Raw genomic sequence first — 140391 nt, forward strand, 5'->3', positions numbered from 1 at the left:
AAAGACCATATGCGTGACTTTTTTTTACCTGAACTACCAGAGCTTACCTCTGGTGCAGAACTTTGTCCAGTTTTTCCATATTTTTGTTCATAAATACTATACATATCAAATAAAAATTCTTGAACATATTCAACAGAATTTACATTGCTATTAATTGACAAATTTTCATTAATAACATCAAATAAATTTTGTAATCCATTAGTTTTTGCCCTAGGATCTAAAATAGTAGCTGCAGAATAAAGTAAAGGAATTTCACTCCAATATTTTTTAAATTTTTGTTCCATTTGCATACATATATTTTGAAAAGCATTATGAGAGTGACGATACCTATGTTCTTTAAATATATCACTTATTTCTACCATATTATATATTATAGAACAAGTTGTCGGATAATACACACCTGAGCAATGATCTGTGGCTGTTTTCAATGGCTCTAACAAGTTCATTAAAGCCATAGCTATTTCCCAATCTTGATCTGTCAAAAAAATAGGATCTTGCGAATCCATTGGTTGGGTATTGAAGTATCGTGTTATAGGAACTTCATACCCTTCGCATGCTTTCAACATGAGATATGTTGAATTCCACCTAGTGCTAATATCTATTTTTAATTTTTTCCTTCTTAACCCCATTGATTTACATAATTGATGATATGCTTGTACCCGTGATGGGGATGATGAAATATATGCAATGGCATGTCTAATTACTTCTAAATGTTTTTTTGCCAAACTCAAGCCATCTTGAGCGATTAAATTAATAATATGACATGCACACCTAACATGAAATAATTTTCCATTAAATGGAGGAGATAAATGATTATGCATATATTCAATAACTTTATTATTATTTTTAGCATTATCTAAAGTAATTGAAAAAATAGAATTATTAATTTTATATTCATCAAAAATATTTGCTAATGAACGATAAATTGCAAGACCATTATGTGGATATTCTAAATTTCTAAATGCAATAACTTTTTTGCATAATTGCCAATCAGAATTAATATAATGAGCAGTTGCACAAAGATACCCTATACGTTGATTTGTAGCAGTCCATAAATCAGAAGTTATTGAAATAACACCATTAAAATTACTTAATTCTCCAATAATTTTTATTTTCATTAGTTCATAATTTCTCAATATATCTGACCTAAGAGTTGACCTAGGAATTCTTCTAAATGCTGGTTGAATACTATTTTGCATCATCCATTCTAAAATTTCATCTTCTGCATAACTAAAAGGTTGATCAAAAGCAACGATATACCTGGGCATGTAATCTCGAACCTTCATTTGATCGTACGTAAAAGTTGACATTTCTCCCATATGTCCAGAACCGCTCGGACCTCCTGCTGAAGTGGCACCTGGACCAACAGATCGCGATCTGGTGAATGCAATTTGTTTTTGTCCTCTAAGTTCATGTGGAATTTTTTTTACAGTAATCAGTAACATGTCGGCGAAGATGTCCCGTCCCACTTGTACTTGCACATGTTAAACAAGAACCGCAATGTTTGCATACTGCTCGACGAATTAATTTCCCCTTTATTGTTTCCTCTATTCTATCAAAGTGTTCCCATACCATTGACGTTTGTTTTCTTTTTCTCTCTGTCGAACAATGCGAACCTGTACCCGTACCACTTTCACCTGTTGGTGCTCTACCTATCCCACCTTGTGCATCATCAATAATATCATCAACGCCAGCATGATAATATTCAAATGGATTGAATTCATTTGACATTGGATCCATTTGTAATATTTTGTAATGATAAAATTAAAATAAAATGAAATTAAAAATATAATAAATAGTTGAGATTGAGAGTTTGAGAGATTGGGAGTTTGAGAGATTGAGAGTTTGAGAAATTTGTAATTGTAATTGAAAATGAAAATGAAAAATTGAATAGGTTTTTATAGGAAAAAATCAATTAATTAAAAAAAAAATTAAAACAAAGTTTGGCAACGGCTACTGGCGCCAGTAGCCGTTGCCAACGGCTTCTGCCTCTGCCTTGTGGCAGAAGCTAGCCAACGGCTTCTGCCAAGGCAGAAGCCGTTCTGCCAAGCAGAAGCGTTCTGCCTGGGCTTCTGCCTGGGAGAAGCTTGCTTCTGCCAGGCAGAATTAGCTTCTGCCACCAGGCAGAAGCAGCTTCTGCCACCAGGCAGAAGTAGCTTCTGCCATTTGGCAGAATTTGCTTCTCCCATTTGGCAGAAGAAAAAATTAAAAAAAATTATATATATATGTGAACAGTGTCGGGCCGGGCCGGGCCAGCTCATGGGTTTAATATTAAGGCCCGGCCGATAAGCCCATGGGCCCGGCCCGGCACGCTACAGTACGGGCCGGGCTTTGTCGTGCCCGAGGCTTTTCTTCGTGCTTCGGGCCGGGCCTCCATTCGATCCGGTCCAATTGACGTGTATAATACACATTCATATGTGTCATGATATGATTAGTTATTGTTTTATTCTTAATTCAAAATCATCCAATCATATGATGACACATATAAATATGTATATATTTATATACTCAAAATAGATACACATAGTTTTATTATTAATTAAAATAGTTCACTTTTTTAATTTTTTATACATATGTAACTTTACTTTTTTTTATTGTATAAATATAATCATTTTTTAACTTATTTTTGTATTTAAAAAAACAAATTTTAAAATTTAGAGTTAACCGGATTAGGAATGGCAATTTGGACCCGATTTTAGGGGCCCCGACCCTCCCCGACCCTAACGGGGAGGGGATTCCCCGATAAAAACGGGGAAAGGGGCGGGGATGGGGATGAAAAAAATCTCCGTAATCGGGGACGGGTCGGGGACGGGGATACATATGTCCCCGGCCCGCCCCTCCCCTCCCCGCCCCTCCCCGGCCCGCCCCGCCCCGGCCCGCCCCTCCCCTCCCCCTAAATCCAATATATTAATATATTTACTAAAATTATAACTTTAATAAGTTTTATTACAAAATTGCCACCCATTTTTTAACCCTAAATCTAAATCTCTTTTTCCTTCAATTTTTCACTCCACAGCCACACACTCTCTCTCCCAGCCAAAGCTTCCATTTTTCTCTCCACAGCCACACACTCCCTCTCCCAGCCAAAGCTAAAACAAAGCAGAGACTAAAATTTCTCAATATTAAGGTTGTATTGCTTTTTGTTTCCTTTTTGTTTCATTTTCGTTTCTGTGGAAATTTGTTCCAGCTTGTTTTGGTGTCATGAGATGATGTTTTGGTGTATAGTATAATTACAAGGGATTAATTGAATCAACTACAACCAACTGCAGTAAAGCTGAGTAAGAAGTGGTTGGTTTGTCAAATGTAGTCCCAAATCATGATTATTCATACTTGTAGTTACTAGCTGCCCTTTGGGTTAAATAAACTTTGCTGCAAGGCTCGTAATTAGTGGATGCTTTTGCTGCTTTATCAAAGTGGCCATTCATTTTGGTGTTGGAGCTAATAATGTGGTGTTTCTCATTTTATTACTATTATTTGTTATCCAGTTTCTGGCTATCCAATGAGTGCCGCCCGCTGCATTGCAAGAATTTGTGAGGCTCTGGAAGACAAGTGAGATATATTATAAGTTAATTTAACTGCCCCCAAAGGGATTAGTTCAATTTTTGAGTAATTTATTTTTGTATCCATTATGTAAACAAAGTATCTAACTCGAAGATATTTGTCAAAAATGAAATTTATGAGACTTTTGTGAATGTTGGTGTTTACATGTTGGAAGGGATTAAGTTAAGTTTCAGTTTTTTTGAGTCACCATTTTGAGCTATGTTTTTGGACCGGATCTATATTTACGGGTATGGGGAGGGGATTTTTCCCCATGGGGACGGAGAGGGGATGGGGCGGGGATTTTTCCCCGCGGGGACGGGGAGGGGATGGGACGGGGATTTTTTCCCGCGGGGACGGGGAGGGGATGGGGAGGGGACGGGGATTCTTTATTATCCCCGTAACGGGGACGGGCCGGGGACGGGGATTGATATTCCCTACGGGGACGGGGACGGGGATTGATATCCCCTCCCCGCCCCTCCCCGTTGCCATCCCTAAACCGGATAGGTTAACTGGTTGACAATGCCTATATAGGCTGGTCCATTGAGTATGACCGGGTAAATTAGTCAGCCAAGTAAATATATTATTTTATACCTTTATTGGGTGGGCCATGACTGAATGAGTAAAAAGTCTTAAAATATTTTTGATATTTTATATTTTTAATTATATATGTATAATAAAAAAATACACACACACATATATATATATATATATAATGACGGTATTTTAATTAGTATTTTATTATTTTTCCACCTTATAAATTATTATATATATTTATTTTTAAAATTAATAAATGATATATCTGAAATTGACTAAATTGAATTTATAAAAGAAGTTGTTTCATTGCTAATTTCACTTGTGCGGAAATGATTAATGATTATATGTGGTCACTAAAAGCCACAGCTAATTAACACCAATAAGAGGAAAAATTGGTTCACGCCCAACTTTAAAAAATAAAAAACAATAGTACTTTTACATATTTTGAACTATATTTTATTTAAAAGAAACTCAATTTTATAAAATTAATGAATAGTGTAAAAGATTATCAAATCTTGTAATTTGACTAAGAATTGAATAATATATAACTAATGGAAGGATTAATATTATGTTAAGTAATATATATTTATATAATAAAATTATATATATTTATTTTAATTACATAAATAATATATATTTGATGGGTATTATCAAACGATTGAATAAATTAATACTTAATTATATAATAATATATATTTAATATATATTTATTTATATACTCAAAATATTTATTTATAGTGGTGCTCACATTAGGAACATCTCAACTACCCCTGTTACAAACATCTTTAACTAATCAAGTTTGAAGGGCTTGTAGGCATGGAGACCCTTGATCAAGCCTTGAATGGCGCCACATACTACGGCCATGGCGGCCAGCAAACACACCTAATTCAGAAGGTGGGGACTCACCCACTTGCCACTTCCTCGTTTTAGATTTATCCGGACAAAGTACATCTCCAGAGGGAAATAAGCTGTCGAGGGCCAGTAGCCAATGGCTTCAAGAAGTGCAAGCACTTCATTGAAGAAATGCAACGCCATGGAAATTACAGTTGCAGTTACCACAAAAATGGTTCTCCAAGTTAGCCTGAAGAAATTTACACTAAACGGCAACTTCTTCTTGCCGATGCTTAAAGGGTATTCATGGCTAATGATCTTTGAATTAGGCCACATCTTGCTAGCCCTTGCTTCAACCGTACTGAATACAAGTTGAGCCGCTACCTATTCGTCCAAAGAAAAACTAAAGAGAAACTTAAAGAGGGGCGTTTGACTCAAATTATCCAAAATTATTTTTTATTACTAATAATATGTTATTTGATTTATCAAATAATAACTAATAATTTCATATTATCAATAGTGATATAATTAATAGAATAATATTATGTGTATATATTTTTAATACATAATTTAGATTAGGGATGACAATGTGGAGGGGTAAGAGAGGATCTCAATACCCGTTCTCGTCCTCGTTCTCACCCCCATCGTCATCCCGATCGCCGTAAGGGATATCAATTTATGTCCTTGATCCGTCCTTATTATAGGGATGAAAATAATTCTCTGTCTCCTCCCTACGAAGAAAAACCCCACCACCCTCCCTGTTTTCACAGGAAAAAAAATCCTCTCCCCGTACCCAAAAGAAAAAATCTATTTCTTATACCCTCTAAATACAATATAAATATATTAAATAACAAAATTAAATAAAATTAAAACCAACCTACTATTTTAAATGTTACAAATATAATATATTAACTACTTTAATATGCGTAATAAAAACCTAAATAAATTTAAAAAATATAAATAATCTAAAATTATAAATATATGTTAATATCTTAAGTAAATATATTAATATAAAGGGATGGGGACAGAGACAGGGGCAGGGGCAGGGGCAGGGGCAGGGGCAGGGGCAGGGTGGGGAAGGAGTGGGACGGGAGGGGACACATGTATCCATGTCCTCTATTGCGGGGATTTTTTTAATTCTCACCCTCATCCCTTTTCCTATTTTTATCAGGAAATCCTCTTTTCGTTAAGGTCGAGGCCCTTAAAGTCGAGTTGAAATTGTCATATCTAATTTAAGTATATAGATAATGTGTTATCATATGATTGAATATTACTTTATCTTTAATTTAAAATCATTTAATTATATATGACACATTATTGTATACCAAAAATGTATATGTATAATTTTATTAGTGGCACATAATATAAAGGTCATCTAATTATCATCTTCACATGAATATTAAAATATTACTAAAGTTATCTTGATTTTATTATAATTTTATCTTTACTTATTAATTTTTTAGAACAAAAATACTTTTATTTTAATTAACATAGTAATATAAACAATATTTTAGAATAATTTTATTAAATATAATAATAATTTATATTTAAAAATGTTATAAATAATTTATTTTTGTTGTAATTTTTCATTTTTAGCCCAACGATTTTTAATGGGGAGAAACATGTGAGACACAAGGGATTTAGAGAAAACCTGATATGCTCCCAGTAGGTGCACCACAGTGAGGTAATTGGCTAAATCAATCAACCAAAAGGGCTTGTAAAATCCGAAGCCAGTCAGCATGTTGCCGGGCGCTTGGTTCCCAAATGCAGCTTAGCCAAGGCAGCCGCATAACAGGTTCAAAGTTGTGGCTACAAGGATGGCTATTATGTTAGCCTTACTCATGACTGTTTTCTGGGGGTGAGGACCTCAATGTGTTCTCAATATTCAAGCAGAAATCATATGACCTCAATTATAAAGATTCACTGCAAAAGTAAAACTTTTTTTCGCTTACTTGAATTTCAATCAAGATAGGGGTATACGAGCAAGCAAGTGTCATGCCTCCCATTGCTCTAAACATCCTCCAAACTTTCTCTTCTGCTGCTAAATCTGGCCCAATGTCCACTCCTGTGAGAGTGCCCTTTTCTGCTTTCCCTGTTAAAATCTCAGAGCCTTTTATGGTTTGTTGATATAACAATCATTTGAGCCCATCATTGGGGCCTCTGGATCTATAACTGTAGAATTCATGGTAAATTGGTAAGCAGAAAAACACCCAACAAATTAGTTCATTTACCTGAAGGCAATTCTGGCAGATGCCAGCCCCATTCCAATGCCCGAATACGAAAAAGACATGATTGCAGCGACGGTGGAGAACCATTTTAACTTATGAAAGTTTGGGGTTTGTGACAGAAGAATTTCAGTAATTCCAAAAGCAATCATGTATGGATAATTTGAAAACTTGCAGGGCGTCGAATGTCCTTCCTTGTGAAAACAATTCGATTTGCGTATGGCCCTGGAAATTTGTTGAAAAAGAATCGAACTGAATATAATTAGACCCGGCTTAATTTAAAAGCTAATCAATGTAACTTGATACACGTAGCTTACCCCATGCTTATTGATGTTGTGATGGTATAGCCTACTAGCATCCCACTGAGGAGTATAAACCGGACCAACTCACAAACCTTGTACTTGTTTCCACCTAATAAAATATAAACCACCCAGAAAAATCAAAATCAGATTCAACATAATTTTACCTTGATGTGATTGGATGTAAATCTTATTATATATATAAACTTGCCAAAGTAACATTTGACAGCCTCCCCATCATAAGAATAATTTCTCTTGCCAGAGACGGGAGCTCTGTAACAATCTGCTAAGAGACCACCTGTATATAATGATATGCCTGAGCAGATTAAAAGAGTTGCAATGCCAGCGAGCCATCCCAGCTCCCCCAGGCCAGTGACAGCACTCCAGAGCCCAGAACCGCTGTAATTATATGTGCACTTGCAGTCCACACTGTTCCTGTGCAACTCACCAAAATATAAGAATCATGTATTGTTATTTTTAATAAAATTCAGCATTGCCAATAACACAATTATAAATTTCTTGATGTTGGCTAAATATATTTTTGGTTTAATAAAATTGGATAATTGAATAGTTTAATATCAATTTACATATGAACTTAAGTGATCAATGAAGATAAGTTTAATACATTTAAAGTTATAACCTGAGTAGACAATCTATATGTGAGCCTTAAAGTTTATTGAACCTTGATGGGGCAATTAGCTTATTATATATATTGGCTAGGTCCTGTTCTAAATCCTGATGCAATATAACTGCAATATAACTTATCATATTTAAAATTGTCATTCATAAAGGTTTTTGGAGTGAAAGGTCAAATCACATCAAGAAGAGTTTTACGGATTCAAATTGTATGATGTTTCACGTATTCCTATAATCCTAAATTTTGATTCAGTATTTTATGACTTATGCGTAGATCTTGTGGATTTAAGATTGCATATTTTATGCATTTTTATGCAAAATATCTTACACACAATACATGCATCTGGATTTGTTGGCCAAATATGGCAAGAAGCCAAGTTACCAAGAAATGATTAGGACTAATATGGTATGAAACTATGAATGCCAGCCAGGTTTCTCGTGGGCTGCCTGCCAACTGCGAAATTAACGAAGTCTTAAGATTATCAAATCAATTTCGATTGTTTAGATGTATGAAACTGAAATCAGATTATGCCAAACACAAAAGTTACATGCATGTAGAGTTTAAAAGTACAAATGAATGTGTTCCATAAAAAAGGATCAAAATCATAAGTTTAAGGCAGGATAAATACCGGTTCTCTTAGACCTTCCATCTTCATCAACCTCCCTGCTATCTGCAACTTTGTTAATATTCATACTGATTCACAAAGTTGGTGAGCAACAAACAGAATAATGGCTTGCTTTACTTGAGGCAGGAGAAACAAAGGTAGTTCTTGAGAAATTGTTTTTTTAAGAGTCTAGTCTGAGAATGTTCACCATCCTGGCTTCACTGGACTCATATTTATGCTGTATTGGGAATGCTATCTAGGCAGAAAACTTTTATTTTGATGTATGTATCAGCATTCAGCAGATTTCATAAGCTGGGTTTGGTATGGCAGGTCCTAGGCTTATTACAACACGTATGTGAATGCTATGAGGAAACTGGACACTCATTTGCCATTTTTCAATCAGTTCTTTCCTGAATTTTTTACACGTGACACACTTTAATGTTTAGTCGTGAAAATTTATTGAAGTCTTAAATTCTCTTTCATATGCATTCAATCTGCCGGATTCGGAGAATCCTAATCAAAGTTAAAAGGAAAATTTTCTTATATATAGCTTTCTGAAGGCATTGGGCATTGTATAAATAGACGAACAAATCTTACATGTATCAAACTTATCTTATCAGATTGTCGCCGAACCCAATTCAGATTGCATAACATGTAAGAAAAAAAATCACAATTCCTTTCACAACAATGTTTGTTCTTCTGTCAAAATTTATCCATTGTATTACTTTAAAACTGATTGCACAATAGCTTGCTGTTTTTCACTTAAATGGGTGATTGATAATTAGATAAGTCTAGTTTAGTTTGTTAAACACTGTTCAATGTAAAAATTAGTGTAATCTAAGTTATACGGAAAGCAACGCAGAGGGCATTTAGTTGGGGATAATCTTTGAAATTCAGTAATCTATCTTTTATTGTTGTCTTGCCTCATTAATCTGCTATGGTTTAAGCTTATGTCCATTTCTGAACTCTCATAAGACTGTTCCAGGCTTATAAAACAGGAATTAGAGAACTTTGTATAATTGGTTTTCTATTTTCTTTGACCAAGAAAGAGTATGAAACAAACAACTATGTTGAGCAGGGAACTCTCATAACACTGTTCCAGGCTTATAATCGCATGGCGTACATGGATGATGACAATACACCCATGAAAAACACATTAGAATGGTTGGAATGGTCAATAATGTTAGCTGTTCATTTCACCTGTACTCAAAAGACGGCACTGGAGGAGCATCAAAGCTCTCCATGACCTCTGTCTTACTTCCACTATTCTTCACTGATTCCTCCTTTTTACCACCAAAAAACCCTCCAAACCAAGAAGATGAAGAGGAAGAAGATGACGACGACGATGGACTCCCAACTGTTGAAGGGGCTTGACCTGGCAATTGCCCCACTGGATATCCAGGTACACCACCCATGTTTGGAACTGGCTCTTCCATGATGGGGATATTCTGTGGTGCACTCAGAACCTTATTTAGCATGATCCCAGCTCCTTCAATAAAAGCAAGCAAGACCCCACAAAAAATTGCTGATTTGGAAGCAGCACCAAGTCCCCGACGCGTTGAAAGAAGCCCTCCAGTGGCAGCACCAGCTATGATCGGGTTCCACGGATCCTCTTTCTGTCTAACATAGACCATTGTGCAGTCAAAAGTGGAGAAGAGGCCACCCCACACAGCAAAACTACCATCAATACGAGGTGCATTCATTCGTACAGCCTGAGCGCCTCCAATTAAACGTGAACCAGAAGGAGAGTTACATATGCCTTTTAAGAAGTGGAATGCTGCACCTCCAACTGCACCCATTCCAAATGCACCACCAACATCATCAAGAATACGATCAGGACAAGGCTCTCAAGAGATTTCTGGGGTCCCCATAGACAAAGAAAGAAGATAAATCTAGCACGCCCACACGCCTGCACGTAAAAGGCAAAGAGTGGAAAAGAAAAAGAGAGAGAGATTTAAAACCTTGCACCCCAATTAATTTTAAATAAACAAAACATTTGACCCAAACATGGGCTTCATCCATAAATATATAGCAAGGATTTTGGTGTTTCCTGCATCAAAGTCAAAAAGGTTAATAACTCTTTAATCAAATCCTGAGTTTTCTTTGATTTATTAATCAATCAAGATACTATCAGACATTTAAGCAAGAACCCATCAAAACCACAAAACATACAAACTTAAATTTTTCAATAATATCTCTGAAACAATGCTACTAACAAACAAACACAAATTGCAAAAATAAACCACCAAAAAGAACAAAATCCAAAATATAAATCAATGTAAGATATCAATCCAACAGAACTCTTTCAAACTGAAGAGGTCTCAATGAGCTAAAAATTCAACAATAAAGTTTTGATTGAAACATTTACACAATAAAACATCCATCTCTAGAAATCATAGCAATTATGGTTTCCAGGGTATTTTTTCTTGTTTAGAAGCCATTGTTGAGCTCAACCTCTGTAATTTGTAATCAAGATTTACTTAAAAGATAAAAACATTAAACGAAATCAAAACTGGAAATTGCTTAGATTACAAAATAAAGGGGAAAGTAAAAACTAACAAGAAGGCTTTCTTCGTTTCCTGTAATTTACTTTTCATATTAAAAAAAAAAAAATTATCAAAACTTTTTTTTTTAAAATTTTCCCATGAAAAAAGAGAAAGGAGTCGAATACCTGTGGAAATGTTAGTGTGATCAAACAGAAGAGAAGGCAAGGAGAACCAGTCACAGCAATTGAAGGGGAACCGATTAGGGCATTTCGTTCTTTATTCGAACATCGAATTTTACCCACGTGCTTTCACTCAAAGCAACCCCAAACTTCTAAAATATAAAAAATTTACCATATTTTGTGGTTTATCATCATTTCCCATGTCAGCCATTTATGAGCATGTAGGTTGTTTACTGCACACAGTTTACACACAGCCATTCAAATACAGTGCACACAGTTTATGTTCAACCCACATGGTGACAACAAGAACAATGACACATTCAAATACAGTGCGCACAGTCTCTGTAAGTACTCTCCGAGTTATGATGGAGCAGTTCCAGTTTGGTCACAAGATCTGTGAGGTGAGTGCATAATTGGTAATATATCTTCCATTGTCTTTCCACATTTCACTATTGAGGCCCTTTCCTTCCTTATTTGTTCTAATGTAGGACATTGAGTTCAACAAAGTCCAATGGAGTGCACTTTTTGAGCCTTATCTTTTCTTTGAGGCATACAAGAACTATCTGCAGGTTGACATAGTTGCAGCAGATGCCAATGATTTGCTGGCTTGGAAGGGTTGGGTGGAGTCACGGTTTAGGCAACTTACCTTGAAGGTAAAAGTTGTCTTCAGAACATTATTTTGAGAGGCTATAACCTGCTACTTTTTCAGTCAAGTTTTGTGAATTACTTATGATAATTTCCTTTTAAATGATTGAAGACATGAAGTCTACATCTTTCTAATACTTGATTTTCATGTATCTCTATGCAGATAGAGCGGGATACAAATGGGATGCTGCAGTGCCATCCATGTCCAAATGAATACATAGACACATCCAAGCAGTGCCCAAATTTTGCGTTTTTCATGGGTTTGCGGAGGAAAGAGGGAGCAAGTGATCAAGAACGTCAACAATTTGACATACGAGGAACGGTCGATAACTTCAGGCAAGAGATAGGCATGTACATGTTTTGGAAACCTGGGATGGATATATTTGTTTCTCATGTACGCAGAAGGTGGCTTCCTGCTTTTGTTTTCCCAGATGGATATAAACGGTCTCGACCATCTAGGAACTTAAATGATCAGGCAGGAAAAGCTTGCGATGATGTCTCTGCATCTTACGGAAGACATGATAAGAGAAAAAATAAGCACGAAACCGCGGAGGTGCAGCCAAACAAAGCCATGAAGAGGGCCTCTGTTAGTCCACAAAGGCCGGTGCCTTTTTCTCCAGAATGTGGTGCAAGTAGTTCCAGTGTAGCATCTCAGATTGGCTATAATGCAGGATTTTGTCATTTGCCGTCTCTAGGTGCCAGGTCATCTGGTGAGAATTTGGTGAGTGAAAAAGATTGTTCTGTAGCTTATATGCCATTGGGTGAAACTGTTGATCATAAGTCAGATGCTGCAAATGAGCGGATTTTGATGCATGTAAACAGTTTTCCTGTTGTTAGCAATGAGGTTCCATCGGCCAAATTGGTGGAAACCATTCCTAAGCTTGTTTCATGTGAAGTACTTAAAGCTGAAACTGCACAGATGGGTTCGGCCATCATGGAGGGTGTCAACGCTGTATCCTCTGGAGGACTGTTAGATTGGAAAGGGGGTGCTGTTAAGGTTGGTCAAGAACTAGTCAAACCATGTAATCAGACTGAAGTATTACAAATGGCTGAAAGGGTATTTGAGTCAAAATCCAGCACAAAGAACCCCAATTGCGAGGTGAGTTTCCCTGTGGGTTAAAGATGGCAGTTGATCACTGGAAGTTTTGGAGATAGTGAAGTCAGGAGTCTTTGCAGGGTGGTGAGTATACTGCTGATTTGGGCACACTTCTGGAAAATGCATGTCCAAAGGAAGCGGGGTATTTCAGAATAGCTTGTCAGAGGAATTGGAGGTTCATATACCTTTCATCTTAATTTGATTATGTTATAATTTGATTTGGTTATAGTTGGCTAATATGCTGCTTAAATTTTGTATGTTTATATACCACTCATTTTGTGTAGCTAGGCAACTTGGGTGACTGTACCATGGCTAAGTCTGAAAAGCTTATTCCGTGTATACACTTTCAACTTAATACTTTCTTCTGCTCCTCAGCATTGCTGACTTCATCTTCTTGCAACTGCCTCAAGTGTTCTTCTCAAATTCCTTCTTATTAAACTTGTTAAATGTTTTACTCAAGCACCCTCTTGACTGGTGCATATGTGGTGGCAGGCTCTTCACCATATGTATACTATGTTTCCAATAACTGTGCTTAAGAGCCTGATTATGTTTTGTGTTCTGGGGATCTGATAGGCTCGTTCTCTTATTTCTTATCTATAATATGTCATTGGGCACCCAAGTTAACTTATTACACATTTCTTGTTCTATCTAGACAAATAATGCACTTGGAACCATTGTCCAATCTCAAGATGGAGCTAGGTCAGAATCTTTGCAGAAGCCGATGACAAGGCATGTGTTTTTGCACCCACATTTTTTTATGCAAATCGTGATCTTTTTATGCTCTCCTTTTGGTTTCTGTGGTTTTTTTGTGGCGGATTGAGCTTGGAGACAACAGCATAAAGTTTGGGAAGTCTGTCATTCTGTAAAATCTGGAAATCACTGCTAGGACAGAGAAGAGATCAATTACCTCGGTAAGTTCCTCATTTATTGCAGGCCAGCATGATCACTTACATAAAAGAATTCAATAGGGGTGAAAGCTTCCCAAGTTGGGCTGCAGTCGACCACGCACTGATCATAACTGGAGATTTAGCTTATAGTTTTAGGTGTTTGCTGTCCTGAGCAATGATCGGGGTTGCCCAAGAAACTTATTATGTACACTGGTGCTTTATAGACTCCTTGACCTTTATTAGAGCTGTGCTGTACTCATTTTAGGTGAGTCGTTTGATTGGGACGTGTGTCTATAAAAATAGACCCTGTTGGATAAGATCTGGATTTGTGCTCTCTGTGTTTCAGATTTTATAACACACTTAACTGTTTGTAGTTATATCAATTACATCTTTTTAGTTTTGTGATGTACACTTTTTTCTAATACACTTAACTTTTTGTAGTTAGGCAAGCTCAAACTTGGTTTTAGCCTTAGTCACAACTCACCTAGTGGCGAAAGGACTGAAGTCCAAAGTTGAGATCTGTTGATGAATTAACTTGAAATATATACGTGAGTATTTAAACCTAGTGGACAGGGATTCCATTATACAGAGTACAAACCTGAAGTGGCAACAGGACTCATGCTAAAGCAACACTCAGAATAATGTTAGGGCCAAAGTATATGTTAAGAAGAAATCAAAGGAGAAAGGAAGACTGACAAGTGGCAGCCAGATAAGGAGAGTTCAAGATGATCAATCAAGCCAGGAAAGTATTATGAGTCAAAGGCAGCAGGTAATGGAAGCTAGGAGCATGTACCAGATCCTAGGGGAATTAAAAGATGAGGTGACATTCTCTGAGAGAAACAGCAGGCGCGAAGGAGTGGAAAAAGGAGTATAAAAAGACTTGGAGGACAGAGAAAAAGAAGAGTATTGGAGAAGTAAAGGAAGGGTAGGGAGAGACAGCCTCTCGAAAAGCTGGAGCAGGTTTGGGGATTGTAAAGGGAACTGAGTACCTTGTTCTTTTGAATGTATTTTGCTATGGATATGTAACATTGACAGGAAACTTGATTGTTGAATGTAACATTCCATTAATGAATGAAATAAATTCATATGTTTTGCTGTGAATGAATCTCTGTCTGTGAATTAATTACATTGAATATATCACATTGGAGAAAACAATCTGGAATATCCTTAACGGCTTGAGTAGTTGGACTGGTGGAAGACACTTCTGGAAAAGCTGCTGCAGAAAATGCTTCAGTCATCAGCATAGAAGAGCACTGCAGTAGGGAGTAGTTCTGCTCCATCTGAAGGTCTGTATCAGAATCTTGTTGCAATTTTATATGAGACTATCATTTTCTCCTCCATCAGTCACCCTGTTACTGCACTTATAACTATAAAGATAGTTAGCAGTGCCAGGAGCGGGAGCTGCATCAGCCTCACTTTCTGTCTTTCTACCCATAAGCTTCTCCAGGATTACACAGACGAAGAATCTCCAAAACGTCTTTCATCGAAGGCCTATTGTTTGGCGAGGTGCTTGTACAAATAAGTCCTAGTTTATATACTGTGGTCATTTGTTCCAGGTAATCTGGTTCCTTTATCTCTGGGTCGAAAACATCCATGATAGGCTTTTCTTCTGCATAGTGTCTCCATGCCCATTCTGCAAGGTTCGTATGTTCATCTCCGTTATTTGCTTCTTTCCCTGTCACCAACTCCAGCAATACCACTCCAAAGCTGTAGATATCAATCTTTTCATTCACTTTTGTTGTGTAAGCATACTCTGCAATGAAATAAAAGAATTACGTTGATGCGGATGCTACAATTTGTGTTATGAAAAGAACAAAAATTATCAGTTTGTGAATGCTTCTTACCCGGAGCAAAATAACCAAAAGAGCCTGCCACCGCAGACATTGTGTGAGGCTCTCCCTGTTTAGCCAACATCTTAGCCAGTCCAAAATCTGCAATTTTTGCTTGGAATTCAGAATCTAACAAGATATTGTTAGACTTTACGTCTCGGTGAATGATCTGAGGTGTGCAGTCATGGTGCATATAGCATAGACCTTGGGCAGCTCCGGTGGCAATCTGAAGTCTCGTTGGCCACTCGAGAACAACATGATGAACTGAATTGGTCCCTGGTGCAGATCTTCTCTTCCTTGCATGAAGCCATCTATCCAGGCTTTGGTTTTGCATATACTCATACACAAGAAGCTTTGAGTTCTCACTCGAAATGCAGCACCACAACTTAACTATATTTGAATGCCGAATCGTGCCCAATATTTGAATCTCTGCAATAAACTCCTTCTCCAACTTTTCATCCAGTTTTCTGTTATTCCAGATCCTTTTCACAGCAACGAATTCACCTGAACCGTTGATGGCAATCCGGTAGACCTGTCCTGAGCCCCCACTTCCAATCAGATTACTTTCTGTCAAATTTGACAGAATGTTTGATTCTGTGAAATCCAGCCTATGGAAGGAGGTGAGCTTCCATGTCGCAAGCTCTTGCTTTTGCGTTTTATTCTGGTAGTCTCTAAACACAAACAAGCCCAATAAAACTGCAACTAAGAGAACAAAGAATGCAAGAGCTAAAATCACAGCAAGGTGTTTGGGCGAAATTTTGCTGGAGCCACGGTGTTCGGTGTTGCAACTTGGAAGGTTAAGAATTGGAGTATCAACACAAAGATTGGAGTTGTTAAAGAAACTGTCTTCATATGCAAGGTTATTGAGCTCTTTTGGGATCTCTCCTGAAAGTTTGTTGGATGACAGGTTGAGAAGTGTAAGCCTCAACCGACCCAATTCAGGTGGGATTTCGCCAGAGAATTGATTCCCTGATAGATCTAAATAAAGCAGAACGGGAAAAGACCCAAATGCTGCAGGGATTTTACCAGAAATTTGATTCCTGGAAAGATTCAACTTAGTAAGTGTCTGCCAGGAAATTATATGGGAAGGCAGTGCACTTGAAAGTTGATTGCCATCAAGTAGTAGACTATTGAGACGAGAAAGACTAGTTAACTCCACCGGAATTTCACCAGAGAAGAGGTTGTTGCTTGCCTCAAAAACACTCAAATTTTTCCAGGAAGCAACTCCAGGAGGGATTTGCCCTGAAAATCTGTTGTCACTGATTTCCAGCCTTGTCAAATTCCATGCCAATTTGCTAGGCAACCGACCCGAAAAAGAATTGTTGCTCAGCATCAAGGTTGACAGATTGAAAGCTGTGCAGATGCCCGACAGAATCTCTCCGGAGAAGTTGTTGTCGTAAAGTTGAACAGTGCGCAAAGTGCTACAATTTCCAAGCGATTTTGGCACCTGGCCGCTAAGATTGTTAGAGAAAGCAACCACTCCTGTCAAAACACCAGCAGCACATAAATGTTGCGGCAGGGGACCGCTGAATTGATTAGAAGACACCTCAAATGCTAGAAGCTTTGAATAGAGTCCTAATTCTGGTGGCAAGACTCCACTCAGCTTGTTCTCAAACACGCGAAAAACTGTCACAGAAGGCATTAGGCCTATACTTGAAGGCAACTCTCCGGAAAACTGATTTGAAAAGAGATTAAACAGTTGCAGATGTTGCAACTTCCCAAAGTCTTCTGGTATGGAACCGGTTAAATTATTGGCCGAAAGATCAAGCTCAACCAAATTCCGATTTTCAAACGAATTGGGCAACTCCCCAGATAGCTTATTGTGGAAGAGATACAAGAAAGTTAAGTTCTTTAATGAAAACAATCCAGCAGGAATAGGGCCTGTCAAGTTATTTATTGCCAAAGAGAGGGTCACAAGATTAGTAAGATTAGTGAGAGATTCCGGGATTTCACCCATCAAGTTTGCTTCATTAATCCACAAAATCTGCAACTTCTTTAACTTTCCAAATTCGACTGGAATTCTAGCAGGTTTAAACTTGCTATTCATAGCCAATCCCAGCACTTCGAGATTAGATAAGTCACCGAGTTCTTTCGGAAACGTGCCGTCGAACTCATTTTGATAAAGATACAGCGTATGCAACTGCGACAATCGGCTTATGCTCGGAGGAATATCGCCGGAAAAGTTGTTGCCCCCGAAGTTGATGTATTGGAGAGCCGAAAGGCGGTCAATACTGTCTGGAATTGGACCCACGAAAAGATTCTGAGAAAGGTCGAGAATTTGAAGCCTGGTGCAGTTCAATATACCGGGAAACTCTCCGGGGATGTCGTTGACGGAAAGGTCAAGGATGGTTAAATTTTTCAGGTTGCAAATTGTTGGTGGAATGTTTCTGGTGATGGTTTTGTTCGACAGCCAAATCCCGGTGACAGAATTTTCTGTGCAGTTGATTTCTGGCCAGTCACAAGGTGATGACGTGGTGTTCCAGGAATTGAGAGATGGTGGATTTCCCAGTTCTTTCTTAAGGTTGAGGAGGATGGACAGCTCTTTTGCGTTCGGAATTTGGGAATTTACTTGGATGGGCATGGAGATTAGAAGGAGAACGAAAATAGTAACCAGAAGTACCGTAAATAGGAAGGGTAATTTAGGCATTTTGGGTATTTTGGTTAGTTACTTCGATTGAGTTTTTGCCGGGAACAAATGCAACTGCGATTTGAAATTTAGTTAGGGAAGGGAAGGGGCATATAATTTATATGTAAGGCTTTGGAAATGAAAATGACTCTAGAAATGAATATAATTGCAGAAGATGCCACTATTAGTCAAATTTCGTATTATGTACCATCCCAGATCAACGTATCTGTAAATTTCGATGGATGGGTCCTGCCCGCCAGATGACGTCGAAGTGAAATTACAAATAAGTCCAAAATCCATCTGGCCCTTGTTTCTTAACATCTACCCATAGTGCAACTGTATTGCTTTTAGTTTTCTTACGCTATTTGTTTCTTTTACGTGAATTAAAAGAAAAAAAATTTTATTGTTCTATTTCTCGTAATTAAATATGAGATTAAATTGGTTGAGCCTCGTGGAGGAATAGACTAATTGATATTTCATTTTTTACTGTTTTAGACATGGTAAATCTTCCTTAATAGTAAATAAGAGAATGAAAAAAACAATTATAAAAAATATAAAATATTTAAATACAAGTTTAATGTAACACAATGTCATATATTATAGCACTATTTTAATAAAAATAATGAACATTAAAATCTATTATTGTAAAATTGCTTGGAAATAAAACTAATAAAATAATAAAATTTTCATCTTAAATTGGTTATCGAAGTAAACTGTCTTTTTTTTATTTCAACAATTTAAATAATAAAATGATGAATTACAAGAAAAAATAAAAATATATTAGAAAAAAAATAATATGATTTGATCTTGGAAAAAAATAAACTCAACTTATCAATATTTGAATTGGGTTTTACGTAATTTACGTAAAAGAATTTTTTTTTGATAAAAGTTGTCATTTAATTATTTATAAAAAATTAACCTTTAATGCAATAAATATATATAAAATAAATATTTTATATATTTTTATCTAAAAATATTACAAAAACGTGTTTAAAGCAGTGAAGAAAACGACAAACACAAATAATTTTGACATAAATCAAAGAGATGATTGATGGGTTTTTCTTAACAATAAAATTATGTGTATTTATTTTTTATATATAATTTATGTATATAGATGATGTGTTATCATGTGATTAGATGTTTCTTTATCATATGATAACACATGTTTTAAAATCATCTAATTACGTTATGACATATCACTATATACATAAATTATGTACAAAAAATAAGTACACATAATATTGCTCTTTTCTTAATGCGGGGCGGCTTGACGATAAGAAACCATGAGTGAGTAAGGGGTAGTTTTGTAATTCTATGAAGTCAACAAGTCAATGGATTTTAAAAGTGATGCGAGACAAATGAAATGGCCAGTTGGCAACTTCCACCAAAGCCAAAGAACAATTTCCCACCCAAAGTATCCTCTTATGTCAAATTTCTACCTCTTAATTTTAAAAATTTTATTTACATACTCATGAGTGATTAAAGTTAACGAAATGCTAACCCCTTAAAATTTTATTTCTTTCCCCCCTAAATCATAAAAACTAACAATTTTTCTTATAAGTTAAGTTTTAAAATATGATATTTTCTCTCTTAGGGTTTAGTTTTCAAATTCTAACGCTATCTTCGGTGCTTCTCCAGTAGCATCTCCTTTCTCTTCCTCTAGTGGTCACTCCTATACCATTTTTCCCTTTGACCGGCAATCCTAAACGCACCATCTTCTTCTCCTTGACGAAGATAAGCTCTCTCATCTTCATTGGATCTTGTTTTCGTCTTTTCGACAAAGCTAAAATTTATTTTTGATGTTGTCTAAGCTTCCAAATGAGAGAAGCTTGATTGTCGGAAGGAGAAGAGACATCGAAAGATATTCCTCATTGACGATAGTGTTTTTGACGTCAGAGATCTAGAAACTAAACTTTAAAAGGAAACTATCATTTTTTAAAACTTGGAGTAGGAGAAAACTTTTAATTTTTAAGTTTTAGAAGAGAAAACAGATATTAAATTTTAGTTTATTTTTAATATTATAAATAAAATAATAATTTTTATTTATAGATGAATATTTAAGATTTTTAAAACTAAAAAATAAAAATTTGAAATAAAAAGATCTTTTTCGGTGAAAATGAGTGCTTTTGGCCCCCCACCCCCCCACCCCAATTTTTCCAATTGGAATGAAAGGCCATCATTTATGGTTGACTGTTGACGATAAATAGGAAGAGAATAGTCATGTGAACCCAATTTTCCTCCCAAGGATACCACTTTTTTTTTGGTTTTTCTTTTGAAATAATTAATTTTCATAGACTACTTTATTCCTAGTTGACCCACTTTCACGTGGCTTAATTGTCCCTCATTAATGAGGAAATTAAAAACAAAATCCTTGCGCACGATCCGATAATCCACTTTATGACTGGGGAGATTAATTATTCATTTTGTTTAGTATTTTAATATAGCTATATTAATGATATAATCAAGAATGCAAGGATTTTCAACTGATGCTTGCTGCCTAACCCAACAAAATCTACTCTTTTTTTTTTTTCCTTCATATTTGAAGTAGAAAATAATTAATAATGGATTAAGAATGTATTCGTTTGGTAAGGGTTTGATATTCTTCTTCCTATTCATAATCACACTTTAGAATCGGAGAAAAAGGACCAAAGTGGAGCCAAAATGTTTGATTGTTCTTTACCAAACTTGACTCTTATTAAATATACAATAATATTATATGTATAATTATATATGTATAATAAAAAAATACATATATATATATAATGACCGTATTTTAATTAGTATTTTATTATTTTTCCACCTTATAAATTATTATATATATTTATTTTAAAAATTAATAAATGATATATCTGAAATTGACTAGATTGAATTTATAAAAGAAGTTGTTTCATTGCTAATTTCACTTGTGTGGAAATGATTAATGATTATATGTGGTCACTAAAAGCCACAGCTAATTAACACCAATAAGAGGAAAAATGGGTTCACGCCTAACTTTAAAAAATGATAAAACAATAGTACTTTTACATATTTTGAACTATATTTTATATAAAAGAAACTCAATTTTATAAAATTAATGAATAGTGTAAAAGATTATTAAATCTTGTAATTTGACTAAGAATTGAATAATATAATTAATGGGAGGATTAATATTATGTCAAGTAATATATATTTATATAATAAAATTATATGTTTTTATTTTAAGTACATAAATAATATATATTTGATGGATATTATCAAACAATTGATGATTTTGAATTAATAATAAATTAATACTTAATCATATAATAATATATATTAAATATATATTTATCTATTTATAGTGATGCTCACATTAGTAACATCTCAACTACCCTGTTACAAAAGGCCTTGTAGGTATGGAGACCACACCCTTGATCAAGCCTTGAATGGCGCCACATACTACGGCCATGGCGGCCAGCAAACACACCAAATTCAGAAGGTGGAGACGCACCCAGTTGCCACCTCCTCGTTTTAGATTTATCCGGACAAAGTACATCTCCAGAGGGAAATAAACTGTCAAGGGCCAGTAGCCAATGGCTCCAAGAAGTGCCAGCACTTCATTGAAGAAATGCAACGCCATGGAAATTACAGTTGCAGTCGCCACAAAAATGGTTCTCCAAGTTAGCCTGAAGAAATTTACACTAAACGGCAACTTCTTCTTGCCGATGCCTAAAGGGTATTCATGGTTAATGATCTTTGAATTAGGCCACATCTTGCTAGCCCTTGGTTCAACCGAGTTGAATGCAGGTTGAGCTGCTACCTATTCATCCAAAGATAAACTAAAGAGAAACTTAAGAGGGGCGTTTGACTTAAATTATCCAAAATTATTTTTTTATTATTAATATTATCTTATTTAATTTATCAAATAATAACTAATAATTTTATATTATCAATAGTGGTATAATTAATAAAACAATACTATGTGTATATATTTTTGATAAATAATTTAGATTAGGGATGACAATAGGGAGGGGTAAGAGAGGATCTCAATACCAGTCCTCGTCTTTATCCCCATCGCCGTCTCCATTGCCGTAAGGGATATCAATTTTTGTTCTCGACTCGTCCCTGTTATAGGGATGAAAATAATTCTCCATCCCCTCCTTACGAAGAAAAACCCCACCCCCTCCTTGTTTCAACAGGAAAAAAATCTTCTCCCCATACCCAAAAGGAAAAATCTCTTCCTTATACCTTCTAAACACAATATAAATATATTAAATAACAAAATTAAATAAAATTAAAACCAACTTACTATTTTAAATGTTACAAATATAATACATTAATCATTTTAATATGTATAATAAAAACCTAAATAAATTTAAAAAACATAAATAATCTAAAATTATAAGTATATATTAATATCTTAAGTAAATATATTAATATAAAGAGACGAGGACAGGGGCAGGATGGGGAAGGAGTGAGACGGGTGGGGACACATGTATCCCTATCTTCTATTGCGGGGATTTTTTTAGTTCTTATCCTCATCCCTTTCCCTATTTTTATCAGGAAATCTTTTTTCCGTTAAGGTCGAACCCCTTAAAGTTGAGTTGAAATTGTCATATCTAATTTAAGTACATAGATGATGTGTCATCATGTGATTGAATATTACTTTATCTTTAATTTAAAATCATTTAATTATATATGACACATTATTGTATACCAAAAATGTATATGTATAGTTTTATTAGTGGCACATAATATAAAGGTCATCTAATTATTATCTTCACAAGTATTAAAATATTACTAAAGTTATCTTCATTTTATTATAATTTTATCTTTACTTATTAATTTTTAAGAATAAAAATACTCTTATTTTAATTAACATAGTAATATAAACAATATTTTAGAATAACTTTATTAAAATAATAATAGTTTATATTTAAAAACGTTATAAATAATTTATTTTTGTTGTAAATTTTCATTTTTAGCCCAACCATTTTTAATGGGGAGAAACATGTGAGACACGAGGGATTTAGAGAAAACCTGATATGCTCCCAGTAGGTGCACCACAGTGAGATAATTGGCTAAATCAATCAACCAAAAGGGCTTGTAAAATCCGAAGCCAGTCAGCATGTTGCCGGGCGCTTGGTTCCCAAATGCAGCTTAGCCAAGGCAGCCGCATAACAGGTTCAAAGTTGTGGCTACAAGGATGGCTATTATGTTAGCCTTCCTCATGACTTTGTTTTGCGGGGGTGAGGACCACAATGTGTTCTAAATATTCAAGCAGAAATCATTAGACTTAAATTATAAAGATTCACCGCGAAAGTAAGACTTATTTTCGCTTACTTGAATTTCAATCAAGATAGGGGTATATGAGCAAGAAAATGTCATGCCTCCCATTGCTCTAAACATCCTCCAAACTTTCTCTTCTGCAGCTAAATCTGGCCCAATGTCCACTCCTGTGAGAGTGCCCTTTTCTGCTTTGCCTGTTAAAATCTCAGAGCCTTTTATGGTTTGTTGATATAACAATCATTTGAGCCCATCATTGGGGCCTATGTATCTATAACTGTAGAATTAATGGTAAACTGGTAAGCACAAAAACACCCAACAAATTAGTTCATTTACCTGAAGGCAATCCTGGCAGATGCCAGCCCCATTCCAATGCCCGAATACGAAAAAGACATGATTGCAGCGACGGTGGAGAACCATTTTAACTTTAAGAATTTCAGTAATTCCAAAAGCAATCATGTATGGATAATTTGAAAACTGGCAGGGCGTCGAATGTCCTTCCTTGTGAAAACAATTCGATTTGCGTATGGCCCTGCAAATTTGTTGAAAAAGAATCGAACTGAATATAATTAGACCCGGCTTAATTTAAAAGCTAATCAATGTAACTTGATACACTTAGCTTACACCATGCTTATTGATGTTGTGATGGTATAGCCTGCTAGCATCCCACTGAGGAGTATAAACTGGACCAACTCACAAACCTTGTACTTGTTTCCACCTAATAAAATATAAACCACCCAGAAAAATCAAAATCAGATTCAACATAATTTTACCTTGATGTGATTGGATGTAAATCTTATTATATATATAAACTTGCCAAAGTAACATTTGACAGCCTCCCCATAAGAATAATTTCTCTTGCCAGAGAAGGGAGCTCAGTAACAATCTGCTAAGAGACCACCTGTATATAATGATATGCCTGAGAAGATTAAGAGAGTTGCAATGCCAGAGAGCCATCCCAGCTGTGCTAGCCCCCAGGCCAGTGACAGTACTCCAGAGCCCAGAACCGCTGTAATTATATGTGCCCTTGCAGTCCACACTGTTCCTGTGCAACTCACCAAAATATAAGAATCATGTAATGTTATTTTTAAAAAATTCAGCATTGCCAATAACACAATTATAAATTTCTTGATGTAGGCTAAATATATTTTTGATTTAATAAAATTGGGTAATTGAATAATTCAATGTCATTTTACAAATGAACTTAAGTGATTAATGAAGATAAGTTTAATACACTTAAAGTTATGATATGAATAGACAATATATATGTGAGCCTTAAAGTTTATTGAACCTTGGTGGGATTAATTAACTTATTATATACATCGGCTAGGCCCTGTTCTAAAACCTAACGCAGTATAACTGCAATATAGTTTAGCCCATTTAAAACCGTAATTCATAAAGGTTTTTAAAGTGAAAAGTCAAATCACATCAAAAGAAGTTTTACGGATTCAAATCATATGACGTTCCACATATTCCTATAATCCTAAACTTTAATTTAGTACTTTATGACTTATGCGTAGATCTTGTGGATTTAAGATTGCATATTTTATATATTTTTATGCAAAATATCTTGCACACAATACATGCATCTGGTTTTGTTGGCCAAATATGGCAAGAAGCCAAGTTACCAAGAAATGATTAGGACTAATATGGTATGAAACTATGAATGCCAGCCAGGTTTCTGGCGGGCTGCCTGCCAACTCCGAAATTAACAAAGTCTTAAGATTATTAAATCAATTTCGATTGTTTAGATGTATGAAACTGAAATCAGATTATGCCAAACACAAAAGTTACATGCATGTAGAGTTTAAAAGTACAAATGAATGTGTTCCATAAAAAAGGATCAAAATCATAAGTTTAAGGCACGATAAATACCGGTTCTCTTAGACCTTCCATCTTCATCAACCTCCCTGCTATCTGCAACTTTGTTAATATTCATACTGATTCACAAAGTTGGTGAGCAACAAACAGAATAATGGCTTGCTTTACTTGAGGCAGGAGAAACAAAGGTTGTTCTTGAGAAATTGTCTTTTTAAGAGTCTAGTCTGAGAATGTTCACCATCCTGGCTTCACTGGACTCATATTTATGCTGTATTGGGAATGCTATCTAGGCAGAAAACTTTTATTTTGATGTATGTATCAGCATTCAGCAGATTTCATAAGCTGGGTTTGGTATGGCAGGTCCTATGGCTTATTACAACACGTATGTGAATGCTATGAGGAAACTGGACACTCATTTGCCATTTTTCAATTAGTTCTTTCCTGAATTTTTTACACGTGACACACATTTGAATGTTTAGTCGTGAAAATTTATTGAAGTCTTAAATTCTCTTCCATATGCATTCAATCTGCCGGATTCGGAGAATCCTAATCAAAGTTAAAAAGAAAATTTTCTTATATATAGCTTTCTGAAGGCATTGGACATTTTATAAATAGACGAACACATCTTACATGTATCAAACTTATCTTATCAGATTGTCGCCGAACCCAATTCAGATTGCATAACATGTAAGAAAAAAAATCACAATTCCTTTCACAACAATGTTTGTTCTTCTGTCAAAATTTATCCGTTGTATTACTTCAAAACTGATTACACAATAGGTTGGTGTTTTTCACTTAAATGGGCGATTGATGATTAGATAAGTCTAGTTTAGTTTGTTAAACACTGTTCAATGTAAAAATTAGTGTAATCTAAGTTATACGGAAAGCAACGCAGAGGGCATTTAGTTGGGGATAATCTTTGAAATTCAGTAATCTATCTTTTATTGTTGTCTTGCCTCATTAATCTGCTATGGTTATAGCTTATATCCATTTCTGAACTCTCATAAGACTGTTCCAGGCTTATAAAACAGGAATTAGAGAACTTCGTATAATTGGTTTTCTATTTTCTTTGACCAAGAAAGGGTATGAAACAAACAACTATGTTGAGCAGGGAACTCTCATAACACTGTTCCAGGCTTATAATCGCATGGCGTACATGGATGATGACAATACACCCATGAAAAACACATTAGAATGGTTGGAATGGTCAATAATGTTAGCTGTTCATTTCACTTGTACTCGAAAGACGGCACTGGAGGAGCATCAAAGCTCTCCATGACCTCTGTCTTACTTCCGCTATTCTTCACTGATTCCTCCTTTTTACCACCAAAAAACCCTCCAAACCAAGAAGATGAAGAGGAAGAAGATGACGATGACGATGGACTCCCAACTGTTGAAGGGGCTTGACCTGGCAATTGCCCCACTGGATATCCAGGTACACCAGCCATGTTTGGAACTGGCTCTTCCATGACGGGAATATTCTGTGGTGCACTCAGAACCTTATTTAGCATGATCCCAGCTCCTTCAATCAAAGCAAGCAAGACCCCACCAAAAATTGCTGATTTGGAAGCAGCACCAAGTCCCTGACGCGTTGAAAGAAGCCCTCCAGTGGCAGCACCAGCTATGATCGGGTTCCACGGATCCTCTTTCTGTCTAACATAGACCATTGTGCAGTCAAAAGTGGAGAAGAGGCCACCCCACACAGCAAAACTACCACCAATACGAGGTGCATTCATTCGTACAGCCTGAGCGCCTCCAATTAAACGTGAACCAGAAGGAGAGTTACATATGCCATTTAAGAAGTGGAATGCTGCACCTCCAACTGCACCCATTCCAAATGCACCAACAACATCATCAAGAATACGATCAGGACAAGGCTCTCAAGAGATTTCTGGGGTCCCCATAGACAAAGAAAGAAGATAAATCTAGCACGCCCACACGCCTGCACGTAAAAGGCAAAGAGAGGAAAAGAAAAAGAGAGAGATTTAAAACCTTGCACCCCAATTGTTTTTAAATAAATAAAACATTTGACCCAAACATGGGCTTCATCCATAAATATATAGCAAGGATTTTGGTGTTTCCTGCATCAAAGTCAAAAAGGTTAATAACTCTTTAATCAAATCCTGAGTTTTCTTTGATTTATTAATCAATCAAGATACTATCAGACATTTAAGCAAGAACCCATCAAAACCACAAAACATACAAACTTAAATTTTTCAATAATATCTCTGAAACAATGCTACTAACAAACAAACACAAATTGCAAAAATAAACCACCAAAAAGAACAAAATCCAAAATATAAATCAATGTTCGATATCAATCCAACAGAACTCTTTCAAACTGAAGAGGTCTCAATGAGCTAAAAATTCAACAATAAAGTTTTGATTGAAACATTTACACAATAAAACATCCATCTCTAGAAATCATAGCAATTATGGTTTCCAGGGTATTTTTTCTTGTTTAGAAGCCACTGTTGAGCTCAACCTCTGTAATTTGTAATCAAGATTTACTTAAAAGATAAAAACTAACAAGAAAGCTTTCTTTGTTTTCTGTAATTTACTTTTCAAATTAAAAAAAAAAAAATTTATCAGAACTTTTTATTTTTTAAATTTTCCCATGAAAAAGAGAAAGGAGTCGAATCGGAAAGTACCTGTGGAAATGTTAGTGTGATCAAACAGAAGAGAAGGCAAGGAGAACCAGTCACAGCAATTGAAGGGGAACCGATTAGGGCATTTCGTTCTTTATTCGAACATCGAATTTTACCCACGTGCTTTCACTCAAAGCAACCCCAAACTTCTAAAATATAAAAAATTTACCATGTGTTGTGGTTTATCATCATTTCCCATGTCAGCCACTTATGAGCATGTAGGTTGTTTACTGCACACAGTTTACACACATCCATTCAAATACAGTGCACACAGTTTATGTTCAACCCACATGGTGACAACAAGAACAATGACACATTCAAATACAGTGCACACAGTCTCTGTAAGTACTGATGATGGAGCAGTTCCAGTTTGGTCACAAGATCTGTGAGGTGAGTGCATAATTGCTAATCTATCTTCCTTTGTCTTTCCACATTTCACTGTTGAGGCCCTTTCCTTCCTTATTTGTTCTAATTTAGGACATTGAGTTCAACAAAGTCCAATGGAGTGCACTTTTTGAGCCTTATCTTTTCTTTGAGGCATACAAGAACTATCTGCAGGTTGACATAGTTGCAGCAGATGCCAATGATTTGCTGGCTTGGAAGGGTCGGGTGGAGTAACGGTTTAGGCAACTTACCTTGAAGGTAAAAGTTGTCTTCAGAACATTATTTTGAGAGGCTATAACCTGCTACTTTTTCAGTCAAGTTTTGTGAATTACTTATGATAATTTCCTTTTAAATGATTGAAGACATGAAGTCTACATCTTTCTAATACTTGATTTTCATGTATCTCTATGCAGATAGAGAGGGATACAAATGGGATGCTGCAGTGCCATCCATATCCATGAATACATAGACACATCCAAGCAGTGCCCAAATTTTGCGTTTTTCGTGGGTTTGCGGAGGAAAGAGGGAGCAAGTAACCAAGAACGTCAACAATTTGACATACGAGGAACGGTTGATAACTTCAGGCAAGAGATAGGCATGTACATGTTTTGGAAACCTGGGATGGATATATTTGTTTCTCATGTACGCAGAAGGTGGCTTCCTGCTTTTGTTTTCCCAGATGGATATAAACGGTCTCGACCATCTAGGAACTTAAATGATCAGGCAGGAAAAGCTTGCGATGATGTCTCTGCATCTTATGGAAGACATGGTAAGAGAAAAAATAAGCACGAAACCGTGGAGGTGCAGCCAAACAAAGCCATGAAGCGGGCCTCTGTTAGTCCACAATGGCCGGTGCCTTTTTCTCCAGAATGTGGTGCAAGTAGTTCCAGTGTATCATCTCAGATTGGCTATAATGCAGGATTTTGTCATTTGCCGTCTCTAGATGCCCGGTCATCTGGTGAGAATTTGGTGAGTGAAAAAGATTGTTCTGTAGCTTATATGCCATTGGGTGAAACTGTTGATCATAAGTCAGATGCTGCAAATGAGCGGATTTTGATGCATGTAAACAGTTTTCCTGTTGTTAGCAATGAGGTTCCATCGGCCAAATTGGTGGAAACCATTCCTAAGCTTGTTTCATGTGAAGTACTTAATGCTGAAACTGCACAGATGGGTTCGGCCATCATGGAGGGTGTCAACGCTGTATCCTCTGGAGGACTGTTAGATTGGAAAGGGGGTGCTGTTAAGGTTGGTCAAGAACTAGTCAAACCATGTAATCAGACTGAAGTATTACAAATTGCTGAAAGGGTATTTGAGTCAAAATCCAGCACAAAGAACCTCAATTGCGAGGTGAGTTTCCCTGTTTGAGGATTTTGGGTTAAAGATGGCAGTTGATCACTGGAAGTTTTGGAGATAGTGAAGTCAGGAGTCTTTGCAGGGTGGTGAGTATACTGCTGATTTGGGCACACTTCTGGAAAATGCATGTCCAAAAGGAAGCGGGGTATTTCAGAATAGCTTGTCAGAGGAATTGGAGGTTCATATACCTTTCATCTTAATTTGATTATGTTAAAATTTGATTTGGTTATAGTTGGCTAATATGCTGCTTAAATTTTGTATGTTTATATACCACTCATTTTGTGTAGCTAGGCAACTTGGGTGACTGTAACCATGGCTAAGTCTGAAAAGCTTATTCCGTGTATACACTTTCAACTTAATACATTCTTCTGCTCCTCAGCATTGCTGACTTCATCTTCTTGCAACTGCCTCAAGTGTTCTTCTCAAATTCCTTCTTATTGAACTTGTTAAATGTTTTACTCAAGCACCCTCTTGACTGGTGCATATGTGGTGGCAGGTTCTTCACCATATGTATGCTATGTTTCCAATAACTGTGCTTAAGAGCCTGATTATGTTTTGTGTTCTGGGGATCTGATAGGCTCGTTCTCTTATTTCTTATCTATAATATGTCATTGGGCACCCAAGTTAACTTATTACACATTTCTTGTTCTATCTAGACAAATAATGCACTTGGAACCATTGTCCAATCTCAAGATGGAGCTAGGTCAGAATCTTTGCAGAAGCCGACGACAAGGCATGTGTTTTTGCACCCACATTTTTTTATGCAAATTGTGATCTTTTTATGCTCTCCTTTTGGTTTCTGTGGTTTTTTTGTGGCGGATTGAGCTTGGAGACAACAGCATAAAGTTTGGGAAGTCTATCATTCTGTAAAATCTGGAAATCACTGCTAGGACAGAGAAGAGATCAATTACCTCGGTAAGTTCCTCATTTATTGCAGGCCAGCATGATCACTTACATAAAAGAATTCAATAGGGGTGAAAGCTTCCCAAGTTGGGCTGCAGTCGACCACACACTGATCATAACTGGAGATTTAGCTTCTAGTTTTAGGTGTTTGCTGTCCTGTGCAATGATGGGGGTTGCCCAAGAAACTTATTATGTACACTGGTGCTTTATAGACTCCTTGACCTTTATTAGAGCTGTGCTGTACTCATTTTAGGTGAGTAGTTTGATTGGGACGTGTGTGTATAAAAATAGACCCTCTTGGATAAGATCTGGATTTGTGCTCTCTGTGTTTCAGATTTTATAACACACTTAACTGTTTGTAGTTATATCAATTACATCTTTTTAGTTTTGTGATGTACACTTTTTTCTAATACACTTAACTTTTTGTAGTTAGGCAAGCTCGAATTTGGTTTTAGCCTTATTCACAACTCACCTAGTGGCGAAAGGACTGAAGTCCAAAGTTGAGATCTGTTGATGAATTAACTTGAAATATATACATGAGTATTTAAACCTAGTGGACAGGGATTCCATTATACAGAGTACAAACCTGAAGTGGCAACAGGACTCATGCTAAAGCAACACTCAGAATCTTGTTGCAATTTTATATGAGACTATCATTTTCTCCTCCATCAGTCACCCTGTTAGCGCGCTTAAAACTATAAAGATAGTTAGCAGTGCCAGGAACGGGAGCTGCATCAACCTCACTTTCTGTCTTTCTACCCATAAGCTTCTGCAGGATTACACCGACGAAGAATCTCCAAAACGTCTTTCATCGAAGGCCTATTGTTTGGCGAGGCGCTTGTACAAATAAGTCCTAGTTTATATACTGTGGTCATTTGTTCCAGGTAATCTGGTTCCTTTATCTCTGGGTCGAAAATATCCATGATAGGCTTTTCTTCTGCATTGCGTCTCCATGCCCATTCTGCAAGGCTCGTATGCTCATCTCCGTTAGTTGCTTCTTTCCCTGTCACCAACTCCAGCAATACCACTCCAAAGCTGTAGATATCAATCTTTTCGTTCACTTTTGTTGTGTAAGCATACTCTGCAATGAAATAAAAGAATTACGTTGATGCGGATGCTACAATTTGTGCTATGAAAAGAACAAAAATTATCAGTTTGTGAATGCTTCTTACCCGGAGCAAAATAACCAAAAGAGCCTGCCACCGCAGACATTGTGTGAGGCTCTCCCCGTTTAGCCAACATCTTAGCCAGTCCAAAATCTGCAATTTTTGCTTGGAATTCAGAGTCTAACAAGATATTGCTAGACTTTACGTCTCGGTGAATGATCTGAGGTGCACAGTCATGGTGCATATAGCATAGACCTTGGGCAGCTCCGGTGGCAATCTGAAGTCTCGTTGGCCACTCGAGAACAACATGATGAACTGAATTGGTCCCTGGCGCAGATCTTCTCTTCCTTGCATGAAGCCATCTATCCAGGCTTTGGTTTTGCATATACTCATACACAAGAAGCTTTGAGTTCTCACTCGAAATGCAGCACCACAACTTAACTATATTTGAATGCCGAATCGTGCCCAATATTTGAATCTCTGCAATAAACTCCTTCTCCAACTTTTCATCCAGTTTTCTGTTATTCCAGATCCTTTTCACAGCAACGAATTCACCTGAACCATTGATGGCAATCCGGTAGACCTGTCCTGAGCCCCCACTTCCAATCAGATTACTTTCTGTCAAATTTGACAGAATGTTTGATTCTGTGAAATCCAGCCTATGGAAGGAGGTGAGCTTCCATGTCGCAAGCTCTTGCTTTCGCTTTTTATTCTGGTAGTCTCTAAACACAAACAAGCCCAATAAAACTGCAACTAAGAGAACAAAGAATGCAAGAGTTAAAACCACAACAAGGTGTTTGGGCGAAATTTTGCTGGAGCCACGGTGTTCGGTGTTGCAACTTGGAAGGTTAAGAATTGGAGTATCAACACAAAGATTGGAGTTGTTAAAGAAACTGTCTTCATATGCAAGGTTATTGAGCTCTTTTGGGATCTCTCCTGAAAGTTTGTTGGATGACAGGTTGAGAAGTGTAAGCCTCAACCGACCCAATTCAGGTGGGATTTTGCCAGAGAATTGATTCCCTGATAGATCTAAATAATGCAGAACGGGTAAAGACCCAAATGCTGCAGGGATTTTACCAGAAATTTGATTCCTGGAAAGATTCAACTTAGTAAGTGTCTGCCAGGAAATTATATGGGAAGGCAGTGCACTTGAAAGTTGATTGCCATCAAGTAGTAGACTATTGAGACGAGAAAGACTAGTTAACTCCACCGGAATTTCACCAGAGAAGAGGTTGTTGCTTGCCTCAAAAACACTCAAATTTTTCCAGGAAGCAACTCCAGGAGGGATTTGCCCTGAAAATCTGTTGTCACTGATTTCCAGCCTTGTCAAATTCCATGCCAATTTGCTAGGCAACCGACCCGAAAAAGAATTGTTGCTCAGCATCAAGGTTGACAGATTGAAAGCTGTCCAGATGCCTGACAGAATCTCTCCGGAGAAGTTGTTGTCGTAAAGCTGAACGGTGCGCAAAGTGCTACAATTTCCAAGCGATTTTGGCACCTGGCCGTTAAGATTGTTAGAGAAAGCAACCACTCCTGTCAAAACACCAGCAGCACATAAATGTTGCGGCAGGGGACCGCTGAATTGATTAGAAGACACGTCAAATGCTAGAAGCTTTGAATGGAGTCCTAATTCTGGTGGCAAGACTCCACTCAGCTTGTTCTCAAACACGCAAAAAACTGTCACAGAAGGCATTAGGCCTATACTTGAAGGCAACTCTCCGGAAAACTGATTTGAAAAGAGATTAAACAGTTGCAGATGCTGCAACTTCCCAAAGTCTTCTGGTATGGAACCGGTTAAATTATTGGCCGAAAGATCAAGCTCAACCAAATTCCGATTTTCAAACGAATTGGGCAACTCCCCAGATAGCTTATTGTGGAAGAGATACAAGAAAGTTAAGTTCTTTAATGAAAACAATCCAGCAGGAATAGGGCCTGTCAAGTTATTTATTGCCAAAGAGAGGTTCACAAGATTAGTAAGATTAGTGAGAGATTCCGGGATTTCACCCATCAAGTTTGCTTCATTAATCCACAGAATCTGCAACTTCTTTAACTTTCCAAATTCGACTGGAATCCTAGCAGGTTTAAACTTGCTATTCATAGCCAATCCCAGCACTTCGAGATTAGATAAGTCACCGAGTTCTTTCGGAAACGTGCCGTCGAACTCATTTTGATAAAGATACAGCGTCTGCAACTGCGACAATCGGCTTATGCTAGGAGGAATATCGCCGGAAAAGTTGTTGCCCCCGAAGTTGATGTATTGGAGAGCCGAAAGGCGGTCGATATTGTCTGGAATTGGACCCACGAAAAGATTCTGAGAAAGGTCGAGAATTTGAAGCCTGGTGCAGTTCAATATACCGGGAAACTCTCCGGGGATGTTGTTGACGGAAAGGTCAAGGATGGTTAAATTTTTCAGGTTGCAAATTGTTGGTGGAATTTTTCTGGTGATGGTTTTGTTCGACAGCCAAATCCCGGTGACATAATTTTCTGTGCAGTGGATTTCCGGCCAGTCACAGGGTGATGACGTGGTGTTCCAGGAATTGAGAGATGGTGGATTTCCCAGTTCTTGCTTAAGGTTGAGGAGGATGGACAGCTCTTCTGCGTTCGGAATTTGGGAATTTACTTGGATGGGCATGGAGATTAGAAGGAGAACGAAAATAGTAACCAGAAGTATCGAAAATAGGAAGGGTAATTTAGGCATTTTGGGTACTCCGATTGAGTTTTTGCCGGGAACAAATGCAACTGCGATTTGAAATTTAGTTAGGGAAGGGAAGGGGCATATGATTTATATGTAAGGCTTTGGAAATGAAAATGACCCTAGAAATGAATATAATTGCAGAAGATGCCACTTTATTAGTCAAATTTCGTATTATGTACCAACCCAGATTCGAGTCTGGACCTAGCCTGCAAGATAGAGAAGACCCACCCCCACCAAACGCGTTCTTTAACCCAAAACAAATAAATAAATCCCACTCGCATCTCTCTCACGAACTGAGCGTGACAGTCAAGCCTCACATACTCCATTCAAGTATTCAACCCCAGCGCTACAGCTGAGTCATACTTTGCCAGGATAATGACGTAAAACAAATATCCAACCTGACGGGAAGGCTAAATTAAAAAGAGAAATACGTAGAGGTTTAGGACAGGCTGGATAAGAGACCTATTGGGAAGTGTGAGTTTAGACACCTGGCAAAAAGCGAATGGGCAGAAAAGGAACGTAGGGGGGTATCCTAGGCAGGTGACGCGCCTCTTTTCTAAATGGTACACAGCAAAGCTCGTGATTTGATAAACACAGTACACAGCAAATATTGTTTAACGTCTAATATAATTGCAGAAAAAATCATAGCCATTTTCGTTTAGGAATAGTAAATTTGGGTATTTTTATTTGAAAGTAGTGATTTTAGGTATTTTTGTTTAGTGAAAAAATATTTTGACCATTTTTTGATAATTTCCCTAAAAAAAAATCCGGACACTTCCTCGTTTTAGATTTATCCGGACAAAGTACATCTCCAGAGGGAAATAAACTGTCAAGGGCCAGTAGCCAATGGCTCCAAGAAGTGCCAGCACTTCATTGAAGAAATGCAAAACCATGGAAATTACAGTTGCAGTCGCCACAAAAATGGTTCTCCAAGTTAGCCTGAAGAAATTTACACTAAACGGCAACTTCTTCTTGCCGATGCCTAAAGGGTATTCATGGTTAATGATCTTTGAATTAGGCCACATCTTGCTAGCCCTTGGTTCAACCGAGTTGAATACAGGTTGAGCTGCTACCTATTCATCCAAAGATAAACTAAAGAGAAACTTAAGAGGGGCGTTTGACTTAAATTATCCAAAATTATTTTTTTATTATTAATATTATCTTATTTAGTTTATCAAATAATAACTAATAATTTTATATTATCAACAATGATATAATTAATAGAATAATACTATGTGTATATACTTTTGATACATAATTTAGATTAGAGATGACAATGGAGAGGGGTAAGAGAGGATCTCAATACCCGTACCCGTTTTCGTTCCCATCCTCGTCTGTATTGCCATAAAAGATATCAATCTCCGTCCCCTGACGTATCCTTGTTGTAGGGATAAAAATGATTTTTCGTCTCCTTCCTGTAAAGAAAAACCCCACCCCCTCTCTGTTTCCACAGGAAAAAAATTTTCTCCTTATACCCACAAGGAAAAATCTTCTCCGTATACTCTCTAAACACAATATAAATATATTAAATATTAAAATTAAATTAAATTAAAACCAACCTACTATTTTAAATGTCACAAATATAATATATTAACCACTTTAATATACACAATAAAACCTAAATAAATTTGAAAAATATAAATAATATAAAACTATAAATATATGTTAGTATCTAAAGTAAATATATTAATATAAAGAGACGGGGACAGGGGTAGGGTGGGGAAGGAGTGGGAGTGGAGGGGACACATATATCACTGTCCTCTATTGCAAAGATTTTTTTAATTCTCATCCCCGTCCTTTTCCCTGTTTTTATCAGGAAATCCTCTTTCCGTTAAGGTTGAGACCCTTAAAGTCGAATTGAAATTCTCATATCTAATTTAGGTACATAGATGATGTGTCATCATATAATTGGATATTACTTTATTTTTAATTTAAAATCATTTAAATATATATGACACATTATTGTATACCAAAAGTGTGTATATATATAGTTTTATTAGTGACACATAATATAAAGGTCATCTGATTATCATCTTCACATGAGTATTAAAATATTACTAAAATTATCTTAATTTTATTATAATTTTATCTTTACTTATTAATTTTTTAGAACAAAAATATTTTTATTTTAATTAATATGGTAATATAAATAATATTTTAGAATAATATTATTAAATATAATAATAATTCATATTTAAAAACGTTATAAATAATTTATTTTTGTTGTAATTTTTCATTTTTAGCCCAACCATTTTTAATGGAGAGAAACATGTGAGACACAAGGGATTTAGAGAAAACCTGATATGCTCCCAGTAGGTGCACCACTGTGAGCTAATTGGCTAAATCAATCAACCAAAAGGGCTTGTAAAATCCGAAGCCAGTCAGCATGTTGCCGGGCGCTTGGTTCCCAAATGCAGCTTAGCCAAGGCAGCCGCATAACAGGTTCAAAGTTGTGGCTACAAGGATGGCTATTATGTTAGCCTTCCTCATGACTTTGTTTTCTGGGGGTGAGAGCATCAATGTGTTCTCAATATTCAAGCAGAAATCAGATGACCTAAATTATAAAGATTCACTGCAAAAGGAAGACTTTTTTTCGTTTACTTGAATTTCAATCAAGATAGGGGTATACGAGCAAGCAAATGTCATGTCTCCCATTGCTCTAAACATCCTCCAAACTTTCTCTTCTGCAGCTAAATCTAGCCCAATGTCCACTCCTGTGAGAGTGCCCTTTTCTGCTTTCCCTGTTAAAATCTCAGAGCCTTTTATGGTTTGTTGATATAACAATCATTTGAGCCCATCATTGGGGCCTATGTATCTATAACTGTAGAATTAATGGTAAACTGGTAAGCACAAAAACACCCAACAAATTAGTTCATTTGCCTGAAGGCAATCCTAGCAGCTGCCAGCCCCATTCCAATGCCCGAATACGAAAAAGACATGATTGCAGCGACGGTGGAGAACCATTTTAACTTATGAAAGTTTGGGATTTGTGACAGAAGAATTTCAGTAATTCCAAAAGCAATCATGTATGGATAATTTGAAAACTTGCAGGGCGCCGAATGTCCTTCCTTGTGAAAACAATTCGATTTGCGTATGGCCCTGGAAATTTGTTGAAAAAGAATCGAACTGAATATAATTAGACCCGGCTTAATTTAAAAGCTAATCAATGTAACTTGATACACTTAGCTTACACCATGCTTATTGATCTTGTGATGGTATAGCCTACTAGCATCCCACTGAGGAGTATAAACTGGACCAACTCACAAACCTTGTACTTGTTTCCACCTAATAAAATATAAACCACCCAGAAAAATCAAAATCAGATTCAACATAATTTTACCTTGATGTGATTGGATGTAAATCTTATTATATATATAAACTTGCCAAAGTAACATTTGACAGCCTCCCCATAAGAATAATTTCTCTTGCCAGAGACGGGAGCTCTGTAACAATCTGCTAAGAGACCACCTGCATATAATGATATGCCTGAGAAGATTAAAAGAGTTGCAATGCCAGAGAGCCATCACAGCTGTGCTAGCCCCCAGGCCAGTGACAGTACTCCAGAGCCCAGAACCGCTGTAATTATATGTGCACTTGCAGTTCCTGTGCAACTCACCAAAATATAAGAATCATGTATTGTTATTTTTAAAAAATTCAGCATTGCCAATAACACAATTATAAATTTCTTGATGTAGGCTAAATATATTTTTGATTTAATAAAATTGGGTAATTGAATAATTCAATGTCATTTTACAAATGAATTTAAGTGATTAATGAAGATAAGTTTAATACACTTAAAGTTATGATATGAATAGATAATATATATGTGAGCCTTAAAGTTTATTGAACCTTGGTGGGGTTAATTAACTTATTATATACATCGGCTGGGCCCTGTTCTAAAACCTGACGTAGTATAACTGCAATATAGCTTAACCCATTTAAAACCGTAATTCATAAAGGTTTTTGGAGTGAAAAGTCAAATCACATCAAAAGAAGTTTTATGGATTCAAATCGTATGACGTTCCACATATTCCTATAATCCTAAACTTTAATTTAGTATTTTATGACTTATGCGTAGATCTTGTGGATTTAAGATTGCATATTTTATATATTTTTATGCAAAATATCTTGCACACAATACATGCATCTGGTTTTGTTGGCCAAATATGGCAAGAAGCCAAGTTACCAAGAAATGATTAGGACTAATATGGTATGAAACTATGAATGCCAGCCAGGTTTCTGGTGGGCTGCCTGCCAACTCCGAAATTAACAAAGTCTCAAGATTATTAAATCAATTTCTGTTGTTTAGATGTATGAAACTGAAATCAGATTATGCCAAACAGAAAAGTTACATGCATGTAGAGTTTAAAAGTACAAATGAATGTGTTCCATAAAAAAGGATCAAAATCATAAGTTTAAGGCAGGATAAATACCGGTTCTCTTAGACCTTCCACCTTCATCAACCTCCCTGCTATCTGCAACTTTGTTAATATTCTTACTGATTCACAAAGTTGGTGAGCAACAAACAGAATAATGGCTTGCTTTACTTAAGGCAGGAAAAACAAAGGTAGTTCTTGAGAAATTGTTTTTTAAGGGTCTAGTCTGAGAATGTTCACCATCCTGGCTTCACTGGACTCATATTTTTGCTGTATTGGGAATGCTATCTAGGCAGAAAACTTTTATTTTGATGTATGCATCATCATTCAGCAGATTTCATAAGCTGGGTTTGGTATGGCAGGTCCTATGGCTTATTACAACACGTATGTGAATGCTATGAGGAAACTGGACACACATTTGCCATTTTTCAATCAGTTCTTTCCTGAATTTTTTACACGTGACACACTTGAATGTTTAGTCGTGAAAATTTATTGAAGTCTTAAATTCTCTTCCATATGCATTCAATCTGCCGGATTCGGAGAATCCTAATCAAAGTTAAAAAGGAAATTTTCTTATATATAGCTTTCTGAAGGCATTGGGCATTTTATAAATAGACGAACAAATCTTACATGTATCAAACTTATCAGATTGTCGCCGAACCCAATTCAGATTGCATAACATGTAAGAAAAAAAATCACAATTCCTTTCACAACAATGTTTGTTCTTCTGTCAAATTTTATCCATTGTATTACTTTAAAACTGATTACACAATTGCTTGGTGTTTTTCACTTAAATGGGTGATTGATAATTAGATAAGCCTAGTTTAGTTTGTTAAACACTGTTCAATGTAAAAATTAGGGAGCGTTTGGTTCCAGTTATTGAAGATTACCTTGGTAATTTATCTTTTATTCCCTTGTTTTGTTTGTCAGTAATAAAATATTACAGTAATATTCTATTACCAATACTGACGTGACAGGTAATATAAATGGTAACCTAATTACCACATTTACCTTAGGTATTTAAAGATTATCAAAGTAATCTTGATTTTATTATAATTATATTATTATTTATTAATTTTTTGAAACAAAAATAAATTTATTTTTAATTAATATGACAAATAATATAAAAAATATTTAAAAATAATTATATTCAAGGGCATTTAAGTAAAATAATTTACTAGTAATCTTTTATTATACCTATCAAATTTTATCAAACATAGTAATCATTTATATACAGTAATCTTCTAAATAATCTATCTTCAAGGTAATTTTTCTATTTTAGTAATAAAACATTACCTAAATCTAACGCCCCTTAGTGTAATCTAAGTTATACGGAAAGCAACGCAGAGGGCATTTAGTTGGGGATAATCTTTGAAATTCAGTAATCTATCTTTTATTGTTGTCTTGCCTCATTAATCTGCTATGGTTTAAGCTTATATCCATTTCTGAACTCTCATAAGACTGTTCCAGGCTTATAAAACAGGAATTAGAGAACTTCGTATGATTGGTTTTCTATTTTCTTTGACCAAGAAAGGGTATGAAACAAACAACTATGTTGAGCAGGGAACTCTCATAACACTGTTCCAGGCTTATAATCGCATGGCGTACATGGATGATGACAATACACCCATGAAAAACACATTAGAATGGTTGGAATGGCCAATAATGTTAGCTGTTCATTTCACTTGTACTCGAAAGACGGCACTGGAGGAGCATCAAAGCTCTCCATGACCTCTGTCTTACTTCCACTATTCTTCACTGATTCCTCCTTTTTACCACCAAAAAACCCTCCAAACCAAGAAGATGAAGAGGAAGAAGATGACGATGACGATGGACTCCCAACTGTTGAAGGGGCTTGACCTGGCAATTGCCCCACTGGATATCCAGGTACACCAGCCATGTTTGGAACTGGCTCTTCCATGATGGGGATATTCTGTGGTGCACTCAGAACCTTATTTAGCATGATCCCAGCTCCTTCAATCAAAGCAAGCAAGACCCCACCAAAAATTGCTGATTTGGAAGCAGCACCAAGTCCCTGACGCGTTGAAAGAAGCCCTCCAGTGGCAGTACCAGCTATGATCGGGTTCCACGGATCCTCTTTCTGTCTAACATAGACCATTGTGCAGTCAAAAGTGGAGAAGAGGCCACCCCACACAGCAAAACTACCACCAATACGAGGTGCATTCATTCGTACAGCCTGAGCGCCTCCAATTAAACGTGAACCAGAAGGAGAGTTACATATGCCTTTTAAGAAGTGGAATGCTGCACCTCCAACTGCACCCATTCCAAATGCACCCATTCCAAATGCACCACCAACATCATCAAGAATACGATCAGGACAAGGCTCTCAAGAGATTTCTGGGGTCCCCATAGACAAAGAAAGAAGATAAATCTAGCACGCCCACACGCCTGCACGTAAAAGGCAAAGAGAGGAAAAGAAAAAGAGAGAGATTTAAAACCTTGCACCCCAATTGTTTTTAAATAAATAAAACATTTGACCCAAACATGGGCTCCATCCATAAATATATAGCAAGGATTTTGGTGTTTCCTGCATCAAAGTCAAAAAGGTTAATAACTCTTTAATCAAATCCTGAGTTTTCTTTGATTTATTAATCAATCAAGATACTATCAGACATTTAAGCAAGAACCCATCAAAACCACAAAACATACAAACTTAAATTTTTCAATAATATCTCTGAAACAATGCTACTAACAAACAAACACAAATTGCAAAAATAAACCACCAAAAATAAATCAATGTTCGATATCAATCCAACAGAACTCTTTCAAACTGAAGAGGTCTCAATGAGCTAAAAATTCAACAACAAAGTTTTGATTGAAACATTTACACAATAAAACATCCATCTCTAGAAATCATAGCAATTATGGTTTCCAGGGTATTTTTTCTTGTTTAGAAGCCATTGTTGAGCTCAACCTCTGTAATTTGTAATCAAGATTTACTTAAAAGATAAAAACATTAAACGAAATCAAAACTGGAAATTGCTTAGATTACAAAATAAAGGGGAAAGTAAAAACTAACAAGAAAGCTTTCTTCGTTTCCTGTAATTTACTTTTTAAATTAAAAAAAAAAATTTATCAGAACTTTTTTTTTTTAAATTTTCCCATGAAAAAGAGAAAGGAGTCGAATCGAAAAGTACCTGTGGAAATGTTAGTGTGATCAAACAGAAGAGAAGGCAAGGAGAACCAGTCACAACAATTGAAGGAGAACCGATAAGGGAATTTCGTTCTTTATTCGAACATCGAATTTTACCCACGTGCAGAGCACGCTGATAATTTCACTTAAAGCAACCCCAAACTTCTAAAATATAAAAAATTTACCATATTTTGTGGTTTATCATCTTTTCCCATGTCAGCCATTTATGAGCATGTAGGTTGTTTACTGCACACAGTTTACACACAGCCATTCAAATACGGTGCACACAGTTTATGTTCAACCCACATGGTGACAACAAGAACAATGACACATTTTTTGATGGAAATATCCAGAATTGTTTAAACGAAGTGCCACACAGGAGTGCGATAGAAAGGATCGGCCTGTAACGTAACCCGCTTAAGGGAAACTCACCCGTACAACTCACTCTTTCTTTTTGGACATTAATTTTTGATATTACGGTGACAGAAAACCTTCTAAATGAAACATTCCTTTCATTTTTTCTTATTTTAATCGTCTCAAAACTTACACAGTGATTATGGTAAATAGGTACAAACAAAACATGTCAAATACTATTGACAATTATTGATTATTTTGCTCAACCTCTGAAGAGACTTTATCCTTTTGAATTGTGAATGTTTGGTCAATATGAGATTTTGCGATAGGTTTGATAATTAGGATAAACCCAATTAGTGTGAGGTTCTTATAGAAATTTAATGCCGCTCTAATGACACTTTTATTTAAATTTTATGGTAATTATTTGTTTAATACTTAGATTTAAATGATATAATATTATGTGATTAAATTATTTTAAATAAAACTTTATTCTGAAGTGTTTTTGGTTTATTTTGAGCCTCGTGAAGTTCTTGCATCAAGCCTTCAACCAAATTGAGCGCTTTAATTTTAGGAACTATTGTCATATGGACGATTAAAGAGAATATGGTCATTGGCAGAGTAGAAAAGGGTTTGGAGGTGTATATACGTCATAAGCAAAGCGACTTTCATTCACATGACTTATTCTACTAAGGCCAAGAAACATACTGAATTCAACTGGCAATGTTCTCCTATTCCATCTCTGAACAAAAGTAGGCAAATTCTACATATACAATCAGAGGAAAATTAAGCAACTACTGCAGTCGGATAATGGAATTTAATCCATATTCATGTTGAAGTGCATGTGGGATTCATCCAGTTAAAGCCTTTCAGTGTTCACTGCAACAAACTAAGAACAGTCAAAAGCCCTTTAGAACTAAGCTAATGTCAGCCCCAATTTAAAATTTGAGCACCTCTTGATTTAGAGTAGAAGGGAACTCACGTGGAAGAGTTGCAATTTCAGAACTCTTCAGTACCAGGAGCTTCTTCACTGTGGATATGAACATGCTGCAAGAATTTTGTGATTATGAAAATATTTAAAGTTGATGATTTGATGTAAAAAGTAAAAGACTTAATGGTCAGAGTTTTCATACTGCCATGGCACATCACCAACAAGCATCCTGTCTCCTTCATTGTCCTCGTAGACTAGAGTATATTCGTCACTTTTAGCGACTGTACTTGTGATTAATTCCAAATTTTTGGACTTGTTTTCATTTCCAGAAGCAGGAGGAACTCTCTGAGCTAAAATTTGAGAAGAATAAACCAATTTATAATCATGTATCAATAACAGGAAGAAACTAATTCACCGGCTAGAATTGAGTCTTCACCTGCAAGTAAACCTTTGAACAGCTCATCAATGGCAAAGGAGAGCTCCTCATAGCTATTATAGGCACCGAGATTTATTTTCCTTCCAATGGGGACTCCTTCCATATTGATCTTGACAAAAAAATTGTCTTTGGAACTTTCAGATTTTGCATCCTTCAGGATTTCGTTTGGTATTTTGGAAGCTGGCTTTGACAAGATGCTGTTTGCAAGATTCTTCCTGAATGAACCAACTGGAGGCCATCCAACAACTGGAGCAACTTCACTCCTGTTTGTATTAAAATAACAGCCAGAGGTAAAATTTAGTGTACTTAGCACAAGATACTGGAAGAATCATCCTGTCCAGTATTTCAGCTCTAATTATTAGCACACGATTGTGAAGAATTTGCTGCCATGCCATAAAGATTCTATATTGCCTGTCTTTCTAAACATTACTTTCTACCTTTCACTGAGTTGGGTGTTGGTTGTTTTAGAAATAAGAATTAAAGCAGGAAATGTGTTGAACCAAGCTTCAGGAAAAGAGTTCTAGGAGATTGATAGCATGCAGAATAATTGCAGTAGAAGTAGAGGAAACATGGTAATTAGGTTTTTTTTCCTTTTTGACAATATCAATTTGTTCAATAATGTTAAAGACCCTTTTGCTTCCTATAAAACAGAAATTAACAGAATGATTATGATTAATTTCTATCATATGAATGGAGAGGAAAGTAAGAAAAGCGGGATAACCTTTTACTGGAGTCATGGGCCATAGGTGTTTTTGCAGCGACTGAAGAAGTATCAAGACTAGAACAAGACTTCTTATCTAGGCACTGTGGCTCTGCCACTCTAGACCCACATGGCTTTGAATTTGATGAATCCTCCGCTTTCCCAGCCAACACTTTGGACATTAATTTCTCCTGAAATGCTCTTCCACCTCCATGGATACCACTGTCGATGTAACCAAAGAAAAGAGGAGGCTGATCTTCTCCAGGAGGAGCAAGCCTCAATTCCAGCTTTTTGTCCTCTAATACTGAGCTTCTACTGAACAACTGAGGATATTTTTCCATATTGCTTTGTCTATGAAACAAGGGAAATGAAATTTATAGCATACGAAGTCACAAAAACTCAAATCAAGAAATGAGAAGAAATGATGGACAAGTTGTACGGAGAAAATCCATGGAGTGCGGGTCTACTTCTCTTAAAATGTTACAGTCTATTTTACAGTATAAACCCTAAAATTTATTACTCTACTCTAATGGTATATTTATATGAAATTAGTATTAGACATCTTTTTGACATGTAAATGATAATATATAGTCAAATTTGTTATAATGAAAAGGGAGGAGCAATTGAAATGAGAAAAGTAGTGGCAGAGCAAAAGCACTAGCAAAAATATTTAATGGCACACTCACTATGGGTCCTATCAGGGTTCTCAATTTGAGAATAACAGCAGCCCACCATAAGCCACACATGGCTTAACTTACAGAAAGAAAATCCTGTACCCCTGTACTGCGCTAAACTGGCAAGCTAGCTACTGTTGATTTATAATGAGTGTTTTGGTTGACTTCTTTCAACTTTTCTTCTCAAATTCTTCTAAAAGTCATGATTGGGCCAACAAGAGGAAAATGCTGAGAGATTCCTCGGGTAAAACCCACTCTAGAATTGGAAGCAGGGGCTTGCACACGCTAACTATAAACAAGACGTACATGGAACTTGTGAAGCTAAATGCAGTCTTTTCTTCCATAATGCTTTCTGCAAGTTTAGCCCCATGAGCAAGAAAACATTTATTGTTTCGTCGAGGTGGATAGATGACACACTAATTAGCCAGTCAAGCTCAAGTTTTTATCTACAAAACACGGAAACTGAAACTCAAGGTATTTTAAAAAAAATACAAGGAATGGAAATATGGCGAAACATATAAAATACAATAATTTTTTATCAGAAATAAGAAGTGCATTGAACCAACTTGGTCAGTAAACAACATCCAAATGAATAATACATATCAAACCTAACAAAATTAATTTTTGGAACGATTGTTAACAATTGAAGAAATTAGAGATAAAAACAGTTAAAGAAATTAAAAATAGAAAAAAAATGATTTTTAATATGTAAAAAAATGAGAAAAACTCTCTACACTACAAAAGAAAAGAGATGAAAACGGAGTTAGAATTCAAAATTGTGAAAAAAAAATGAAATTAATTAAAAAATAAAGAAAGAAACTGTTTATTTTCTTAAAACTCTTTGAAATGATCCCAAAATGTATCATATCAGTTTTGGAGCTTTTCGGAAATGGAAATGTTTTGGAAAGACAAACATGGGTTGCGTGCGTTTTTTGTGCTTCTTAGGTTTTTGCACTTAAATCTCTAATGAAACTGCTATAGGACAGGGTTTGACATGATTGCGCAAAAGTTATGAGTCTGACAATCAAATGTGGATTAAAAGTCACTATAAATCTCCCACTAGAAGTAAACCAAGTCAACTGCTTTATGACTACAGAAACTTCATCTATTTACTGTTGCTCCGGCCATGCTCACTATCTTAATGCTAACTGGGATTTGTACGAATTTGCAGAGAATCAACGGGAGCTTCGTACCCAGCAGCCATTATATCAAACATGTTGACTACTGTATTTCCAGGCATGCTGGCTGTAGATGTATCCGCATTTTAAGGGTGGGTGGAGAAGGCTATCAGAGAGGAAGTAATGGAAATATTCAATGAATATTGATGAAACATCAACTCAGTTGTCATCATCATTAGCATAACAACACAACCTTCCGCATTCACCATGTGAAGTGGTGGAGCCCTAAACTCCACTTGTTCAGATTCTGATCGATTTCTGCCATGATATTTCCCAACTTCTTCACTTGAGATGGGCTTACACCTTTTAGACCTTTTTGCTTTATCGCTTTTTCTTCATTTTCTTGATTCTTGTTATCATGATTACACCTTTGCCTGCTAACCCACCAACCGAAAGTCTCTCTTAACCGGTTCTCATAGCAGCCACTCCTGAATGTTTTAGCTAAGTTAAGATTTGTCTTCTTTTGACATCTTTGTTATACTTAATAGGCACCAAATAGTCAAGACTTAAATGGATTATCAAGACAATTATATTGAATGGTAACTACAAGTAAATATTTTTGAAGAATTCCTCAAAGTCATATGGTATCAGTACAGTTCTAAAGTACATCTTTATGCACTGAGTTTCATAAATATGCTCTATATTTGTCTTAAATGGATCATGCATTGGTTGCTGACAGTACTAATTTTCCATAAAAGATCGGATTGAGGTCACTTGAGTGACAAAGATAAAACCGAAAAAGACCCATTTTGAATTAAATAAAATACCTCTGGTCATAATGAGTTTTCTGCATTATGTATAATCATAATCTTCCAAATATACCTTAAGACCCTAATTTAGCGTTGACAGACCTGTACACTTGCGTTGGAATTGGTGATCCACTCATTTGGTAATCAACTCATCTACCCGGTGCAACACCAATATGTACATATCCCATTTTATTTTTTTAGGAATAAGTAAGAATATTATTAAGTTTTTTCTTGAGAATTAGAATTCTAATAAGACTTTTCTTAAAGATAAGAATTTTAAAATGTAAACACATTTTTCTCTTACAATAATTCATTAACAAATATATTTATAATGCAACTAAGCATGAGGGTTGCACTCGTTGTGGGACTTAACCCAAAACCTTATGGCACGAGCTGACGATAGCCATGCACCACCTGTCCACGTTCCTGAGAGAGACAAAGAGATATTAAAATAATATTCATTAGTAAATACTTTCATTCTTTTAACTGTTTTTAGTGTGCTTACTTTATTGATTTCAAACCCTCTTTAGTCCATGCAACTTGATCTTTTGTCACTGTTTTGTGTGTATTTGTTTGCTTTATTGATTCCAAACACTCTTTGATTCATACAACTTGATCACCATAGACTCAAGGTAAAGACAAAACTAATCTGGAACCTTTCCCTGGAAAAATAAGCTGGAATGTCTTGCTTGAGTCTGACGGGTCGTGAAAAATGACAACAGCATAAATCTTAATGGAGAGGTGAATTTATACCACTTTCTGCAGTATAAATGGAGAGGTGAATAACCATTTTAATAGAAACTGCAGTAAAAATGGAGAGGTGAATTCAGACCACTTTCTGCAGTAAAAATGGAGAGGTGAATAACCATTTTTATAGAAACTGCAACAAAAATGGAGAAGTGAATTCAGCCCACTTTCTGCAGAAATGACTGCATGTGCAGCATGGGAGTCGTTACAATAGAGAGGAAAAACCAACATATGGCTCTCATACTAGCATGAAAGTATGAGTCATCATTAATTTGCTATAAAATTTAATTTGCTATATGCGATTGGTTAAATAGATAAATAGATGTTGAATTCACATTAGATAAAACTGAACTTTGGATAAGCTGAAGTTGCATTATTGTAAGTAATAATCAAGATGTAGACAACTAATTAACTAGAACATAAACTTACACAGCACCAACACAATTCAGTGAAGTTTTTCTCTTTTCTACTAACTCCTGTGCATGAGCTCAGCAGTAACTATAAGTACAGTACAGATGTCTGACTCCGCAGAATCCTTGTAAGTATTGATATATAATAAAACTATGTACACCCAGTTTTGAGTTAACACCTAATTATATAATAATACATTAATTGGGTACCAAATTTGATACTCAAAACTAAATGCACATAGCATTATTCATTAATATATTGCTTGTCACCTGATTATGCACTCTCAGCTTCTCCAGCCTCTCTCACCATCTTCAAAAAAATAAAACAAAGTGGGTATGATACATTACCAATTTAGTAATCCAAACTGTGTAAACATTAATATGCAATTTAGTAAAGAGTGGAGACTGGAAAGGAACCTGAAAATAAGTTTCAAGCTGCCTCCTCAAAGTCGCATATTCTTGCTTGACTAGTTGGAGAGTCCTAATGCATCTGCAAAATTAGGTTTCATGAGTTCTTGCAATTGAATGAGATTGAAAATTGATGAAAGATGACTAATTACCCTTGGGCATTTTCAGCACTGCAGTATTCTCTAAATTGTGTGCATGCATCCTTCACATTTTTAGCTCCAATGCTACAAATAATTACATTGATTTTCTTTTAGTTTTAGACTTCTTAGATAGAGATTAATTAAGAAGAAACAATATTAATAAATTCTAGCATTTGTCTGTTATGTACCTTGAGCAGCTACCCTTAAACTGATGCGATATGTCATCCAATCTGCCAAAATCTATAGGCCTATTCACCCTGTTTACATCAATATAAATGAAATCAAATTATCTTCTCAATGGTATTTAGACAAGAATTTGATTAGATCCCACTCACAAAGTATGTTCTATATTCTGTATCAATCTTGCTGAATCATTGTAGAACAATGTAACAATTTCCTCTACAAAATTAGGGTTAGCATCATCTTGCAATTCCTCCAGCTGATTGAATTGCTCTTTATCAATATACCCCTGCAACACCATTTAAGAAAAACTAAGTTGTCCACTTACTGCTGAGCACAATTTAATTCAACCATTAGCTTTAGTACATAAAAATGCAACTGCCACTAATCAAGAATTCATGATAATAAGAAAGCTTGTTTGTCAATTGAATCTTTGTTACTAGTTCTGTCACGTTTCGGTCGCATGAGTAATGCCTTTACAGGTTACCACATCATGGGTTCTAAACTATCTGCAGACTACTGTGCGCATGCAGAATTTTGAACTGAGCAGTACTTAAAATGTGTTTGATTGGTAATGTAAATGCAATTTTTTTCTCGATTTTCATGAAAGAAAACTACAAAAAATATTTAATAAATATAAAATTGTAGCTTTAAATTGCCAATTATGTATATAGGTGAACTTAACAAATGTAATTGCTGTCATTGGAATGTTGATGTAACCTGATCAAAGAGAGACTTCTTTGTGTGGGCAAGTTGGCATTGCAAGTGATTTCTGTCCATTCTCAAAGAAGCAGCAAAATGGTGGAGAATTGAATAAGACAACAAAGGTAGTTGGATGAGAAATATTATTAATTCTCTTGCAACATATAATGGGCCTTTTTGAGACTACTAAATTGCTGCTCTATATCAACAAGCAAGCAAGGTCTTTATAGATTATTAAAGGGGATGGTGAGAGGAAGATGATATAAAAACAAGACAAGAGGTGTACATGTCAAAATATATCATCTTACCAATAAAGATGCATGAAGATTCTGAATCCTACTTGGCAACCAATAATTTGATGCTTCAATTTAATCAATAACTAAAGATGCTTACATTTTTCTTAGGACAAAAAGGAAAAAAGAGAGAGAGAGAAAGTAAGCTCAACTTCTCTGTCAATTTATGCGCATCTTCTCCACTTTGTAGTTTTATGCAGAAAGTTTATTGGGTTCCTGAAAAATAAACAATAATGAAGAAGATGCAATAATAGCGAATGAATAAATAAGAACGTTGTAATTTAAATTGACTCATATACAAACCACCATTATAGGATTTAATTACATTCTTAAGTTGAAATCTTCTAAGGCAAACAAGTGAAAGATGTGGGTCAGTATCTGTTATCCATACCAATAAGATAAGATCTGGTGTCATTAGTCTGATGGTTTTGATCATTCACACCGGAAAAGAGGAAGAGGAAAAGAAAACAACCTGATCCTATGTGGGAGAGGGAATGTGGCAGAAGCATATAAGCTCGTGAGAGCATATGTATATCTAGAGTTCTTTTGGCTTTGTCACGTCCAATCTTAACAAGGCACAACACCTAGAATTTCTTCCCCAGATGATGTCTCTGTCAAGATCATATATGTAGATCCAAGGCTAGTACAATGACATCTCCATTTCTTTCTCCTTTTCATTTGCTTACGAAACAATAATTGTGCAAAATTCTATCAAGATTTTTTTCCTAAAATAAATATTTTAACACTAATTAGAAAAAATAGCACAAAAATTCTGAGAATTTTCCAGACAAAAGATAACTCCAAATATATAAATCAGAATGCATCAGATTTTACTTCCTTCCAGGGATTAACTGAAAGACAAATAATGAAAAAATTCCAGTCACTGAATAAGAACTAAACAATAAGACATCAATAAAACTAGTTTTTAGTTGCAAAGCCTCATCAAAATATAGTTGATCAGTAAATAAGAAAACAGATGTCTTTATAGTTCCAACTGCACCTCCAGAAAGAACTAGCAGATATTAAAACAGGAACACTGAAGTCATTACCTATAGAGCAAACAATTATTAATTTTCAAACATGAATGACACTATTAAGCTGAAAGTGTTGTCAGTTTAATCATATTTAAGCAATAAAACAATGAATATATTGCATTTGTATGGCTCACATGCAAGTTTCCTTTGCAACCTTTTAATACAAGCTTTATTTTTACCTAAGCTACCACTTTTAATGAAATAAAAAAATGGAGCACATTTTAATATAAACCAAGGTACCAAGATGTAACCAGAGGAATAAATATCAAAATTAAAAAATTTCATTTATCATATCTAGAGAGAGGACAGACATCCTAGGATGATTTAGCAATTTCACTAGCAACAACATATTGCAAGTCAAGTTCTTCAAAATGGCAAACAATATAACAAGTGAACGTAAGAAAAGCCATAAATGAGAATCATGAAGTTGCCAAATGTGGAAAAATGGAGAAAAAAAATCTTACAAATGATTGATACAAGAATATTATTACCTTTAAACAAGCAGACATGTCTTTCTCTGTCCATCTGTTTGTGCAATTCTCTATTCATTTAAAGGAGAAAGAAGTATTGAGCAGAAATGCTCTCTTTATTCCTTTGCCCCCACCAATGAAAGAGAGGGAGGGAGAGAAGAAAAAAATTTTACCCCTTGACATTTTTGTCTCTATCCAACAATATTTACAGATGTGGGGTCCCATCTTCTTTGTAAAAGGAAACAAAGGATGCTGGTGGGTGGAATGGGAAAAGAATATAAATAGATCACCTCCCATTGGAAGGATAGGCATTCTTTCTTGCAATCACTATCTCATTTTGATAGGAATTCCACCATGGATGTGATGAACCCTACATGTAAAGGTTTTCTAAAGAACTTATAAAAGATAAAGAGGCACAAATATTTCTCCACATGTAGGGCACTTAATACTGATCTCCATGCCCTTATAATAGCATAAATTTATTAAAAATCTTAAAATGTGAAATAGGAATAGTTCACCGCTTTATTAATGAAAAAGAAGCTTGCATGTTCTAACCAGGGTACATATTACAGTATAGAGAGAGATTTCTTATTATATTGCAGTCAGGCTTAATGAATAGTTGAGTATGGTATTAATCCATCTTATGTCCTATGAGTATTAAGAGGCTATAAAATAACAACAGTTCCACCAGTCAAGATTTTACCAGTGAAGTTGCCCCAAACCTCACATGGCAAAAAAAAATGTTCCAAGAAATTAGAGGCATGACAACCAGTAATTTACCAGAGAGCACAAATATAGAAAAGTGAAGCATCTTAACCTATCAAGCATGCTAGGCAATTACATAGACAAGAAGAACAAGTCATGAAGCTATTTCCTTATACCAAACAAGATAACAACTTAGGATCCTTGGAAGACTTGAGAAAATAGTATTACATTACCATAGGACAACCAAAACAAGCATCATTAAATACTCAATCCAATTACATAACAATTGGTGAGAGGAAAAGAAGAGTAAAACTACCAAGTACAGTGAATTATAAGGAATATAAAATGCACCTGTCTGGAAGGGAGAGGTTGAGGCAACTGAAACAAAAAATTTGTGGGCCTTCAAATAAATTCCTTTTTTTTTTAACTCATCAAGAATATGATAACAGTATACTCCAAAATTTTGTGGGCAATGATGGATTATTCAAAAGTTAACTTTAAGGCTGTCGTAGTACAGATATTTTCTCCAAAATACCTCCTACAGATATTTTCTTTAATGCTGAGAAATTTAGTTCTACAGTAAAACTTTTTGAACTTAAAACACAAGTACAATTTGTGTAACTAAAGCTGTTTTATTGCTTAAAATCATTGAAAAAATAAATCAACAACAGGTAAAAATGAGAATAGTGAAACAACTTTTTGATGAAAGGCTGGTGACAAAAGAAACTTTATTGGCATTCTGCGGTCAAAGCAGACTTGTCATCCGAGGACAATATGCAGTAAAATTTGGGATTCAAATCAATTAGCATTTACAAAATAAAATTTCAGCCAGTTGACCACGTAACCTACACACTGATAACAGCAAGACCAGAAGGCTGAAAAAAAATACAAAATAATTCAGCAGAAAGGAGCATATCATTGGGGCTTTAAATTGGAAAGCATCAATAATAAAACCCTGAACATGTTACAACATTCGGAAAGAAAGTCAAGAAAATGGAAAGAGAATTGTCTTCTCACATCTTTGGGTTCAAGAAGATTGATATGAGACAGATCTGAAGGTGCAGACTTGGACATCTATAGGATTTAACCCCAGAGAAATTACAGTAAGGAAAAGAAGTATTCAAACTATAAAAACTATAGCAATTAAAAGAAGATTTTATTAATTATTCTTTATCATAGCTCCGCATGTTATAACAACAAATCTGTAATACTAGCAATACAAGGGTAGATGCAAAAAAGAAATTATTTTGTTGAGTTTTGTCCTTTAATTGATACCAAAATATATTCAAGACACCTCATGAAATCATAAACTATAACATACAACTTAAAGGGCTTGTAACCTTGGAAAGATCATCAGTGAGGGACATAACTTGGGCTCCAGCTGGCGTTATTAGGTGTTCAGGAACCTGCATCAGGAAACAGAATTATTAGAGAATATTCTAGCACTTATGATATTTCATGAGCTCAATTAGGTATCTAGAATGTGAATACACCTTTTAAATAGCACCACCTCACCTATGATCAATATGCAAAATATGAATAACCAAGTTATCAGTTTATATTTATGTCCGGATGTACATAATATTAAGATTTTAGATGAATATCATCAGTGTTCAAGAAAAAGAATAATTCTTCTACACTCCCAACTTTTTCTGCTTCCTTCCTCCATATAAATAATTAACACATTCAGCCAATTCACGAGTCAACTCCAAATGCAGCTTCTGATCCTCACCAACAGGGACAAAGTCAGACTGCATTAGCATACTGCCACTTATAAGAATCATGCTTGCTCAGGTTATATATCAACTCATTATATATGAGCAAAAGCATAGTATCATATATCAAATGAGTACAGGCTGTCATCTAACAAGTATCCATATAAACCAAGCACCTTTTTCCATAACCCTATAATCTAATACAAATTAGAATGTTATTCATACAGAATACAGGTTAAATAATCATACACCAAATGAATCTTAGTGATCACCTGATATAAAAGAATATCAGAAGCCAGCAAAACAGGATAAGTCAAGAGAGCAACTCAACATTTTCATCTCCCTGAAAAATAGAAGTCCAAGAAACACAATCAATTTTAATCAGTAATTACGTAAAATTATAGTACAACACAGTGCATAGTTGCATGCCTAATCTAAAAGGCAAATAAAGAAACACATTCTCTACTCATGCTAATAATGGTATGATAATCAAAATTATAGAAATCTTGCTGGAATTGACATCCAAAAACATGATTTTACCATTTAATTAATTACCAAATATATCAATGTAAAGTCTTTCAAAGTTGAGTGCTTAGGTGTGGTCTACACCTAAATTTGGTGATGTTTACTAAACTGAAGCTGTCTATTAAATGGTACTATTAGAAGAAATAAGTTTATACACTAGATTATTTGGCTGGGGCTGCCCATCCTTCCTTGAATACTGACCAAGTTCACATGGATGAAGACAACTTCATTGATAAAAAATAACACGTACAGAAGGATATGGAGCACTCATCCAATTGTATACTTACCACTTTACGAGATTTCTCCTTAAACTGAATCATTCTATTCAGCCAACCAATTGGTGTGGTAGAACTTAGTAGCCTCGTCAATTCTACATGGGCATGAACATGAGACTGCATGAAAACAGAAGCCTGCATCTCCACAACCAAATTATTTCTAAGTAATTTAAACTCAAACATTCAGCACAGATAAAGAGGCTTAAAAGCATGATAAAGAAGCACTTGCTATAACAAACCTTGGAGGTGTCAACTCCACATGCCAAATAGATAGCCGCTGTATCCCTTTTTGCCTTTGATAATTGTTGTGTATCATATGGTAACATAATCTGTTTTCGAAAAATTAAAATCTTTACAAAAATGATGTTGTAAAAACAATCAATAAATCCTGCAATAGGAATACCCAAATTTTAAAAGTATCTACTACTTATGATATTCATTAATTTTTCTGCTTAACTAATTCATATGGAGACTAGACAACATTTTAAAACATAAGGCATGGAGATCCACAATAAAAAAGAGAGTCTCATAAGTATTCTGCAAAATTGACGCCACCAAAATAAGCATGAAATCTTGACAACTATGAAAAACGAAGTAAAAGAAAAGGTCAAGATATTAATTAATAAAAAACAACAAATAGTTCAAACCAATATATCTTATTCTGCTGGTTGACTACCAAATGATCTCATCCAACAATATACCAAAGAAATTGAAGTAATAACTGTAGTGCTATCCAATATTTTATGTCACCAAGATAATTTCCCAGGTGTATGGATCGTCTTGGCTGGACTCCAGACACTATCCTCTTCCTTTCAACGAATCAGTCAACTTAAATCTAAATGCTCCGATAAGGAACAATGAAAATAAGTTTACATGCATGATATTCTGACTTGATTTCCACTGTTAACAATAAATAGTTAATAGTACATTACCAACGTGAACACAAGCGTCCGTTTATTATCATTAGAGAACGGTTCAATTACTACAAGAACAATAATTTTAACAGTTACTAAAATGTGACCATGTGGATGGTACCATGTACCTTGCAGAGCTTCTGAACGTCTCGGGAGCAGCAGGTTGCGAGAGCGAGACACTGCAGTGACAACGAAAACCACAGCCGTTGTGTCTGATTAGTGAGCAGTGCTGACGAATTGGCGGCGATTTTTTTCCAGTTTTTACCACCGGGCGACCCGCTAGAAGGCATAGCAGAATGTGAATTGTAGACTAATACATGTGAAGAGAATTGTTCAAATCAATATAAAAGAGGAGAGAGTACAGCGAAGAACTGAGGCGTGGAGATGAGTTTGAGACTCTGAGACAGTGAAAGAGAATAGAGCGCCCCATTTTGGCACATCTTATGGTTTGTTTTCTCGTGTTTCAACCCACAGGATGCTATGCCACCGGAGAAAGGAGCGCGAGGGAGTGCCAAAAGATATTTTAATTTTTAGATCATGAATCCACCTCCCTGAGGTTTCATGAAACTTTTGGGTCTCCTCGAGTTTCTCAATTCATCAAAAACCTCCCATGCAAAGGTAAACCAAAATTGATTAAAGATTACATTAAAAATTAAATTAAAATAATATGTTATAATATTAAAAATATAGCATTTTTAGTAAATTATTTATCATATATATAATCAATTTTTAATTTTTCCTATTTGGCAATTTTAAAAAAAGTAAAATTAAAATTAGAAAAAAAAAATATGAGTAGATATAAAAAGGTTTTAAAAAAAGTAATAAAATAACTAAAGAAAATCGACCAGGCCCGGTCGGAGCCAAAACAATACAAATACAATGTAAATTCAAAAATGGCCAAAGAACTTGTTCCTGCCCAAAGTATCTTCTTATCTAAATTTTTACCCCTTAACTTTGAAAATCCTAAATATCCACCTGTAAATGGTTAAAATTAATAGTTTTAAGTACAAAAATCACCATTTTATCTATAGTATTAAAAATAAACTAAAATTTAATCTCTTTTTTCTCTCTTAAACTTTAAAAAATAAAATTTTTTTCCTAACCCAAGTTTTAAAAAATGACAATTTTCCCCTATAATTTAGTTTTTAGATCTCTAATGCCTAATCTGACACCATCATCAGTGACTAATACCTCCCGATTCTTCTCTCTCTTCGACGATCAAGCTTTTCTGATTTGGAAACTTGGATGGCCTCAGTTGAAGTCAGAAATAACTTAGTTTCATCGAAAAGATAAAGATGAGATCCGATGAAGACAAGAGATCTTGTCCTCGTTAGGGAAGATGAGAGATCTCGTCTTCATCGAGGAAGATGAGACATCTCGTCTTCGTTAGGGAGACGATGTTTCATCTTTTCAGATGAAATGACTTTGATCAGAGGGGAAGATAGTGAGGAAGTGATTGGAGAAGGAAGAAAAAAGAGATGCCACTGGAAAAGTATCGGAAATGGTGTCAAATTTTGAAAACCAAACCCTAGGGGGATAACGTTATTTTTTAAAACTTAGTCTATGAGGAAAATTGTTAGCTTTTAAAGTTTAGGGGGAAAAAATAAAATTTTAAAGGATTAAAACTTTGTTAACTTTAATCCCTTATAAGAAGGTAAATGAGATTTTCAAAGTTAAAGGGTGAGAATTAAGAGTAGAGGATACTTTGGGTGAGATAGTCCTTTGGCTTTCAAAAATTTAGCGAAGGGCCATTCACGGTGGCCTTTTTGTCTTTCGGGCCGCCGGCCCATAAAAATTTAGTAGCACAATCTAGAGTTCCTACAAGACAGATGAGTACCGAATTGCTTGCAGATCTGCCGCCCGCGGAGGGTAGCATGGTGAATAAGCCATATAAGAAAGAGAGCAGTTAGGTTGGAATCAGAACTATAGCTAGACCAAAACTGAAATGGATGACAGACGAATACTAGAAACGGAGAGGCACCAAATCGAGCAGATTCGGGAACTCGAATTCGAGGAGTTGCAGGTCGAAGAGGTCGATGAACTAAATGACTCTTCCGAGGACGACCGTGATGCTACGTAATGGCCATCACCATAAAATTAATCTTATATCTATTTTGTTCCAGAATTTGAGTGGATAATTGTCATTTTCTCGTTATTGATTATGTTATCATCGTTAGTACATCTCTTCTCTTGATAATTATCTACGTATTGAAATGATTGGAATCCTAGGGTTTTGATTTTGGAATGTATGTGCCTTATGTTCAGACTATAGACTGGATAGTAGCCTACTGTGGTAATTGGTCAAACATATTTGTTTCATTTACATGATTTATCATTACTAATTAATTTTCCCTCAACTCAACTCTGTTTTTTTTTTTTTTTAACTGCAGTGGCTCCAATGGAACGGCTGAATTTACTTTCAACACTTGTTTGGCTTCGTTACATACATATCTTGGTGGTGAGCGTGTGCTGTTTGGCGGTTCTTTTATTTTATTTTTTTTTAATTTTCTTTTGTTATTTGTATGAGAGTCTAATTTATTTGAGATTTAATTACATCACTGCCATGTGACAGAGGTTGAAGACACTCACCACAGGATGGCTTTCTTGGAGGGGGGTGCCATCTTTACCCTCCCATTGTTCTATCTTGAAGGTACCTGTATATCTGTTTATCCATTTGATTGTTCTGTATTTTGAGTTTTATACTTTTTCTCATTGGCCTAACACATTCTGTTACCCTGATGTGCAATTTTCCTAATCAGAGAATTCTAACTTTGCCCTTTGATGGTTGTTAGGAGTTGTTCTGTTCCCTGAGGCTACCCTTCCTCTTAGAGTTATTCAACCGAATTTTACAGCTGCTGTTGAGAGAGCCTTGACCCAAGTTGATGCTCCTTATACTATAGGGGTGGTATGTAAACTCTCACTTGCTTTCATTTTTATGAAATTTCTTTCTATAGGTATGTTGAAAGAGAGTTTACAAACTTTGTTCAGGTTCGCCTTTACAGTGATCCTGATGATGGGCAGATAAGTTTTGCAACCACTGGGACAACCGCTGAGGTGTAATATCTGCAACCTTGCTGATCTCTTGTTTCATCATTTGTTGATGTGAGACTTTTGTTATATTCATGTGTATTTTATTCATGACAGAAAAAACCTTGTAACATCCTGCTTAAGTGATTAGCTCACAAAACAGCTTCCACTATTTCTTAAGTTCTACTAAGAAGATTCTTACTAAAGTCTTTTGCTGATTAACCAGTTAATGTTTGAATGCAGAGTTGTAAGTTTTTTACTTCAATAGGTCTTTTCCTCTCTTCTGCCCACATTTCACCTCCTAGATAATTTAATTATTATCATCATTATGTTTTGCAGTGAATTAGAGATTAGATATAACTGGTTGTATGCGACACTTATGTGATGACAATGTGATATAATATATATAGCTTTGAGTTGTTTTAAGAACCTGGAGGCACTGTAGTTGCAAGACGTGATTGTCCTTGTGCTGCTAATGGAATTAGGAACCTCAGTTTCCTGTGTGGATGCATGCAATCTATATGATGTTGATAGGGCATCACCAAACCTTGTAATGCAGTTTATCAAGCTAAGTCAGCAGAAAGTGCATTTTTGGTTCATAGTTGGCAAGATAACAACAAATTTCAAATTTGTTTAGTTTAATAAGAGCTTATTATATTTAAATTAGTTGCAAATTTAAATGTGTGGATTTGTTGAGTTTTTTATATTATAACTTGAATGTCAATGGTTTAAGGATTTTTTTTTCTTTCAGAGGAAAAAAATTTTCAAAATGTTTTGAGCTTAATTACAATGTTGCTCATATTGGCCTCTTTATTTGGTGTTGGCCTCAATTCTTTGTAAGTTGCTTATGAACAAGAGTTTGTTATACAGATTCGAAAACACAGACGGTTGGAAGATGGTTCGCTTAATGTGGTCACTCGTGGGCAACAGCGGTTTCGTCTAAGACGCCGATGGATTGATGCGGAAGGAGTGGTTGGCATTGTCTTACTTTTGAAAAATGCTCACAAGATTTATCTTAATTTTTGTATCGAGTATTTTGTGCACCTGATATGGAATATTATTTTCGTTTTTTTAGCCATGTGGAGAGATTCAGATTATCCAAGAAGATTTGCCATTAAGGAGCCCACAGGATGCATTTGGGAAATTGGGACCCCTGAGTAATCTGCAAAGTCATGGCTTCTCACGAAATACTTCATCAGGTGGATATGGCAACCGGGACAATGATTCAGAGGTGAATTCAGAGGAAAGCTTTGAGAGTGAGCTTTCTCCAACCGAAAGGAGAATCCATGAATCTGCTATTGTTTCCGGCTATAGATATGATATAATGGATGAATCAACAAGCAGTGATGATGATATTGGATTTAAGTCAGAAATTCAATCCAGAATATCTCATCTAAATGATTCAGACTCCATAGAAAGTTGGAAAAGAATTGAAAAGAGTTCTATATTAGGAAAGCAATCTCACAAAGGGGAAGGGTCAAAAATGTGTTGCAGAAGGATTGACTTAAGCCAGTTCCGTAGAACATCAAGAGCATTCTGGCCTTATTGGGTATACAATATGTATGACTCTTATTACCTTGCTCACAGGGCATCAGGTAGTTTATTTTTGCCTTCTGTTCTCCTGTAACATTAATGTACAATTCATAGCTTAATTTGTTTCGCAACCATGTTTGAGCTTTTATCCCTCTATGAAAGCATTTGAAACCACTCGTGATGCTGGCATGATCTGTTTGTTGAACTAGATGAATTGTTTTATGGCAAATTTCTGAGAGATTAAGCTTCAGAATATATTTATATATATTAGAATTGCCTTTTCTATTGCTAGATAAGTGTCAGAAGAGTTTTGCCTTTTCATCATTTTTCATTTTTAAGTGTGGGTAATCATTCATGTTGTCTAATTGAGCTTGGAGGTTTATGATAACATGTTGTTAAAATTATGTATGTGGAGAAGAGGAGGGGAGGGGGGAATTTCTCTTTCTTTGGGTTGATCGGTTGGAGTTTCTGACTTTGAGACAAATGACATTGATATATGTTACTGTTTTGCAGATAAATGGAAACAGGTAGTTGGAACACCAAGCATGGAGAGTTTTGTAAGGAAACCTGATCTCTTGTCATTTTACATTGCGAGCAAAATTCCTGTCTCTGAATCTACAAGACAAGAGCTTTTGGAGATTGATGGTGTTTCATATAGATTGCGTCGGGAAATTGAATTACTTGAGAGTTTTGATATTGTTCAGTGTAAAACTTGTAAGGTATAACTGTTTACTTTCTTCAAATATGCATTTGTGTGTGCACAGACGTGTCATGGCATTCCCTATATACACTTACTGATGCAGAAGCAAGAGAAGGAAACAAAGAAATAGAAAGAGATAATAGATAGACAATCAAGAATTACAATAGATAGCCAAGAAGGATAGACAAAGAAATAGATAGGTAGATAGGTAGTAGATAGAAAATTAAGAATTAGGTAGATAGCCCAGAAATAGAATAGACGAAAAAGAATGGAAGATTGGGAAGAAACTAAACAGATAGACAATAAGGATTAAAGCCATAGGCTTATCAAACTAAATCCTGAACAATTCTAATAATGTAATCCTAAAAAGATGATGACAGATGCAATCCTAATCCTAATTAAACCATAAAGCATTAAAATTAAAGACTAACAATGAAAATAGAACTCTTATAAATAAAAATCCTATTTCTCCTACATCAGTTACCTGCTGACAAAGACTTGTCTGATTAGTTCTTAGTGTCTTATGCAGACTGCAATTGCAAGGCGGAGTGATATGTTGGTGATGTCTAGTGAAGGTCCTTTGGGTGCTTACGTGAACTCAGGTGGTTATGTGCATGAGATAATGACTCTCTACAAAACAAATGGCTTATCACTCGAAGATCATGCATATACAGAATACAGCTGGTTTCCTGGGTATAAGCTTAACTTCTGTCTTGCTATATTGTTAGTAATGTATGCATGATGTGTTTCTGGAAGTTTTGAGATAATGTTCTTTCAAATGCCATTGATAGTCTCCCCCCATTATTTTTCTTCTTTGTCCTCATCATTGTTGTATGAATTTAAATTAGTGAATCAGGTTCTTGTTTTGGTAACAGGTATGGTGTTAATATTTGAGGCCTTAGGCTCTTGTTGGGTATATTTGCTGAGTGAAATTTCTCCATGAGCTATCTATCAAAAAGAATGATAGTAAAATAAAATAATATAAATGAAAAAAAAAAAGTGTTTTCGTGTGTCTTTTCAGCACAATATGGATTTTGAATGCCTCAATTGTTAATTGTTAATAGTGTTGGTTTTGGTTTGGTGTTTATAGAACAATAGCACTTAGTTAGCAAGAGATAATAGCTCAACAGGTTGATGTGTACAAATTTTTTGTGATGATGGAAATAACATTTTAAATATTTGAAAAATAGTCTTCCTGAGAAACATTGGGATTGACCAGTTGGAGATTATTATTAATTAGTAACCAGGGGTCTAACCTGGTAAGTGCCCAAAACCAGAAAGTTCCAACATCTAAATAAGCAGAGAAACTGAGGTTTATCTTGTTGAGGTTTTAGAAAGAATTCTCTTAATATTTTCATTCTTCTTTCCCCGTGTTTCAATAATCTATACTGCCGTTGTCCTGTTAATTTGCCTGAAGATGGAACTCATACATGATTGTGATGTTGGCATGTTCTGCAGATACGCATGGACAATTGCTAGGTGCGGAGCTTGCGAAAATCACATGGGCTGGCTTTTTACTGCCACAAAGAAGTCATTGAAGCCTAGATCATTTTGGGGGATACGGGGTTCCCAAGTTGCAGACGGGACACATAAAGATTAGAAATTGTATCAGTTTTAAATCCACTCCAGTCACCACGTAGTTTGGAATTATTATTAGGGTTCAAATCTACTTTGTATGTAAGTAAGCTTTGATAAAGGAAAGAAGGGAAAAATAAAGCCTTCCTGTAATCCAGACATTTTAAGTTGCAAAATTGTGTTTTTTTTTTATTTTCTGTAAGTTTGATTCTGGATCATGTCATTTTAATGATGTTTATTCGGGGCTGTTGATTGAATGTATATTGGTGGCTGTTATGCAGGTAGTGGGGCCATTCTTGCGGAGTCTGTCAATAGGGTTTTTATTTGATTTGGATCTGACGAATACTTTTTTTTTTTCATTAGACAGGCCACCGGCATAACTACTGCTTCTTGTAAGAAAAAAGTGCATTCAATGTGGATTTTGAAAGATTGTAGTTATATAATAATAAATGAACACTTTTTTGATACATAATTGATTCTATAAATACTATGTTATCGTCTGGTCAAATAATTTGAATTTTGAAAGAGTATGATAATGAATAGGCCAAAGGACTATCTCTCAGCCAAGTTTAAGTATGTTTTCAAAATCACATTAATGAAGTTTGGAAAATTCAAAGCCTTATTTATATTATTACTGTTAAAACTTTCAGTTAAAAAGAATGATAAAATTGTTATTTTATTAATAATATTAAAAAATATATAATTTATCATAAATTTTTTCATAAGTCTTAAAAACTAATAACTTCATCCTTAATTAAAGTTTTTTAAATTTGAAGAGATAATGAAACGTTCAGATCTCTTCGTCGACGAAGAGATTTGGAATCTCTTCACCCAGATCTCTTCATTCTTTACCGACGAAGAGATTCTCTTCGTCGGTGAACAAGCTTCGTTGTCGTCCTTTCTAGATCGTCAGAGAAAGACGCTGGAGGGGAAGAAAAAAATTCAAAGGTTTAAAACATAAGAGAGAAAAATATAATAAATTTTATATTTTTTAATATTAATATAATTAAGATTTTACCTTTATATTTAACTGAAAATTTTAACTCTAATTGATCAATAGGTAGGATTTCAAGTTTTTCAAACCTCATGGATATGACTTTAAAATCGCACCTAAACTTGGGTGGGAAATAGTCCTTTGACCTAATGAATACACACTTTTGAATCATAAATTATGATAAAATAATTTTAAATTAAAAATAGAGTAATATTCAATTACATGATAATATATTATGTGTGTCTAATTATGTGTTTAAAAGTGTGTGCATATAATATTATTTTTTTGAAAGTTCACAATCCAGTATGTTGTAGCACCAAGTATTGGAGGCCAATAACTAGTGTTAGATTATAATTGAGATCAATTCAAGCTCACATACGTTTGAGTTTCTATCAAAATTATTCAAACTTAACCTGTTTAAAAGGAGTTAAGTTTGAGTTTGAGTTTGAGTTTGAATCGAACCAAGTCTTTTAACTTGTTTGATATTGTAATCAAACAAAAAATGATTAAAACGATATTGTTTTAATATATTTTTATCAAAACAACAATATTTTAGGTGATTCGTATCAATTTTTTTCAGATCGCAAACTTAAGAAATTGGACGTCTCTTAAATTCAAACTTAAATTCACAAATATTTATCTGTCAAACTCAATTTTTAGTCCAAATTTATTTGAATTAAACTCATTTTAAATTAATTCAAATTAAATTCATTTTCAAATTCAAATAAATTTGATTTAAACCTAACTTTAATAAATACGCCAAAGACTTACGCAACGGCATGTAAGATTCAGATTATGAAGACTGCATTGGAAAGGACATTGAGATTCTTTAAAGATTGTACTTGTTTCATTAAGAATAATAATTATTTGATAGAATTATCACGTAAAAAAGAAAACAGGGGTTCCTAGCAGTGCCAAGAACATAGATCAACTACACTTAGATATAGGGGACATGGCATAATCAGATCGTCGAGGAATTAAAAAGGAAAATAACAAAAAAAGAGAGACTAGGCTGTGTCATGAAGCAACTTGAAATGCAAAATTTCGTCCTGAGTTTAACGATAGCATCGGTAGACTGGGCTGTACATGCAGCTCTCGGCATAGCTAACCAAATCCTTTGGTCGAGGAAGACGAGAAGCCAGACCTATAAAGCAATTCAACACAATATGATTAATGAAAAGCGAGTGGGCAGTTGCCAGCATTTAACATATTAGAAAGCAGCTTACCAAGGTCATATGCCTTAGCAGCAACTTTAGCAGCAATATGAGCAGATATCTTTCTGATATTAGAGAATGGTGGATATATCAGTCCCTTTTCGAAGTTTTCCTGGGTTACTTGTGCAGCCAAAGCTTCCGCTGTTGCACGAGAAACGCGGAAACAGTTAATGCATTGTTCCTTGCTATAAAAAAAATGAAAATCTAACAGAACCATAATTATGATAAGCATAAATGGTGAAATTTTGATATTCCTAATCATGGATGCTGCCATTTTGTGTACTATTTTCCTTTGTTGGCTGAGTTTAGAGGTTTTGGCGGGGTTGCAAAATGCATACTTTCAATACAAAACACAATACTCCGAGTACTTACAGGCTGCTAAAAGCATCTCATCACGCACACGAATTGCACCAGAGATGATCAATCCCAAACCAAAGCCAGGGAATATGTAAGCATTGTTTCCCTGAATGATATGAATAAGTAAATCAATATTTACAATAAAGTTCAGGTAAAGAGTCAATTTCAATAACAAAATGATTGGAACTAGGCAAAACCTGGCCAGGCACAAAAACTTTCCCATTATATTCAACAGGGTCGAATGGGCTCCCACTAGCAAAAATTGCTCGGCCCTGCAAATTCGAAAAGGTTATCAATAAGATAATGCATAAGAGTTTTACTTCACTTTCAACCTCCAATATTCTTGGGATAAACCCATAGGCTATATCAGTTTGGGTATGTGAAAGGAATTTTGCTTATTATTTTACCTCACTCCATGCATAAGCTTCTTCAGCTGTACACTCAGACTGTGAGGTAGGATTGGATAGAGCAAAAATGACAGGTTTCTGCAAACAAACCATAAAGATAATATGTGAAATTATTTTCATCAAATAACATTCATATGTTTAAGATTTATGTACACAGATAATGTGTCCTTATATAATTCAGTATTATTTTATCTTTAATTTAAAATTACCAAATCATATAATAACACATCTTCTGTACACTCAAATTATATACCAAAAGTGTGTACGTATAGTTTTATTGTTGAGGAGAAGATAACAGGCTGGTGTCATATACCTCATTGAAGGATGCCATGGCCTCAATCACCTCTTTTGTGAATGTTTTGCCCACTCCAGATGTTCCCATCAACATGGTTGGTTTAATTGCCTGATTAATTGGGGTATCAGATAAGGTGATAATCAAAGCCTTAAAACAAAGTTATCACAAAACATGTAAATGTATCATTCAAGACAATTTTTAAGACCTTGACAGCATCTAACAATCCCTTGACAGGTTCATGCTTATGAGCCCATGGCCTCTTGAAATGTTGCAGTGATTCCTTACGAGAACTAACAATCAGTCCCTGCAAAAGATTAAAACATTCATTATAACTAGAGTATTTTAAAAAAAAAACTAATAAATACCCACAAGAAAAGATCTAATATTTTCCAGAAATCAAATAAGGTCAATGATACCTTTGAATCCACTAGCCAAATCTTCTTACGGGTCTCTTCAATTGGAAGTTTTGTCTGCAAGCAACATAGACCGTGATTAATCACAAAGCTTGACTTTAGAAAATTAAAATAATTAAGGCAACAAGTTAATACCTGCTTTGACATTTCAAGAGCTATGAGCTCTGCTATACCAGTTCCAGCCTTCAAAAATCAAAAGACAAAAGTAAATACAACTCAATGAATAAATGCACTATTGATACATGCACGCCTTCTCTTGATAGAAGATAGGAATGAGGAAAAAAAAGAGGTCACTTAATATTGCTATTTGCTTCAGCCTCACCTCTCCAGCACCCAAGAACAAGAAAGTTTGGTGAGAAAGGCTTCCACCAAGTAATTTCAATGCAGCAATAACCCCAGCTAATACCACAGATGCTGTGCCCTGTAATTAAACAGTAGGTAGTTAGAAGATATCACAACTATCTTATTGAAATAACATTGTTGTCTTAAGATAAAGAGAAGGAGAGAGCTTTAACAACATTGTCACCTGTATATCGTCATTGAAAACAAGGTGGCTTGAGCTGTATTTTGCCAAGAGCTCAAATGCATTGTGATTTGCAAAATCTTCAAACTGAAAAAAATGTGTTTAAATTGTTCAGAGCATAATCTAATAAAGTTCAGAAGTTGGCTCTTCTATTGTTATGTTAAAAAAGATAACTGACCTGTATAAGGACTTTCTCACCATAGTTTTGCTTAACTGCACTCATAAACTCTTGTAAAAGTTCTGCATATTCCTAAATCATAGAAGTAGAATAACTATTCAGACTTTCAGACACATTTCTCAGCTAGCTAATTTTGACGGATTGAAAAAGGAAAAGAACAGAAACAGAAATCATTGAACCTGCCCAGTTGCCCTCTTTTGCCTAAGTCCAATGTAGAACTCATCATTCAACAACTGTTCATTGTTTGTTCCAACATCAATGGTAATGGGCAAGCACTGCAAATAGTGAGGGCAAGGTCACATACACATAAGAAATCAATCAAATATCTCTCCAAAACTAATTTTGCAGACGAAAAACTAGGACCTCACGTTTTCTCTAACACAAATTATCCTACAGATTGTATCCATGGGATAAAAAGAAAAGCAGTAGAAGCAATAAATTAACAGATCAATGAAACTAAGCAGTAAATTATAGGAATGCTTACTGCTGAGGGACGCAGTCCTCCAAGTGCTGTATACAAAGAAAGTTTTCCTACAGGTATTCCCATTCCCTGAAATATTTAACGCATCCACATCAATAAAAAATTATAACAATCTGAAAATCCAAGAGAGAGAGAAGCAAGTTGCTCCAACCAATGACTTAAATGCATATATCATTACCTGGCAACCAAGATCCCCAAGCCCCAAAATACGCTCACCATCTGTCACGACAATAACTTGAATGCTTCTCTCTGGCCAGTTTTTCAGTACTTCAAGAATTTTCCCCCTAATAATAAACCATTACTTAGTATCAACTACATGCAATGCAACTGAAATATAAAATATATCAAAACGATGCAACCGTATTGTCATACTTCTCTTTCAAACTGATGTAAAGACCCTGAGGGCGCCTGAAAATGCTTCCATATTTCTGGCAAGCCTCCCCAACTGTTGGAGTGTACACAACTGGGAGCAGTTCCTCAACATTATCAATGAGGAGCTTGTAAAAAAGTCTTTCGTTCCTCTCCTGCAGTACGTTCCAAAGCAGAATGGAAAAATTAAAAATGATTCCAAATTAATTTTCTCATTGTGATCAAAGGGATATAGCTGCATAGTTTTCCTTGTTTACATGTTCCGGTAATATCTTTGATCAATAAAAATTCAAACAGAATCATTCATGTTGAATCATCCATCTTGTGTCATTTTAATAGTTCCAAATTGTATACATGCTATGTCTAAATACTTTTCCAAATTGTTCACTGCCAGTACAAGAAGGGACTGTCTCACTTCTGAAGACAAATAACTATAGCACCGGGTGCCAATGCCTTCTCTAATTATTGATGACCCTTTTTTCTATATTATGAGATGAAAAATATAAATCCAGAGCAAAAACAGTTGTGATGAGTAATCAAGTACCTGAAGATCCATCAAGGCCATATATCGCTGCAAAGGAACTTTATATTGCCGAAGGTTATGCATCAGCCTTTTCTCCTGAATAAACAAAGTTGTAATAGGTGTAAGCAAAAGAAACACCAAGCTTTGCAGAAGATAACAAAATAAACACCAAACTAACCTGAAGCCCTTGAGTCAGGACTGCTGGTGGCAGAAGACCACGCAAGTAATGGGCATCTCTCTCTTGTTCAGAGAAAGCAAGCCCCTTGTTGTGACGTGGGTCACGCAACAAAGTATACCCACTGCGACACACATGATGAAGAACAAATCCATTAGCTAAAATTCAAAAAAAAAAAAATTGAAGATGACAATATGAAGAAGAATATCAACATATTGTGTCAGATCCGGGGATTGATAAGCTGATCATAAGGCCATTGCTTATAAAATTCAGTAATGTGTAATCACCTAGCAACAGAGACAGTCCAGGGAGTGATAAGCTGATCCTCAGTGGCAAAATCCTCACCATACACGTCCTCAACGCCACCACCAATAGTAGCCTTGTTGCCTAAATCAACACCGTTCGTCATTGTAGTCTCCATCACAGCACAAACTCTTCTCTCTGCTCTACCCAACACAAATTTCTGCAAAAAGCTAACACAAGGCTAAAGCAACAAAACAACCCAGAAAACAAAGGCACCCAAAACAAAGTGCGTTGTTATGTTGTATTGCAAGGAAGGAAACCAGCCTTTTATAACTACAAGGAAGGAAAGTTGAAAATGAAGCTTCGTATCAATGTCAAGCGCAAAAAGGAAGACTGCCTACGTGTAGAATTTGGTTCAAAGAATCAACGGGAGACCATTGATTCCCATTTCTTTAATTATATGTTTTCTATAAGGAATAGTGAAAAGGTGGGAATTGTTAATGGTTTCTACCAGAAAATTGTGTCGTTTGAGTAGAATCATTGCAATGGAATTGGAGGAACGTGGTATTATGACTGAACAGAAATATTTTCTATTTTCCGCGTTTTGGGAGAGAGAACTTTGTTCGACCAATGTGAACAGAGAGAAATGATGAAGTCAGATCTGAAAATTCAGAGAAACTTTTTATTTTATTAAAAAACACGGCCATATCGTAGATATTTTATAGTTCACACGGCCAATTAATCACGTTACGACAGCTTATATCTCGTTATAAATTAACAATAAAATTAATAATATTCGGTGAAATAATTTTAAATTAAATATAATATAATATTTAATTATATAATTTAAAATGTTTTATTTAATAACAATTAATTATATGATAATATATTATGTGATTTTAAAAAAAAATTGTTAAATTTAAAGAAGACATCATACAAAAAATCTAAAATTTGAAATAAAAAATCAAAGATGCCATTTTTATCTATTTCCTTAAAAAATATATATATAGAGAGAGGATTTCAATTTTTTCGGTTTAGTCTGTAATTGATTTTTCACCTTTAATAAAATAAATATATTTCTTAGGGTTAGATTTGAACTGAGTCAGCTCGAGCTTGGCTCGGTTGAGCCTGAAACGAGTCAGTCTTAGTCGAACTCAAGCTCGAGCTACTCGTCAGATTTTTAAATTAAAATTTTTGATACAAAATGACGTCGTTTTGATCAATATGTATTAAAACAATGTCATTTTGATAACGAAAAATGAGTCGAGCTTAAGCTCAGTTCGGTCAAGCCTGAAACGAGCCGGCCTTAGTTGAACTCGGTCAAGCTCGAGCCAACTCTATGTGAATCGAGCTGAGCTCGGTTCGGCTCGAATCCAACCTTAATTTCTTTGTACGCAAAATATTTTTCCTTTAATGGAAAAATAACTCTGATATGCTTATATTATAATTATTATATTATTTTTTTTAATTGTTATATTTTTAAAAAAATTTATCCTAAAATTATTATATTATAAGTATATGTAGTTTTAATATAGTTTTAATTACTTTACATTTCAAAATTTACCATATTAATCCAACCTAAAAATATTATATGACCATATGAGCACGATCTAAATTACCATATTACCATATTAGCCCTATCTCAAGTTACCATATTACTAACCTAATTACTCCAAAAAACACAAACCCACGAAATCTTGCAGATGACACTCTACTCTTTCGATTAAACTTTTTATAGTCGAATCCTCTCTCTCTCCCTCAATCAAAAACACAATAACATAATTTTGTCAACCATTTTCTCCAATCAGTCCTCTCATTATCGTTGCCAATTTGTATCACAATAGATATGGTTTCTTGCTTAATTTTTTCCCTCTCTCAAACTACTATGTATATAGTATTATTTCTACCACTACTAATAGCCTATAGCCTCCGCCCCTTCTCACCTCCCTCTATTAGCTCAACACAATTTATTGTTGTCATCGCCTATCTCTATTATAATAGAGGGAGAAGGACTATTTCCCACCCAACTTTTGATACATTTTTAAAATCTCACCCACGATAGATAGAAATCCACTTTTCCCACCCATAAGCCGTTAATATGGATGATATTTGTTTGTATAAGGGCTTGTTAGATGAACTAACAAAAATACCCTTCAATTTAATCTGTCAAATTCGTCTCAAAATTGACGTGAAGGTTTTACCATTTACCCCCTTTAAGTTTTAGAAACTAACATTTCACATTATCTAAAGTTTTTAAACTTTGAAAACTAACATTTTCACCCTCAAACCTAGGGTTTCTATATTTTTCAAAATATAGCCGTCTCCCATAACTTTCAAAACTAGTAGTTTCACCCCCATTCTTCAACTTCATCTCCCGACGTTGTCTCCGGCGTCGTCACCTGCCTCCTCCTTCTCTTGGTGCGACGGATGTGGTGCGATGAAGAGATCTTCATCTCCTCGTCGCACGGTGCGACGGATCTCTTCATTGCTCCACCCAGACGACGAAGGATGACGCTTCGTTGTCCTTCGTCGCTCATCGCGTCGTCCTTCGTCTGTTCTTTCAGATCTGGACAACGTTTCGTCGTCCAGATCTGAGCTACGAAGGGTCGTCTTTCGTTGTCCTTTGTAGTCGGAGATGAGAGATCGGTTGATTGAGTAGGTCGTCGATGGTGGCCGGAGAAGGAAGCAAACCCTAGGGGTGAAATTAAACTTTTCAAACTTTGAGGATGTGTTAGTTATTAATTTTTAAAACCTGAAGGGGGGAAACGGTAAAATTTTAAAGTTTTAAGGTTTTAAAAGAAAATTGACGATTTTGCCCCTATCCCTAATTGAAAAATTGGACGGCATTTTGGTCATGGATGAAAAAAGTGGATTTTCATCTATCGTAGGTGACATTTTAAGAACGCATCAAAAGTTGGGTGGGAAATAGTCATTTTCCCTATAATAGATTGTCACCTAATGATTTAGAGTAATATTATGCTACACATATAATATATTATCATATAATTAGATATTATTTTATCTTTTATTTAAAGTTATTTAATTATATAATGATAAATTATTTATATATACAAATTATATGTATATATAATTTTATTAAAAAGATTTAATGTAAATAAAAGGAAGATTGGTAGGAGAAACCGAACTTGTCTGCATAATAAAGCCATGTTGCCGTTCCATTTTTAATTTTTAATTTTTAATTTTTAAAATTTTGGGAAATAAAAATTAATGATTTTGTTTTTATATTATGGATTGGATGTTAGCAGAGTCTGATTTTAGTTTAAAAAAAAAAAGGGTTTTAAAACTAAATATTGGGTTAAAAAATTGTAATTAAAAAAAAAAAAACCATTCTCCATTGGTCAAAACTCGGCGTTTAACATTGAATTTGAATGATAGGCTTATATTATATATATATTTAATTCAAGTCATTTTCACTCACCTTCCTGCCTCGGTTCAACAACTGTCAAAAATGTGATTTGATTTGAATCTAAACTTATTAATAAATTTGACATGGCAATTAGGTGGTTGCACCACATAATTAACATTAGTAATAGGGCCAAATGACTTATTCTGACCCACGGTACAGTAAAAATTTAAAGTAATCTCCATTAATTTTTAAAAATTTATTTATTTTAATTGTTATAATCAAATATAAAATTATTATTTAAATATTTGTATTTAAATAATAAAAAAATTTATTTTTTAATTTAAAAAACTAATTATTCTTCTTTTACTTAATTTTAAAAAATTAATTTTTCACCTCTATCATATATGAATTGTAAAGTTTTATATTTTAGAATGAACAACTGCCCTCCTTAAATTTTGAAACATTGTATTTACACCTTAAAAACTTCATTCCACCTTTCCTGTGTTCGTCTCTGATTGCATCTTCTCTTCCTCTATAGTGATTTTCCGATGCAGAAACTATCAAAAATTTGATTGAAATAGCTAAATTTTTGTGTATGACGATGCATAGATCAATCAGACAACATCACATGGATGACGTCCATGTCTGTGCGATGTTGTCTGACAGATCTATGCATCATTATTGCACAAATTGTTATACAAATTTATGTGATTTTTATACATATTAGTATACAAAAATCTATCATTTTAATTAAAGTTTTAGTGGTTTTCACATCAAAAAACTACTAGAAAGAGTTAAAATAAAAAGTTTAAAAAATCAATTTTTGATTTAAATAAAATTTTTTAAATAATAATTTTATCGGTAACTATAATAACCAAAAACAATAAATAAATAAATTTTTAAATTTTTAAAAATTAACAAAAATAACTTTTAAGTTTTCATTACAACTCAGTGAGGATAAGTCTTTTGGCCTTAATAATATTATTATTATTGGTGTGCAAGCAACGCACAAGATCAGATTTGAAAACCATCCCAAATTCACCACATGACCTGTCATCCATCCAATCCAGACGTTCTCAATCTCTTCTTCATCCCCCTCAGCCATTTTAATTCAATGGGCTCATCTCGGCAATTCTATGCTTGAATTTTCAACTTCAATGATTTCACCCCCACCCACCACTATAAATATAACAACAAACACTATACTATATGCACTATTTTTAACCATCCAATTAAATGGTGTGTCATAATGTGAAACATATCTGAACATTCTCAATAAATCTCTTTTGTCGTCCCAACCATTTTAATTCAATGGGCTCATCTTGTATTTTCAACTTTAATTATTTCACCCCACCCACCACAATAAATGTGACAATAAAGAAATCGGATAACCAGATAATATATTATTATATAAAATATATAATATAAGTATCAAATTAGCTAGTAAAATTAAATATGCATATATAATTCTAAATATTTAATTAGATACTAAAATAATATATTATTATATAATTATAATTGAATTATTATCATTGGTTTGGAAGTAAATCTTTTGAGGTAAAGTAGATTCGAATTGAATCAAACTTGAACATAATCTCATTTTCGAGAAAGATGAACCACATGTATGTATGTATGTTGGTCAATGAGAAGGCTTTGGAGACGTGGCCGGAGAAGTTGAAATTCTTTGAACACCGACATCAATTGACCTGGCCTTGTGCAGGAATTCGGAATGCGTCTCAACAAAAGCACTTTCAAATTAAAGATTATTAAAGCTAGCAGTCTTGTTACGAAACTTTTACCTGTTCCATTTCCACCGAACAAAATTAAAGTCTACTTGAATCCCATTTATTTTATTTGACACAATTTGGTCAAGCCAAGCATATGACATAATAATGTCAATGGCACATTATTCAAACTTATTTTTTATTTTTTTCACTTAGACGAAGTTGGTGGCTCCGGGCTTCAAAGTTTGAAGACAATCCATTCCAGCGACTACCCGGGTTTCAAAATGTTTTCTGGATTTCTTTTATATAAATAATTAATTAGAAGGTTTCACAAATATAAAAAAAAATTGAACACAAAATTTTTAAAAATTTTAATATTTTAACAATTTTATCGGATTTTCAAAATGTTTTCTAAATATTTTTTATTTTTTTATGATAAATAAATAATTAATTAAAAAATTTTACAAACGTTATAAAACTTGAATCCGAAATTTTAAAAATTATAATATTTCAACCATGTTGGTAAACGCCCTGTTTTTTTAGCTTCAGAAATATCAAAATATGAATCACCAAGAAGGCATATGTGAGGGCGGTACTGTATTAATTTTCAAATTTAACCAAACCTAATGTTCAAAGTCTTTCATGACGCCTCATTGGACATTGCGTACGTTACGTACGTAAATAAAGCAATGCATTTGGAGAATTGACTTTGGAGCATTCTTATATTATAGGCAAATGACTATATCTCACCCAAGGTTTGGCGGAATGGAAATATTACGTATATTTATTTTAGATATTTAAATAAATATGTATTTATATATATTATAATATGATTAAATATTATTTTATTATTAATTTAAAATTATCTCACATAATAACACATATCTAATGTATTCTATTTATTATTGATGAAATGATATAGAAGTGTATTTAAATTTAAAAATTTTACGAAGGAATCCTTCGAATGGATGCAAAGGATTTATTAATATTTTATAAAATTATTGAAAAAATAAAAAAAATATTTAAACTAAAAAACACTTTACTGTCAAAATTTTTTAAAATAATGTTTGTACCCTAAATTATATTAATTTCAATTAAAAAATTTATGATACAAATATAGTTAAAAGTATAATTATATAATTGGAGGTAAATTATAATTTTTGAAATCTTAAGGGTGGCAATGAATTTTCAAGGAGGGCTTGAAATTCAAAAAATTTGAGGTGTTTTTAATAATTTTTAAAATTTCAATATACCTTTTCAATAATTTTAAAAATATCAATTTAAACTTGAAAAATTAAATGGACAACAACAAATTAAGGGTGTAAATATTATATTATAAATTATTGAATTATAATTTATTTTCAAAATATATTGGTGAATATGACGAAGGGTATTTAGCCTATATTAAATAATTAATTTTTTGAATAAGCATAAACAATGTTAAATGGTTAAAATAATATCATTCTTTATCATGGTTTTAAAAATCAATCTAAATCAGTTGAAAATTTATATTTATTGATACTTAAACCCAGCAATTTATTAATAAAAGTAATAACATTAGAATTATTTATTTATTAAAATTAAAATAATTTATTTAAAAAGTTCATTGGTTATTAAATATGTTTGTCGATTGACTCTAACCAATTTACATAAAAAAAAAAATTCTTATCTTAACAAATTACTATAAATTATATATAATGTATCAATAAAAATTAAATTAAATTAATTTTAAATTAAACTATTGTTCGATTTTGTTTATTGTTATCTTGACCATTCAATATTCCCTCAATTTAGTTTGCGTCAAAATTAGGAGGGTGAAATGTGAAAAAGATGGAACTCATATTAAATTCAATAATATATTATTAAACACAGAGGATGGAGCCATGTGAAGAATAAAGAAAGCAAATCATGCCTATTTTATTTTTAAAAAAGAAAAAGAATCAATAATAAGAAATTTTATATTTTTATGTTATTTTATAAATAATAGAAAAATTTATATTTTTTTAATTATATACCTTAGACTGCCCCAATTCAATCAGTGGCCATGCAAGGTTGGGATTGGATTGGATTTGGATGGTTTTGACGACGGCAGCCCAAAGTATGAATGAAATCAGCGGCCTGAGAGCCCAAAAGAGGATAAAACGACAGCACTCTGCTATCATGTTTTTATTTGTTAGGGAAAAGGATAATTTCCTATACAAGTTTTAGTCAAAATTCAAAATCACATTTATGATAAATAAAAAATTCAAATATTCACTTATGAGCTAACTATCATTTAAATTTTTAATTAGAGATAGGGGTAAAATTGTTATTTTATCTATAAACCTTAAAACTTAAAAACTTTATCTTATTTTTCCCTCTTAGAGAAAACTCACATTTATCCCTCATGATTAAACTTTAAAAAATTCACTTTTTCTCCCTTTCCAAGTTTCATCTCTAGTGGCTTAGGGAATCAATTGACTATTGAAAATAAACGCAAGTATTATTCGGCTATAAAGAACAACAAAGGGCGACCCTTTGTCATTCAGATCTATAAGAAGAGACGAAGAACGATACTTCGTCATGTGGGTGACACGACAAAGGACAATGTTTTGTTGTTCTTTATTGTCATTTCTAGACAACGTGACGAAGGACAATAAAGCGTCATTCGTTATTCTTCTTGTAGGTCTAAACGATGAAATGTTGTCTTTCATAGCCAAAGATGGAAGATGGATGAAAAACGTCGATTGTTGATCGAAATGATAGTGGCCAAAAAAGGAAGTAAAACCTAAAGGTGAAATATAAACTTTTTAAACTTTGAGAATTAGTTGAAGTGTTAATTTTTAACGATTTTATCTTTACCTTAACTGAAAATTTAGACGATAATTAGTTTAGGAGTGGTTATTTAGGTTTTTCAACTACCATAATTACAATTTTAAGGATAAGCTAAAAGTTGGATGGGACACAGTCCTTTTCCCTATTTGCTAAACCATAAATAGATGATACAAGAAGGCACACAAAAGGCGCCTGAACAAGAACCGGTCTCTCTAAGCTTAATACTTAATTTGTTATTCTGAAAGTAGAAGGTTATAATTTCTAGGGTTTTCCAATTCAATCGCTTTTACTGCAAACACAGACATTCTTCAATCATTTATCTGCCCAAAAAAGGATTTTAAATTTCAGAAATTTACAGAAAAATTATAAATAAATAAATAAATAAAAATAGTTAGGGTTTTCTTTTGTTGTTTTAGTGTATATGGATCGTCTCCGACCTAGACCGAGGCTGGTGTTTACCGGCTTCACTGATTCTGAGGTAAAAATGGCTGCTGTTCTCTAAGGGTCATTTCTTTATGTGGATTTTGATCAATTTCATGCATGCACAAATGTGAAGTTAATATAAGCTTAGTTCTTCGTGATTAACTTCATGACGATGTGATGGCGATTATGATTTTTTTTCTTGTTTGGTTTACAATTATTCATTGATCATTAAGCAGTGCCGTATGTTATATTGGCTGTTAATGTTTGTTCTGTTGGAAGTTTTTTGAACGGCATTGCCAATTTATTCTAGAGTGAAAAGCTTTGTGGGTTTGCTATTGTAACGCTTTTTACTGGGGTGTTGCTTTAATTGGTACATAATAATGTTGAATATTCCTTTGATGTTTAAAATTTATGTCATGATTGAATTCTCTCGGATTTGGTTCAGTAGTGTATTGTGTGATGCATTTGCATGTCTATTTCAAATTCATTTTTCTTTTAATGTTTTTGAAAATTTTAGTAGTTTATATTCAAATGTGTTATACTACTCCGTAAGAGAATGTACTTCACAAGTTTTAATTGGAATTCCCCTCTTAATTGTTGATATTTCAGTTATTTCTCATTCATGATAATGCTTTATGGTAAATGCCACAGTTAACTTGATTTTGCCTTCTTTCTGCCGTACAGGTTGAGAAAATGGAGAAATTTTTGGTAGAATCAAAAGAAGAATTGCTTAGCAAGGAATTTTGTCAAAAAATTGCAAAAAGTTTCAAGTAAGTGAATATATACACACATACAGACGTCCTTTTTGGAGTCTAATTAATTGGCTAGGAATAAAAAATGCACATAACCTTGTAGGAATAGCATATATGAGAATTAACTCCTTTTATTTTGGCCTATTGTGTCTTTGCAGTATCTCAGCTGGTCGTTCTGGGAAACCTATTGTGAAATGGACAGAGGTACTCACATTTTTTCTAAAGTATCTTCTTTACTTCTTTACACTGTTGTCTTGCTATCTTAACTGTGTTCTTGCCTGCCCTGCTATTCTAATTCTTATATAATTTTATATTTAATTGTTTCATAATTATCCTATTACAATGACTGTCTTAGGTGCAAAGTTGGTTCAAGAGTAGGCAACAGGACAACCCATCTAAAAGAATTGCTTCTTCAACCAGTGTTCCTAAAAGTGTATCCGTGCTTCCAGAAGCTTTCCCTCCAGCAGAGCATGAAAGTTCACAAAGACCTAGAGGTGCTTTTCTTGATATGATAATAAAACTGTTGGACATGAGAATCAAGGCTCATGAGTGCTCAAACTATTCACATTATATTTTATTCTTGATTGCCATTATGTGCATTCAACTTTTTTTATTGAAAAGCAGGAGGAAAGGTCTCAGATTTATCAGAAATGGAATTTGAGGCTAGGTCATCAAAAGACGGGGCATGGTAAGCATAAGTATAATAAGCAAGAAGGTTGGAAGTCATTTCTTGAATGTTTGGATTCATCCAGGTGCAAAACCTGTAGTTGCTATTGATATTAGTGTATTTTATGGTAAAAGTGTGAACTTGTAGTTCACAACCGCATGCTGATGCATAAGCATTATGTTTTTGTTTGAAAATATGCAACCGAATGAAAAGTATAGGAAGTGAAGAAATAAGTAATAGTATTACCTAGAAATACATCAACTGTGCACTTTAACCTTAAAGTTGCTACCCAAGATGCCAATAAGAGGGCTAATATGTTGTCATTGGAGTTCCACACTTTCTACTTTTGATTATTTATTTTTCCTCAGTATTTTAAATCTGTCCATCCATTATCATCAGCTGCATTTTAATTCCAGCCTGCATTTATTTTTTCTGTAACTGCTTGCTTCATCCAAGTTTATTAGTTTTCATAAAATTCCAAAGGAAAGTTCATAATCTATGGATTGCTTTGTCATCTTTGGAGCTTGATCTTTGTGTAATTATTTTGACTGCAGGTATGATGTTGAGATGTTTCTTGCTCACAGATTTGTTAGTTCTGGCGAAGCTGTAAGTATTGTATCATAATTTGTTGCTCTCACATTTGGTTGACTGCTGCTCCTTTTTTCTGCGTAATGTCAAACTTTATCAAAAGTAACTTTGGCTTGATCTTTTATTGATGGGTGGGCTTAAAGGTTAAGGTGATATTAAGAATAACTTAAGAAATTTTTGTTCAATATACTCAATTGATTAATTTTGCATTTATTAAAGGAAGTTCGTGTCAGATTTGTTGGATTTGGAGCTGAAGAAGATGAATGGGTTAACGTAAAAACGGCAGTGCGAGAGCGCTCTGTCCCCCTGGAGCATTCAGATTGTCACAGGTTGAAGGTCGGAGATCTGGTTCTCTGCTTTCAGGTGATTTTGAGTGCATCGCATGCCCATAAGCACTACGCGAAATCTTTTTCTGTTTTTCCCCAGTAATTGGCTGAACATCATGTTGTTGAGTTTTAGGAGAGGAGAGATCAAGCAATCTACTACGATTCTCACATTGTAGAAATTCAAAGAAGAATGCACGATATTAGAGGTTGTAGATGCTTGTTTTTAATCCGATATAATCATGACAACACTGAGGTACAAATTAAACATGTCTAGCTCCCGATTTCAGTGGTTGCCCTCCCTCTTTACTTGATCTTTTTCATTGTTTTCCATTTACCAGGAAAGAGTTCGATTGAGGAGATTATGTACAAGGCCTACATTTTAGACCACTTCTGTAATGTTTTTGCGAAGTTACGGCTTACCTTTTTGTCTTTGCACTTAGCTGGAAGGGGGACAGGTCCGTACAGATGTCTATATAATGTAGTCAATCGTATAGTTTTAAAGGCAATGATTAGATTTAATAAATTTTAAGACATAATTGATAAAGATGGATCAGAGAGTTTGATGATCATCATTGTGAAATCAGGCGGCCAATTATTATAGATATTATTTGATTTGATTTATTTTGTAATAAACATTTCATGCCTTGATAAATAATATAAAAATTAATTATTATAGTAAGAATAAAAATAAAAAATCGTGAAAAATTAAAAATAACATATATTAATTATAAGATAACAATTTTAAAAAATAATTTAATTACTTTAAAATTTAAATATATTATTATAATAAAAAAATGTTTATAAAATACACAAAACTAATGCATAATTTTAAGCATGTTAATTCATTTAAACAAAATATTAATTTTATATAATAATTTAAAAAAAAAATTATATCTAATATTATTTTATTAACCAGATACAAGAATAATATCTACATATTAAATTTTTCTGTAATAATAATTTAATCTTTCAGATAATCCATATCTTTATAGTACCAAAAGCTCTTATTAAGGTCTGACTATTGCTACATTGAATTAAAATGATAATCAAAATTTTGATTTGCGGGATTGAAACAAAGGTTCCATGACATGCATCATAAGATTCATCAACCCACATAAAGCATACGTCCAAGTAACTGCACAGAGAGCAATACTATATATTGATATACAATTTAAATACACAGATGATTTATCATTGTATGATTAGTTCAAAATCATACACATAATAACACATCATTTATATACTTAAATTGTGTATCAAAACTATGTATCAAGTGTTTTCGAATAATTTTGTTGAGGCGTTAAACATGACCGACCAAGCTGTGCATTCAAGTTAGGCCTACTAGCCGACAACTAAAACAAATAATGGTTACAAAACTCAATGAACCTAAATGCCACTTCATAGTGGGTTAGATTTCATCCATATTATTAACCATATTTAACACAATGCCAAGGGTAATCCTAAACAGATATCCTTAACTCTGCCATTTCGGATAGTAATGGTTCAATCAAATTCTTTTTGCAAACCACAAGTTTTCTTGTTCAACAATTGTAAAATTATAAAAGATATATCTTTCCTTGTCGAACTCTAACTGAGTTCGCAACTCGTTTAGTCAGGTACTCCAGCTTCTCAATGAGGTATGTTGCCACTATTTGCTACCATATAGACCCACGAGTCTGCAACCCAACGAGGTTATTTAATTTAGCTATACTATGAACATAATAAAAGAATAACCAGAATGGCTATCAGACTAAGAATACCAACATATATAATCTCCTACCATGACAAAATAAAACCTTGTTCTGACTTTTTATGGTATGAAAGACACTTGCACTTGCATAGCAGCCTATCCATACCCAAGGGCCTTGTTACCCTGCTAGAAAACATGTTAAACACGAAGAGCATATAATAACTAGAGTAATTTATACTTGTCATCACATTGGTTAAGAGTTCTTTTCGACATGACAGAACAAGAGGCATGAAGAAATGAAGAACAAGGTGTTCTCCTAACATCCTCACCACACTCAAATCGTACTCTGATACAAAAGTTAAGCAAACAATCCGAAGAAGTTGAGTGTTTAAAGATAAAACTACATTTTCTTTTAAAAAATGAAAATAAATTTTATATTCATACTATCAGGTTACTGGAGACTGAAATATACACAAACAATTCATCATAGATATGGTCGTGGTGAAAATAATTCAATGTAATTAGAAATGTAGAATTTGGAATTCAGCAATCACAGAAAATGAAAGTTTTAGAAAAGATAATAGCATATATTGAAGTGCATTTTACACAGGAAGAATGTGGCGAAATTAGTCCCAGACTCTCACTTAGGAGATAACTACTGGTTTATTCCATAACTTGTTAGATCACATGGTCTATTTTAATCAGAACAGGTTATATATATAAACCTAAGCAAACCCCAAGTATTATCACATTTTCCTTCACATTCTGTGTCTACACCACATGAAATAACACAGAACTTACAGCTATGGAGTTAAGTGAACTCACTGTTAAAGCACTGCAGAGATTAAGGAAAAGGCCAGAGCTTACTACAGTGGCGAATTGAGTTTCAAGCTTCCCCTGATTATATAAAAATAGCAATAAATAAAGTCAAACACAATAAAGTTACTAAACAAGAAAATATACACGAGAGAAAATACAAGAGCATTTTGCAATTTTCAGAAAAAAGTACAATTAAGTTTCTAGTCCGGATACTTCAAATGAAGCTTCACGATAACAATCCCAGGACTTACCGAGCAGACTTTTGCTTGGTTAGTTGGTGACTCTACTAGTTACATGGGTGTTAAGAAGCCTTGCATACCATGTCTGCTTCCGAGATCTTCACCAATATTAATACAAAGAAACACAAGTGGGAAAACATGGTCAAGCCTTTTTATGCAAACATTAGAGAAAAAACCAATGCTAGGAAAATCACTGGCTAGCCACCCTTGGCAGGAGCACTTAAGAGTGTGGCCCAGATAAAAGCCAAAAATATTTTAATCTAGCACAATACAAACTGAGACTAAAAAAAATTGTCACATGGTTGCACCAAGAAACCCAGTGGCTAAAGCAGTAATTGAAAATGATTAAACATATTTAAGTATACTAACATTCTCCGTGAAGAGGCTTACCACCAAGAAATTTATAAATTTTTGGAAGAACAATGACCTTCAGCTTATACGCCTTATCAGGAAAGAATTATATTGAAAAGACAAAATGTACATGTGAAAAGGTCTGCACTTAGGAGAGAAGGGGGATTGAGAGGATGGGACATCAACAGCATGTTTTTGCAATTAAAACAAGAATTCCATATGTTCAGACAAATTATGCACCAAAAAGATTCTGTAAAATTTATGTTCATGCAGACTGATGCATAAAATTATAGCATAGAATTTGATAATAATAAGCCATTACAATTGTTGGTTCAAAGTATACAAAATAGTCAACATTCTCTCTGTCTTTCAGGTCAAATTGGGACATCCCAAAAACAAGCCCGAAAACAAGGGAAAAAGAAATGACTACAGACTGAATGACTGCAGTGTCTAGAACACACTGCAAATCACTGTCGCAGTTTCAAAACATACCATTAATAATGAAAGACCTGTGCACATGCCTTCAATAAAGTAATTATTGTGCAAAACTATACAAATATATAGAATTACCCATCCAAATGGCACTGAGATACTTAACATGAGCGGATAAGCATTCCAACACAATTGAAAGACAGTGCACAGGTGATTGTACGAGATGCTACATGATGGCGACTATAAAGTATGAATTTTGCATATATCAACTCCCATTGCAGTGATCAGTCAACTTGGCTATGGTGGATCTCAGCTTCACAAAAGGGGTAGTGAATGGTGGGAAATGTTTGCAAAATGTGTAGCATTCCAACTTTAGATGGTTCATGAAACAGTTCGACCATGGCAAACAGATGCAATATAAAGATTCTTTGCCCATTTCTCCTGCAAAAAAAGCCTTGTGTGAATACTTGTGCTTCCAGAAAGAAATTTTATGTATAAAACAAAGAAAATAGATAAAAAAATAGCTCAATAAAATTATGCAAAGTGAACAAATTTGAATGGTCTACCTTAACATGAGTACTAGGAAAAGCAGAAGTCCTAAGAGTCTCTTGAGTTTCATCAGCTGGTTTTCGTCTTGGAACACTAAGAACAAATGCAGCCTGGTCCCAAGTTGCTGCAGTTGATGTGATACGGTAACCACTATCCCACCTCCGATGAATACCTTCACTAGGATACAAAAAATCTAGTTCCACGACCTGAAGTTGAGAGGAAGAGAATGTTATATAAGACATATTTCTAGCTACCAAATGCATTCAGCTTGAGAAGACAGTTGCAAATCCCAAAAGAGACCTGGTCAGAAAATCCTGCACCACGTGACATAACAATTGCCCACCTACTTCCAGCTGTGGCCATGGCAGTGACATAAAAACCCTCCCTCCATTTTTTATTGATCCACTTAAACGGAAACGAATCGCTGACTTTGTAGGATTGCTGCAAATACTGGGTCCCTATAAAAAAGAGAAGAATAAAAGCTAAGGAATAAAAATATTTAGAATCACATTAACTTCAGCAGTAATGAAACTAACCTTTAGACATTACAACAAAAGAGCTACCATTATTAGCGCCAGCTATTGCACTGATGTAGTAATTTTTCTCCCATTGCTCCATTATCCATTCCTTCAATATCACCGATTCACATGGTTAATTGGTCTAAGAAAACTTAACAAAAAGCTTAAGATTTGAAATGACTAGCATTTATATGGAACATAAGTATAACCGCCCTCATCTCTTGGTAAAATGCAAGAAACCAAACACATTAATAAAGATTTAAAATAACTAGAATTTATGTGGAACACTAGCAACCTTGTGAAGGAAGTAGGGTGAGAGTTCATAAACTTGAGCACTGAAGCCAGTGCCAGCATCCATAATTAATGCCCACAGATTTGAACACGAAGCCACACTACTGATAAATAGCCCATCTTCATTTCCTTTCTCAATATGTTGTGACAGCCTTCCATCAGCAACATTATAATGATATCTACACAGGAAGGGGAGGGGGATCATCAGTTTTCTTTACCCTTCTATCACTAACTTGACAAGCTTGCAAGTTGACTAAATACCTTTGCTTCATTGGCCGACGAGCATTATAAACACTAATCCATTGAGTTGCGGGCATCCCCATGCGAACCTTCTTCTTTGGCTGTTCATCTTCTTCGTCCTCCACTGTCAGTCGTCCTCTCTTATGTCCTACCTGATATATAAGCTTTACAGCACAAATATATACATCAAATGAATACCAAATCAAAACAAGAAAGAAAAATATTTACGAAAAAAATAGCCAATTGGTTAGAGAAAGACAGATGCAAAGGCATTAAACTACCTTCTGTGCACCATCAGTGTTTATTGGTCTGATATCTGGATTTGGACCAACAATTCCATCAAAAAGGGAGATATATTTTGCATAATTGGGTTCCTCGTCAAACTTCAAATTCACCACATACTCAACAAACTGCCGAAAGGGCTGAGGGCAAAAGCAACACAATGTTTCTGGAGAAGTGGCCATCTTCTTCTTGCATACAAGGAATCCTTTATTTTCCCCCTAAACAAAAAAACTTGATTGGAGTGACATACAAATTAATCAAATCATAACACCAACAATTTGGAAATTGCAAAACCTGATATCCTTGCCAAGGAAGTCGGCCACGAAGAAGAAAAATGAGTGTGTATGCAAGTGACTCTAGGTCATCTCTCCTGCTACCAGTTCTACCAAGATGAGCATGCACACTAGCATAGCGCACTGTTCCTCTACATCACAGAAATCAAGATGCACCAGTGAATCTTGGTAAAAAAATAACATCTAAGAAACCTAAGCTGTAACAATTATAAATAAACAAATTTAATTCTACCTGAAAACATCTGGACGTTGGTCATATTCAACATGTTGGCCAGTTGAACCATCTCGCCACCTGGTAGCTGTAACATAACACAGACATCAAGATGATACATTGTTAGGTGTACAGCTGCAAATCACACAGACAACAAGACGATACATTATTAAGTGTACACCATTCTGTATGAAGAAGACAGTATCTGTAACAGCTTACCCAGCCCAAGATCAACAAGAAAAAGCTTTTTCTCGTCAGGAGTTCCAGAAGGACCAAGCAAAAAGTTTTCAGGTTTTACATCCCCATGCACATATCTGCCAAAGATAGAAACAGTAGTATCATATTCATAGCACCAATAGACAGCAATAATAGGCGGCAAAAGAATGGATCATCATTGATCATAAATGGGTATTAATGGATAAATTGGAAAAGCCTTCAGAAACTGATAAGAAGTATCACCCTCTAGAGTGCATTTTCTCTAAAATGGAGATTGCTTCAATAGCAATGCATGCAACCATTTCAATTGACATCCTGAATAGATAAAACAGAAGTAGACATTAGATTGGGCTTAAGTGATCAATCCAGTGAATTGTTTTGGATTGTATAAAATTCTGCTATCGGCTTCAAGAAGAACTTACGTATGTGAATTGTTATTCCAAACATCCCATAAACTAGGTCCAAGCATATCCATAACCTGTATGCAATATAGGGTTATATACAAAGTCATTCCATTTGCATAAGAATAAAATAAAAATAAAGCCTCTTGGTCTCATAATAGGAGGGTATTGAAGCAGGGACATACCATGACATAGTAGTCACCTTGACGGCCCTTGAAATGAACCCGTGGCACACCATGACTACCGCCAAGTGCACTGTTTAAACAGCAAAAACGGTGAAAGTTAATCCTCACATATTATTTTTACAATAAAAACACATACATGGAAAAGAATACAAAATAAGATAAAACAGAAGTCTCACTTGTAAACTTGCCACTCATAAGGTGGTCCATAATTACACCCTTTACTACTTCTATGCTCAAATTTTAAGGCTACCTAGAAGTTCACACAGAAAATGTAAGTGTATTACCATTGTAATTTAATACAAAATAAAAAAACTAAACGAGAGCAATATTAGCAATCATGTAATACCTCTAAAGCTCCTGGCCCAGTTCTTTCAATTGTTGGACTAATCCGCCGACCAACATACACTTGCCCAAAGCCTCCTTTCCCCAGTTTTCTTTCTATTCTGTACAATGGGGAACCACCAACCTGGACCTGCTCTCATGAATCAAAGTAGTAGCGCACCATAAGGACAACCGAATCTTTCAATTCTCAATAATTCCTAATTGGTATGACTTATCTTCACATTGCATTCTACTTCTCAGCATAAAAATATTTTAAAGAAATAATAATATGTTTTTTTAAAATAATATTCATGATTCATATATATTACATACTGCTGAAATTCCAAAGCAGCACAAAACACGACTAAAACAAAAAGAAAATGAAATTCGTTCTTCAACCATTTTTACAACATTTCTTACCAACCGTAAAAAAAAAAGATTAACAGAAATGTTTTAAAAGTTGAAGAATTTTTTTAACCTTCTCGGGAAGCGGAGCCGTGCTTCCTTCATCCTCAGCTCCAGCACCCTTATCTGCGCTACGGCCACCGCTGTCGTACTCATCCATCTTTCTCTCAGCAACTTCTTCTGCCAAAACCCTAGCCACTTCGTCGTCCTTCAAGGGCGGTGTTTCCTGAACGTTCACAATATTATTATTATTACCGTCCTTCTTGTCATCAACAGCGATGATCGCGTTGGGTTTCGTCTTAATCTGTCCGGCTCTCCTTTGTTGTCGAGTTCGAACAGTCAGCTTCTTCCTGTTATTATTATTATTGTTATTGTTAATATTGTTGTTGGAGGGAGGTTGTTGGCTTGTCGAAATTGGTTCCGGATTCGGGTTCGGGTTTTGGTTGACGGAGGCCCGATATCTGCGAGCTCGGCTACGCAGTTCAGGCATCGTATGGATGTAGTTTATCCATGAAGAAGAAGATTCATGAAGCTTCTAGAATCATCGTTCAGATTCGATTCACCACTCCGGACCAGAAGACGACGACGACGCGTTGGCTTCGTATAGATCGCAATGAGAATGGAGCGAGAAATTTAGGGTTTGGAGAGTGAAATTTTTGAGATCTGTGGAGCCGTTGAGGGAAATGAAAAGAAAGGGGATTCTATTAGCCCACACACAGAGAGATGTGATGAGAGAGAAGATCTTCTTTCTCTTGTCGATTCTTTTTCTTAGTTTTTGAAAATTTTAACTATTTTTTAATTGAATTTTTAGCTTATTATTTATTGAAATGAGGTTTAAAAAATTAATTTTCTAATTAATGTATTTAAACCAGTTATTAATTAAGCTAAGAAATAATAATAATAATGTGATTTATTTTACTTTACTTCTAGTTGTGTTGGTTCTAATTTTATATTATTAAAAATAAAAATAAATTAATAAAAAAATTTTATTAGATCTCTATATTAAAATTATTTTCCTTGTTAAATTATGAATTTAATTAAATAAATTATTTTATAAAATTATTATCTTATTATTAATATTTTATATTATTTTTATATAAAATATTAATAAATAAAGATAAAATTATAATAAAACTAATATTATATTTATATTGTATATTATGCTATTATTAAAGTATGTTTAGTTAAGAAGAATAAAAAAATAATTTAATAATCCATATATCATTTTATATTTTTATTATTTAAATTAATATAAGTAGCGATAAATAGATTAAATTATTAAGGATTATTTTGAACCAAACCCATTTAATTATTGATAATTAATTTTAATTAATAATCCCGATAATTATGGTATGCTCTTTGAAAGCGAATTTCGATGGATACTATTCTAGCACGTATATGACAGACAAGTGATTCATGGCAATGAAATTTCCCAATATATTATTTTATTAAGAAAACATAAATAACCTTGTGACTGTCAAATCAATATTATTATTATTTTTTAAAATAAGGTAAATCCAATAGACGAGTATGTACAAAAGAAAGACTTGGCTCGTGGCACGCCAAGTTTGCCCGCTAACTATAAAATACGTGCATGCAAAAGCTAGAGACTTGACAAACGTGTAGGAGATATGCAGAGATTGGGAAATGATTAATTTATTTTTTTTTATTTTCAATAAAAAGATCAACAATCATTCTATATACATAAATAAATAGATTTTTATATATATTATTATATAATTAAATAATTTTAAATTAAAAATTAATGATATTTAATTATATAATAATATATGAAAACAAATAATTATTTATATGTTTAAAATAAATATATATAATATTATTTTTTATTTTATAATAGATGCACAAAAATAAAAAATGTAAGAAAAATTATAATAAATTTATATTTTTTTAAATATTTAAAATAAATATATAAATGATAAATTATTATTTAATTAAATGATTTTAAATTAAATATAAAATAATACCTAATTACATTATGATATATTATCTATATATTTATTTTTTTGTATTTAAAATATGTATATATAGTATTAAAATATTATATAAAAACAGAGATATTGTTAAACATATGAAAAAAGTTGATTAATTCGATTGGAATATATTTGAATAAAATTATATATATATAAAAATAAATTACAAATAATAGATTAATAGGATAAGTATGTTTGTTAGGAGACACGTCATGAGGAATAAAACAACTTTATGGTAAGGCTAATGGTAGAATTTATCCTCCAGCCGGAAAAAGTTTGACAACTTCCAAAAATAAAACAAATTTATAAAGATGCATGTGAAGACGGCACGTCCATCCTTCCAATGTTTTCCTTTTTTGGATTCGTCTTCCACGTTGTACCTCTGTTCTCACAAAGTTGGGACTTTAAATTAGACAGTGATTTATAATTTCTTTTTAAACCCCAAGTTTTTTTTTTAAAAACCCTTGTACACCCTATAAATTATTTTTTAATCTAAAATATAATTTTGTTTATGAAAAGAATTTCAATAGAGTATTAAGAAATAAATTATCATATTATCTTAAACTATTTAACTTTTTAAAACCATCTCAAAAAAATTTAAAATATTCATTTACCTATTAATTTTTTATTAATATTCTCTTATTTTTTCTTTAGTTTTTAACATCTTTTTTCTTATCAACAGTTTTGATAGATTTTGATGGGTATTAGTTTTAATGAGTTTGGGTTCGAGTGGGTGTTAAATTTAATGGGCTTGGATTACGATTTTCACAATTTTGAGTTTTGGAGGGGTAGTGGTTACAATGATTAAGGGGTTTTATAACTCAAATTATAAAAACTGAATTGCAAATTTTCAAACTATAAAATAATCATATGATATATTTAAAACATTAAGGTTAGATTTATAACAAGGCTACCCTTAAAATTTTTCTTTTCCAAAAATTTAGACAGTAAAACTATGATTTCACTCTTATAATATTAGTTTTTATTTTATGGAACTGGCTTTTGAGTGGAAAATTGTGATTTTTACATCTACTGAGTTAAAGAGTGCTTTAAAGTTAAACCCTAGGTGGGAACATGTAAATCAATCTGAATTAGCAGTAACCAATTTCTAGGTGGGAAAATTGTTTTTGCTTCTACTTTATTTACTTGCTCTGAATTCTTTGACCCAAGCCGTATCAGGCCCTTCCCAAGACCTCACCAGCCACTGCCACGTTTAATCCGAAACATTGGTGGGCATTACTGTTATTTTTTATTGTACATAGAAAATGATAACTCAGCGTCTCAACCCAGCCCGCCCATTTCTCTGATTGAAGCAGCCCACTACATCATCTCAACCCAAAGTTCGTTTTTTCATAGGCCTCAAATCTTAAGTATGACAAAGTGATTGCCTAATTGAAATTCTTTAAATTCAGTGGAAAGTGGCCTAATCTTAAATTTACAACAAACTTAAGATTTGAGGGCGTGCTTACTGGTGGCCTTCCATGTCTAAGTTGGGACGGTTACATCTGTGGAAGCAGATGAATGAGGCATTCCATGTCTAAGTTTACAGAATACCAAAAGTATTTCCATTTAGACAAATGCTAAAGTACGAATTGTTAAAGCATAATCACTTTTATCTTATATGTACAAATATAGGCCAAAAAATTATTTTTCATCTAGGTTTTGTTAAAATGACAAATTCTTGTTATTTAAGTTTTAAAAAGTTAAATCTTTATTTATTATTTATTTTCATTAGTAAATTTAATTAAATAAAATATTAAAAATTTTATTTTACATAATTTATTTTTAAATGATGATATTCGAGAGTAAACTATAAATTTAAAAATAATTGGGGTATTAATAAAATTTTTAAGGATTTTAAATATTTGGAAAAAGTTTTGGGTTAACTTTAAATTTTTTATCAGTAACTTAATAATTTAAAAATAATAGTTTCACTCAAAAGAATTTAACAAAATATATTATTTTTAAATTGACTAAAATTTTGATATTTTTAAAAACATAAATAAGAAAATTTTAAATCAATAATAATATAATTAATAATTTAATATTTATATTAAATATTTATATTAGTTCCATAATTTTAATTAGATAAAATATAACTCACTGACAACATTATACGATATCATTTATACGTGCATGTGGGTGTGCACATGTGGTGTGTTGTATATCATCACTGGCACGTGGCATGTGGGCCAACCCTTATTTATTAACATCACAAGAGGTAAAGCTCTTGCGTGGCCTAATGACACGTCAGCCAGAAAGATTAGCTGTTTCGCTGGTGGATTTCCAATTCTGCAACCTTAACTGCATGTAAAACTTCTGGATAAATTCTTCAGCTTCCTTGTCCACATGGCAGTCTTTGTCATCATTCTTCAACGCAAAGGGCGAGTCTGTGACCCTCACTCGGCGCCTCACCTGTCCCACCAGAGGCGAAAACTCTGTTACATCAAACTCCGCCACTGCCACTGCCACATCATCCTCACCAGTGGGTGGCGGTGGCGGTGGCGGTGTTGCTGCCGCATGGTGTTCGCGAAGATTGTACGGATTAAATTGACCTCTGCGCTTGCCAAAACGGAGATTAGGAATGAAGGGTGGAAAAGCCGGACTGTTACTGCAGCTGAACTCGTAGTCTCCAGGCGATATGAAGGAGGCGTGCATGTCATTTGACCGGCAACTGAGTTTTAGCGTGGTGTAATGGTGGATCATGAGATCGTTTAGAGCTTTCCCCACGATCTTGCCACGTTGCAGCAAGGGGTGGAGATCAACAATAAACTTGCACTTCGTGATACCCTTTTTAATCACGAACACCAATTTGCAGAGTTTCTTAGGTGTTACGGGTGGGCTTCGCATTGGCTCCATTTTTTAGGTTGCAGAAGAAAGTGTGGTAGTAGGATGGATTTAAATAGAGAGGGCCATGCGGTGGAGTGAGGGGGGATCTCAATTTTCGTTTTTGTTTGAGATGTTAATTATTTGTTTTTATTATAAGAATAAAAATAATTTTTTGTTTTTCTCTTACAAAGAAAAGTTTTATTTTTATTAATTAATTTCTTATTTATTAGAATAACGAACTAAATTTAATCACTGTTTTGTTTTGTGCTGTCTGTTTTTTGCTCGATATTAATTTTTTAAATCATATTATTTGTCATTTACAATGTAATTTTTTACTTACGTCCAGAAAGGTGCTCTTAGTTTTTGCCTGATGAAATGGTTTTATTATTATTTTTGCAGCCTCGCGATTTCGATTGATTTGACATTAAAGAGAAACTAGATTACCCTTTCAAGGCATTGTCGTCAAAATGTATAATCAATTTGGTATTCTTTTGTATTCATTGATAGACTTTATTCAATTTGTCTCCTTTAAATATTATTTGTGACTGCTCTCGATGCAGCTTAACAGGGTTGGGCAATGGCGACGGTGAATAAAAATGACTTGCCCTCCTCCTGCCTCCTATGTGGCGGTCTGTTCACAGTCCACCAAACAGGATAGGGGGTCGTCTTCTGCGTTCAATCAAATTTCCTTAATGAGCAGGTGTAATTTTGTCGTATCAGGTTGGCAGTAGCAGCTGTCTTGTCCTGCCATATGAATACTCGCACCATTAATCTATGCACTTAGAAGAGTTATTTACACTTTCCATTTTGACCTAGAAACAAATTTTTAGTCCTTATCATGCTTCTTTTTCTCTTTTTCATTTTGGCCAAAGGGCTTATTCCCACCCAGAAGATGATGCATTTTTGAGTTTTTACCTATTAATTTTAAAAATCTAATTTATTTATTTATTTATTTATTTATAGACGGTTAAGTTTATTAATTTTAAAAATAAAATTATTATTTTATATGTAATATTAAAAAAAAACAAAAATTTTATTTTTTTTCTCTCTTAAATTTTAAAAATTAATATTTTTCTCTTTTAAGACAAGTTTAAGGAATTAGAATTTTGTTGAAACAAACTGTCAGAGGAAAGGAAACTGTCGAGAGGGAGAGATGGCGACGATGATGTTAAAGAGAATGATTGGATATTGAAACTAAACCTTAGGGGGAATGTGATTTTTTAAAACTTAATAAATAAAAAAATTTGTTAGTTTTTAGGGTTTAGGAAGAAAAACGAGATAAAATTTTAAGTTAGAGTTTAGTTAACTTTAAAAACTCATTGATAGACAAATGAAATTTTTAAAATCAAGAGATAAGAATTTAAGAAAGTAGCACATTTTGGATGGGAATAAGTTATTTGGCCTTTCATTTTTATCGATTCTCATTTTCTCTCCCTCTCAAGGCTACTGGATCTGGCCAAACCATCATATGGGCTATTAAGGTGGCCAAATCTGTTGTCGAAAGTCTCTATTATCAAGCCACAATTCATCAGATTTGTCTTGAATCACAACTTGAGCACCATTGCCCACTGCACGATTCACCAGATTGTGGCTTTGAGCAGTGGTGCTCAAGTCGCGATTAACCAAATCAAGGCCTGTTGAACATATCTTTTCATCCCCCAAAGTGTCATTTGCTGAACTGATGACATCTTCATTGGAACATGCTTGAAAAAACAATGGGATCAATAAAAAAGAATTAATTATACATGATTTGGACTGCCATATTTGATAAAAGTAAAGTTTATGTATGTATTATTGATGATTATGCTGGATATACATAGATTAGTATCAACTTACAAATTATAATTTTCTAAGATTTCCAGTTGAGAGATAGGATAGGACCAGCCTCATCTTTCGAAGATATTTGCTAAATAATTAAACGTTACTGTTTTATTTATTAGTGACACGCCAAACAACACAATTGTGCTGTGCAGTGGAACCAACAAGAAGAGTTTAAAGCTGCCGGCGAAGGGCTGGTTGGAGCTTGGATCAAAGCCATATAAATCAGTTTAAGCTCAAGTTCATTTGAATTGGTATACAGTGTCACTGAAAAGTTGTTGATAAGATATACAATATCATCGTAAGGTATTGAATGAACAAATAAGTCGATTTTGAGTCAAATTAAAATTATAACTTAAAATAAATTTATTTAAACTGATTGTGAATTCTATCTGAACCAACTTGGATCAAATCTATTCCTTTGACAATTTTTTTTTCATGATATTAATCTATTCATGAATAAAACAAATTCAATTTGATTGGCAAATCTTCACATATGTTATAAAAATATTGAATTATATATAAACTTTATAGAAACATGTGATTAATCCATACCCTTTGAATGTGTACAATTTTTAATTAAAATTTATTTGGATTACGATGATTAGTCTTTCTCAGTTATTCTCTTTGAAACCTCACTGAATGATAATTACTGAATTGATTTTAATCCAGACAGAGAAAACTATTGAATCCTCTTACAAAGTTTCAATTACCCTAAATACCAAACTGAACTGTTTACCCAAATCATAATTCATGAATTTGGCTTATTGATCACAACCCTAAATTGACCAATAAACAAGTCACCTAATTTTATCAGATCAAATTACAATTAATGTTAATAAAGATTATTCTAACGTTTCTATCCATAATGCTTCTTAATTTTCCAGTTAAAATTAGGGCAAATTGTTCAGTGAAAATACCTCTTAAAAGGCTTGGTTTATTCAACAGGCCTATATAGAGTCCATCCCGATTCATATATATATATAATAGAATGGTTGATTATGGTGAATCTCAATGCAGTTTATTTAAATTGTGAGATGGTTGACAAGTCAACAATTGGAACGTCCATCTGTTGGCCATCGATTACGTCCATCTAACGTTATGAAACAGTTGAAAAGTACAGCATCGGTTGCGGTCTTAAGCTTCAAGTCACTTCAAGACCCTTCCAGTCTAAGAAAAAAATAAGTTTGAGTTTGAATTTAAGTTTATTTAAAGTTAATTTATTTTAAAATTATTCGATTCCACAAACAGTTTTTCATGGTGTTCGAGAATGGTGCAGTAGGGTCGATGATTTGAATGTTTTTGTTGTCTTGCACAAGAGCGGGCACATATTCAACAGTCTCTCGATGAATTTGACTGGAGCTGCCCTTCTTCTCTTTAGTGTGAAAAGTAAAAGATTCTATATCTGACTTGGTCAGACAATCAGACAATCAGTCAATTAAATATTCAACCATCTCCTTCCACTTCATCTATCTCAATATTGCTCACAGCCACTCACATCGATATCCATCTTCTCCATCGATCTCTCTTTTCTTTTCTTACCATGGCAGAAGCTAAATGGGAAGGCAAGGCCACTGTTGAAATATCTGGCTTAACGGAAGAACAAGTGTGGCCTTGTCTTGAAGATTACTGCAACCTGCATAACTGGTTTCCTTTTCTTGATAAATGCTATCAAGTAGAAGGAGTTCCAGGCAAGCCTGGTCTAGTCCGCCATGTTTCATCGACTGCAAAAGCTTCACCTGAATCTGACGAGATGATCACGCGGTGGGCCAACGAGAAGCTTCTCACGATCGACCCCATCCAAAAGACTTTCAGCTATGAGGTCACTGATAACAACATTGGATTCAGCAACTATGTGGCCACCATCAAAGTGTTTCCAGTCAATGCTGATGATCGGCAAAAAGGGTGCATTGTCGAGTGGTCATTCGTCACTGACCCAGTTCCAGGATTGACGATCGAAAATTTGCTTTCTAATTTTAACTACTGTCTCCAATACATGGGGAAGAAATTGGAACAGGCTTTTCTTTAAACAATCTGAAATTTCTGATTTTCCTTTTTAATAAGAAAATTGTGAGATGACTTTCTCTCAGTTTGTATTGAATATGTCTTTATGTATTGAAACCATTGTTGTGATGTTTTATATATTATCAGTGCCGTTTAAATTAATAATTTCAGATTGTGTTAAATTAATATATCGTTCAGTTTATTGATCTTATTTAAATTTTTGCATTCCATAATTGTAACTTTGTTTGTTAATGTCAATCTATTGAAGTATATCAAACATGAATAATGGAGTTAGACGGGCATAGAAGAATGAAAAGGCAATAGAAAGGGCGGGGGATAGGACAAGCCCGAAAAGAAAGAGATCAGAATAATTCAATGAGGACAAATAAATTCATTGCCCAAAGTTTGTTTTCTTGCACCTTGGCTTAACATCTTATGCTGAAAAGATCGAGGAATATTTTTTCCCTGTTGCGTTGAGTATAAGCAGGAAACAGACTGTTTGAGATATTAAAAAAAAGTCATAGGCTTTTTTTTTTGAAACAGTGATTTTGAGCATTTTGGCTTGAAAATAATGATTTTGGACATTTTTGCTTAATGGGAGGGTATTTTGGCCATTTTCTAAAATTTCCCTTTTTTTTCCCTGTTGCGTTGAGTATAAGCAGGAAACAGACTGTTTGAGATATCTGCCCAAGAGATATCAAGCTTCCACAATAGGGATTCACAGCTTTACTAGCTCTAAGAAGTGTCTATAACTCTCTGCATTAATGGAGACAAAATGGGAAGGCAAGGTGTCTACAAGGCTGTCAAAAGCCAGTGCAGATCAGGTATGGCCTCTTTTCTTAGACTTCTTCAACTTGCATAAATGGTTTCCAAGCCTGGCCACGTGCTATGGCGTCCATGGAACAAACGGGGAGCCTGGTTGCATCCGATACTGTTCTGGCTTTTCAATTTCATCTGGCAGAAGCAAGGGAAACAGCCCCCAAGTTAGCTGGTCAACAGAGAGATTAACAAGTGTTTATCATGTTCAACGCAGTTTGAGTTATGAAATAGTGGACAGCAACATCGGCTTCAAGTCATATGTTTCAAAGGTCCAGATTGTTCCAGATGGTGAAAATCAAAGTGGGTGTGTGATTGAATGGTGCTTCACAGTTGATCCAGTGGAAGGACGGGCATTGGAGGATTTAGTAGAAAAATACGATTTGGGTCTGCAGCTCATGGCTAAGAGGATGGAGGATTCATGCACTTCAAGTTCAGACAATAAGTAATTAGACATTTGTTGTTATGTTGTAGTTTATCACTCTAATATGGTAGGTTTTCTTTAATCCTAGGACGCATGGAATCTTACCATGGGGTGTGTTTCTATGTTTCTAAAGTGTTATCGTTTTTATAACATCTCAAAATTGGCACAAAACATTTATGGAGTGTTTTAGAATTTTTAAAAAGTTTTGAAACACATACTAAGGGAAGAAACAAGGTTTTTTTATAAGAAAATTATAATTAACCTTAAGTATCTTTAAATTCATCTTTTATCTCATTTATCATGTAAATTGGTATATATTATTTAAATTGGATCGTTATTTAAATTAAATTGATATTATATTATTAAGAGGTGAAACTCTAGATTTAGTAATTAGTCTTATAACTTTGAACCCTTAGTCCCATATTTAAATCCTACTTTGCCCCTTAGACAATCCTTGTGGGCATCTGCAATGTATGTTACGGATAGAGAGAGACAGTGACAGTGCGGTGCCGTGTTAACTTCTGCTTCTATTCAACTAGGCTTTTCGTTTACGCTAGTTATATTATCCACAAACGAACCACAGAGTCGGCAGTGATACATAATTTTCAGTCAGTCAGTCAATTACATATATAAAAATCTCCTTCTAATTCATATATGTAATTATGTAAAGCAGCAGTGATCAATATATACTTGTTCACAGCCACTCACATCGACATCCAACTCTCCATCGATATCGCTTTTCTTTTCTGACCATGGCAGAAGCTAAATGGGAAGGCAAGGTCAATGTTGAAATAGCAAGCTTAACAGTGGAACAAGTATGGGCTTGTCTTGAAGATTATTGCAACCTGCATAAATGGTTTCCTTTTTCTTGATAAATGTTATCGAGTAGAAGGAGTTCCAGGTAAGCCTGGTTTAGTCCGCCATGTAAAAGCATCACCTGAAGCTGATGAGATGATCAACGGATGGGCCCAACGAGAAGCTTCTGATGATCGATCCCATCCAGAAGTCTTTCAGCTATGAGGTCACTGATAACAACAGTGGATTCAACAACTATGTGGCCACCATTAAAGTGTTTCCAGTCGATGCTGATGATCAGCAAAAAGGGTGCATTGTCGAGTGGTCATTTGCCACTGACCCAGTTCCAGGATGGACAATCGAAAAATTGCTTCCTAATCTTAACTACTGCCTCCAATACATGGGGAAGAAGATGGAACAGACTTTTCTTTAAACCATCTGAAATTTCTAATTTTCCTTTCTGATAAGAGAATTGAGAGATGACTGCGATCTCTATCGTACCCTTCTCTTGGATGGAATTTATTAATGATAGCACTTCATGGGTGTATATTAGGTTTTTCAAATTTAATAGGAGGGCATTATAATTTCACTAAACCTTGGGTGGGAACTAGTTTTTTGGCCCATAGTTTAATTGACAAGTAAATAGAATAGAATATTTCATAGAGAGATGCAGTTCTACTTCATTTTTCTGTACAAGAACAGAAGCCACTGTAATAAACTTTCAACAAATAATACACATTTCATAGGATGGGATAGAGACCACCTTCAACACTGATCATGTGACCAACTTTTGTAATTACATACTGACTTAACAAATTAAAAAAAAAAAAAAAAACACTTCAATAAGATACGTAGTTACCAAAGTCTATCAGTCTTCTCAATACTGACTTCTAATCTCATCTCCATCCAGTCAATAATATCCTGAGCTATCTCTTCACGCTCAGGTTCAAAGAGAAGGTCATGCAAGAAGCCCTCATACAGCTTTATGTCTTTATATTTTGAAGCTGCCTCATTGTATAAATCCTGGGAGGCTAGAGGGTCGGTCACTTTGTCTGCAGTTCCGTGTAGAACGAAGAATGGTACCGTCACAGACTTGAAGTTCCGTGTTAAGTATGAGGATATGCGCAATATCTCATGGCCAGTTCGAACTCTTATGGGTCCTGTATAGACCAGTGGATCAGAGTACTTTGCTAATTGCGCAGCTGGATCCCTAGAAACCGGAATTCCTCTTTTGTTAGCACCTTTGAACTGGAACCTGGGGACAACGAGAGAAAAAATTGGGGCCACTGCCTGCAAAAACGTTTTAACCAAAAGTTCTAATTAGCAGAGGAAAACACAATTAATAACATCAAATCATGGTATAAACGGTCTATCAAAAGAGAAAATAAAATGACTGTCTACCCCAACTATAGGATGTGCTGGCTTAACACGCAAAGCTGGTGAAGTGAGCACAATTCCCTCCAGCATTCCTCTAATGTGAGGATATGAAGCAGCCTACACAAAGGTGCAACTTATCAACTCAAAAATTCAATCTAAAAAACCAATTAGATCATGACTAGTTTTCAATATGTTTACGTCTTACCTTCAAAACTACAGCTCCTCCAGTAGAATGACCAAATAGAAAGCATGGTACTCCAGGGTTTTCTGATTTGATTTTGTCCAAGAAAGCCCCCTGTTGAAACAAAAGATATAGAGCTTTAATAATCAGTTTGGAGGTATAACTGAACATCTAACTAACAGTTAAAAAACCAAAACAATGGAGTTCAGCCAAGTAGCACTATTCCTAGATTCATAATTGTTACAAACCAGTAATTGGACATGATTCCAAGTTCTTGGATAGATTCAATCTGAAGAGAAGTTATTATAGGCAATAACCAGGAAATGATTAGTAGGGGTTGTTGAAAAAAACTAATGTATTCAGAGGTTCTGCTTAATAACTTTGACAGAAGCGCTGTATCAGTTGATACTTATATATACTATATGCATAAAACAAAATTTGAACTTACAGTGTCTGCAACAACATGGTCAAGTGAAGGAACATATCCATGCAATCCATCACTCCCACCATGACCTACAGTTAAAAAGCTCAACTAAATATCATGATGTAAGCCTAAAATTTCAAATTCAAAATGCTCATAATGTATAAATTATATACCTATCCAATCCATAGCATACACCCCAAAGCAGCTAGAAGTTAGTTGCTTCGCAAAATGAGAATATCTTCCACTGAAAATACAACAAACATTCAAATAAATTTATATCTCTAAGACAGATAAAATATGAACTAATCGACATGCTATGACTGAAAAAATAAGATGCAAAACACACAAATGCCTCCAAACAGAGATCATGTAAAATTACCTGTGCTCATTGAGACCATGTATAATGACCAAAATGCCTCTACAGGAAAAAAGCAATTGAACTTAGAATAAGCATAAAGAGCAACAGACAAAATGCAGTAGCAAGGAATAAATTAACTGTACATGCTAAAGTTATGTGGAATTTTATCAACAAAAAAAATAAAAAATAATAAAAGAGAACCATGTGGAACCAGTTAAGATTAATCCATTATATTGCGTAGCCTCTAGTCGGTCAAAGTTTTATTAGAAAATAGCAAGCAAAATTGCACATTGTACCCACAATAGCCAAAGTCAAGAAACAGACAATTGCAATAGTAAATTATGTACGATTGAAGAATAGCGTGGTGAACCAAAACACAAGTTACATTTATGAGAAAAAGTTGAGATACAAATAAAAATCTAAGGATATTTTAATACGGCAAAGAGCATATTGAATTGTAGAGCTAAAATTTACTCAACCTGGAAAATAGTTCAATAACTTTTCTGACTATTCAATCATATGCATGACCCAGAAATCACAGATGATATTCTCTTATCACAAATCATAACCTTCATTTACGATTCAAAATTATCTTAAAAGACGAAAAAACAAAAACTTCAATTTTCTTTAACAGAGACGAGATATATAATTATGCTAAAACATTTTCATGAGACATTTTAATTAAACTTTAGTCTTCGTTTACTTGGTTTACAACCGATCAAACAGATGATCACATGACACGACATTAAGAATTTAAAGTCAAAACGACCATTCAAAGTCAAAACGAAATAAAAAAAAATACTAACTTCAATTCGCCGGTAACCGGCAACCACGACCGGCAAAACAAAGCGTTTCTTCTTACACCAAAGAAGAGGTAACTATTCCAGCGGCAATGGACGTTCCCGTCATCACTTTCGAATCCCATGTATAAATCCTCAGCCAACGCTCTTCTTCTCAGGGTGTCCTCCTCCTCTAGTCTCCAAACCAACCTCCGCTTCCAACTCTTTGACGGAGATTGCGGGGCACCAGTCGCCGACCGCCGCCGCGGCAGCAGGAGGAGCACGAAAGCCAAAATGAACGATTGGATGAAAATTATAAAGGTTCTTAGGGTTTTAAGAATGGGAATTATCCGATTGCTCGCTCCTGATGTCAATTGATCCATCTCGGCCGTCGACATGCCGCCGATAGCCGGACGAGAATTAAATGAGATCAAAAAACGGCAACACAAATGAACATGCGAAAACCACACAATAAAAGAAAGAAATGGTAGGAAGAAATTTGAGCAAGACTCGTGGGTATTTATAGCAAGGATTTTCTAAGAGGGCACAGGAGAGAATAGAAAAAGAAATGATTAGGTGGATCGCGGATGACGGAGCTAATGGACCTAATGGTACATAACGCAGATGACAGATGGACGGTTCTGATGGATGAGGGTATTACATTTACTACGTGGGGCAGTAGGGGATAATTAATTGAGTGGTACAACTGAAGGCTTCCCACCAATTTAACCAAACACGGCTCTCGGCTCACATCACTCGACGGGATTATTTATAATTAATTATACGGTATGGACTGGACTACCTCAACAACGCGGAAAACATTTATGAATTATTTTTTCTTTTTTAATTAACAAATTATATTTTGAATTATTTTATGCATCAGATGTTATACAGTTACGCAATATATTTAGTAATTCTTTTATAAATAGACATTTCTTAATGGTTGATCCACCACGTACCACCCACGCCGTTTAGGTTGAAACTGGGAGTGGGAGAATCAATTGCAGCCCAGTCCATAGATTCGATCGAAGCCAGACGATCATTTCTAGCCGCACAAACCTCTGAGTTATCGTCACTGAGATTCGTCCACGTGGCGAAATTGTACCCCTCATTATGCGGATATTACAAGAGTAATCAACTAGCCTTGTTAAAGTAATAAGCCGGTCTGTATTGCAAGTTCGTACAAATTTATCATACTATTAAAGACACCACACGATTCTTTATAATAATAACAGAGAAATAATAGATAATTTGGGAAAAATAATAATAATAATAATAATAATAAATAAAAGCATGACTGGCAGTGGTTGACTTGACACGGGATGAATTTTTCAACAATTGGTATTGCGTATTGAATAAGAACACAACAGTGGGGTACAGGATTGGAAAAATTAAAAATAAATATTTAACCAAACATTTCCAACATTCATTGAGACCGAGGAAAAAGCTATCTTATTGGCTGCAATTACTTAAAATAATATATCACCAATGATTTTTTTTCCTAAAGAGGTGGCATGGATTAGAAATGGACTGAAAGTGAAAGTTTGAAAGATGGTTAAAGGAAAATGGACCACACCACCAAGGCATGCGGCTATTACTTCGACTTTCCCTTTAACTTCAACCCAATCTTTGATATGGTAAATAAAAATTAAATAATTTTAAATTATATATAAAATAATATTTAATTATATAATAATATATCATTTTTATTTTTAAAATATATAAAACATATATATATATAGAGTATTGTTCTATATGGGTATTAGTATATAATATGTTTTTTAATTATATAATATAATATAAATAAAAATTAATATATATTTTAAAATATATTAAATTAGTATAATATGATAAGCATATAGTAAAATATGATACATATCATACAATATAATAGTATTACTGATATAAATCAATATATCTTTTGATATAAATGATAATATTGTAACAGTATATATAAAAATTTTTAAATTTTTAAAAGATGTTTGTGATATTTATTAAAATGATGACATGATAATATGATTTTTTTATTATTTTATTTTTGAAAAGACATAGACAATAAGTAAATACACAATATACAATATAAAAAAATTAGATTTTAATATACGATATAACATGTAATTCAACTACTATGGTTTAGATGGATTTTTCTTTATGGGGAAAGCTTTACTTTTTTAGAAGAATAATGGTACATGCACCCAATTTTGACCCTTAATGGGCTGTTTAAGTAGCAAAAAAAAAAAATACTTAATATTTCAAGATCAAACTCTTGATTTATTTAATTTAACAGTTGTAAAGTAAGGTCAATCACTAAACTAAAAATTTATTTTATTAGATATATTTGGTTTTGTTTTGAAAGTGATAATATAACTCAAATAGAGTTTTTCGTTATATAAAAAAAATTTGAATATTAAAATAATATAATTATATAATAATATATTATTTAAATATTTAAAACTAAATTAATGTAATTTTATTGTTTGGAGAATTGATTATGGAGTGGAGACCTGAAGGTCCTTCTTTTCGAGTCAAGTGGGTCCTTCAGTTCAAATCAATTAAGGGGTGTAGGCCCACGAAAGTGGCTTCTTTTATCATTATGTTTGGGGCCTCTGGGCCATTACTATTAATCATATGTGTTATTTTCATTTGACCAATCTATTCGCACCTTATTAATGAACTAATGTTATTACTTTTCAAATTTATATTTTCTTTGCTTTTTTTTTTTCATTTTTTAAACTAATGTCGACATTAATAGAAGGGGGAATATTTCATTTTTTTATTTCTTGAATATCCGTAAATTAAATTAGAAGAATGATATTATATGTTTAAACTCTTTGTCCAAAATCCAATCTGCGGTGTTTTCAAATAAATTAATAAAAGAATAAAGTTATATATACACATTTTTTTTTTTTACATAAATTTATACACACATAAATATATTTGGATGCAATTAAATAATTTTAAATTAATGATAAAATAACACTCAATCACATGATAACACATTTATATATGTATATCACTTTAATGAATAATTATATAAAAATAATATTATATGTATAGTTATATATGTAAATACTGAGATATCATCATATAATTAGATAATTAAAAATTAAAAATAAAATAATATCTAATTATATAATGACAAATCATTATTTATGCAAAAAAATTATGCACACACTTATATTGATTATATAATTTGTTTCCCTTATTTATGAATCATTAATTGTCCCCTTCCCCCGCTCCAAAATCATTATCTAAGAAAGGAAATCGATTGGAATAATCAAAGAGAAAATAATTTACGTGTCACACTATTTAAGGATACTTCTATGTGCATGATTATATAAGGACACTTTAGCATATATTACGCATGTCTTGTTGGAATTGTGATAGACACTATGTCCATAAACATTAAAAGTTACTACATTAAGTGAAAAAAAGATTAGAGGTTGGAATAACTTTAAAACACGTCTACTCTTTATTTATTTGAGTAATATTATATCAATAAAATTATATACACCTATTTTTGGTATATAATTTATATACACAGATGAGATGTTGTCACGTGATTGGATATTTTTTTATCATATGATGACATATATTTTAAAATCACCTAATTATATGATAATACATCACTATGTATATGAATTGTGTACAAAAAATAGGTATACATAATATTACTCATATTATATATACATATTTTTTGGTATAAAATTGAGTATACCAAAGATGTGTAATCATACAATTCGATGTTACTTTATAAACAATATTATACGTATCCATTTTTTAGTATACAAATACACATACATAATATGTCATTTTGTGATTAAGTATTACTTTATATTTAATTCAAAATCACTCAGTTGCTTAATGACATATATCAAATGTGTACATATTTGTGTATATAAAGTGAGTACGCATGGGTTTATTGTTACTTTATATAATTTATATATTAAAATATATATACATATAGTTTTATTGTATTTATTTGTTTGGTTTTAGCTTTAAATGGTCTCCAAATAGAAGAAAGGACTGAGTATGGTCAAATAACATTGATATATATAAGTAGTTTCCCATGAAGTCTTTCACTCCATGAACTCTGATTTCTTCTTTGCACATCAATAATACTTTATGTTATGAAATGCATCATTTATATATTTAAAAGTATATATATTCAATTATGTATTAATTTGACAATTGTATTGAGTCACCAAAAATTATTATATATAGTGAGAAATATTCCTACAGAAAGACCTCAAGGTCTAGACTTGAATTAATGAAGGTACGTGATGGCTAAATCAAACCAGGGTGATCATCTTAATGTCCCTATCGTATTTATTGTCAATCACCATGAAGTATATATGAGCCTTGGAGATTTTCTCTGACGTCCTCAAATATGCTCTTCAGAAACTCAAAGTGAGAAGGTTGGTTCAACTCATTTAGTGGTTGCCGCTTTGCCACCGAAAGTTAGAATTACTGCTGCTTTTTATACATAATTAACATAACAGAAGCCACTTTCAAGGACTTAAACCACACTTTTTCCTTCTTTTCTCCGGGAAATATGTGAATAAATGCCTTTACAATTTTTGTTTCTTTTTATCTAATGATTCACAAGGTTGGATAAGTTTCTTGTGATCATTGAGTTCTTTGTATATTTCGATCTATCTGTTATTTCAGGATGATGAACTCAACAGAATCCAGTTACTTCCTATTTGTTGATTTCTTTCTTCAATGGATTTTTTTTCTTTTTCAAGGGTGCCTAATTATTGCTATTGAACTTAGGTGGTTGCAATAGTCCATCTCACATATATATTCACTATTTCTTCTCATTTTTATAACAGTATTTGTAAATAATATATATAATTTTGTATATAAATAATAATATATTTTTATATGATTAAGTGTTATATTATCTATAATTCAAAATTATTCAATTATATGATAATATATCATTATTTTTATATAAAATTGTTCATATGATAATGCTCTTTTTATAATTTGAGTTACGAAAGAAAACTAAAACTCCATAGAAACATTTTATTTTCCCGTGAATTCTTCCAATATCTTTCAAAACCCATGAATTTAATAAAAAATTTCTTCCAATATCTTCATGAAAATTGTGGCTTTTGCAGGACCTCCCTGTTTCATACGTTAACATTTGACGTGTTACTTCACCTAGTCCACATACGTTTCTTCTTAGGCTTCTCGAGAAATTACAGTGGCTGTCTATATTAATCCATGTAGCACCATCCTACACATTATCTTTCTGATCAACTTGTTTCCTTTGGAGTTTAATCTTCGACTTCAATTTTTCTTACTGCTCAAGCTTACAGTAAAGCCTGAAGTAATTGATTCTCCTTCTCCATTTCCCTCAGTGATTTTAATAAAAACATCATGGCACCAAATAGCAGGGAAATCATTGGCTCAAACCCTACGAATTCCAACAAAGCCGTCCACTCGAAGCCCCGAGTACTTCCAATAGAAAATCTCCAGAGAACAATATCCGATATCTCATTTGAGCTAACCAAAGAAGCTATCAAGGATGCTAGGCGTGAGCGCTGTGGCATGTCTGAAGAGTGCACAGCCGAGTACGTAAAACGTGTACGAGAGAAATTTTCAGGAAAAAGGGTCTGTGGGTTGTGTTCGGAAGCTGTGAACGAAGAGATGGAGAAGAATGCAGGAAAAAGAGAAAGAGGTTTTGAACGAGCACATGAGCGCTTGTGTAAGGTTTAACAGATTCGGTAGGGCAAATCCCGTGCTGTACCAAGCTGAGGCGATGAGAGAGATCTTGAGGAATTCAAAGATTAGGGCAAAGTCCATTAGCCCTAGGGATAAGGTTGGCCAAAAGAAGGGTGCCATCGCGAGGAGCTCTAGTTGTTTACTAACAATCATCTAGGACTGGTCAATCGAGATACCAAAATGATAATGCATCTTTTGCTTGTGTGACCGTGGCATTTAATAAATTAACCATATACTACCAATTGATATTGTGTCAAAGGAATCAAGAAGTTATATAGAACAACACATGTACACATAGAACAATCCTCACCTTTCCATGCTTTCAAGTGAAATTATGCAATTTGAGATAAACAACTCTTTGTGTTGTGTGTTCTATCTATGCATGTAAATTTAAGCGAGCAATCCTCTGCATTACTTCACTCTTCTTGTTTTTTTGGTTTCGAAGGTTTTTCAGTCCATTGGAACTCTAAAAATGTAGATTAAGCGGACCATGTGACAAGCCCATGACACATATAATTTGGTATGGGTAAAATATATCTTTTATATATATATAAATTTGTTGAACGTGGCTAAAATTGTTATTGTATTAATTTAATAAAACTTAAAGTTAAAAGTATAGTTTATTGAATTAAGTTTTATACCATATTGTTGAATGTCCATCTACTTTATAGAAAAAAACTATTGAGTTTATTAGACTTGTGATGAGAAGATCTAATAAACCATTATAAAAAGAGGTTAGATCATTTTTTCAATGCATGCATGATAAATATCATTATTTTAAAAGTATATCATAAAATAAAACCAGTTTTATTAAATCAATAATCTATTTTATCATGATAGATTTTGCATCAACTATCTCTCATCAAATATGTCTAATACTTTTACTCTTTAATATTTAGTATTCTATAATCTATGAGAATTTAGAATTGACTAAATACATTGATATATTTGTGAAATATTTGTATTATAAATCTTACTTTTATAATATAGATATATATATATATAGAGAGAGAGAGAGAGAGATTTAATGAACTGATCTACTAAATTTTTATTTATGAGTTAGTAAAAAATAACAAAGAAATATTTTGATGTAGCTCGGCAAGAACATCATTGGTAAATAGTGTGGCAAGTTCATTTATAGGCACCTCACTTACTAAAATGAAATATCGGTTCTTATGAACAAAATGAAAACTTTATTTTCGTTTTCGTTATAAAATGACTTGTGATTGCCTGCCTTGACAAGAAAGGGGATGTCCCAAGTATGGGCCAGGCTTATGGTCTTTAAGTTCTAAAGACCCAGGAATCTGTATTACTATTATGTTTTTTTTGGGCCGAATGACTATACCCCACCCAAGTTTTAGAATAATCTTTAAAATACATGTGATAATTTAAAACCTAAATATTCATCGTAGATTAATTTCTGTTAAAATTTTTTATTAAAGAAAAGGGTAAAATCATTATATTCCTTTTAAACCATAAAAAATTATAATATTTCCCTTCCTTACTTTGAAAACTAACATTTTTCATCATAAAATTAAGTTTTAAAAAGTGATATTTCTTTTATTTCAAATTTCCCGAAGAATGACAATTGCTCTCTCCATCTCGGTGATGGCTCTCTCTCCAACGCTTTCTCTCCGTTCAAATCTCTCTCTTCGAATTCAGACAGGACCCTTCATTTGGACAATGAAAGCGTTGTCTAGACAAATCATTGTCGTCTGTACAACAACGATGAGTCCAGACCAAGGGTAGACGTTGGAGTCAGCGAAACCCCTTTTGTAAATTCTTCATATAAATTAATCACCCCCTTTTGTAAAAACAATATCAGAACCTTACAACAACTTATATAAATTCTAGATTATCTTATTGAACTTGAAGGCACACATGAAACAGCATGCATCACGAACCATATGATGCTAAAATGCCCATCTATTGCACGACATCCACCATCAACTTGAATGAGTAGGACATCAATTTTGGATCATCCTACTTTCTTTTTCCCACATCTTAATCACCAACATTAATGTTCCATCTTATCATATTTATAACATATTGAAACTTTTTGTGAAAAAATCTCGGCTGATTCAGGAAAGCCGCTCTATATATTTAACAAGATACATAGAATATAATGATCACATATCTTATTCATGCATATTGTCATGGGCAAACTTTTTTATTGGCTACACAAGCATCCCCAATACAACCTACTCAAAAATTCTCAACTTTGTATGCATCCGCATTATGACTTAAAGTTATTAGTTTCGTTATGCCAGCTTGAATTATCAAAGAAACAATTTTAACTCTAGCTTCTCATCAGTTTGTACAAAGATAATCTAATCCCTTTTCAATGTTGACCTCCGATTACATTGTGCACACTTTTTGGCTGGAACTCCCCCAATAAGTAACAGCACACCCACAAAATCAACAACCCACATACTCACCCATTAGCTTGCCCATCCACTGTTTGTCCAAGTTGTTCATTACACGAAATTTGTTCATTACATGCTTATTATTTATTAGAAACTAGCTAGCAAACATTGAACCGCAAAGCTAATAGACTGATGGGGCTCGTGAATCCTCACGAGTTTAAAATCCCATAGCCTTTAAGGGCACACATGCATGGCCTCATTAGCTTTAAAATTTTAATAACATACGTGCATGCTTTTTTCCCATACCATCTCTTTCACTTTCCTATTGCTATACTGTTAATTTGCAGCACGCATGCTCCTAGTGGTGCAATTTGCTAACTGATGGCCATCAAGATCAACTCTTATCTCAGAAATACAGTTAATTCTGCCTGTAAAGTGCTCTCTCACCATTAACACGGGCCTATATATACAAAAATTTAAGACAAACCACATATAAATTTTACACAGTTTTGTACACTGACATGGTAAACAATATTTTTCTTACGATGATTGAATTCACTTGTTCTGATACTTGTATCATTTCTAACGCTCACCTTTCTCTTCAGACTGAGCAAAGGCTTCGCAAGGCTGTCTCTGATATTGCCTCTGAAATTGACAGGTACAAAGAGTTGGAAGATCTTTCTTCCATTGATGAAGATACTGAAGAAGCAGAATGTGAATGCTGTGGACTTAAAGAGGATTGCACCCAGCATTATATAACGAAAGTTAAGGGCTCTCATTCCGGTAAATGGCTTTGCGGGCTTTGTTGCGAAGCTGTTAAAGAAACACTGGAGCGAGTTCCCAAAACAGCCATGGAAGAAGCTGTGAATTCTCACTGGGAGTTTTGCCAAAATTTCAACAGTAATAGACTAAACCCGAAGCTTTCACTTACTTCAGCAATGAGGGACGTCGCCAGAAGAATCAGTGAGAACAGAAACTCCAACAACTTGTCAAATTCCAAGCTGGCTCGAAGTACTAGCTGCGTCCCAAGGATTGATCTTAATTAATAAGCATGGTTTTCTGCAATACAGGTTGATTAAAATAAGGTTAAATTAATTAATTTGCCTTCTTCTGTATATTCTCACCAAATATATAAATTCTGTAAGTTGATTTTGATTTATCCGAAGATTGTCTTTTTTGTTTCAGTCAAGAACTTTTCAGCTTGAGAATTAAACGCAAAGAAGAAAACAAGAACTGAATTTTCTTTTCACTAACAATCAAACTGAAATTACAAATGTTTTTATAGAAAATGAACCCTGACGTGCTGGCAATCCTTGCCAAATTGAACACAAGCCACTAAACTTTTAGCAAACAAACACAGAATAATTTATTCTTATCCATTGGATTTTAGTTTCAACATTCAAGAAGAAAGTCAAAAACCCGTAACTTTAATTGAAGAGCTCACAAGAGCTTGTTTATCTGCAAACCGCATCACTTATTAACGAATGCCATGAAAGTCCGTTAGCTCAACTGTTCATAATTGAATTATAACCCAGGTTATTAATAAAATGACTAAAATTAGGGGGGTGCATAAAAAATTGACCAATCCTGTGGGGGTTATATGCAAAATTAAATTGCAAATACCAATATATCTTTACCCTCTTTTAAATAGTAAATACCAATCCTTCGAGGGTTTTTCTTTGTAAATAGATTCTAGGCATGGAAAACTGTCAATCACGTGACCTCACTATGCAATGGATTCACGCACCCTTTCGTAAATACCTTTCTTTGTTGATTTAACATAAAATTTTGATTTTCGTGAATACTTTTCTTTATTTATGTGACATAAAATTTTGATTTAATGAATATAAATATATCTCACCTTGAAAAATATAATTACTTATTTTTATATCAAAATTTATATATAAAACCCACAACCTCCCAACCCCCACGTGCATGCGCACACATACACACATATATATAAAAACAGGACAAAAATAAAAACACAAAATTCCTAAAACCGTATATACTAATTGCCTAATAAAATTAAAACTCAATCAAAGTCTTTACAGCAGTTGGTTTATATAGAATAAAGATTAGTAAAATTAAGACCAGGCTTTCAACTTTCAAGTGAGACATCAGTTGTAGCTTCAAGATAACAATGGAAATGGTCTAAAGATTGGGCCAAGTAAAGAATACTAATCCAGCTATATTTGCTCTCCAATTGAATGAATAATATATAGTATTGTGTACCTAATATTAACATCATGGCTTACGGCTTTGGATGGAAGTGGTCCTTAATTATTCAATAATGTATTAGTATGAAGGATTCAAAGTTTATCATCGAGTGGAGATGCAATAATTGCAGAATGGACCCAAGTTCCGAATCCCCAAATCTTTTTACTAATTTGTTCAACCAATTAGACTAACCCAAATTGGTTCGAAAACTCATATAGCATGCAGTTAAGTTGCACACGTGCAATATATTGACCAAGCTTTTGAATTGAAAATGGAGTTTCCATCTTGAAAGCGACACTATATGATAATTTACTAAGGTTCACTACACCAATACTTAGTCTTTGCCTTTGAGCTCAGTTAACATGGTCATGGTTGGTGAATTACCCAATTAACCTTACTTGGTTTTAGAGTTAAGGACCGATTTAACAGAAAATTGACCCAAAAAAAAAGACTTGGTTCTAGTTTTTTAATGAAACCCTGCATCCTTGAGAGAGAATTTTCCTCTATTCGAATCCACTAAAATATAAGAGATTTAGAATTTATAATACAAGCAAACGATTTCGATTTGGACAAGATATAATTGCAAGTTCACAACCAACAAGCCTCAACGAGACCAGCGCCAGATTGGGAATAAACCTACTATTTTCTTTATTGCACAATAAACCCTAACAGAGCGAAAAAGAATGCAAGAGTGAGTCGGGTAAAATGCTTAATATGCACGACTCAATTAACCTTGGTTCATATACCAAGGTAAAAAATATCTACCCGAAAAAAAAGACTTTAACCCTGCTCACAATCACATAAAACTCCCTTCACATCACAATTACCCTTTTATCCCTAGTGTTGTAACTCTAAGACTATTTTCTGAACCTTCGCATTTGCTTTGATTTATTTTTGAAAAAAAAATTGAAAATTTAGCTAGATACTTGACCTGTAAATATATCTAAAAATGATGAAGAGAATGTGGAATGATTAGTTTGCTGAATCAGATGACTACAAAAAGTAAACAAAGAAGCTTAGATTTTTCTCACGTTCAGCAGAGTATGTATTTATATATATAAATGTAGTGGGCGCACAATACAGATTCCCACAGTTCTGCAGAAACCATTGAAGTATTTATATAAATATACAGTGTATTCAGAATCAATCATTCATCAATTGTTGTACAGGAAGAATAAAAAAAGGCTAGACCAAACAGCTAATAGTGGCCGCATGATGCATGCCGACTCCTCACTTTTTTCTGTGTGTGTTCAGATATGTAAGGATGTGATGCCAATTTCATCAGCAAATGAGAACGGGAGAGCAGTGCTGATGGGTTTCATGTGCATGGTGGTAATGAAGAGATAATTGACTCTGGTTCAAAAAAGCTACAACTTTGAAACAATTAATGCATGACACCAGTTACGCCATGTGAGGCTCAATTTGGCTCACTAACCCATCTGATATTAACCGATGTTACAATCTGAGTGGACCCTGACGCCCGACATTTAAAGATCAATAATTCATTGAAAGTTTTTTTTTTTTTTTCCTTTCAGAAAAGAACCATGCATACCGATGTTCCTGTTAATAGTCCGATTTCAACTAATTTTATAAGCATATTTTGTTAAAGAAGTTTAAAGCTTACTGATTGGTCTGGGCCACAAACTAAGAACACAAAAACCCTACAAATTTCAAAAGAGATGGAGACCCTTATTCAAGGGAAATGGGTCGGCAATACGTCAGTCATACTTCATTCCATTAACAGGAAAAAGAGAATATTAGTAAAGAAAATAATTCGAAGACCAGGAAAGGTGTAAAATGAAAAGTGTCGAATTAATTATTATAAATACAATTGAAGCACTAAACAGTGTATGCATTTATAAAATCCATTTAGAGAGTGGGAATAATCTTTCGTGAATTATAAAACATTTGGCACTGCTGGATACGGCACATATAGAGGAGTGGAAGACAGAAGGTTCATTGGATTAATGGACAATTTGGCATGATAGAAAAGGAGCAATCTTGTCGTCAAGAAAGTTCAATCAGTCAAATTAATTAATTACACAAATATATATGGTCTTAAATGAAGTTGGACAAATTAGAAAATTCTTAAGTTTATTTTTATAAATATCTCCAAATCATGTTGATTATGTAAATACTTATACGAAATGACATGTTTTAAGATTATTGGTTGAGTGTGATTGAAAGTGAGCAATTTTAAGAGCCCAATGATGTTCCCTTCTATGTTAGTGCGGGACTAAGAACAGGCTTTTTCAAACAGAAGCCTTCCTACCTAGCACATTTGTAAGGTTGAACTAGTATAGCTTAGTAATATATGGAGGCTTCCCTCTTCAAAATCATTTTAATAATAAGGAAAGGAAGAACAAAACGCACACAGGTCCTAAATTATGGTGATTATGAAACAAAAACTGGGAATAAAAGTGAACCCGATTAAATTTCGAGCAACTTTTTCTTTTTTATCCTTTCTTGGAGTAACTTCTATATCTAGGAAAAAAATTTACTTCTATGTCTAACTTCTAGATAAATTGGTCCAGCCAACCATACCTTGAGATTTTTTATTCTTTGTCATATATATACATGATCCAATTTATCCTCTTATCTTATCTTAGTATAATTAGAGTTATGGATTCCTAATGGCAACTTCGAACCACGAATACATAGTGGAACTATAACAATCTCTAAAAGGTAGAATATTTTAGCAAATTTGGCAAAAAACTAGAATAATTAACAATGTTGCATTAATCTTCAAGGTGTTCTTTAGGAAAGAAAAGCAGTTCAAAAAAGATTTGTTTATATATAAAGTGTAAAACTCTGTCTTGGGTTGTCAACAACTAACACAAGAGAGAGACATATAGTACAAATAATATGTATATATATACACACACACACACACACACACTATCAATATCACGAGAAGGCAGGCTTTAAAAGGAGTGGGGATGAAGTGGGCATGGGTGGCTGATATATAAGGCTAAGTATATAAGGAAGAGTGTAAAGCCCTAGAAAATGGAAATGAAGAAAGCATGCCGGATGTGACAAGGACCACTCACTGTATGTTCCTTCGAGAAAGAGGCCATGGGTCCATTTTAGAATTACAGTGTGAAAGAAAGAATGCCCAGGAGAAAGCATTAGTGTAATATAAAGACACTCCACTTTCTCTCTCTCTTTCTTCTTTATTCTTTATTCAGCCTTTTCTAAACCTCACTCTTCTTCTCCTTCCTCTTCGCCCTACTTGTAACATAACTCCTTCTGTGTCTGTATGCTTGTTCTCATTCTATACTCAGAGGGAGAATCCAAGATGATGATGATGAATTTAAACAGTTCAAACGAAAGGTTTCAATTTTATTTATTGCTTGTCTCAATTTACACTGCAAACACAAAATTTTTTAAAGCTGAATGTATGCTTATTATAGACAAAAAAAAGTAATTGAACAGAATAATCTGAGTGAATTTTTCCTCATAATTTCGTCTGACAGAGATTTATAAATAAATAATGACAACACACTTGCTAGATGCTTTAATGATTAGTAAATACCAACCAGTTCTTATTTCTAACTAAGATTATGAAGAAAAATGTTGATCATGCTGTTTTAATCGGGCTTGTCTCCTCAATTTTTTAGTCAATCAAAATTTAATCAATCAAGGCAGCTTTATTTCATTAACTATGGTTTGATTAGGTATAAAATATGCTGCCTGTAATTATATATTCTCTCAATTATAACTACATACATATATAATGTTATACTTTAAGAAGACATAAATTCTACATTTCATTATATTATTCAGATACACTAGTTTCTACTATCATTATAATTAATACTTAGTTGTCAGTCTCATTCTACTTAATAATAAAAGATTATCGAAAGCAAATATAAATACCCATAAAGTTATTTACATTCAATTTTAAATATTTAATTAGGTAATTAAATGATGTATTAAAATATAATTAGAAGATTTTAAATTAAGAATATAGGTAAATATTTAATCGGAAGATAACATATTATTTAAGTATTTAATATAATATTTAAAATTGGGTGAATATAGTATTATTCTATAAATTCATACCAATTTTAAAAATAAAATAAATCAATGCTATATATATATATTTTTTTTTTTAAGTATATAATTGTATATATAAATTATGTATCATTATATGATTAATTATTAATTTATTTTTAATTTAAAATTAATTAATTATACGATAACATCTTATTTATATATTTAATTATTAAAAGTACATGTGTGTAGCTTTTCGAGTAAAAATAATTTTCAACGGTTGGAGAAATCCCCGTCACTACCCGAATCCAGTCAAAAGAGCATTTTGGTAAAATCCAACATAATCAGAGTCTTTTCCAACATCTGTCCCTGTTTCCCTTTCAATCGTTCTTGTTCAAACACCAGTCAGGTTGCACTTTCGTAAATAACTCTAAATTTCATGCCCATTTCCGTACCCTAAAACCTCCATCTATTTATACACTTAATTCTCTCCCTCTATCACCCTTAACCTCACCAATAGTTCAGAACAAAATTAAAACAAAGTCCCTCTTTGCTAGCTTCCTCTCTTTCAATCCAAGTCTCCCTGTAACAAAAGCTTCGTCAAATCTGAAATTACACTGCTTTAATTATGATATTTAGGTACGTTTCTAGACGTTTTACCTAAATTATCATCACTATCTTGGATTTATATTCTTTCTGTTAATCATAAGTGTTCATGTAAACCATCTATTTTCTTTTATCTCTATATATATATATATATAGACGTTATGTAATTTGGCTGGTTCATTGATTTGATGCATGAATATTAATAAAGGTTCCTGATTGGAGTTTAAATGAAAGCAATTACGGTAAGTAATTGATTTCATTGTTGAGATGATTGATTCTGTGGTTTTATTTTTTTTAATTTTATATCACATATAGTAATTATAAAAAGTTGTTTTTATGTTTTACCTTTTTGTATTGCCTTTTGAACAGCTTGGGATCCGAGGAGTAAAGCTAGATCATCTTTTGTGGAGATAGAAGAATCATAAAACACTGAAACAAGCTCTCTGGATGTTATAGATATTCATCTAGAAATGGCGAAGACTGGACTTAAATTAAGTCCAAGGTTGTCTTTCACTTTCATGATATTGTTGTTTTTCTTGAATTTTCATGTGTCTCATGGTGATGAACTCGAGAATCTCTTGTCCTTCAAAGCTTCTATCAATGATCCCTTTCACTTCCTTTCCAACTGGAATTCCTCTGTCAGTTTTTGCCAGTGGAATGGCGTCACTTGCAAAAGCTCTTCTCATGTTATTAGTATCGAGCTTTCAGGGAAAAATATTTCTGGGAAAATTTCCCCGGAGGTCTTTCGTTTGCCATACGTGGAAACCATCGATCTCTCAAGCAATCAGCTTTCTGGAGAAATTCCCGGTGACATATTCTCTTCCTTCCCACTTCAACACCTTAATCTTAGCAACAACAACTTCACTGGTCCTGTTCCAAGCGGTTCAATCTCTTTTCTTCAAGAATTGGATCTATCAAACAACATGCTTTCTGGGAAAATTCCACCAGAATTCGGGTTCTTTTCTAGCCTGAAATTTCTTGATCTTGGTGGAAATGTTTTGGTGGGGAAAATTCCAATTTCTATAAGGAATATCACTTCTTTGCAATTCTTGACTTTGGCTTCAAACCAGTTAGTTGGGCCAATCCCGCAAGAATTAGGCCTAATGAGGAGCCTTAAATGGATTTACTTGGGATATAACAATCTTTCCGGTGACATTCCAAAAGAAATAGGTGATTTAACTTCTCTGAATCATCTTGATCTTGTTTACAACAATCTCACTGGACATATACCTTCTTCCTTTGGAAATCTCACAAATCTTCGGTATCTCTTCCTCTACCAAAATAAGCTAACGGGTTCAGTTCCTAGATCCATTTTTGGCCTCAAAAGTCTAGTTTCCCTTGATCTTAGCGACAATTATTTGTCCGGTGAGATCCCAGAACTCGTTGGTCAATTGCAAAACTTGGAGATCCTCCATCTCTTCTCCAACAACTTCACAGGGAAAATTCCGAATGCTTTAGCTTCTTTACCTCGTCTTCAAGTCCTTCAATTGTGGTCAAACCAGTTATCAGGTCAGATTCCTAGCAATCTTGGAAAACATAATAATCTCACTGTACTTGACCTTTCAACCAATATTCTCACCGGAAAAATACCCGAGACACTTTGTAGTTCGGGTGCTCTTTTTAAGCTCATCCTCTTCTCGAATTCATTGAATGGTGAAATCCCAGAAACCTTAAGTGCTTGCAAAAGCTTACGGCGAGTGCGTCTTCAAAATAACAGTCTCTCCGGCGAATTATCATCGGAATTCACCAGGCTGCCGCTTGTATATTTCTTGGATATTTCTGGTAACAATCTTTCTGGAAAAGTCGGGGAGCGAAAATGGGACATGCCTTCGCTAGAAATGTTGAATTTAGCAGGAAACAAATTCTCCGGAAACTTGCCAGGTTCATTTGGCAGTGATAAGCTTGAAAACTTAGACTTATCAGAAAATGAATTTTCAGGTAAAATTCCTCCGAGTTATGGGGATTTATCCGAGCTAATGCAATTGAAGCTTAGCAAAAATAAGTTGACCGGCGACATCCCAGATGAATTATCTTCATGCAAGAAACTGGTGAGTCTAGATCTAAGCCACAACCAGCTCAGTGGCTCAATCCCCGCCAGTTTATCTAATATGTCAGTCCTCGGCCAACTTGACTTATCGGAAAATGAATTGTGCGGAGAAATTCCGCAAAATCTTGGAAGAGTTGAATCACTTGTTCAAGTGAATATTTCTCACAACCATCTTCATGGTAGTCTACCGTCTACCGGAGCTTTTCTTGCCATAAATGCAAGCGCAGTTGCAGGAAACGACCTTTGCGACGGCGATAGTCCATCTGGTTTACCACCATGCAAAAGGAATAAGAGTCCCACCTTGTGGTTTGTTGTTGCTTGTTTCGTTGTTGCCTTAGCGCTGCTTGCTGTTGCTGCTTTTGTTGTTGTGTTAATTCGAGGAAAGAAAAATTTGGAGCTCAAGAAAGTGGAAAGTGAAGATGGGATATGTGAAATGCAATTCTTTAATTCCAAGATTGCTAAGTCATTAACAATAAATGAGATCATATCGTCCACCAAAGAAGAAAATCTCATTTCAAGAGGCCACAAAGGGATTCCGACTTACAAATTCAGGTCCTCAGCTAGTGAAATGCAATTTATTGTGAAGAAACTCGTTGATGTAAACTCAATAACGTCAAGTTTTTGGTCAAATATCTCAGAATTCGGGAAGCTACAGCATCCAAACATCGTCGAATTAAAAGGAATATGCCGATCTGACAAGGCTGCCTACTTGATTTATCAGTGCCTCGAAGGTAAAAACTTGAGTGAAATTGTTCGAAATTTAAGCTGGGAAAGACGACAGAAAATTGCCATGGGAATCTCCAAAGCACTACGGTTTTTGCATTGTCATTGTACCCCAAGTATTGTAGTTGGCGAAGTGTCACCGGAGAAAGTGATCATCGACGGAAAAGATGAACCTCACCTGATGTTGAGCCTTCCCGGGCTAGAATGTACAGACAGAAACAACACTATCTCTTCTGGCTACTTCGGCCCAGGTAAATTCTAACTTGTTCTTTCATAATCAGATACATGTGTAATATTCTCCTAGGTAATTGTGGAAACAATAATCATCAACACCACTGCATATACTGTGGTAGAATTTACATAATTGTTTTTCCTAAATTACTCTAGTCATGCCAACGTACCATGGGACATTCGAAAAGGATTTTCCACGCTTAAAACATTAATTCATGATTAGTCAACCTTAATTTATGAGATTTCATGTCAGGTTCACACACACTAGTCTAAAATATTCTCTGCAATCACACAATATCGAAATTAATTAAGAGGTTAATTACAATTTAAAACAGATTAATCAAAAGATATTATAGTGGATGATTTGTTTCTGATTCATCAAACAAAAGGGAATATTTACTAAGACATTTCCTTTACTAAAAAGCTGAAAGAAAGGTTAAAATATAAAACAGTATGCATTGCATTTTACCGAGCATTATTCTATTAGCCATGCATTAATGCACATTACTAAACTTGTTTGTGTTGGTAGAAACTAAAGAAACCAAAGAAGTTACTGAAAAGAGCGATATCTACGGCTTTGGTCTGATTCTCATTGAACTGTTGACCGGAAAGAGTCCGGCTGATGCTGAGTTTGGCTTACACAAGAGCATAGTGGAGTGGGCACGATATTGCTATTCAGATTGTCATCTAGACATGTGGGTTGATCTGATGATCAGAGGAACTAAACAAAATGAGATTGTTGAGACAATGAATTTAGCTCTTCATTGCACTGCCGGAGACCCCATGGCTCGACCATGTGCAAATGAAGTAACCAAGACCCTTGAGTCTAGTTTTAGGATAAGCTCTTGTGTTTCAAGCTTAAAATTTTCTTCACCTATTTAGCTTTGTATTATGATTTTGTTTACCCTCTTTCTTATTTTGGTTTTTTTTAATATAATTAAGGTGTTAAATGATTGTCACTCAAATGTTTTGTTTGATGGTATGTTGGGTACATACTAATGAATGTAAAAATGTAGATAAATTAAATGTCATAGTATTAATTACAGTTCTTTTAATTTCTTTCCGTTTTTAAGTAATTCTTATTTTCTTTCTCTTTTACCCTTATGCTTCTGATTAATTTCGTTTACCCGCTAATTAATCATATTAATACAGTGACACAAGTAATCAAGGAGTTAATATATATTAATTTGAAATCTTATGTCATTCGATGTTAAATATATACTATTTTTTGCCACAAAAAATCTTATTATGATCCTAAAAAATAATAAAATAATAAAATAAAGGGGTTCGAAACATGAAAACAAAGATTCAAGACCGACCGATAAAATTTTAAGATTGAACTCTTCCTTGTGGCACTGAAAAAAAAATAATCTCCTTATGCACCATTTGTTTCCTAGTTATTGATGCAAACTGTGGCCATGCAGGTCTTCCAGTACTAACCTAAAACTTCATATTTGTCCCCGAAACTCCGTAATGACCAAAGCGAAGCTTCAACTTGACCTTGAATAGCGAATGCATTTGGGTTCAATGATATTTTCTTTCAGAAAAATCAAACAAACCCTCCGGGTTCCCTTTCTTTCTATTATTTTTAATGAAAAATAGGATTGCAGCATATCCCATCAGAGATTCATTTACAAAGAATACGTAGAAGAATCACCCTTTTTTCTCTCTCTAATAATACAGACAATTGTTACTCTTCAAATGTATCGAGTGACATGATGAACAGTGGCTCTATCTCCAGCAAAGGGCTAACCATAATTCCTCTTTTTACAAGCAATAGTTGTTTTTTTTCTATATTTTTAGGCAAAGATAAAAAGGGGTTTTGGGTACAGGGAAAGAGGCATGCGTGGGGAGAGGGAGTTTTGATAGATTTAGATTCATCACGACAAACATGGCCTACTTTCTCCACTTCTGTTTTTATTTTACTATTTCTTTGTCTCGATCTGCTCTCTCTCCATTTTGCCGATTCCATTATCATGTTTGACCTGCATATGGTGCCATGGCTTGCATATTCCACATGCCCATTAACCTAACTACCAAATTAAATATTCCCTGGTAAAGATGGCAACGGATTAGATAACGGTTAAATACCTTAATCCCTCTCTGTTCCCATAGCAAAAACCTTTTTCTATCCCATTTGTGCTGATATAGGAATGATGAGGAATTTTCATCCTCTCTCCATGAAGAAAATTTCTCTCCTCTCCCTTCCCATCTTCACACGAAATATTTCTCACATTTCTCTCTCCCATCTCAGTTAAAAAAATAATAAAATATTTATTATATGTCATAATATATTTATGATAATTCAAAACTTTTAAAAATAATTTAATATATAAGTGTTAAAAAATATATAAAAGAGATGATAAATTGAAGAGAGAACGACTAAAAGACATTTAGTTATCCCATCTTTACCCCGTTTTTGTCCATTTTTTTATCGAAAAATCCCTTTTTTGAATAAAGAGAGGTGGGCCAAAGGCCCGGTTTTACGGCTAAATTGTCATCTCTATGAATGTCTTATTAAGTGATAATTCCCAACCTGTGAAATATGTATCTTTTCTTTTTCTCCATTGGCGTCCTTACTGAGTACAGAAAACCTAGCTCTCAATTTAATAGTTCATTCTTCAATTGAAGAATATGACACAACATTCTCTCCATAACCTTCCTTATAGCATTTATTTTAAAATTTTTCCTTGTACAGTGATATAGGGAACAGAGGGAAAGGGCAGCAATTGAATGGTCTTAATCAGCTCTTGAGGTCAAACAGCAAGCAAAAAAGATCACTCATGCTTCATTAAGGGACCACTGTGGTACTATCTTCTGATGGTTTTATGATTTTGTTTGTCCCATGGTCGGTCACCTCCCTTACTGTAAAGATTAAAAAAAAAAAGACCAAAAACTACTATTCAATCACGAAGCTGCATGTAAAAGCCAGTAAAGCAGAAAGCCTTTGTGCTTTAATTACCTTCACATTCATGGCTTCTCCTTCTTCTCTTCACAGACACCCTCTAAATCGACTTTACCTGTCATCTATGCTCTCAGTTTTGACTTTATATTAGTGGGAATGTTAAACATAATCATTTGAGTACTTTATTTTTTTGTCATTCATGTAGGAATTTTCCGCCCGTTGCTGACTTTACAATATCAATAACAACCCACTTAATTATCTCAATATAGATGCTGTAAGATTTACTGTATCTGAATAAAAATCATGCAATCTTCCTTTCATGTTATCTAGGCATTTATTATAAAATATTGAATTAAAACTTTAGGATTATCGGAATACTTAAAATACTATACAATTTAAATTCGTAATGCTATCGAGATTGTTATCAAGATTACCTGCATCAAAAAATCTGGTCTTCCTCTCTTAAAACTTTCTTTAATGACAACTTTCTTTAGTTTCGAAATAAGAGTATTAGACTCTCGAATATTCAATAAAGTCACTTAAGTTTATTTGAAAACTGTTATTGGACTATTCAATTACTCGGTTTTATTGAACCAATTTTATGGTTAATAATAACTCACATTAGAAAATTTTTACACAGATTTCCTAATAGATATGTGATCTTTCATAAAGAGAGTCCTCCAATAAGGTCAAAAGAAGAGGAGTAATTTTCCAGCCAAGAGAGACTTTCCCATAACCTTTCTTGTGACAAACTTTTCCTCCGAAGTTATAATGATAGCGTTAGGGATTTTCTTTTGTCATTCTATTCCTTTAAGCAATAATGGTGGTGACAAAAACCCTTTTCTTTTTTGCTCAATCAGAAGTCATTGGGGAGCTAGCTTACATAGATAGAAGATTCCATCAATAAAGAAGAGTCTAAACATTAAAATTTAAACTAGCTGACATTATATTGGCAAACCAGCTCAGTTTTGCTGTCACAGACATGATCAACATTGCAAGTGTTTTTATCTTAAAAGTCTCAAGTTATCAATTATACTTCTTGGAGACCATGCAAAAGCCTCTTTGCCTTCTCTCTTTCTATTCAAAAAGCTTCCTTTTTCCCCATTTTTATTTTGTTATAGATTAATGGAGTAAAAGGTGCCCATGTCTTTTAATTTTGTTTTTTTGTTTTTTTATTACAATTTGAAGATTTTGTTACGAACATTTTTCCAGTTTGTTTCTCTGATCTAAGACACAACTGGTTTTGTTTTCGTCGAATTTTAATGTAATAATAACAATAATTGGATACACGTGCGTCCCATTCAAGATGGCATCTACAACAACCCACTGACTTAGCAAAATCTATAGAGTTTGAATTTTGACGTCGAGATAGTCGGCAGCTGCTGCTCTTTGACTCATGTTTAAATGCTCTTTAAAGATTCCAAACAGATTTCTCTTTATTTTTCAATTTTCACGCATTATATTGGGAGGCATGCGTGTAATTAGGGTTGAATTTAAATTAAATTGAGTTTCAATATTTTTGTTTGAGTTGGGTTTAAATTTATCAAACCACAATTAAGGTAGTTTAATTTTGGCTCGAATAAAAAATAATTCAGTTTGATCAAATTTGAGTTCAATGGCTTAGACTCGTGGTTTATAAGTTCGTGAGTCATTAATAAAATTATATTCTTTTATCAAAATAATTTACAAAAATGCTTATTCGAGCCATAAATTCAAGTGAACCAAGTCACAAATATAAAATCATAGATTTGAGTTGTAAATTCAAATCGAATCGAACTACAAATTAGAATCATCATTTTAAATTATAAATTCAAATTGATCTCGAATTAAACACCTTCCAACTCAAATTAAACTTGAATCAAACACTTTTAAATGGAATTTTCCCTAAATACATAATTAATGATGAATATTTCCATGTATAATATCAAGTAATTTGGCGTACTTAATGAACCAATCTGCACATATCCCGAATTGAACAAGTTAGCACGTAATTTTGCTTCAGAACTACAACTACTCATCGGCCAAATGAAAATCTCATAAATTATTCTTGCAGCTGTTTTAGATGCTCAACTTTCAATTTAATTTAGACCCTAAAAATAAAACCATAGAAATTAGAATTGCCCAGTTTCCACATTTTTAATACAACTGATATGTCATAATTAGTCATTTCAAATCAACCCATCATAAAAAGAGATTTCTAAATTGAATCTTTAACCCTAACCCAGTTATGTATTTGTTTCCTGTAGATTATGTAGCGTGGTCCATTGTCAACCCTTCACTCCCACACCTTCATTTGAAAAGCTTCCTGGAAGAATCTGGACCAGCTTCTTTTTCAACTGATAATGTTCCCATGTTAGGTAAACCCACTTAATTCATTGCTGTTCTTTGTTTTGTAGACAGTGTTCAATTTATATAATATTTTCTCTTCTTTTTTATCATTTCCAGATTATGTGTAAGTTTTTTTTAAGTATAAGGTTAATGCTGTCCTGGTAGAGACTAGTAATTTTCCCCGAAATGAAGTTTTGGGCAGTGAAAATTATATATGCAATTGGCCAAAGCATTAGATTTGAATCATTTGATGAAGAAGAAGAAGTGGGATGATAATTAAGTTGATATCGATGACTCAAAATCATTATAAAAGACATGATGAGATTATGACGTTACAGAGGGTTTTGATTGAATCAAAAGACACAACTTTAGTGGAGCCTGAAAGAGGCCCTTCATAATTTTGAAGAATGAAAAAACTTGGAATCATTGCTGAAGTCCTGAGAGAAAAGGATTGGTAGAAGATGAGTGCTGTGTTTAAATTTGGAACATCTTTTTATCTCATTGGCTTGCCAATGACTCAAGGTATATTGCAGAATATATCATTAAAAGGAGACTTGATTGCTTGTTGATTCATTATTGAACATAATTCTGCAGACAGCTAGTGATAGCGAAGTTGGCAAATGCTTGTGTAAACGTGGCATGCATAGAACTAGTCCAGCAGGGAAAGATCTTACTTAATGACCAGATGTACTTGGCCATTAATATAGAACAATTTGAACAAATGATCCAAGAAATGGATTATGGAAGAATTTGGATCATTTGATCATTATGAGATTTGAGGCTTTAGAATATTAACGTTTCCTTATATACCAAAATCCATCAAGAGTGTAGCTATATCCAGCTCCAATGGTAGCTAAGTGGGAAGATGACCCTTCATGTCTTTCAATTCTGATTAGAAACAAGGATACTTGAAGATGGACACCATTCAAAATGGTGGGGTAAAATTTGCTTATCTGCATGCTCATACTTTTTTAGGGTTTGCTTTTGAAAACTTGAGTAACACTCTTGCCGTTTGAAGTATATTTTGATCTCATTTGAAGGGATATAATAAGGATGATTTGGAAAGACGACCTAATTATTATCAAGCTCTAGCAATATCATTAAACCAGCAATGGCTATCATTATCAGTATTAGAAAAAATTATCATTTGATATGCTCATCACATTCTTGTTTTTCCCTTTTAAAAGCCAGCAAACAAGGATGACGAGATAACGTAAAGAAAATTTTGTCAAATATTAGAGCTTGCTTTATTTAATTAGTGACCGAAATTATGATGGGTTGCTTATATGAATAGCAAGAGGGAATATCAGGACCCTTTTATGAGTATTTTATTTGAATAAACAATTAAGTACATATTTATTTATGTCATCATATGATTGAATAATTTTGAATTAAAAATAAAGTAACAGTCAATTACATAAGGACACACATCAAGTGTGTATTCATTTATATATTTAAAATAGATTTATCATCTCAAGGGTTAGTAAAATTGATAGAGTACTAAAACTTTTAAAAAAAAGTCCGATAAAATAGTTATGGGTTTGGTCACTGTGTTTCGAAGTTTACCCGTCTAACCAATTCTGATGGGTTTCTAGTTTGAAAAAAAAAAAACATATATTGCCCTTTTATTATGGTTAATTAGAAACATAAATGCCCGAATGAAATGTCAACGAATTTACAATTTAGAGCAAAAATGGTTGTCGGAAACAGAGTAAGGTAGCCGATTATCTAATGCATCTCCAGAAGTATATAGGTAGCAATTGCGTGACTATAATTTTTAAAATTTGCGGTGACTCGTGTCAAGTGTTTTTAACGTGATCATATAGAAAGGGCAATTGGGGTTTATTCAAGACTTATTTTCTTATTTTCAAGGTGAGGGAGCAAAACTACAAAACAAAAGGAGTAAAAGGATAAGGGGAGTTAAGGCTCTAAATTCAACACATTTGAAGATTTCCTGAAGTTTGGGAGGGATCTCAAGAAACACATAGAAAGGATCAACAAATAAGAGACTTTGTTTCTTGCATCCGAGTAAAATATAAAATACTTATGTTTCAACTCAAACATATTTCAATTGCCAGTAATAAGATTGCTATTATGGCCTAGAATGGATATGAATTCCTTGTTGAGAATGATGTCAAAATCATTATTGCAATTTAACTACATTTAATACTATGTAAACGATAAGTTTAAACAAAACTTAAGGTCATGATAAATGGTTCACAACTATACGGTAAGGTATGCACAAAACTCAAGCGACACTATCAAATGATCAATAAACATACATTTACTCTCTATAATCAATCCACTAACAGAGGCATACCCCGTAACCATATCTACAACAACATCCACATTAAGTATATGCCAATCATTTGGAGGAAGTGTCCATATGGTATTATGGGAAATCCATAAGCACTAAGTAACCTTCTTAAGCAAGAGTTCCAAGCTTTGCATACTTGGCCATTGTCACAGAACATCGATGAGGAAGCTTTAGCGACTAAGATGGTAGTTTCGATAAGAGATACAAGGTTTATGAATTTGAGAAATAACGAGATCGTAAATCATAGAATTTAAATTACAAAGAAGATATATTAAATATTAATTAAACAATTTTTTTTTTAAAAAAAAGAAATTTTAAATCATATTCAAGTTAGATCAAATCAATCTAAATAATTATTAATCTATAAACAAATTAACAAAAACATGATTTGGTATGAGAAAAACTCAAACCCTAACCCTTTTTTTTTTAATGTATTATGTCCGAGAATTGACATGACTACTTAGGCTTGAGGTATTTTAAGGATATTTGTGCAATAATCTTCCCACTGGACATACAACCAATGATTGACTCAAAAGATTGGAAAGTGCAAAGGGAATGTTTTCATTATATTATTGAAAAAAAAAACACACTTTAAAAATGTAAGAGGCAAAGAAAAGAATTCAGATGAATTATTAAAAGTAAAAGGCAGAAGCATTGGGATTGATAATTAGTGCATAAAGCAAAATAAAAAAGAGTAAAGTAAACAAAAAATGGGGTTACTGTTTGCCACTTGGTAATACATGTTCATGACAGTTATAAAGCACTTCCACACAAAAGGACGAAAAATGAAAAAGGATTCTTCTAACCTAAATTTTCATCTAGAGTCTATGTGATATTATTTCTAAAGTTTCACACAAATGACCAGTTGATGAACGTGAAACAGATGCAATGAGCATTTTCTTCTTCGTTTAGCACCTTCCATGCTACAGCTCTCTCGTACGACACTGGCCTCCCCATGCTTGACAGGCAAATACCACCTTGAAGGCACATAAAACCCTACACCCACGCGAAAGATTGATCAGAGATGATAATGCAGTCCTTAAAATTGACTTTTCAGCTTGTATAAAAGTAGATTTTCTGATAAAGGTGAGATTGAAATTAAGTCAAAATAAAAGATAAAAATAATTAAAATTCAGATGGGATAAATATATTTTTTACTATTTTTTTATATGTTTTATAATTTTTTATATATTAAATTTCATTTAAAAACTTTAAATTATTACAAATATATTTGATAAATGATAAATATTATATTATTTTTTAACAAAAATTTTAAAAAAAAAATCTTGAGGATAAAAAGGGAAAAGAGAGGAGGGAGAATTTTTTTTTTTTATAGAAAGGAGGTGAGGAGCTCCCATTATTCTCATATGGGGATATATGAAAATGAAAAAAAAAAAATTTAGAATAGGGATTAAAAATTAAGATATTTAACTTCTATCCGTCATGTTATAACTTTTTAAATATATTGTCTCATCCATATAAAGTTGCATGTATATAGAGATGTGCGCTTAGCTACTCGGGATAGAATAACCGTACCTGCTGCATTATTTGTGGGAACTCTGAGCACAAGGTCTTCCTTCCATTGTCGTCAAAGATCTTCTCCAGGGTTATGTCTTGAAGAGCAACCAAGGTTGTCTCAAGCATGTCAAGTCCTGCTTGATTTGCAAATGTGAAAACTGGCAAAGCCTGTATAAATGAATAATTAGATTAAGTTGTTCTGTATGCCATTTGGCATTTGATAAGAAAAAAAAAAAAAAATTACAAATACCTTCAGAGAGCAGCACATAAGTGCATCAGAATGATGCCAGAGTGATTTAAGACTGGATTCACTTCCCTCATTCTTGAGAAGTTCCACGCCAAGATAACATCTGTAAAGAAATTCATATACAAGTCTTTTACTTGTGATCATACAGTTTAAAAAAAACCCAGAAAGCTTTCAGAAATTTTAAGACTTACCGATAGCTCTCACATATCCAACGAGCCAGAGTATGTGCTTCAGGAGTGCCGGGAGGAGGCCGAAGTCCAGCTTGAGCGCCAAATCGAGAAGGTGAGAGTGCCAGTGCAACCCTCTGAACAGAGGATATAATACTTCGTACATACTGCCTAGCCATGGAGGCTATATTTTCTTGAAGGTGAATCTCAAAAGCAAATTGGAATGCTATTGTAATCACAGATTTTGTGCTTCCAGTTGGAGCTGAGTAGCCACCAGATGCTTTATTGCCAGCCGGTCCAACATCAAGAGCAGATGCAAGGTCAAGAGTACGGTTCGGACTGGAGGCATCCTGCATCACAATTGAGTGTGAATTTTCAAGCTACATTAAAGAAAGAGACAAAGTAATCAAATAAGACATGGGAAACACTTACTTTTCCTGAGTCAAGTGGAATAATACGGAAACCAGAAGGAAGTATTGGTGCATCATCAGAAAATGAAGCATCAATGGGAGCAAAGACCAATTCGGCGCTAGTGCCAATTGCATTCTCATCCACTCCACTACAAAGCTGAGAAACAAAAACACGTGTTCAATAAAAAGATCATCAGCTGTAATTCAATCACTCAAAATGGACAAAGCCTAGGTTAAACTTCTTGGACAGTATTATTTTCAATACTATGAAGAAACCTACAAAAGAAATAAGTATTCCTACTTACTTGCAAGAGGAAGATGTCATTAGGCATTATCATGTCATCCCGATAGTGGCCCATATTCTCCAGCTTAATGACCTCTAAAAACTGCAATGAAAAAATTTGATTTTATCAGATAGGCCTTACCAAGACTTTTTTTTTTTTTTTTTGTAAAAATGATACTAGGAAAAAAATCAAGATCTTGTCTAACACTTGCCTCTTCATGCTCAATCGTGTGAGCCAGTGGAAGTATAACTTGACCCCCAAAGTTTCCAGCTCGGGGCACTGGTAAGCTACAAGGACCAGCTTTAACAGCAGCAGCCGAATAAGCGTCAATACCGCTGTCTGCCCACTCGGATCTGTGTTCTCGCAAGAATCTGAGGAGTACGGCTGGAGGCACATCCTATAAAAATTGAAAGGTACCTCAATTGTTAAACTGCTTAAAACGAATATATGCAATCCTCTTCAGTCAAGCATATATAATCTTTATTCTTAAATTCAGATATACTATTAATATTAATCATTCATCTGGTAAATGAGCAACACAAAAATAAATTACCTGTAATAACATGGATGCCTTGGCACACAGCACTGCGTTGCTCATAGAAGGGAACCCATTGGCATAAGATAGATGCGCTCCCATTATCTTGCTAGGAGATGAGTTCACATGGACGGTAACATCGTCAATGCCATCACTTTCTAACATAGACCACCCCTCATCAGTAAACCCATTAAGAGCTTCATTAAACCCCCTGCAAAATACAATCTGTTAGGCCACTGCATACAATTAAAGAATCAATGTATTAATCCAAGGGAACAATGTGAAGCTCAAGAACAACATACTTGCTCAATCTTTGACTTAGTGCACGTAGAGCTGCCGGTCTTCTTCCCCAACCAGTAACATTAGGCTGAGAAACTTCTTGGGAAATCTGCCTTAAATGGCGTAAAGCCTGCATTCAAAGTCAAGGATATCATCCTTATTTCTACATCTTAAAAGGCATCATATATCTAGCATAAAGAAGAAACTATTTGTACATAAGTTAGTAAATTCCTCAATGCAAAGAAATCATTACAGTCGTGTGATTCATAAAAGCAGTGCGAGAGATTTGGTCTTACAGCCATTGTTGTCTTCTGGGCAAGCAAGGTTGATGATTCGTAAAGCGGGCGCAACACTTCAGGGACACTCCACGGCTATATATACACAAGTAATTGCAACTTACAAGTAGTTCATTTTTAGAGAAAAATACCTATCCAATACAAAATGAAGTAATTCACCTACCTCTAAATCCATATGATCAACTATATGAATAATTGATCCGCCTCCTTCACAAGGTCTTATCAGATAACCACTAGGCAGCATTTCTGCTCTCACAAAATGTGGCGCCGGTGGCATACTCGGGCCATTCTGAGTGTTATTGAGTGATCTTTCACAGACCTAATGTTATAAAAGAAACGTATATATATAATCAGATCGCTATTGAAAATTTATAGGTGAGATAACCGTCAAAGAAATTTTTTCTGTATTAGTGCTTGCATAAAAAGAATTCTAGGCACATACCACGAGACTACCATCCTCCAAAACAGATGTGTAGCGCAGCAACCAGAAGTCACGGGCTGGTGCCAAAGTGGTGGGCGCATAGAGCTTCACGAAGACAACAAAAGATGATTTTAGAAACCATTAAGCAAGTTTTTATTCAGGCTAAAATTAAAACAAGCAGCTGCAAAACTACAAGCACGTACCTGCATGTATAACAGCTCAATGGTTCCATTACTTCCAGTGGCCAGCACATTTATAATATCCACAGATCGACAATCACGATACCATGATGGTCTATCTTTAAGGATTTCAGCAACCTGCAAACAAAATTGCCAACTAATTAGTCTTCCATTAACCAGATTAAAACTCAGCACTCAGAAAGAAAACTTTGGTGTCTTACCCTTGTAGGATCTAGGCCAACAAGGCCACATGCTCGTGCTGCCACTCCTGTACAACCGTGAGAAATAGCAACGATTCCAATGGAATCCGGACCAGGCTGCACATACAAGGATAAGAGATGATTAAATGAATTCTTGATTATTTATTTTATTTACTAAAAATTAATTAGTGAAACCTTATGCAAATGGGTAAAAAAATTTTTAACCAAGTAGCAAACTAGTCTTTTTGAATACTGCATAAACTTGTTAAAAGGCGCGATAGGGAAAAAAAAGTTGAGAAAGAAAGCATTGAAAGGAACAAGAAGGTAAAATACAGACGAAAGCCAATAAAAGAGAGACAGAGACATCATCCTGATTCGTGCAGATTTGTTGATATGACGTAAATTGAGGTTGCTTAGAAGATTAGCAAGGAATTTACGTTGTAGATAATGACAAAGAATAATTAAAGTAGTGGAAGATTTAAATAATGAAAGTGAAGAGAGCAGTAACCTTCATCCCAGGCATTTGGACCCACTCCACAGCAGTTCCAGTGGCCTTTGAAAGAAACTCTGTTAAAGTCTCCTCTGCAATGGACAGAAGTCTACAAAACATACAACCGGAATCTTATTAGTACTGCAACAAAGTTATAACTGTTGAGAGCTACAACACAGGAATATCTTTCACTACTAACCCTGCAGGACTGGCATCCCTTGGTGGATGCTGAGGAGTCAAATGGTGCTGCCCACTCGTCACCACCGATTCACAACTTGTGTCTGTGGTGGCAAGTGTAGCCTGCAAATTTAAACAACAAATTAACCCAAATCCATAATCGACAAATATTAACAGAAAATAGCAAGAAGAAAATTTTGGAGGATCAAATGAATTGACTAGTTTACATTTGGTGTTTGTTGGCGAAAGAAGGTATTCTCATACACCAGCTGTGAAACCTGCTTCTGCAGACGATCATTCTCCTCCATTAACAGTTTATTCATTGCTGTCAACTTCCTATTCACAGCTTGAAGGCGTGAAGCTTCTTTTCTTTGTTTTTCTCTACACCTGCACAACGTACCAAAACAAAACGCAATTTCAGCTGAATTTCAAGAATAATAATCATAACAACAAATCTCAAATAAAATTGAAAAAAATAATTTACATACCTTCTGTTTTGAAACCAAACCTTGATCTGCTTGGGCTCGATGTTGGAGAGAATAGGACATTCTCTGATGAGCTGCTGGCGGCGCATAGAACTTGGTTTAGGACAATCATGATAAAGTCTTTCAAGAGCTTCAACCTGTTCCGGTGTATATCGAACATACTTCCCGTTGTCCATTTGCATCTTGTTGTTGCTGTTCACGTCCTTGCAGCTCGAACTCACCGCCATCATTGCGTCACTGCCGATAACCAAAAACAGCACCAAATTTAAACACTTGATAATCAAAAACAAAGAAACCAACAATTAATATAATAAAATTCACGAAAGAAGAAATCACCGTTTGAAGAACGAACCGTTAAACAGATCAGATCAGAGTGTCTTGCCTCACGAGAGGAGAGCTAGAAGGAGTCCAGATTCATTATAGTTTACGAACACAGTCAAATCAAATCAAATCAAAGCTTTGGTATACTTTGAATATAGTTCGTTCAAAAATCAAGAATTCTTTTTCTCTCTTTTTGAAAAGCTCAAGGTGTATGATCTTTTAACAGTCAATATAAATGGAGGAAGGTCTGGAACATGCGAAGATGTTAAGAAAAGGCGTGAGAGCCAGAGAGTTCACTGTAATTGAGCCATGAACGTAACTTACTTACATGAGATAGAAAGGAAGAAGAAAGGTTTAAGAGAGTTTTGTTTTGGGAAGAAGAGTTACAATTATATTTTAAAAGGAGAGAAAGACAATGAGGAGGGAGATTGAAAGAGATTCTTTGCTAAAAAAGAGAGAAACCCCTTAATACCAGACAGCAAAATACGAGACCGACCATTTTATTTTATTTCAATATTTCACTTTGCTCCTTTTCTTTCGTTTCGCTGTTGCTTTTGCTGCCACTGCTTTTGTTTTTCTTTCTTGCACTACTGGGTTTTGGCACTTTCCATTCCAACTCCATCTCTCTCTTTTCTTTCAACATTTTATCACCACCCTCGTTCAGAAGCGCGTGTCTCCTCATTTTGAAATTACCAAATTAACCTCTCATTTAGTTTTAAAATATATCAATTTAGAGAGTAAATAACTTTTTTTTTTCACCGAAAGTCTAGTCTAAAAATATTTTTTAATTTTTAATTGATATAAATCATTTTTTTTTTGTTTAAACTCAATCTCTATCAAAAAAAATTAATAATGTAAATATAAAATAATAATTTTATTATTTATTAATTTTAAAAATAAAAAAATAATAGTTTTCTATCAACTTAAACGTTTTAAAGATAATAATTTAATCTTTAAAAATTTTATTGTATTTTATTCAAATTTTCCATTTTTTAAATTAATAGGTAACTCTAAACTTTTTTCAAATTTCTAATAATCCTATAAAAATTTTCATAAAAACTACTAATATTTTCAAAAATTATGTTTACCCCTTAATATATGATTATTCAACAAATACACTCATATTTATAGAAAGAGATTAGAAAGGAGTGAAGGTAAAAAAGAAAAAGAAAATAAAAAACTTTTTATATAATTTGAATATTTATAAAATTATTTTTAATTTTTATTGATTTAGGGTTATATGATTATTTTAAAATATAAAATTGTAGAAATAAAATAGTAATTTCACTTTTTAATATTGTGGTTTCATTAATCACACTTAATTTTGAATGAAAATGTGGTACTACTAACCCTAACTAGGGATGGAAAACTGCTGTGGGGCTAAACCTGGAGTAGCAAAATGTAATTCACTCAAATTTGGAAGGTTGTTGTAATTTTTTTGAATAAAGAGGAGGGAGAATGGGGATGGGTCACGAGAGAGGACAAAATTATGAAAGTTAATGCATGCGGCTATGTACCTTTATAATTTATACATTCTACCATCATCATCATCATCATCATCCCCACAAATCACATTACTAAATATTACTCACACAAAATATCGATTGCATAAAATATAATTATTAATGTCCAAAGACAAGCCAAAAATCTTATTAATTTCTCAAATCACTTCAAAAGCCACGGAGCTGGCCTCGTCTTTTTAACGTGCGATAGGAAGCCCACCTGCCCAGCTAGCTGTGCATGAGTTGCGACAATCTTGCTGTAGGCCCCCGGCCCTGGCCCTGCTGGCTGAAGACCAGGAAGGTGCTCTACTCTCAAAACAACAAGAAAGGCGCGGTAGAATAAGAAACTGTTGAATTACCCAATTCAATAGTTACAAGGTAAGTCATTAAATTTAGAATTTTGTCTACCTTTAGACAAAATTCTTCGATATAAGAAAAAAGAGACCCCGTTATGATAAATAACTTTTCACGGCATTCTACAATATGAAAAAAATACAAGTTTGTGGAATTAATTAGTCAATGCCATTAAAATTTTACAAGTCAATTAAGGTGACCAACTATTACAATTCTAAAACACTGTTGTTCACCAATTTCAAAACATTGAACAGAATTAATGGGGGACAAACGTAAGTGGGTCTTTGATTCCTGGGCATTTCGCATCCTCTTAATACTTGAAAGATTAGATTAGATTAGACTAATTAATTATTATAACCTCATACTAATCTTTAATTGTAATGGGGGGCGGATTAAGAGATAAAGGCGGCAATTACAGAAAATATGTCAACGGCTGTGAAAATAAAATGGGCTGGAAAAAGCGCTAACATGCCCCGCCACTCCCGCTAGGTGCATGGAAAACGGTGCCACTGCTGAGTTTTAATATTTTCGGTTAGTGGATTTTGGCCTATGGACAATGGACAGCTGTGAGTTTAACGTACGCTTGACGCTGCACAGCAGACCATATCTGAGTGGTCCACACGTGTGGGCCTGTGGACCCCGCACGCGTGAAGACTGTTGTTAACTTTATAACGTGCTCTTCACCAGCCACCCAGGTGTATAATATTTTTTATTTTTTATTTTCATCTCTCGCGCTTTGCTTTCTTGCATCCTTGCACACGCGCTCTTCCATTGCCTTTTTTTTTTTTTCTCTAATCGGTGACGGTGAAAATATATTAAAAAAGTAAATAAAAATTTAGTTGCAATTATATAATACACCTAAATTTTAGTACTTTGAATTTAGATATTTGAAGAATTTTGTCCATCATGTTATGTATAAAAGTATAAGATAATTGTTATTTTGTACGAATATGATATAAAAGTGACGTATAATTATATAAATTATAAGAGTGTAAAAACTCATTTTCTTCGTTATTTTCGAATATAAAGATTTATATTCATATTTTACATATAGATGATATGTTAAGTTATTATGTAATTAGTGATTCATGATATACAGTAATTAAATGTCTCTTTAGTGTAGTTTTCATATATTTTCCCTAATAGAATGTTTGAGTGTATAACAATTATCTCTTAGTTATTGAAATTCGAATACAATTTTTAAAATTCTTCATTTTTTGAATAGATGAATGACACATGGAAGATTAAAATAATTGTTTATAATAAGTGATTCAAACAATGTTTCTATTTTACATTGAATGCATTGCAAAATCGATGGGTAGAACTAGTTGATTCTTGAACTCGTAGTCGATTCATAAGGTTGAAGGTAGTAGCGAGTAGATATTTAAATAGGTATAAATATTCTTAGAAATGATTCAGAATGATATGTTTACTAATATTTTACTGTATTTTTGTTTCTAGATGTCATTTAGGAGTTAATTCACTTTAGTTAATGATACAACTATATACCAAATAGGCTCGAAGGCCTCTCTCCAAGCATAGGTTCATAGACATCCTCTGCAAGTAGCCAAAGTCTTTTAGTTAGGAATATAAATAAGTTAGACCAATTAACCAAAGTAGCAATTAAGAGTTAGCCTATATAGGTTTAAATGTAATATTTTTCCCTATAAGTGCCATCCTTTAAAGAGAAGTGTTACTTTTACGTAAATGTATGATACACCTATTAGAGAATGTGAAATTTAAAACATTTTATAAAAAATTATTAAAATACCCTTAATTGAAACATATATCTAGCAAAAGTGTCAAAATATGTCACATATATCATACAAATACTCAAATGTGTAGTTTTTACGTGTTACTTGCAACATGAATAAGAAAATGAACAAACAATAATTACTCAGTAAGTAAGAGATCTACGTTCTATATATCATTCATATTATTCTTTTCCAATCTATATAACACTTTCAGACTCCAATGATGTGAAATTCTTTAACTTAAACTCGATCATCCAAAGAACACTTTCTATCTAAGAATTTTGATAACTTCAATAACTTGACCGTTTGGAAATTCTTTGAACTTGTTTTTCTTTTATAAGGAGTCATGGGAAAAAAAATTTTAATTTAGATTGAAAAAGGAAGAGTATTTGCTGAAAAAAAAAAAAGTTTTTCGAAGATCTTCCTTCAAATACCAAATTATTGATTGTAAAATCCACTAATAAAGAGTTTGTAAAATTAGAGATGTAATTCTATGCAAGTCATAATGAATAAAGTAGGTTTTTTAAACTAGTTCAATTTATCAATTGAAAATCTATCTTTATTGTTATGTTATTAACATTTTTTTGAAAGATTTTGTTGCACAAATTGTAGAATTATTAAAATTTACTTTTCTCGCTATTTTTAGATGGAATAACTATTACCTGTATTCTAAGTTAACTTTTATATAGACAACTTGTTTAGTTATTATATGTTGTTTGTACCATTCACTGTTAACTACATTTATATGATTTTTCTGTATTTTTTTAAACAGTAAAATTATGTATATACATTTTTATATATAATTTGAGTATATAGATAATGTGTTATCATCTAATTGGATAATTTTGAATTAAATATAAAAATACTATTTAATTATATGATGACACATCATCTATAATAATATTACTCTTTTGTATCAAAAAATAGATTAAAAACACTAGTTATTTCTTTTTAAGACCTTAATTCTTTTGGTATATTATAAAATAAGTAATTTTATATGTACCTACTTCGGATATATAAATATACATATTTATATATTTAAGATAAATATATATAATTTTATTTATCTGAAACTTTAGATGTAAAATAAAATAATTATCTCATATTTAAAGCATGATGTAACATTTCCTTAATTTTTAGTTGACAGGCTAATGATGGGATTAAATACTGATGAAATGTAAATAAATTTGTTAGTACTACTAGATAGATTATCCAAAAAGGTTAATAATTTGAATTAAAATTATTTATAAGAATTAAAAAGGAAAAGACAAAAACGTGGAGGAGTGAGGGTAACAAAAAAGAAAGTGAGTAGCGGAAGACAGCCAATGAGAAAAGAACAAGTGTCAAGATCTTTCGGCGTGACAAAAAATAGGAACTCTTTTCTGTTCTAGTATAGGAAAGCGTGACTTCGTGTTTCGTCAACGTAACGGACTTTTAACACTTCTGTTCTCCTGTACCGTGACACGACGTAGTTCTGTCTGCTTGTTACTGTTTTCAGCTGAAAAGCGTGACAAATGTAACCCGAAAATTATGAATTATTTACAAATTAATAGCAAATAAATAATATTAAATTACAATGATAATTATGAAATAAAAAATTACATTATTTAATCATAAATTATTATTTTAATTTATATTAATAAGTTTATAATTTATTTATAAGGTTAATTTTATCTCTGGGAAATGCATGACTTTAAAATGTGTGTGGGGTAGCAGTACAATCACAAAGCATGTCTTCATACTACACGATCCTAAAAGGGCACGCGAAGCACAAGTAAATGGGAGTGACGAAAAGTGTCAGTGGGACGACCTGAGCGTGGGCCGACAGCCAATTGGTGGGCCCCATCTAGCGGCGGGGAAATAGAGGCTTTTTGGGCCCGGTTAGTTGAGGAAGATTTTATTTTATTTTATTTTTTAAATCAGAATATTCGGCGGCGGCACTCCGGACGCAAATCTCGGTTTACTGTTGATAGCGAGTGGTCCATCAGCTGTGATAATGATTGAGCTCACGCGCTTCCCTCTACGCCACACCATGCGTGAGCTACAAGTTTGGAATTGGAAATAGAAAAGCTTCCTTTGTCTTTACGGTTTAAGGCATTTGGGACACAAGACAAGGCTGTCAGCCCATTTTGAACGAAGCCCAGCTTTTGTTTCGATGATCATGCTGCTGCCTCGCATCACAATCATTTTGTTTAAGCCTTAAAATAATCATTCATCTTCTCACTCTCTCACGACTCCCACCTTATTGGTGCATACTATCTTATGGATAGATGTAACAGCTCAATTCGTAAAATTGGATATTCAATCCATCCTTTTTTAAATCGGAAAAAATTTTTTGATAAAGATAAAGAGAAAAATACGAATGACTAAAATCTATACAAAAACAAGAATGAAGATTAAGGTACTTGACCACTATCCGTCCAATTGCCGTATTTATTGATTCATTTGTTCAAATAATATCTTTGCATTGCATGTACGCTTCCTCACTCAATATATTCAACCACACCAACTTTTTTTTAGGGTGGATGCATGGTTGATTGAGCATGAATATGACAATATGAGTTGGTTAAAAGAGACTTCTGACCTAATTGATTTGTTGTCAAGTTATGGTGGTTGTACCAAAAATGGTCATCAGTATTGAGGAGCTTTCTTACAAGATGTTACATCGCCCAGAACTGGTCTCTCGCTTTATAATTTTCATTTTGACCCGTTATGTTACGTTTTTAGACGCGTTTGTCATAAATTTGGCTACATTAGGAGACTTGGAATCCTATGCCGGGGAAAATTACATTCACTCAAAGTCTATTGCTGGTTGTTCTTCCTCAGATTACATAATATTTCATGCCTGACCCATTGATGATAGAATTCTCTTCCCTCACGTATCCTCTACTGTTGAAGCCACTGACCTCAAATCTGCAAGGTAAAGATTTCACATATAAGATTGAAGAGAAACATGTGGACCCTCGAAGAGTTTCCATTGCAAAAAAAACTGTTCCACATTTTCGATCCACCTGTAATATATCAATGTCAACTCAAGAAATCAAAGTCATAGCATTCTAATCAAGAAATCAATGTTGTTACAGTTCTCAGGCCGGCTCCATGCTTGAACAAGTTTTCTAAGTCGTCCAACATACATCCAAAGAGACAATTTTTTCAAATAAGAAAAAGAAAAGCATGGATTATGTAGTATTTCAACAGTAAAGAAATACGTTACTGTGTTCAATGTTAGAAAATAATAGTTCCAACAGTATTAGAATGGAAGAAAATATACAAGGAATCAATCAGTTTCAACAAATTTGAACTAACAAATAATATTCATTAGTTACAAAAATCAAAGTAATAGTTTCATGATCTCTACCACTCAATATTCAATAATGAAGAATTTCAATGGAAAACTACAAAGAAAATGAAAATCACATGGCCTAAATCAGTTCTCTATTTCCCATTTACGTATTCAACTAGAAGCCGGTCCAGCTCAAAATGCCGGGAAAGAAGTTTCTGCAATGCATGGAAGTTAGAGTAAGTATTTGGATTTTAGAGCAATCTCACCTTAAAAAGAACTGGGGTAAATAAATAATAGGAGAATATAGTTAGGGCAGTTGAAATCATACCTTGGAAATGGGAGGATGAGAAAAATTTTCTTCAAAATTAAATTCTGGGAACCGATTAATCTCAGCAGCATTCTCAAATAATATATATGTAGGAAGCTGTCCCATGCTCCCTACAAGGTTGAGTTTAGTAACAGTAGTTGAGGGACAATTAATAACAAGACCGGATTAATTAGAAGAAGATCCAAACAATAAATTTGAGTGAAACAGACAATAATTTACCACCAAGAGATATTCCAAATTTTTCTGCAGCATTTGGGAAGAGTCCAAGATCAACTATTCCAAAAGATAAATTTTTGTTTGAATATCTGCCACAGGGAAACAGAGTTAGGATAAAGGTTAGCAGAAACAGCCAACATTTAAGAAAATTGAATAAAGCAAAATTCACCAACATACGTAATTGAGAGCTCAGGAAAGCACCGGCTTGCACGTACACAAGTGGATGAACACAAAGCTCGAAATTCTACCTGTAAGATTTCAGTTTTTCACTCCTATATATCAAGCAAATTTGAAAAATCGAGTATATTGAACATATCATTAAGGAATGCAAGAACTTGCAAAATCAACAACAAATAAGAAGTTGTATGAAAAATCTCAAAAAAATTTTTTATTGCTCCACATAAGAAAAGTTTAGTGTATTTGAGAATGATTTTAGCAGTAAAATTTGAAAATGTGATGTTAAACCACAAAGCGGGGCACTATAACAAACCTGACTGTTTCATCTGAAAGTCACACATCTTTCCAGGTTATAATAAGGATATACAATCTACCTCCAATTAAGAAATTGCAAAACATATACCAAAGCCCGTGTAATGGCATGCATTCTAGGAAATGAACCTCGAATTCAACCAAAAATACAAGGATATTACAGCTTTCAAGGTCCTTTAAGAATTTTCACACTACATATTATGTTAAATTCACAAAAAAATGTATAATACTTATATTTCTTGCTTTCTACAATAGGCCACCAATGTTATTTGTTAGCAAGGCAAAAGTTCTAGGACATGTTAAATAACTACGAAACTAAACTAACTTTCCCTGACAGGGGAATTACATACTAGTCTTAAGACACCAAGAAGAATGAGGAACTCAACTATAAACAACAGTGCACAACCATTCACAAAAGCACCGCCCAGTAAGCACTTATTG

General features: G+C 34.0%; 19 protein-coding genes, 1 long non-coding RNA gene and 5 pseudogenes across 38 annotated transcripts in view; 9 read left to right on the plus strand and 16 right to left on the minus strand.

The window, feature by feature from the left end:
* Positions 1 to 2990: 2990 nt before the first annotated feature.
* Positions 2991 to 3704, plus strand: LOC123194118. The gene is made up of 2 exons (XR_006497227.1): positions 2991 to 3127; positions 3486 to 3704. It is a non-coding gene; the product is annotated as an uncharacterized LOC123194118 (long non-coding RNA).
* A 1159-nt stretch (positions 3705 to 4863) lies between these two features.
* Positions 4864 to 8758, minus strand: LOC123194539 (annotated as a pseudogene).
* A 922-nt stretch (positions 8759 to 9680) lies between these two features.
* On the minus strand, positions 9681 to 10541 carry LOC123194112 (annotated as a pseudogene).
* A 1072-nt stretch (positions 10542 to 11613) lies between these two features.
* On the plus strand, positions 11614 to 12893 carry LOC123194896 (nuclear poly(A) polymerase 4-like; the record flags this gene model as incomplete). Its single annotated transcript, XM_044608399.1, has 3 exons — positions 11614 to 11736; positions 11824 to 11988; positions 12144 to 12893. Coding segments are annotated over exons 1-3 (1023 nt in total), but the record flags the coding sequence as incomplete, so codon positions are not given.
* Positions 12894 to 14512: 1619 nt separating this feature from the next.
* LOC123194110 (receptor-like protein kinase HSL1) lies at positions 14513 to 18491 on the minus strand. Its single transcript, XM_044607261.1, has 2 exons — positions 15808 to 18491; positions 14513 to 15716 (listed from the first exon to the last, which is right to left on the minus strand). Exons 1-2 carry the CDS (start codon positions 18437 to 18439, stop codon positions 15391 to 15393), a joined length of 2958 nt encoding a protein of 985 aa, XP_044463196.1. The 5' UTR covers positions 18440 to 18491; the 3' UTR covers positions 14513 to 15390.
* A 3273-nt stretch (positions 18492 to 21764) lies between these two features.
* LOC123194193 lies at positions 21765 to 25601 on the minus strand (annotated as a pseudogene).
* Positions 25602 to 26517: 916 nt separating this feature from the next.
* LOC123194117 (mitochondrial import inner membrane translocase subunit TIM17-2-like) lies at positions 26518 to 28254 on the minus strand. The gene is made up of 2 exons (XM_044607272.1): positions 28135 to 28254; positions 26518 to 27425 (listed from the first exon to the last, which is right to left on the minus strand). The coding sequence occupies exon 2, from the start codon at positions 27313 to 27315 to the stop codon at positions 26713 to 26715; it is 603 nt and encodes a 200-aa protein (XP_044463207.1). The 5' UTR covers positions 27316 to 27425; positions 28135 to 28254; the 3' UTR covers positions 26518 to 26712.
* Positions 28255 to 28755: 501 nt separating this feature from the next.
* On the plus strand, positions 28756 to 31181 carry LOC123194113 (annotated as a pseudogene).
* A 78-nt stretch (positions 31182 to 31259) lies between these two features.
* Positions 31260 to 34752, minus strand: LOC123194108 (receptor-like protein kinase HSL1). The gene is given in 3 exon segments (XM_044607260.1): positions 31260 to 31529; positions 31531 to 31852; positions 31944 to 34752. Coding segments are annotated over 3 exon segments (3072 nt in total). The 5' UTR covers positions 34576 to 34752; the 3' UTR covers positions 31260 to 31411.
* A 575-nt stretch (positions 34753 to 35327) lies between these two features.
* LOC123194194 lies at positions 35328 to 39211 on the minus strand (annotated as a pseudogene).
* A 1223-nt stretch (positions 39212 to 40434) lies between these two features.
* LOC123195133 (mitochondrial import inner membrane translocase subunit TIM17-2-like) lies at positions 40435 to 42515 on the minus strand. Of its 2 annotated transcripts, none has more exons than XM_044608749.1 (2): positions 42107 to 42515; positions 40435 to 41496 (listed from the first exon to the last, which is right to left on the minus strand). In XM_044608749.1, the coding sequence occupies exon 2, from the start codon at positions 41245 to 41247 to the stop codon at positions 40630 to 40632; it is 618 nt and encodes a 205-aa protein (XP_044464684.1). In that variant the 5' UTR covers positions 41248 to 41496; positions 42107 to 42515; the 3' UTR covers positions 40435 to 40629. The 2 variants fall into 2 exon arrangements, with proteins under 2 accessions (XP_044464684.1, XP_044464683.1); XM_044608748.1 differs by having other exon boundaries at positions 40435 to 41357; positions 42107 to 42514.
* Positions 42516 to 43099: 584 nt separating this feature from the next.
* On the minus strand, positions 43100 to 45551 carry LOC123195157 (auxin-responsive protein IAA28-like). 2 transcript variants are annotated; one of them, XM_044608788.1, is made up of 5 exons: positions 44542 to 45551; positions 43821 to 44083; positions 43587 to 43734; positions 43436 to 43500; positions 43100 to 43342 (listed from the first exon to the last, which is right to left on the minus strand). In XM_044608788.1, exons 1-5 carry the CDS (start codon positions 44859 to 44861, stop codon positions 43323 to 43325), a joined length of 816 nt encoding a protein of 271 aa, XP_044464723.1. In that variant the 5' UTR covers positions 44862 to 45551; the 3' UTR covers positions 43100 to 43322. The 2 variants fall into 2 exon arrangements, with proteins under 2 accessions (XP_044464723.1, XP_044464722.1); XM_044608787.1 differs by having other exon boundaries at positions 43100 to 43332; positions 44542 to 45550.
* A 2761-nt stretch (positions 45552 to 48312) lies between these two features.
* Positions 48313 to 56158, minus strand: LOC123194041 (histidine-containing phosphotransfer protein 4-like). Of its 5 annotated transcripts, XM_044607161.1 has the most exons (9): positions 54738 to 54862; positions 54198 to 54268; positions 51527 to 53616; positions 49727 to 50726; positions 49162 to 49295; positions 49015 to 49083; positions 48839 to 48910; positions 48696 to 48768; positions 48313 to 48588 (listed from the first exon to the last, which is right to left on the minus strand). In XM_044607161.1, the coding sequence occupies exons 4-9, from the start codon at positions 49784 to 49786 to the stop codon at positions 48553 to 48555; spliced, it is 444 nt and encodes a 147-aa protein (XP_044463096.1). In that variant the 5' UTR covers positions 49787 to 50726; positions 51527 to 53616; positions 54198 to 54268; positions 54738 to 54862; the 3' UTR covers positions 48313 to 48552. The 5 variants fall into 5 exon arrangements, 2 of the variants coding, with proteins under 2 accessions (XP_044463096.1, XP_044463095.1); XR_006497203.1 differs by lacking the exons at positions 48313 to 48588; positions 48696 to 48768; positions 48839 to 48910; positions 49015 to 49083 and adding exons at positions 54965 to 55054; positions 55768 to 55918; positions 56002 to 56157 and having other exon boundaries at positions 49164 to 50217; positions 53551 to 53616; positions 54738 to 54860; XR_006497202.1 differs by lacking the exons at positions 48313 to 48588; positions 48696 to 48768; positions 48839 to 48910; positions 49015 to 49083 and adding exons at positions 54965 to 55054; positions 55768 to 55918; positions 56002 to 56157 and having other exon boundaries at positions 49164 to 50726; positions 53551 to 53616; positions 54738 to 54860.
* A 1310-nt stretch (positions 56159 to 57468) lies between these two features.
* Positions 57469 to 62754, plus strand: LOC123195027. Its single transcript, XM_044608584.1, has 10 exons — positions 57469 to 57715; positions 58030 to 58097; positions 58212 to 58289; positions 58432 to 58544; positions 58628 to 58693; positions 59537 to 59638; positions 59742 to 60261; positions 60713 to 60918; positions 61429 to 61592; positions 62358 to 62754. Exons 1-10 carry the CDS (start codon positions 57585 to 57587, stop codon positions 62497 to 62499), a joined length of 1590 nt encoding a protein of 529 aa, XP_044464519.1. The 5' UTR covers positions 57469 to 57584; the 3' UTR covers positions 62500 to 62754.
* Positions 62755 to 64293: 1539 nt separating this feature from the next.
* Positions 64294 to 69304, minus strand: LOC123195313 (NADP-dependent malic enzyme). Of its 2 annotated transcripts, none has more exons than XM_044609000.1 (20): positions 69158 to 69304; positions 68691 to 68866; positions 68407 to 68527; positions 68250 to 68324; positions 67709 to 67860; positions 67515 to 67620; positions 67340 to 67405; positions 67035 to 67130; positions 66856 to 66927; positions 66681 to 66764; positions 66477 to 66575; positions 66290 to 66337; positions 66158 to 66211; positions 65947 to 66045; positions 65760 to 65849; positions 65447 to 65524; positions 65237 to 65311; positions 65055 to 65145; positions 64695 to 64823; positions 64294 to 64612 (listed from the first exon to the last, which is right to left on the minus strand). In XM_044609000.1, exons 1-20 carry the CDS (start codon positions 69185 to 69187, stop codon positions 64524 to 64526), a joined length of 1830 nt encoding a protein of 609 aa, XP_044464935.1. In that variant the 5' UTR covers positions 69188 to 69304; the 3' UTR covers positions 64294 to 64523. The 2 variants fall into 2 exon arrangements, with proteins under 2 accessions (XP_044464935.1, XP_044464936.1); XM_044609001.1 differs by having other exon boundaries at positions 68971 to 69300.
* Positions 69305 to 76685: 7381 nt separating this feature from the next.
* Positions 76686 to 79924, plus strand: LOC123194373 (protein SAWADEE HOMEODOMAIN HOMOLOG 1-like). 2 transcript variants are annotated; one of them, XM_044607560.1, is made up of 9 exons: positions 76686 to 77029; positions 77659 to 77744; positions 77885 to 77930; positions 78082 to 78220; positions 78348 to 78414; positions 78948 to 78999; positions 79201 to 79344; positions 79441 to 79560; positions 79646 to 79924. In XM_044607560.1, the coding sequence occupies exons 1-9, from the start codon at positions 76973 to 76975 to the stop codon at positions 79688 to 79690; spliced, it is 756 nt and encodes a 251-aa protein (XP_044463495.1). In that variant the 5' UTR covers positions 76686 to 76972; the 3' UTR covers positions 79691 to 79924. The 2 variants fall into 2 exon arrangements, with proteins under 2 accessions (XP_044463495.1, XP_044463496.1); XM_044607561.1 differs by having other exon boundaries at positions 78351 to 78414.
* A 764-nt stretch (positions 79925 to 80688) lies between these two features.
* On the minus strand, positions 80689 to 87519 carry LOC123194600 (casein kinase 1-like protein HD16). Of its 7 annotated transcripts, none has more exons than XR_006497297.1 (20): positions 86824 to 87519; positions 86371 to 86496; positions 86201 to 86274; positions 86025 to 86094; positions 85861 to 85916; positions 85682 to 85753; positions 85442 to 85536; positions 85244 to 85310; positions 85013 to 85142; positions 84718 to 84936; positions 84458 to 84600; positions 84201 to 84375; positions 83924 to 84014; positions 83688 to 83845; positions 83405 to 83593; positions 83005 to 83279; positions 82068 to 82153; positions 81823 to 81894; positions 81088 to 81180; positions 80689 to 80983 (listed from the first exon to the last, which is right to left on the minus strand). XR_006497297.1 is itself a non-coding variant. In XM_044607883.1 (16 exons), the coding sequence occupies exons 1-16, from the start codon at positions 87238 to 87240 to the stop codon at positions 83220 to 83222; spliced, it is 2142 nt and encodes a 713-aa protein (XP_044463818.1). In that variant the 5' UTR covers positions 87241 to 87519; the 3' UTR covers positions 82682 to 83219. The 7 variants fall into 7 exon arrangements, 1 of the variants encoding a protein (XP_044463818.1); XR_006497298.1 differs by having other exon boundaries at positions 81104 to 81180; positions 82977 to 83279; XR_006497296.1 differs by having other exon boundaries at positions 82977 to 83279.
* Positions 87520 to 90991: 3472 nt separating this feature from the next.
* LOC123194195 lies at positions 90992 to 91600 on the minus strand. The gene has a single exon (XM_044607352.1). The coding sequence runs from the start codon at positions 91598 to 91600 to the stop codon at positions 90992 to 90994; it is 609 nt and encodes a 202-aa protein (XP_044463287.1).
* A 3203-nt stretch (positions 91601 to 94803) lies between these two features.
* On the plus strand, positions 94804 to 95557 carry LOC123194706 (lachrymatory-factor synthase-like). Its single transcript, XM_044608069.1, has one exon. The coding sequence runs from the start codon at positions 94932 to 94934 to the stop codon at positions 95415 to 95417; it is 486 nt and encodes a 161-aa protein (XP_044464004.1). The 5' UTR covers positions 94804 to 94931; the 3' UTR covers positions 95418 to 95557.
* A 454-nt stretch (positions 95558 to 96011) lies between these two features.
* On the plus strand, positions 96012 to 96784 carry LOC123194705 (lachrymatory-factor synthase). Its single transcript, XM_044608068.1, has one exon. It carries the CDS (start codon positions 96157 to 96159, stop codon positions 96655 to 96657), a length of 501 nt encoding a protein of 166 aa, XP_044464003.1. The 5' UTR covers positions 96012 to 96156; the 3' UTR covers positions 96658 to 96784.
* Positions 96785 to 96909: 125 nt separating this feature from the next.
* LOC123194707 (lachrymatory-factor synthase-like) lies at positions 96910 to 98200 on the plus strand. Its single transcript, XM_044608071.1, is given in 3 exon segments — positions 96910 to 97495; positions 97497 to 97604; positions 97606 to 98200. Coding segments are annotated over 3 exon segments (474 nt in total). The 5' UTR covers positions 96910 to 97384; the 3' UTR covers positions 97861 to 98200.
* On the minus strand, positions 98059 to 101058 carry LOC123194704 (monoacylglycerol lipase). The gene is made up of 7 exons (XM_044608067.1): positions 100574 to 101058; positions 99789 to 99827; positions 99583 to 99653; positions 99434 to 99498; positions 99010 to 99099; positions 98829 to 98921; positions 98059 to 98717 (listed from the first exon to the last, which is right to left on the minus strand). The coding sequence occupies exons 1-7, from the start codon at positions 100942 to 100944 to the stop codon at positions 98283 to 98285; spliced, it is 1164 nt and encodes a 387-aa protein (XP_044464002.1). The 5' UTR covers positions 100945 to 101058; the 3' UTR covers positions 98059 to 98282.
* A 14286-nt stretch (positions 101059 to 115344) lies between these two features.
* Positions 115345 to 119520, plus strand: LOC123194136 (leucine-rich repeat receptor-like serine/threonine-protein kinase SKM1). Of its 2 annotated transcripts, XM_044607303.1 has the most exons (4): positions 115345 to 115497; positions 115673 to 115706; positions 115834 to 118485; positions 118995 to 119520. In XM_044607303.1, the coding sequence occupies exons 3-4, from the start codon at positions 115935 to 115937 to the stop codon at positions 119345 to 119347; spliced, it is 2904 nt and encodes a 967-aa protein (XP_044463238.1). In that variant the 5' UTR covers positions 115345 to 115497; positions 115673 to 115706; positions 115834 to 115934; the 3' UTR covers positions 119348 to 119520. The 2 variants fall into 2 exon arrangements, with proteins under 2 accessions (XP_044463238.1, XP_044463237.1); XM_044607302.1 differs by lacking the exon at positions 115673 to 115706.
* A 7124-nt stretch (positions 119521 to 126644) lies between these two features.
* On the minus strand, positions 126645 to 132508 carry LOC123193990 (homeobox-leucine zipper protein ATHB-8). Of its 4 annotated transcripts, none has more exons than XM_044607090.1 (19): positions 132056 to 132508; positions 131707 to 131940; positions 131446 to 131605; positions 131241 to 131341; positions 131060 to 131150; positions 130573 to 130668; positions 130376 to 130489; positions 130194 to 130277; positions 129915 to 130070; positions 129752 to 129826; positions 129479 to 129585; positions 129195 to 129387; positions 128853 to 129038; positions 128663 to 128743; positions 128380 to 128514; positions 127972 to 128297; positions 127784 to 127883; positions 127552 to 127701; positions 126645 to 127011 (listed from the first exon to the last, which is right to left on the minus strand). In XM_044607090.1, the coding sequence occupies exons 2-19, from the start codon at positions 131931 to 131933 to the stop codon at positions 126865 to 126867; spliced, it is 2529 nt and encodes an 842-aa protein (XP_044463025.1). In that variant the 5' UTR covers positions 131934 to 131940; positions 132056 to 132508; the 3' UTR covers positions 126645 to 126864. The 4 variants fall into 4 exon arrangements, with proteins under 4 accessions (XP_044463025.1, XP_044463027.1, XP_044463024.1 ...); XM_044607092.1 differs by having other exon boundaries at positions 131707 to 131943; XM_044607089.1 differs by having other exon boundaries at positions 132040 to 132508.
* Positions 132509 to 138902: 6394 nt separating this feature from the next.
* LOC123193995 (thioredoxin-related transmembrane protein 2) overlaps positions 138903 to 140391 on the minus strand; it is a 2707-nt gene continuing 1218 nt past the window's right edge. Inside the window, exons 7-10 of the mRNA XM_044607099.1 lie at positions 139639 to 139709; positions 139465 to 139550; positions 139246 to 139355; positions 138903 to 139132 (exon numbers count right to left, since the gene is read on the minus strand). Of these exons, the coding sequence (XP_044463034.1) occupies positions 139070 to 139132; positions 139246 to 139355; positions 139465 to 139550; positions 139639 to 139709 (330 nt within the window). The 3' untranslated portion in view covers positions 138903 to 139069. The remainder of the gene's footprint in view (positions 139133 to 139245; positions 139356 to 139464; positions 139551 to 139638; positions 139710 to 140391) is intronic.

The sequence above is a fragment of the Mangifera indica genome, chromosome 13, assembly GCF_011075055.1.
Source record: "Mangifera indica cultivar Alphonso chromosome 13, CATAS_Mindica_2.1, whole genome shotgun sequence".
NCBI lineage: Eukaryota > Viridiplantae > Streptophyta > Magnoliopsida > Sapindales > Anacardiaceae > Mangifera > Mangifera indica.

Bases quoted from the DNA above. Each gene is read 5' to 3' on its own strand.
- LOC123195157 (XM_044608788.1), bottom strand. From the start codon at position 44,861: ATGGAAAAATATCCTCAGTTGTTCAGTAGAAGCTCAGTATTAGAGGAC. The intron at 44,084-44,541 runs GTTATCCCGCTT...TAATACAAACAG, and splicing joins GCCCATGACTCCAGTAAAAG to GAGTGAAGTTGCTCCAGTTG. The intron at 43,343-43,435 runs GTGAGTTCCCTT...GACTGTTCTTAG, and splicing joins TGAAATTGCAACTCTTCCAC to TTTGTTGCAGTGAACACTGA.
- LOC123194373 (XM_044607560.1), top strand. From the start codon at position 76,973: ATGGATCGTCTCCGACCTAGACCGAGGCTGGTGTTTACCGGCTTCACT. The intron at 77,030-77,658 runs GTAAAAATGGCT...TCTGCCGTACAG, and splicing joins CCGGCTTCACTGATTCTGAG to GTTGAGAAAATGGAGAAATT. The intron at 77,745-77,884 runs GTAAGTGAATAT...GTGTCTTTGCAG, and splicing joins AAAATTGCAAAAAGTTTCAA to TATCTCAGCTGGTCGTTCTG.
- LOC123195313 (XM_044609000.1), bottom strand. From the start codon at position 69,187: ATGATTCTACTCAAACGACACAATTTTCTG. The intron at 68,867-69,157 runs GTAGAAACCATT...AGCTTTTTGCAG, and splicing joins TCAAACGACACAATTTTCTG to AAATTTGTGTTGGGTAGAGC. The intron at 67,621-67,708 runs GTATGACAATAC...GTTTATTATTAG, and splicing joins TACATCAGTTTGAAAGAGAA to GGGGAAAATTCTTGAAGTAC.
- LOC123194136 (XM_044607303.1), top strand. From the start codon at position 115,935: ATGGCGAAGACTGGACTTAAATTAAGTCCAAGGTTGTCTTTCACTTTC. The intron at 118,486-118,994 runs GTAAATTCTAAC...TTGTGTTGGTAG, and splicing joins TTCTGGCTACTTCGGCCCAG to AAACTAAAGAAACCAAAGAA.
- LOC123193990 (XM_044607090.1), bottom strand. From the start codon at position 131,933: ATGATGGCGGTGAGTTCGAGCTGCAAGGACGTGAACAGCAACAACAAG. The intron at 130,071-130,193 runs GTATGTGCCTAG...TTATAACATTAG, and splicing joins TGGAGGATGGTAGTCTCGTG to GTCTGTGAAAGATCACTCAA. The intron at 129,586-129,751 runs GTAAGACCAAAT...CTTTGAATGCAG, and splicing joins CCCAGAAGACAACAATGGCT to GCTTTACGCCATTTAAGGCA.
- LOC123194706 (XM_044608069.1), top strand. From the start codon at position 94,932: ATGGCAGAAGCTAAATGGGAAGGCAAGGCCACTGTTGAAATATCTGGC.
- LOC123194195 (XM_044607352.1), bottom strand. From the start codon at position 91,600: ATGGAGCCAATGCGAAGCCCACCCGTAACACCTAAGAAACTCTGCAAA.
- LOC123194117 (XM_044607272.1), bottom strand. From the start codon at position 27,315: ATGGGTGCAGTTGGAGGTGCAGCATTCCACTTCTTAAATGGCATATGT.
- LOC123194704 (XM_044608067.1), bottom strand. From the start codon at position 100,944: ATGTCGACGGCCGAGATGGATCAATTGACATCAGGAGCGAGCAATCGG. The intron at 99,828-100,573 runs GTTAGTATTTTT...TTTTTCCTGTAG, and splicing joins CCGGTTACCGGCGAATTGAA to AGGCATTTTGGTCATTATAC. The intron at 98,718-98,828 runs GTAGACAGTCAT...ACGTTTTTGCAG, and splicing joins CAGCACATCCTATAGTTGGG to GCAGTGGCCCCAATTTTTTC.
- LOC123195027 (XM_044608584.1), top strand. From the start codon at position 57,585: ATGGATGACAGACGAATACTAGAAACGGAGAGGCACCAAATCGAGCAG. The intron at 57,716-58,029 runs GTAATGGCCATC...TTTTAACTGCAG, and splicing joins GAGGACGACCGTGATGCTAC to TGGCTCCAATGGAACGGCTG. The intron at 58,290-58,431 runs GTACCTGTATAT...GATGGTTGTTAG, and splicing joins CCCATTGTTCTATCTTGAAG to GAGTTGTTCTGTTCCCTGAG.
- LOC123194600 (XM_044607883.1), bottom strand. From the start codon at position 87,240: ATGCCTGAACTGCGTAGCCGAGCTCGCAGATATCGGGCCTCCGTCAAC. The intron at 85,917-86,024 runs GTATGTCCCTGC...TATTGCATACAG, and splicing joins AAGGTGACTACTATGTCATG to GTTATGGATATGCTTGGACC. The intron at 85,311-85,441 runs GTAAGCTGTTAC...GTTATGTTACAG, and splicing joins TCTTGTTGATCTTGGGCTGG to CTACCAGGTGGCGAGATGGT.
- LOC123194705 (XM_044608068.1), top strand. From the start codon at position 96,157: ATGGAGACAAAATGGGAAGGCAAGGTGTCTACAAGGCTGTCAAAAGCC.
- LOC123194110 (XM_044607261.1), bottom strand. From the start codon at position 18,439: ATGCCTAAATTACCCTTCCTATTTACGGTACTTCTGGTTACTATTTTC. The intron at 15,717-15,807 runs GTAAGAAGCATT...ATTTCATTGCAG, and splicing joins TTTTGGTTATTTTGCTCCGG to AGTATGCTTACACAACAAAA.
- LOC123194041 (XM_044607160.1), bottom strand. From the start codon at position 56,069: ATGGGGCGCTCTATTCTCTTTCACTGTCTCAGAGTCTCAAACTCATCT. The intron at 55,919-56,001 runs GTACTCTCTCCT...TATGCCTTCTAG, and splicing joins CCACGCCTCAGTTCTTCGCT to CGGGTCGCCCGGTGGTAAAA. The intron at 54,861-54,964 runs GTTTGTTATAGC...GTGGAGATGCAG, and splicing joins GTGGAGTTGACACCTCCAAG to GCTTCTGTTTTCATGCAGTC.
- LOC123195133 (XM_044608749.1), bottom strand. From the start codon at position 41,247: ATGGGTGCATTTGGAATGGGTGCAGTTGGAGGTGCAGCATTCCACTTC.